Below are 140,105 nucleotides of genomic sequence, written 5' to 3' on the forward strand. Positions count from 1 at the left end.
GCAAGATAAAGATCGTGAATTCTTATATATTTTATGCGCATGAATCATCATAATTTGATTTTCAAGGATCGTAGAAGCTTTTTTTTCGCAATTTTTTATCAAAAGGAAACTTTTTTTATTTTGAGTAACATAAGAAGATATTTAAGTGTTTTTTTTTAATTCAGCCAAATGATGGTAATTTTTTAAGTTTTGTGAGTTTATTATAAACGTGATTATCGTTATCGGTATTGCATCTAAACAACACAACGTTAAGGCTACAGTGGACTCCCGAAATCGTGAAAATCACTCGAAAAATCGAATTTCTAATTTTGACCATTTTATATTAATTAAATGATATTAAAAAGCATATTAATTATTAAAATCAAAAGAATTGGTAAAACATTTGATAATATTAGTGTTAATTTGCTTTTTTATTAATAAAACGTGTTTTTGTGAGTGTTTTGAGTAGTGATTCTCAAAACAAATATTTTGCATCGAACTGGAAATTGAAATCGAATGAATGAAATGAATGCGCTGTAATTTTGATGACTATTCCAAGAAACTCTTTTGACACACTCTCTAGAATAGATCAATAAAAAAACTTGTAGAGAAAAAATTTCTAAATATAAGTTGCCACAACACATTTCATAGGCATTTCAATATTCCAAAACGTTCATAGAGGAACGATTTTCATGTCTTCTTTACCGAAATTTGCTTTTTCTACTCTGTATGGAAATTAGTAGAAAAATGCGTAAATTTTTTTCCTACAATTTGAAAAGAAATGTGAATAGATTTGAAATTAACAAATAATCTTTAAATTTAAGGAAAAATTTAGCGCAAGGAGCTTATTCAAACTTCAAAATAAATCGACAATTTTTTTGAAAAAATTTCATGTCATAGCATGAATTATGTTTCAAATTAGTTTTTTTCAATGTTTTCTCTCTAAATATAAACAACCCCTGCAAGTTAAAGCAATGCAACATTATTTAGGAAAAAACTTATCAAGGGTCTATTGTAGCCTTAAGCTCCTTTCTTATTTAAAGAAAAAGCATTTATTTTAAGTTTAACTGGCATTGAAATTCTAATTTTCTGCTATTAATATTATCTATCATTGTTGTTTTTTAGTTTGTTTTTCATGCATCCTGGATTTTTCTAGAGAGATTGTCCTTCTGATGACATAAAAAATATATTAGTTTTCTTTAAAAAAATATAGTAAATTAAGCGAAATGAATTATTGCTCAATAATACATTGCTCTAATTAGATATTAGTTTAATTATAAAAAAGATATAACAAAATGAGAATAAAAATTAAATATAAATTCAAATTTTAAAAGCTAGAATTTCTGGTAAGCCGTTTCGGCATGAATGGAAAAAATATCAAATAAATTATTTGATCCGTATATTTAGATTTTATTAACCGGAATTATGTTGCTTTTTTATCATCGAAATATCTATGCTATACATTGAGATAGTTTTACCAGAATTTACTTATCTCTGTATAACTCTACAGATTTTAAATATCTAATTATAAGTAACATATAAAATATTCTGAAATGGTTTAATGTTTGATATAATAATATACCGTGTTAATATTAAATTTTTTTTTCCTTTCTCAAATGTGTAGAGTTTAGCTTTTTGATAATTAAATTAAATGTAAATATTATAACTAAGATTTTGTCACATTGTTTACATTTGTTAAATCCTGTGTTCAGTTTCGTTTGAATGAATAAACAGTGTTTGTTTGAGAAAACTCAAATATTAAGTGTACATTACAATTTATTATCAAAATTAAAAGTTTGTACTATTTCTATAATTTTATATGTGATGATTTTGAAATTCAATTGTAAGTAATCGTTTTAATATGAATTCTTTTTTGAGTTATTAATGATAAATCTACAATTTATACGTAAGCAAAATAGAATTAAAAAAGGACAAGATATCGTATTTTCTTAATAAGGTTTCAAGTAATAGCATCTTTTAAAAGGTTTCAAAAAATGGTATTTTTTATAAGGTTTCAAGTAATAGTATTTTTTGTAAGGTTTCAAGAAATAGTATTATTTTTTTAATAATGTTTCAAGTTACAGCATTTTTTTATTAAGTTGCAAGAAAGAGTATTTTTTTTTTAATAAGGTTTCGAATAATAGTATTTTTTATAAGACTTCAAGTAATAGTATTTTTAATAAGGTTTCAAGAAATAGTATTTTTTTCATAGGGTTATCAAGAGACAGTATTTTTTATAAGGTTTCAAGGAATAGTACTTTTTTAATAACGGGGAGGCTTCGCTCCCTGCTCGCTGGCGCTCACCAACCCCCGGAACAGCTTTCGCAGTTCATTTCTGATTGCTTCGCAATCCAATGCTCGCTTTGCTCGCTCATTGGATACGTTCTTAACGTCTAGTTTTTGTATACTTTTTTGAATGCTGAAGTTCCAAAAACTTTTCACTGTAGAAAATTCTAAACCTGTACATTTCAATATTAATTTGAAATTGCAAACAGTTCACATATTTTTCTTAATCACACTATTCTAAATTTCAGTTGTTGAGAAAAGTAACTGTTGCAAGTTTTGTTTTAAAGTCTTTCCCACCAGAGGGCTAAAGCCATGTGTTGTAAAACAATATGAAATAGTAGTCTGCCGCTGAACGCCGGTTGTAAAGCATCGGCTTTGATGAAGATAATTTTGTATTTTTAATTCTCTGATGGGAGCCACCTTAATAATATGGAATTTGTAAAATAAATGTATATATTTTTGATTGTTGATGAAGCCCATCATTTTGTGTTTTCATCAGTGTTCAGAAGCAGAACAACTATAAGTTTTTTATTTTATCACAAAAATATAAAATGTATAAGAAACAAAGAAAAGAGTAAGTAAATGAGTATAGTCATAGAAAAAGTTAAAATTATAATATAGCATTTGACAGTTAAAATAGAACTACTTGTTTAAGTCATTGCTAACAATTTAAATTTCTCCGATGCAATTCTAAAGTATAAATTAAGGTAGTATTGTTAAGTTGAAACACAATATTTTTAGTTTTGATGTCAACAATGCAATTCAATTTTTCACAAAACGATTGTTTCCATTGTTAAGTTCAATGTCAACAATTCAAATTTTTCTTAGGCAACTCTTAACCTCTAAATATTAATTTTTTAATGTACATATTTCTAAATGTCAGTATTCAACCACAAAACAACTTAAAGCCCTCAAATTTAGCATGAAGTTGTAAAATGTAATGAAAGAGGTTCATAGCAATAGAGAAAGTAGAAGTAAAGTTAGCACTGTAAAATTAAAACAATATTTTTAATCAATGAGTCAGGTTCTTCAAGAAGCAGTTGTAGAAGTAGGTTGTTTATTTAAAACTTTTTATAGAATTTCTTTAAGAACACAATTGTTAATTTCGGCATTTGGCGATACAACACTTTTAGAATTGAAGGATTTGTTACGTCAAACGCTCAGGTATCATAATTTTGATGTAGTTGCGCTTCTATGTCATTTTGATTTATGTTGCTAAGTTAACTTTCAAAAAATTCTATGGCTGACAACAGCATTTTTATTTTTTAAATTGTTTATTTTTATTTCTTTTAGAATTCCTTATTTTTTTAGCGAAATGTTTTCTAACCTAACAGAATTCTTAGCCGACTGTTTTCTCTATGAATGAAGAAAATAAAGTAAATATTTAACTGTTGTGAAAAGAATCTTATTTAGTTGTACAAAGTACTTCAGCCAAAATTTGGGAGCCACGTAAGAGAATTATATATCTTAGATCAGAAACACATCATTAAAAGGCAGAATGCTTTGGTGTTCTCAAAAAAAAGCAAACGTTGCCACCGGCGGAAAAGAAATACAGCCAAAATTTGGGAGCCACGTAAGAGAATTATATATAATAGATTTATATCCCCCTAAAACGAAAGAAATTAGCATTCTTTTTAAATGCATATTATCCGTAATATATTCGTTTTGTCCTTAATTGAAATACGATTTTCATGTTTAGTTGCTACTTATAATGTCAAGTACTGATTGAAAGCCATTAACGGAACGATGGAGAAGTTATTGAACTCGATTATGATTTGGTAAACATAGTTTTACTGAACAATCATTAAGAAAACTAAAAAAAAGCTATGATAGAAGTAAATGAATGCAACTTATAATAAGGAGCCATTCTTAGTTTTAAAAATTTTGCAAAAAGATAAATAATTAAATAAAAACATTTATGTTTGCCTTACAAAATTATTGTATTATTGTTTTGTAATAACCCTTACTGATGCTGATGCAATAGCCAGACATAAACTTCCCTCCTAATCACCTACGAAGAGTTCTATTCCTGAATTTAATTGCAATCGTGTAATTTCAGCTATCATAGCCAGTGTCAGATTACGCACACGAGACTTCAAAGGAATCAAAATACTTGTTCTCACTGTCCTGAAATCCAGCTGTCTCTAGGTGACATTTTTAATTGTCCTTCTACACTGGCACTTTACAACATAGACCCAAACCTCATAGACTATCAACTGCACTATTCGCCAAGGATATTTGACATTGCCAGATTTATTTGGAACGCCTTCTGTGGTATGTGATTCCTCTGTACTACTTGGACACAACAAAAACAACATTGCTTGGTAAAGTAAACGGAGAAAAAACTCCGGTGAAATTACCAAATTGTTTGGTGATGTCATTTTTGGTAAAAAAAAAAAAACAAAGAAAAAATCCAGCATAATTCTGGTAAATTAACCCAAAATATAGGGTAGTTAAACCATTTATTTGGTAATTTTTCTATTCATATGGTAACGGCTTACTGAAAAATCTAGTTATCAAAATTATAGTTCTTATTACCACACTTTTAGTAAAAATTACGAAACTGAAAAATAAATTTAAACGAATTGTGGTTCTAAAGTATCATAATAAAATTATGAAATTTTATCGCATAGTATAAACCATATTTTATGGTTAATTTTACCAAAATCCTTACCAAAGTGTTTTGGTAAACATTACCGAACTTTGTGGTGCACCCATAGTATTTTACCATATTCTTTTAGTTTGACCACACTTTCTTACACAGTGGTGTATAAATACAATTAAAAATGAAAAATGTGCATTACTTCTTTAAAATAATTTTTCTTCGGATACATTTTTTATTGCAGTTTTTATAATTGGAATAATTCATTTCAAGAATATGAGCTTGACTAAATTTGTCATCAGGAAGCAACAAGGCATAAACATGTTTTGCTTATTTCGAAATGGAAACATTTTGATGTATTTTCAATGAGATGTTTTGTAAGCTTTTCGGTAGTGCAGTCGATTAAGCTAGGGGTCTTGAGTTCGATTCAACAGCCAACTAAATAACAGGCTCGCATACAAAGTAAGGTGCTCATTAAATCTGTCATATTTGTCAGAATTACATGCATTACTACCTTGGCTGTTAGAAGATAAAAAGGTGCTTACTTATGGTTGGGTGATAAGTGAAGCCATTTCAATACATTTTAAATATGCTTAAGTTGTCCGATTAGTTTCTACAAGTTTTTTAGTTTTATTTTAACATTAATATAAAATTTTAAAAAACTAGTTTATTTGCTTTTTTATGAGTAAAAACTTATAAAACTGGGAAAATAATATTATTTTATTATTGTCAATTTTTTAAATAGTCATTTGTAGGTAAAAATAATGCTTTTTTTTGCTATCGCAAAATGTCTATCGCTGTATATAAAATTTCTATCGCCTAAAACAAAAATTCATTGAGGATTGTATTTAGAAGGCTAGAAAGTCATTTTCCATTTTTTCTCATAGTCTTTAGTTCAAAACATGCGTGCTATAATCAGAAGTACTTATGAAAAATTGTAGACAGTTATTTTAAAAACAACATGAGATATCGTGTTTAAGGTAGTATAAATTATAAAAAAAATCTAATTTTGAGATAAACGCATTTAATAACTTACAATCATTAGACTGTTATCACTTTGCACAAAAACTGCTATAACCTTGGTAATAATTGGAGTACAAACAAAAGTGAAATATTATTAAAACACTAAGAGTACATGGATTCTAAATTTACAATGAACTTAATTTTAAAATTTTGTCCAAAACGCTAATCTGATTCCTTTAAGGTACAGGCAATTTCAATTCTAATTCTTATGCTTCGAATTTGAGAAGAATTTTGCAGCCAAAAACAATATTTCGTTTCATACGAATTCAAAATTAATTATTAAATATACTTAACATACAAACATACTTAACCTACTTAATAATACATCATAATATACCATGTGCCAAAAAAAAAGGACCAACCTGAATAACTTTTGATCTAATGATTGGATCTTCACGTTCTGGGACTCATTATTAATGGTCCGAGAGGATGACTTCAAATATGCTAATTATACATGCAGACGATATTTTAGGCTACGAAATCAGACATAAAAACGTACTTTCTCTGAACAAACATACCTTTTTCTCGAAAGATTCAGATTTCTGACCCTCAAAATTTAGGAGGTAGCTACAATCCGGGAAATATGATCCCCATAGTTTGGTCAGGAGAGCGATTTAAAGTTTGGTCCCCCTAAGAAATCCGAATCCGTTGAAAAAAGCATATTGATAAAGAGAGAGTACGTTTTTTCAGAGAAAGTATGCATCTGATTTCGTTACTTAAAATGCAGTTTGTACTAATTAGCATATTTGAGAGCACCCCCTTGAGCCATTAAGACTGAGTCCTAGAGCGTGAAAATCTCATCATTAGATGAAAAGCTATTCAGGGTGTTCCGTTTCTTTTGCGCACTGTGCATTCCAGAATTAGTATAAAAATTTATGGAATCGCTCTTAGTCAAATAAAAATATTTCTGAATGTAATATTAAAAACTAAACATAATTATAGTTTGTAATAGTTTTGGAACAATATTAAAGTTTAATTATATTGAATAATATTAATAGATTTGTAGTGTCTTAGGTCTTGCTGGGAACTATATAATCTTAAATGTATACCTAATGATACAAAACTACAGTGTGACAATATTAAAGAGGGTTTTAGAACTACTCAGATCTTGATAACGATAATGGAAATGGTGAGGTGATTACATGAGTATTTAGAGATGATCACAATACTAGAACGGCGCTGCTACTTATCCGGAAAGAAAACAATACTGGTACATTTCTCTTCTTCCTTTTTCAGAATGAGGTGACTACCTCTATTTATTAACTCTATTAATAAATAAATTGTATGCATATATGACACATATAATATTCTATTTTATTATATGTTCTTATTACCAGATCCTTCCTTTTTTGGTTAAGTAGCATTTTTGATAGAATATGGAGAGATAACTTCCTGTTCACCTATGCTAATATTAGAAGATCATAATTTAAATAAGTTTACTTGCAGGGAGCTACAGTTAAAAAATATGTATTGCATATGCATTTTATTTCTTCTATATCTTAAACCTTAATTTACTAAAACACCATCGAGTTAAAAATATGTTCCTAAACTTAATTTTCTGAAGAAATTATTTAAAACTAAAATGTGTAATGTTTTTTTTAAAATTCATATAGGCAAAAATCACTTTGTAAAATTATAAACTTTACATATAAGTGAAGAAAATAAGTGGTGATGAAGGAAGCTGTATAATGTAATATCATTATGAACTTAGGTACAATTTGCATTTTTCTTAAAATATTAATTATGATAAAAGATAGGACTTCCATTATTTTACATGTGTGTCATTTATAACTCTAGATCCCTTTGTTATGTTTTTGAATTGAAGTTGTAAGGACTAATTTTAATTCTCGAAACTTTAAATAGTTAAAAAAAATCATTTAGCATGCTCTAGAGAGAGAAAGAGAGAGAGAGAGGATTTTTCTCGTAGGTAAACGACTAAATATTGCTTTTAATTAAATTGCAGACGTTTCTGTTTTTTAACCCCATTAATTTAGGATATAACAACAATGATGTTTGTTAGCTTAAATTTTTATTTGATCAAAAATGAATTATACTGAGAATATATTTCATGTTTTTAAATAATTAAAACTATATTATTCTCTATCTAAGGTATGTTCATTTAAAAAAAAACTTGAATGGCATATGAAAGATACATCACTGCATTACCCTGTTTATTTTATTTACCGGTACGCTTTTGAAATGTGAAAACAAAATAATAGAAAATCAGCTTTAATTAAATAATATTAAATTACATAGTAAAGTGCCTCTTCCTTAGAAAAATGATTGAGTGTGAGAAGTTTTGACTATTATGAGTTTGTAGCTATCATTAGCATCATTTTCAGTGCCGAATAACAACCACTTACTGGGTATAGTTAAACTTTAATTTAATTTTGTTGAATTTATTAACTGGATATAGATTTCATTATTATTTGAACTTTTAAAAGCATGTATCTCTTAGTGAAGTGTCCGGACAGGGCAACAAACTATAATAAGGTATGTTATACTGTGTAGGTGTATTCAGTTCAAATTTAAAATCGCTGATAGTGCACTAAAAAAATCATATTTCATTGTTAACTTTACGAAAGTCATTATGAAAGCACTTTTTTGGTGCTTTTTTGGTGCTCCCATAGAGTCATGAAAAGGATACTGTCACGAAGCCTATATGAGTAAAGGTTTCAAGCGTTGAAAATTAGCCGAATTGTTTGTGTTAAAATCATCAGAAAAACAAAACAAATGAAATGAAAGCGAGCGATTTAATACTTATCAATTTTATTTAAAAGTATGCCGTTAAAAAAATTACCGCATATTAAAAATTCATGCATTCTTTTAACAGAAAAGGAATAGTTGTTGAAAATGTTAATAACTTTCATTTTTATTTCATAATATTTTTTTGTTCAATAAAATTTTTTTATTCCATTTTTTCATTCAATGAAAAATATTATATAAAAAAATTATATTTATGCAGTTATGAGCAATTGTGCAATTATGATTCAAAGAAAGTAATATATACATTCACTAACTTAATTTTCTTCTTATTTAAAGTATATTTTATACTCAACGGTAAAATATTTTTGAAGTTATAAAAACTTGCTTAATTCATAAGTTTTTATTCTACACCAGACGAAAGAAATCAATGAAAAATAGATGCTTTCAAAAAACTCTCTGTTCCTTGAAATGTTATCAAATAAGTGTATTTGTGTCTCTTTTTGTTTCACTTTGTTTTTTTTAGGCTTAGAACAGCATCTTTAAGCCTTTATGGGTTTTTATTTCAAGTTTTACAATCTTTGATGTCGAAAATGTCTAAGGCTTATCTAATTTTTTTTTAACTTTGCTATTACAGCTTGCGGCTATGTATTTTAAATTAATAAACTAATATCAATTAAAGTTAATAAAATTATTCTTAAGTGATTCATCAAATTTATTTTTAATTTTTAAAGCTTATAAAAAGTATCTTGAAGATTAAAATTTTATTGAATTTTTTCCTATTAATTCACGAATAAAAGTAAATATTTTTTAAGAGTTAAAATATTAGTCTTAAATATTTTTTCAAGATTTCGGAATTTTCTAAAAGAAAATCTTTGTAGAATATAAAGAAATAAATAAAACTTATTTATCAAAGATCTGTTTTTAATTAGTTCTTAGGTACATATTTTCATTTATCTCTACGTTTTTATTTAAAAATCTAATTTACTTGAAGAAAATATTTCTTTTTATAAAAACACGCAATAATTAATATTTAAAACAGTTTTTAAAATAAATTGCTTTTTTTGTACCATATATTTTTTACACTTTATTTTTAAGGCTTTACTTTAAGTAAATTTTGCTTATTTAAAATGAATTTAAGTGGTGCATGTGCTATTTCTATATATTTGTTTTTTTTTTCAGTAATATGGGAAACTATCACCATTTGCTGCGACTGCCTGTTTCATGGAACGTTAATGGTGTTTATTTATTTTTACTATTTACATTTGGGTTTTATTCGTATAATTTACGTTACTTAAATGGTTACATTGCTTCTCGTTCCTTTTTTTTTCATTTTGAATTATGCTAGACATTAAGAAAAATGTCAAATAGTAGTTTAAACACTTTATTAATTTTTATCAACATCCAGTCTTATAAAACCATAACTTAAAAATCTCAAAATTTTTTCACCCCCTGTCAGGCATTATAGCTAACGAAATAGATGCCAAAATAAAACTTTTGATCGATCAAATATTTTTTCAAATTTATGTTAATGAAAACATGGAAATGTGCAGAATATTAATCTATCAAAAAATGACATTGATAACATTATATATACATCAAAATTTTTTTTAACTATAAGTAAATCAGAAAATATAAGTTTCATTAACAAATTATTAACTATTATTATTATAAAAGTATTAAAGGCGGATACATTGATGGAGTGAATGCCAACCAATATTATTTGCTAAGTTTCATTATTATCAAAACTATCAAGAATTATTATCGGTGAGTGCATGCTCTGCATATTGCTACTTTAAGACAATGTTATGAAAATGATGCGATCTCGCAATTACTTTCACATTACAACCGAAAATTCAACTTTCGTTTTAATTATAGATTAATTAATATTATTATATATAATATTAATTATTATAACTAATCAATATACGATAATTAATAATTAATAAATTTAAAAATATTAATGATTAAATATCGTGCTTATTTAGAAAATATTAATTATTTTCTAAATAATCTTTTTGACGAATCCTTTTTGAGGGGTGCTTATGATTAAGCAGTAATTAATTTACATATATTTATATATATATATATATATATATATATATATATATATATATATATATATATATATATATATATATATATATATATATATATATATATATATATATATATATATATATATATATATATATATATATATATATATATATATATATATATATATATATATATATATATATATATATATATACATATATATATATATATAATATATATATATATATATATATGATATATATTATTTTTTTATTTTTTTTTAAATATTTAATTGCATTGTATTCTTTTCAAACCCTGCTAAACATGCTGATTCTTTAACCACATTAAAATGGTCTTATAGTTAATTTAATAACTGTTAATACTCACTAACAATGAGATAATTTATTGATAAATTGCTGCATCTTTGTTTGATAATTTCAAAAAAAAATTCCGCATAATTTATAGAATCCTACATAAAAATGAAAGAAGATGATCTTAAAAATTTCCGATTTTGTTTCCATGTACATATAGGTGTCGAATATAATCCACATGTCAAAAAAGGGGAATTTTACACACGAAGTGCCCTGGTTCAGGATTTCTAAACAATATTGAAATATATTTATAAATTATTAAACCAAATTTTATTTAATTCTTTGAAAGCAAAGTTATATTTATTAATAATTTTAGAATTTTTTAGTCTTTGATTAATGTAATCAATGATCAGTTGAGCATTTCTTATTGTTGTACTATTTCGACAGAACTCAAATTTTTAAAATTTAGAGATATTTAATTTTAGATAATTATGATAATTTATTGATAATTGCGATAATTTATTAATAAATTGTCTCATTGTTAGTGAGAAAATATTGCGGAAATATAGTTTTATAAACAGTTTTTTTTTTTTTAACTTATCCTTAGAGCTTAGAATTCAAGGTTAGATGAAAACAACTTATTTTTTTAAATCGGCAAATTTATTTTTCTAATATTACATGATAATTGTTTATCTAACTGTTTATTACATGCTAACTGCTAACTGTTTTTAACTAACATGCTAACTTTTCATCTTCCCAAAACCATATATATTTTTTAAATATTAGAAAAATAACACTGTGAAACCACCATATGAAACCCTATTTCAGGTAGTTAAAAACATGTTATCAGTTCTTCAAGTATTCGCAATCAAAGATCTATCTAAGCATATGGGACCGTCCGTGTTCTGTTATCGACAGTAAAAATAGTAATTTGCTAAGTAGAGAGACATGCAATACTCAACATTTGAAACACCAAGTTTAGTCTCATATTTATTAAAATACTAAAAGTCTATTTTAATTGAGAATAAGAAAACGATTGCGAAAATTAATCTAAAATTATTTGCTAAAATTTTTTTACTTTTTTAGGTATTTCAAATTCTTTAAGCAAAGTATATAAAGGTTATAAAGTTCCTTTTAAAAATAGCTTATATCTAGTACAAATCTAAAAATTTTTGTATGAAGTGCTCTGTAAAAAATTACCACTGGCCTTCAGGGTGCCAGTATTTTTTACTGTAAAGTCCAATACTTTTACCGGAACATGTTACGAAACAAAACAAATCTGATATACGGTAAATTTTATAGTAATAATTATCGCAAAATCACTGAATTCCTCAAATTAAATAAATATTACTGTAAACATTACGGTATGATATTTTACGGAAAAAGTGAGTTTGACGGTAAAATTGAATTTTAGGTATAATGAATTCAAAGTACCGGTATTTTATACCCTAATTTAATTCGGAATTTTTTACTGTGTGGAATGGAAATTATACTCACGATAGATAAACTATTTACGTTCTTCCTTAGTAAGTATGTAGAAATTTGTTAATATGTAATGTCTCAATCGAAATTTTTAACAACAATTAACTTTATGACTACATCCAAACTAAAATATTGAACCAATTTATTATCAACGCATCGCAGATTTTTATTAAATCCAGACAAAGTTTTCAAGAAGTATATTTATTGCATTTTTAAATAATGTCTTCAAAGCACTATACTAAAAGAAGTTATTCTGGCAGTTTAAAAAATCATTCAATACATACGAAAAAAAGAAAGAAATTGAAGTGCTGAGATGTCCGGTTTTAAAGATCTTTATTGAGAAATTAACTAGCTTTCAGCTCATAGTTTTAGCTCCTGGAATACTAAAGTAATCTGCAAAGTGGGGTTCAAGTGGTCCCGTTAGACTTGTACAGAAAACTTCGTTTCACAAATGGTGTTAAAAGAATAGTTCGCTTTTGCAGAAAAGCAGTACAAGATGGATTTTAACAGTTTCAGGTCGCAATTCCGAGTGCTGATTCGCTATTAGTCTCAGCAAATTACGTATGTTGTAATAATTGCTTCGCTTTTGGAGTTAATTGCGGTTTTTATTGATAATGTTATTTGGAATAAATAAATTTGCATCAAAAAGTGGCCATATTTGCTTCTTGTTTATAAATATCTCTCTGAAATTTTGATTCCAATATTTAAATTGTGAAAAAAAGTTTCTTAAAGAAATGATTATTCTACTGTTAATGTAATGCCAAAGTTAAATAGCATTATGTTCTGTTTTTGTTTCTGTAAATGGTGTAAGATGACACCCGGTGGCTGAGTAGTAGCGCTTCGCGCTCCCATGCCACTGGTCCTGGGTTCGGTCCTCGGGCCGGGAAAGGTTGACTCAGCCTTTCATCCGTTCAGTGGGGCGATAAATGAGTACCAAATACGCTTGGGAACTAAACACTGGGGGTTCCGTGTATGGCTGACCACCTAATTGGATCGTCTGCTCCTGCACACCAGAGCCCAAGGTCAGGAAAACTGAGATGGGCACAGTAGGCCTTGGCCCTGTATGGGCTGTCGCGCCACTGAGTTTAGCTTAAATGGTGTAAGAGAATAGTTTGCTTTTGCAGAAAACTAGTACTAGATGAATTATAATAACTGTAGGACTCAGTTTTCAGATTTATTTTAAAAATTATGGTACTCATATTATTTATTTTATTTTTATATAATTTTATATATTATTTTATAATTTTTTTATACTATTTTATAATTTTATTTTTATATATTTTAAAGTGTTTTGTTTTACTCTCAAAATTATAAAGAAAAGGATTTATTAGCAAAAATATTGCAAATGAAATCTACAATTAGTTAATTATTTACTCAAAATAAATTTTTTGTATTAAGATATACTGTTACTTTATTAAAATTGTCAACGAAAGAGAGATTTATCCTAAAGTAAATATGGTTTTTCTGAGAAAATAGCAACAACAGCAGCAAAAAAACTTTCAACGAAAAACTTTCAAAACTATTATGAATTTCCTGAATGAGTTCTTTCGTTGAAATCTCTTTCAGAGAAAAAAGAAGAGACTTCTGTTAATTTAGGAATTTCAAAAGTAAAATTTTCCAGGAATGAAAGCATGCAATTTCACCCTGAGATATTTTTCAATTTAAATTACACAGAACGTAACGATAAAAATAAGTAAAGAACTGTTATTAATGTAAAAAATTGTTATTCCTAAATTCGGAAATACGATGCAGTATAATGAATACAATAAGTAGATGTTTGGCGATGTTTAAAAAAGAAGGAGGGAAAAGAACGTATATAAAATTGTATGAACATTTCAATAATTTAGGCAGTTCTAAATTTAATAATACGAGAAACAATTTTCACTAATTATCACACGTAATGGTTTAAAAACAAAATACTGACAATAGCTTAAAATGGAATGTTTACTCAACTCAAGCGCTTATCTTATCAAGATACATAATAATTAAAAATTTACTTGTAAAATTAGATTCACAAATTTGAGAGTTTTTGTTATGAAGAAGAACTAGAAGATAAAGATTGTGATAGCATGTTTTATGAATTAAATTGTTTGATTGCTGGAAAGCAATTAGTTTTTAATGGAATTTGACTATTTTATTTTTTTGAATAAAAGCTTTAAGCATTACGTTTGCAAGAACAATAAATAAAAATAATTAAGGAACATACATAATTGCTAGTTGGAGATATTAGCCACGTTTTTAATCATTTGTTAAATTACATAAAAAATACACTAATATTTAAAATGAAATCTTATCAGATTCCTAAAACAGCTTTATAGCTTCCATTTTATAAACATATTTTTCATTCTAATCGATATTGCAAGTAATGTGTCGAACTTTAAAGCTAATGATCGTTTGATTTTATTTTCCATAAATAAATAAATTTAAAGTAGCAAACGATACTGTGAGTTTATTATAAAATTAAAATAAGAACCACTATCACAAAACAATAACAAGCTATATGAATGTTAATAAATTTAAGCAATTTATTTATTAAATGATTTATTTATAAGGTTTTAGATAAAAAAAGATACAATAACTGAAAAAAAATTATTTTTTTTTTAATCAAAAATTCTTTTTTAAAATGGATATTTCTTAATGAAATTTAGGAAATATAGCCGTGAACTAATTATCCGTATTTTTCCCCATAACCAAATCAAAACGACCCGTGTTTGAGTACATAGGAAGAAAAATATAGGGAATTATACGTTTATCGTTTGCGTTAAAAATACTTAAAAACATCTTTTGTGGCATTAAATATCTTTATATGGAATATAAATCAAACGATTAATTCATTTTAAAATTTGCTTGAGTTAATAAGTTTCAGTTCTTATTGGTTTGAGTGAAAAAAATTTATATAAATTTGAGAATCAATGTTCAGTTACATGAATCTGAGTATGTTATTTTTTTCATAAATTACAAATTAAAAATTTCGACAATTGGGTATACTATAGCCTACGTCACAGATCGTGTTATTCCTACTAAGTTTAACTAGTAAACAGCATTTTCTGCGAACCTGATTTCTAGCAACAAGTAAAAGCATCAAATGAAGTGTCTTGTTATAAGTCGCTACTCGCCAGGTTGGAATTGTATTAGTCTAGTTCCTTTGGAAATAATTTATATTGTTGTTTTACCGAAGTTTATGAATTTAGTAAGCATATTTAAAACTCAGTTTATTAATTAAACTAAAAGGTAAATGCTATTCCTAGTAAGTGGAAGTAGTTGCGCTTTTTTCATATTATACCTAATTGCTCAAAAATACACTGATATCCTATCTGGTAAATATTCATGCTTTCAGTAATAGGAATGGATGATAAAAATAATAATAACAAATGCTATGCTTGAACATGTGACTGTATCAGTAATTTGAGTAAGTTAATTTTGGATACAAATACCTTTTAATGCACATATTTCATAAAACAAAAATTTCTAAGAAATATTGGAAATACAATATATATCATGCATCTTTTACTACATATAAAGAATAAGCATTAATTACACTTAATTTTCAATATTAAATCAGATAAATAAGTAATAAAATAATTATAATTCTCTTCTCGCATCGCTTTCATCTTGATCATAAGGTTAAAGATGGCAGAAAATATAAGAAGGAGGGTTATACCAGTGACTCACCAGAGGGAGTTGTAGGTGCCAACCGGATTAAAATTGTACCGGACCGGTTCCTTTGATCTCGACCGCTTTTCAATATTATTATCTCACTTTTTTTGATTTTCATTTCTCAGTATGAGTTCTTTTCAGGAGATTTATTTAAATCATGCAGCTTCCTTAGTTGTCGTTGACTCATCGCTTTGAAAGGGTATAGAATAATCACGTTTAGAATTTTGATATGCAACTGCACCGGTTTTCTATAAATCATTTTAATGTTCGATTTTGAAATATATTTGCATTTCGCTGAATTTCAAGTTATTTTTCCTTTCTTTTTTGATCAAATGAACGAGTGTTAAGATGAGTTAAACGTATAATTTTTTTAAAGGATTTTATTGCGTTTTCTATGCGTTATTTCGATGAAAATGGAATATGCTTCATTTTTTTTTTCAATTTTAACTTGGATTATAGATTAAAAAATTCTCTACCACACATATAATATAGAATCATTATCAAATTATTTTTAGTAAAAGGAAAGTTCAGAAATTTTTTAGGATTAAATAGTTATTCAGGAGTAAAATTTTTTTTAGCTGGATAAACATTACATTTTTTTTCCTTTTTGCTATACCCTGTTGATTGTGAGATGCATTTTCAGCAAACTGCATTAACTTTTGTATGGCTGTTTGTGCAAAACCATTTCCTAGAATGAATTTAAAATATATTTAAAAGTAGTTTTTTGAAAATATGTTAGACACAAATTTATTTATTTTTTTTTTGGGGGGGGGGGGGGTGAATACTAATTTCTTTCGTTGAAAAAAAAACAGCTTTTTTTTAAAAAAAATATAACAGTTTTTTTCAAAAAAAAGTATCATCATTTTTTGAAGTATATTAATTTCTGATTTTGGAAAATAGTAACTCCATTTTGAAAAAAGATATAAATTTCTTTGTTTTTGAGAATACATATATACATATTTCTCTTACATAGGGACAAAGAAAGTCCTCATTTCTTTTTCGTGTTGACAATAAAGAATTGAAATATCAAACGTGTGAACTGTCATAAGCATAAAAAAATAAACGCACATACTTACAAATTTCTGAAAGAATTCTTTTTTTCGCTTGGACAACCAAAAGCTGAAACAAACAGAGCTATAAGATGGGAAGAATCAAAAGGTTAAAAGCGAATAATTTATATCAACAAAGAACTCGATATTATTTTTTAAATTATACTTATAATAATTTTGTTTATTGTTATTGAAAGAAAATTGGGTATTAATCATGCTCTTAATCGCTTCTTAAGTATAACTAAAAATATGAATGCGTGAAGAGCAGTAGAAAGCATTGATGACAGTTTTGAAAACGTAACATTGTAAAGATGCGTAAGAACCATGCCATCATACATGTCGTTTTTTAAAAGCATAATTATTGTTTTCTTGCATGTTTTTTCTGTTACATATTATTTATTTCCATTCAAATTTTTGTACTTCAATATTTTATTATTGACTAGAAATGTAAATTTTTCTCATGGATTTTAATAATTGATTTAAAGTAATATTTAACGATGGAACACATTTCAAATGGGTTTAACTTAGTAGTGATCAAAGAGACCATTGTTTGCAATGAAAACCATATAAGATAGCATAGCACTTTTCAAGGGGTTGAGCCCACGGGTTATATTTACTTCTTATAAAAAATTGATTGAATAGTTAGTTTCACTAAGTATATACTCATTCTGTTATATCATTGATATAAATATTTCTGATAAACATAAAGCAATGCCTGAATTTATGGAGATTTCAAGTAATACTTCGAGTAAAAATATTTTAAAACACATTTCATGAAAGTTAACAGCCAAATTAAATAAGATTCTCTTTAAATTCAAGATTACATTTAAATTGTGTGTAATCTTGCCATTTTTCATTGCTTTATTTTCAATAGCAGTATTCTTTAAATGTGCATGTTTTTCTTCATCAGAAGTCCTTATATCTTGCATTGTTTTGGAAGCACTTAGCTCTGAATAACAAGTCTCCGAAGTATCTCATTTTTAGAAAAAAGAAAGTTTGTTGAAGAATTCGAATGGATTTACTATGATAATTATTTCCCCATAGAGTCGGTGAGTTAGCAAACAAATAATTTATTCTCGGAAGAAAGATAATGTTAGACACATGAAATTTAGCTGCATAAATAAATTTTCCAAAAAATAAAGTAAAGCATGATGCGATTAGGGCAAAACAAAACCTAAGAAATACTTTATTGGTATGTTTAAATGAACTTTTGTTAAGTTACTTACATTTTTAAAGGAATTTCGGCTATTGTCTTTGAAATAAAGTTTTTTTCGGTTATTATTAATAATATTGATCATAATGTAAACAAATCTAAAGCATTAGCTCATTATTTATACTACATTTTTTTATTAAATAAAAACATTAATAATTAGCTTTTATTACATTTCTTAAAATTGCGACAGTTATGAATTCCAATTCACACTTAGACCTTAGCTTTTAGCTCAAAACAACGCAGACATTAAACAAAATCTACATTTAAAACTTCAAAGAATTCTATTACAAGCTTGTTTTTTCTTGTAATGTGTGTTAGTGTAAAGAAATTTTTTCAAAATCAGCGTTCATCGAAATATGCATTACAGATGCAAAATAATTCTGAAATGTAAGAAAATTCTGACACTCAAAAATTATTAATTCGAAAATCAATTTCTAAAAGGAAATGTTATTTGTCTTTAAAATTTAATTCATTCAAATAAATAAGCTTTCATTACTCGAAGCAAAGAAAAAAAACCTTTTGTTTCGTTTCTGTGAATTTACTAACAGTTCCTGTTTCGTCTATCGGCGTCCAAAAACAAACTGCAACTCCTTTTCTAAAAATTAAATCTAACATTTTAAAAGGTTTTGGAAAGCTAATGAACTGAAATTTAAATATAGATAGGAAAAGAAAAATTCGAAATTTGAATCGAAATAGCCTATTTTTACCCCTTTTAACCTTAAGTAACCGTAACCTGAAGAAAAAAGTTTTCAAAGCGTTTTATAATTCAAATTTGAGAAAACAAATCTTTAATTATTGTGTGTTTGTGATACTCTATTTTTAATAACTATTAGAATTGTGTAATTTAAAAAAAAATTTCATGAAAAATGTTTTTAATAAATAAGGATCAATTTTAGTAATGCAACAATATCTTTAATAGTAACAGTATACTCTTAATAATGCAACAATGCATTCAAAAATAAAATAATATTTTCAATTTGTTTCAGCCTAAGAATATTTTATGATGTTAGATTCAATAAGAATTTTTGTCGTTTATAAAATTTAAAGATTTAGCTCTGAGTGATTAATTTCCTACAAAAAATTTTAATAATGATTTATTTTAAAGTAGAATAATTTTTCTCATATTTTGGGTTTCAAAAAGAATTTTTCGTTGCGTAATCGAAATTAATTAGGAGTTTCCTTATTAATTTCATTTATTCCTTCAATTAATTCCTTCCTAATTAATTAGGAGTCCTTTTGAGTTTCTAGAGGCAGACAAACATTCCCGTAAATGATATTTACAAACTTTAAGTTAATAAAAAAATTTTATAATAGAATTATAACTAATGAAACTATAACTATGAATATTAATCAACATAAAGTTTAAGTAAATATGCGTACTAGCAAGCTCAAAGAATCCAGTTATGTGTTATTTCTACTCTAAATGCTAAGATATTTGCATTTTATTTGAAACTGGAAAACTTAAATAATATGCAAAAAAAAATTTTTATAATGTGCTGCATTTATAGTAAATAGACGATTATGATTGAATGCAATGAAACAAATTATTGGATGTAGCTTAAAAAATACAAAAAAGAAACGTTTAGTTCCCCTTACTTAGCTTAAAAAAGTTTTATTCCCCCAACTTAGTTTTGTTTCATCCTTACGTTGTTTATGCGAGAGACGATTTTCATTCAGAAATTTATAAGCATATACGTTTACGCTTTCATGTTTATAACAGCTTACACGCTTGATATTTCAGTTTTTTTTTTATCGCTAACGCGAAAAAGAACTGGCCATTTTTGCCTAAATCAGCTTCAGATATGTTAGTATGCATGATTAGCTCAATTTTCAATGAAATGAAAAAATATAATATTTATCTATATATATTGGAAAGTTTAACATGTAATAACTTTCGTTAAAATAGTAAAAACCTACGTTGTTGAAATAGTAAATTGAAAACTAAATGATATTCTTACATATCATTGATGCTTAATGAAAATGGTATTTTTATGCTTAATTTTTTGTTTAGTTTCTCTTCATTATTAAATTGTATGAAAATAAGTATTGAACACCATATTAGTTTCTCGAAGTATGTAAATTTTCTTTCTGATTTTTGTATTTCATAAGATGCGCTGCCAAAAAGTTATTCCTGTCAAGACAAACTATACACATTATCAAAATTGTTTGAAACAACTTGAGAAAAACAAAATATGTAATTTAGAAAAATAAAATATTTTCTGTCCAAAAGTATTGAATAACTAATATTATTTTTCGAAGTAATTACTAAAAATCTGTAAGCAGACTGAGAGTTTTTAAAACGTCAAAAATGGCTTTTTTAAATTCCTGTCATGAATTAGGCTAAAATATTGATATTGAGAAAGCAAGTTATTTCTAACTCCTAAGTCATTATTTTTATATCTTCAAAGATTTATGTTTCAACGTAGTATTTATTTTCAAAGATAAAAAAGAAGAAATATTAATTTTCTACATAAAATTAAAGCTTCTTAATCCTTTAATAATTTAAGAGCTTCCTGCGTATTACGAAATTTTAAATAATTTGAAAACAATTTGAATATAATATTCGTAAAATATTGTTAATAAGATAAACATGCCCCAAAATCAATTTTTATTATTATCATAGAATTTATTTTGCCCTAAACGTTATGTTGTAGGGGAGAGTGCGGTCAATTGTAACAGGGTCCGATTGTAACAGAGCAAAAATTTCGAGTGTCGGGTTCTAGATTTGGTTCCTAGGTGGCGCACAAGGTGTATTTAATAAATCTACATGTGTACCCTTGCTGGCAACCATTTTTATGTAATTTTGAAAGAGTTACATCACAAAAGATATTTTCACGCTACGTAAGTACTTTCTTTGGTATTATAATATATTGTTACAAAGTAATTTTGTTTAAACAAATAAAAATTATTAACCGAATATGTAAGTGGACACCTTAATTAACATTTAAAAAAAATGAGATTAGATTTGTTAATTAACTATCATAGTTTTTAACAAATGAAGCTGAAATGGCGTCTTGGGGACGATTGTAACAATAAGTAAAGGGATGATTGTAACAGCTGAAAATAAATAATCTTATGTTTACAAACCATTACTTAGCTGTTTAAGAACCACCAATAGTTTCCTATATCATTTATATTATGTTGCATGTGCATTATTTTATTTGTCACCTTTCACAGCATAAATTAAAATTTTTTACCCCTCAAAGTTAAAAGTTTAACCCTTTAGGTCTCTGCTCATTATTATTTTTATTCCTAAAATATCATTACTATTTTGATCAATAAAAAAATATATCACAACTATGATAATGTGTATATTTAACTATGTTTTAGTTGAATTTATGAACTGTTACAATTGACCCAGTAAGTGGGGACAATTGTAACAAGTGCACGACTGTCAAAAATTGTTAATATTTAATATGATAACATTTAAAATAAGGTATTTATATTTTTTCTAGTAGTCTACTTTACTCGTCTGTCAATTACTACTAATAATATACCGGATTTTTTGTTAGTTAAAAATAGTTAAGTAAAAAATGTTACAATTGACCCCACTCTCCCCTACCTATATAGCTTTTCTGCCTAAAAACGAAATTTAAATGATTAATAAGTAGTTTCTTGCTTAGTTTACATTGAGAAACATTGTGTATTCAAAACCACCAGAATATGGTAAAATTTACAGCATTTTTGGCTCTATGAGAACTCGGTTGTTTTTGCCCGATCGCTTTGGTAATGATTTCAGTAAACGTAGCAATAAAATATTTATTATGTATATTTCTTTTTTTTTTTTTTTTTTTTTTTTTAGTTTTTAAATTTATGTTGAAGTGCATCGCAAAAATAAAAGCTTTAAAAATTAGTTTCAATGTAGCATAGATCAAAAACTATTATTTTAAGCAGTTTTTACCACACGAAAAATTGATAGGCTATTTTATTTTTAAAAGAAAATGTTTCTATTTGATTAAATTTTAGTAGCATGAATATCAATAGTGCAATTTCCATTGTGGATTTATAAGATATGATAAAATTTGAAAAATGAGTAAAATTTGGTAATTTTATCATGATATCTTAGAGCAAATTCATACCTTAAAGTTACTTTGAAGTTTTGTATTTTTTTATTTAAAATGTGGAGTAATGAGACCTGTTATTTGAAAAATCAGAATTGACGCTAAACTGTTACCATATGAACGAAAACATTACCACATGAATGGTTTAAATACCGTATATATTTTCCAATATTATTTTTATTTTATTTATTTTTACCAAATCTGTCATTACCTAACACTCCGATGATTTTACTAGAATTTTTTTCTCCCTCTGAACAATTCACATGTAAATTCAATGTAAATAACTCAGTTAAAAAATTTATTGCTTTTAAAAATCAGCATATTAAAAACAATAAAAAATTTTTTACAAATGAAAAAAAAACATATTTTAATTTTATTATTATTTTATTATTATTTTTTAATTATTTTATTTATTTATTTTAAGCCATTTTCGATGCACCTTTTTCGCGCATCATTTACGATAATAGAACTTTGGTTCCTCATATAGTTATGTTAATTTTCTACATAAAATTAAAACATCTTATTTCCTTAAAAATTTAAAAGATTTTTTAGTATGACGAAATTCAAAATAATTTGAAAATTATTTATATACAGCGATTTAAAATTATTTCATAGATCATGAGATAAGCTTGTTCAAAAATCATTTCCTATTATTTTAATCGAAACTGAGTGGATTTACTTTTTTCTAAACGTTACATACCTAAATAGCTTTTCTGCTTAAAAACAGAACTTAAATGCTTTGTAGATGGGGTTTTTTTTGTTGCTTTATACACACTGGAGTAAAAAAGTATGTTTAAAACTAACAGAATATGGTAAAATTAACCGTGTTTCCGGCTATACAAAAGCACCATAAAGTTCAGTAATTTTTACCGAAGCGCATTTTTAATAAATTTGGTAAAATTATCAAAATATAATTTTTTAATTTTTGATAAAACTAGGTAAATGTTGAAAAATGTGGTAATTCAACATGAACCTTGAAACAGGACATAAAACTATTTATTCGATTAAATTTATTTTTCAGTTTTGCAATTTTTATTAATAATTTTATAATTTTAAAAATCAGAATTGCCTGTTAGCTATTACCATATGACAGCGAAAATAACCAAATGCATGGAAAGCAAGCCATTTATGATAATAAAAAATTTTGTTCTTCATATAGTTATAATTTTCAAAACTGAAATGATTTATATATATATATACTGTCAAAAAGAATAGAGCAAAAAAAAATCTATACATTCAAATTTAAGCTTTAGTTCTTTGTTAAAGTTTTGCACAACTTATAACCCTCCTTTTTAAAGGGATTTAACTCCGCCACTTTGTTGTTACCGTTTACACTCTTCTCCCCCCCTTTCGACATGCCTTCCAGCCACTTAGCTGAGCTTCTAGCTTGGACCATCTCTATATTACGCTTTATGCCATTCTTTTTTACGTCCTGGTGAGACAGTTTTCTCCATCAAAACTTCGTAAATATTCTTACGTGAGCAAATTTTGTGACAATTTTGAACTTATGATCTAGTAAAAGCAAAGAGGTGCTGTAAAAAGTTTCGAAGTTATTCAGAGTAAATTGTTGTTTAGTGGCTACCACTTATAGAAGATGAAAACGTGACTTTTTTATAGTTTTGGTTTCTTTTAACAGAATCATTAGAATCTTTTGAATTATAAAATAAAAACAAATTAGGTAACTTATTTTACTTTATTTAACTATCTACCGAATAAGTTTTTCGATTATTTTTCTAATTTACATAAAATAAAATTAAGGCTTATACGGTCTTGTATAATCAGCATATAATATTCATTGCAACTATCTTAATTTGGAATAAAACTAAATTGTGAAATAAAATTTGAATAAAAAAATTATTTAAACGTTTTTGTGAATAACCTGTTGATTTAAAGTCGATAATATTGATAAAGTCGATTGTTATGAGTAAAACTTGTTAAAATTTTAGTACATTTTAAAAATTTGCAAGAGTTAATTTACTTCAATAAAGGAATTTTCATAAAAAGGATCTTATTTTTTTCAAAAAGAAGTCATGCTACATAGTTTTGTTTTTCGTTTTCTTTTGTGAATACACGAGAAAATATTTCACAATTTAAAAGAATTTTAAAATTTTCTAAAATTTTTAAAATGTATTTACTCAAATCATGTGTTCAAATATTGTAAGCATGAAATGAGAAATATAAACGTATTATTTAATTACATATGCACTACATATCTATAATCAAATTGAATATTATTTTTAATTTGGCGCTTTCAAGTGCCAATTTGATCGGGCCAATTAGCCATTCTAAGATTTAAATAATTTTTATGGTAATATTTTTGTGTTACAGTATAATCTCTGAAATTACAAAAGAAGTGGAACTGAATAATAATAACTTTAGTTTCTTAATTGTATGAAAATTCAATCTGATATAATAATTATTCTCAGCTATAAAAATAGAAAAAAATACTTGCCTAATTAATGGAAATTCAAATTTCTGCAATATTTTTGAATGGGTTGTATACAACAGAATATTACAAGGATAAACTTTAGTTTCACATTTTTTTTCCTTATTCATTAATTATTATGAGTACACAGAAACTTAAACAAAAACAAAATTCAAAAAATTGAATGAAAATTTTGAATTTCATGGTTTTTACTTCATTACTTTATGAAATAAGTCTTCGTGAAATAGTGTATAAATTATTGTGGAATATATGTAAAAAGTAACAACATTTCTGTGTGTAAAATATGCCTAATGCTCTTTAAATATTGCACTTGTTAGGTATAACAAAATTTATGGGAATTTTACTATATTGTTTTTTCAGTTAGCATGAAGGAAGTAATTCTTGAAAAAATTTAATATTAAAATATGCCTAGTCTTTAAATATTGCACTCGTTAGGTATAACAAAATTTATGGGAATTTTACTATATTGTTTTTTCAGTTAGCATGAAGGAAGTAATTCTTGAAAAAATTTAATATTAAAATATGCCTAATGTTCTTTAAATATTGCACTCGTTAGGCATAACAAAATTTATGGGAATTTTACTATATTGTTTTTTCAGTTAACATGAAGGAAGTAATTCTTGAAAAAATTTAATATTATGTTCCATAATGAGAATAAATTTTATGATTGAATTAGTATTATTTAAAAATTGAAGAACATGTAAAATCAACTCTGGAAATGTAAATTAAAGCTTGAAGAAATTTAGTAAGGATGAGACTTGCTAAATTGGTTTACTTTTTTGAAACTACCTAATATTAAATTTATAATGAAACATACATTAATTTATTCATTTTAATGAGAAATTTAAATTTAATTATTATATTTAATATTGCAATAATTTTAATGACATATTTTATTATTTTAAATTAATTATTTAAAAAGAATTTAAATAGTGTAAAGTCCCTTATGTTCAAATGGTTCTGATTTTTTTTCGTTGGGTGACATAATATTTGGGATATACGTCCCCCAACTTTGGTAAAATAGAATTAAATGAAGAGCTTAAATCTACTCCCCTTTATTCCATTTCTATCAGAAGGAATGGGGGGACTAATCGCATACACCTGAATTGAGCTTGATAAGCTGAGCAGACGAAATTAGATGGATAAACAGGAACATATGGGGATGAACATTTGATTTAAATTTTGCATACGTACCATGTAGCTACAATTTTAGATAATTTAGATGCATTTCATAACTATTAAATATGTAATTAAGTTTTACCTTCATAATAAGTAAATGAAACAGTCAAAATATAACTTTATTTTGATAATTCTACATTTTTTTCCGTTGAAATTATAATAATGTTTATTTAGTTTTAGTAACTGGCTAAACTGAAATCATGAGAAAAGGTTTTACAAAAAAAACTTGCTCTGAATCCATGACTCGACAAAAAGATTAAGTTTATTAATAACTAGATGTAAAATTACTCTTGAAACTGATTCCAATTGCGAAAGTAATAAAAGTAGTCAAAAATTTCATTTTGATACGTAACTAAACAATTTGTTAAAAAAATAGCGCAAAAAGGCCAGTATCAGTTCTGGAAATGCTTGCACGGTATAATCTCTAAATACAAGTAGTAATACTGTTACATTGAATTATACTAAACTGAATATACTCTTATAATACTGAATATACTCTTACATTGAATGTGTTTAGTATTTTAAACTTATCATATATTTTTAATTAATTATTAAATTTATTTATATTAACATATTTTTAGCATACGTTTCTGAATAATTACGCAGATATGTAAAACATTAAATATTGAGCATTGAATATCTTATAAAATAAAAAATAAATACGGAAAATTTAAAAAATTTTATCTTTCTAAGTAATTAAATTTCTTCCTTCACTATTTATAAATATTAAGTATAAAATATTATAATATGTTAAAATAATTATGTTGCTTGCGTAATACAAATAAATTTATACTAATGTTAATAATTTCTTCAAAAAAATGTGGGAACTAAAAAGTAATTATTTTTATCATTTTTGTTCAAAAGTTTAAAGGAAACTTATGTAAGTTATTGCTCGCATTAAATTTAGAGTAACAATAATTTAATATTTTAAAATTCATTCTATTGTGGTTTGAACAAAATAATATTAAGCTAGATATTTATAGAATATAAGATAAATACAGAAAATTAAAAAAAAATTAATTATTTAAATAATTAAAATTCATTTTTTACTGTCTATAAATACTAAGTATAAATTTTTTAAACCTTGAAAATAATTATGTTGTAAACGTATGAAATACTTATAATTTTATAACAATTTCTTACATAATATTGATAGTTTTCTCAAAAACAAACATAGCGGAAATTTAAAATCAATTATTTTACATTATTAAAAAATTTCGAATGTTGTTAAATCATTTAAATAAACTTCTATAAATTATTACTTGCAGTAAACTCGTGCAGTTACTATAATTTAATTTTTAATTTTTTTTAATTTTAGTTTAGACTGGATATTAGGTAACTGGATACTTTCTTGTTATAAAACAAATAACCTACCAGCTTGGATTTATATATAAACATATTTATATGGTTTTAAAATAAACGGCAAAAAACTCTATTATTCACATGCTTACAAACAGTAAAAGTGTGCAGATTAAAGGTTTCTCGTTCTGTGAAAGTTTGAATAACTTTTTCTACCCTATGCATAAGACTTTGCAAAAATGCATTCATAACTAAAACAGAAAACAAAAGCTCCGGTTTTCGAGTAAATCTCCTAGGGATTACAGCCAATTAAAAGGAATTAGCAACCCAAAAAGCGAACAAAGTCTCTCTATGACAGAACTTATTATGCTAATCAAAAGAAAAATTCCCAGAACACATTTTCCGAAAAATATTTCGGCTCTATGCACTAATGATATATTTGTAGCTTAAAAACAGAAAAAAAGTCATTTTCAGACATTATTTTTTTAGTAGAAATATTGCATTAAATCATTTCGTTTTAGTACATTTGCAATTAAGGTCTTTAAATTTCTGATGTTATTTGAGCGTTTCGGCGTAGAATGATCAATATAATTGTTTTTTAAACTTCTTTACTTTTATTAAACTTGGGAATTAGAATAAAGTAGTGTGGCTTTTAAGGTATTAAATACTCACAAAAAGTTTTTAAAAATTGTCAGCTAAGAATGTAAAATTTTCCTGTAGAATTAACCATTTTCATGCAAAAAGTGATTTTTAACAACTGGATTTAAACAATAAATAAAAGCATTCTTTCAAAGATTTGAATATTTTAGTTTTTTCATACGTTAGTCATTCTCTTAAATATAACTTTAAATGAAAGTAGAAAAGAGAAATTTCTCTGAGTAAAAATTTCAATTTAAACTGCAATGTTTAGAAAAAACAACATTATTCTGGTAATAAATGTACTTTTTTTTATAAGCCATTTATTTGGTAATTTTTCCATTCATATGGCAGTGGTTAACTGATAATTTTGGTATTCGAAATTGTACTCTTTATTACCAAACATTTAATAAGAAATTCAAAATTGAAGAAGCACATGTAACCCAATAAATGGTTTTTATGCCATGTTCTTAAAAATCATGATATAATCAAAAACTTTCACCACATTTACTGGTTTATCACATATTACAGCATTATGTTTTATGGTTAATTGAATTTAAATCCTTATCAAAGTGTTTCGGTGAAAATTGCTGTGTCTTTTGGTTTATACATGGAGCCAGAAACACGGTAAATTTAACCATATTCTCGTACATTTGACCATACTTTTAATCTCAGTATATGTAAAGCAATTGGTTATTTCATTTAGGTTACAAAATTATAAATTTCAATATAAATTTTAGTTTTACCTATACACTTTAGCAAAATTGATTTTAGAAAAATTACAAGATTTTATCAAGTGTACGACCAAAATTGCATTGACTATTGCCATTTTTAAGTTGGTTAAAGTTCTGAGATAATAAAACGAAAGTCCATTATGCATTGAATATTATTTGTAATACATGATACAGTTTTAGCTTTCAATCGTAAATTTTATATTTAAAGTAGATTTCAATGTCAGTAAATATCAGCCAATTTTTCCTTATTTATTTCAAAATAATTGTTAATTTTAAAGTTGTCAGTTGTCTTAAACTGCTATTTTAACGCAAAATTTTGCGCCAAATCCCGCTGATCTGTAAACGATGGGGACTTTTGGTTATAAAAAAATTATATAATTAAATTACATTGCAAAAAAAGCGTTTTAAAAATTAGTTTAAGTTTAGCATAGATCAAAAAATATTATTTTAAGTAGTTTTTACAACAAAAAAGGATTTATAGGCTTTTTCTTTCAAAAAAGAAAATTTTCTATTTAATTAAATTTTAGTAGCATGAATATCAATAGTGCAATTTCCATTATATTTAGATTTTTTCTTCAAAAATTATACTTTACTTAAACAACTAGAACAGCCAATAAATAATGCTTCACGAAATCAGGGTTATGATTTAGTTAATAAAGAAAATCCAAAGTTATAAAAAATAAATTTTTCAAAAATTTCTTTCCAAGTTTTGCTTGAAGTATATTCTATAGTGGCAAACATTTTTGAATTACCAAAAAATTAATGTATGAGTCATATTATTCCATTTATTTAAATTTTTAATTGCACATATATTAATAATAAAATTTTATTTCAAGTAAATTTTTGTAGCAAAAATTAATATTAATACTTAATAAGATGACATCCTAAAATTCAGGGCTTATTAATTAATTAATAAAATTTAAATTTTCTATGCAGCAAGACCAAATTAAAGATATGCATCATTTCAATACGGAAATTAATCTAAAGGAAAATTGAAATTTATGAACACTTATTTTATTTTGAGAGATGCGGTTCAAAAAATTGCAAAGATTCGTGCACATTGCAGGTATTCATGTAAAATACAATAATGATCCAATTTTAAAATACAAAGTTATAGTAATTCACTCAAATTAACTCACAAAAAAAATCTAAACAATTTCCTTCCATCTTCTAAATGTCTGTAAGAGATTAGTAACTATTTTTTATTTAAAGATTCGGAATGTAATGTTTTTTTAAAAAAATTATTTGCCTGAAATGATAAAATGTGGGGAGGGGGGGTAGTTTTAGAGACTATGCCCTTCAAGAGACATCTGTCAGTTTGTTGATCATAGCTGTGAATTTCAGCTATTACTACGAAAATATGTTTCAGAATGTGCATGCTTTTTAATTATGCAAAAATAAATATAAAAATTTAAATAAAATGAAATATATTCTTTTTCTGAAATTAAAACTTTAAATTAACTATTAACATAACTTTTCGCTGTCCAACAACTAAATATTTTAAATAAAAGCAGCATGACTTTATGACAACCTCGAAAGAACCTTTTAAAAAGTCCACCTAATATTTTTAAATTTTAAAATGCTTTAAAATACCGTATCAGCAAATATAACTTGGGCTCTCATTGGACCAATATTCAGTAATCTTGGTTCAATAAGGGTAAGATTTAGGCCATCCTAGGGCCAAGATTAAAAAATAAAAAAGCTCCAATATTGATCCCTTGGTGCAGGTTCTTACAGGACCTATATTGAGCCCAACAGGGGCCAAGGTAAAATTGTTACTAGGGTTATGTTCCGGTTCATAAAATAATCATATTAATGCAGGTTGTGCAACTGCATAACCGACATTAATATGATTATTTTACTTAAATTATTTTTTTTTTATCTTTCTTGTTTTGGCAATGCCATTAGATATTGTTTTGTATTTGTTGACAGTTGGTTTGATTAAAGTTTTGTTCTATGTTAGGCTTAAAGAGAGTTGTATATATAATTAAGAAGACATACGCTTATGTAGTATACAGGTATGTAAAATAGTAAAATGAATATTCTTGGATAAAATGAATATTTAAGAACAGCCCTAGTTAAAAAGTTTATTTACAGTTAATACGTTTTAGGCTTGTATGGAGAAAAAAACAGGACTTGTTTTTATTGCCTTTATGCGTAAATTATTAAAGAAGAATAATTTAAAAAATTGCTAATTAAAAAAAATATGTCAAACCATTGAAGCAAATAGCATGAAGAAAAAAAATATTATTTATAGCAACATAAAGGAAATTGTAAAATTACTTACTTTTAGTTAAGTTAAATGTATACGACTTTAAGATAAGTTTTTACAACGAAAGATGTTCATTTATTCGATGGGCGAGCTTAAAAAGTAATAAATTTTACTTCAACATCGAATTTTTGTTCAAAAATAAACAAGCAGAAGCTGGTTTGACATTAAAACGAAAACAAATTTCTTTTTGAATGACACAACATTGGTTAAGGACTTATGTATGCTTTAAATACTATTTTCTGATTTGGATTTAATTTATTCTCCCCAAAACCATAAACTGATTGAAATAGCAACTTTTTGAAATTAGGAAAACGTATGAACCTGTAGGTTTGATTATTTTAAATTTAAATTTCAAGCTAAATCAAAATAAATTAAAGTTATTTTATTCATTTCAAGAGCATTAGAGCGCCTTAACATTAAGTTTTCTACATGTCGTTTATAGTATAAAAATCATTCAAATCTAAGTAAATTTCATTTCAGTTTTGTTTTTTAGAATATTTTATTACTTTTAAAAAAGGTAACCAAAAATTCTTGTCCTAATTTTGCGAATGTCTTAATTTTGACGTGGTTCAATAAAAACAGTAAACAATTTAGGTTTGTTAAAAATGGAGTGATATATGAAAGAACAACGCGTTTACATTGTTCAGCATTATTTAAAATATTGTTGAGTTATTTTCTGGTGATGCAATTTTCCGTTTTTAAGATCACTATTTGGTGACTAGATCATGCGTTTTAACACTGTAGAATCTTTTTTTCCTATTAAGGTTAATGCCAGGTTTAATGCTTATTCCAGCCAAATTGAAAGCACTATTTAAACAAAATTAGGACTATTTGAGCAAAATTATTAATATTGAAAATTTAGTAAAAAGTGTTCAAGACAACCAGCTAAACAGCGGAGGCCATTAACTTTATATGCTATTCCTTGTATAATTCGATACTATTTACGTTTTGCATAAGTAAACAATTCAGACTTTTTAGTTGAAAACCCTCGGCTTTCTTAAAAAAAGTATTTCTGTAGGACTTTTGGGCATCCCTGTTGAATAATTTTTGCACTCTAAAAAAAATTCAAGTCACACTGTAAAAAATTAGAATCAAATTACAGTATAAAATACCGGTACTCGGAGAGTGCAGGTATTTTAACAGTAGAATCCATTTTTTACAGTAATAATTACCGTAAAATCACTGAATCACTGTAATTAAATAAGTATTACTGTAAAAATTATGGTATAATATTTTACGGTGAAAGGAATTTTACAGATGATGCAATGGTGCTCCCAAAGTACTTTGTACCATAGTTTGATCAAGAATTTTATAGTGCATTTTTCATTCGATGCACTTTTTAAGAAAAAATAAACTTATGTTTTTAGTATCATTTTTTAAAATTTCTAAACTTCCAAAGTTCCAATTCATATTTTTGAGATAATATTAAATTTATAAATTAAATATTTAAAACTTATTGTTTTGGGACACCTTGTAGTATAAATAATACACTATAAATAGTGGACGTATTGTTTAAGAAGAAAATTATACATTATTCTTAATATTTTTTGGAATTTCTAAATTTTTATGAAATTTTTGGTGAATAAAGATAATATTTATTATTTTCAATGAATTAAGAAAATATTTAATTTATTAATATTTACTTTTTTAAAAAACTAATTTGTTTGGACTCACTGTAGTATTTGCTTGGATGCACAGTACCATTGAAATGCGAAAACTTTCTGTTCCTTTTTAATTGGATGTACTTTTTAAGAAGAACGAAATTATTTATTATTTTTAATATTTTATAGAATGTCTAAATTTCCAAAATAGGTTTTCAGTGAATGTAGATTTAAATTTATTATTAGCTTTAAAAGTCTTATTATTTCAGTATATACTTTTTAATATATTAAGAAATTAAAAAAAAACGAAGAGTGAGTATTTAACGAATTTACCCTCTATTAAAAGCAAAATTCATTTCAAACTCTTTTTTAGATTTGTTCCCGAATAAATTAAAGTTTCTTCGTGACGTGATGGTTTTTTTAAAAGCAATTAAAACTACACGAACAATTCTGATGGAAAAAAAGGAAGATAACGTGATGAGCTTCATTGTCTTAAAGTTCAACGTCTTAGAGTTGCAAAAAAGGAGATATTAAGAAAAGAAAAAAAATATATTCTATGTAGTGTAATTACTTTTTGTCGAACAAGTGCGAAGAGCTTAATGGAAATTAAAGTTGGTCTTGAGGTAAACTTTTTGGTAAAAAATGTCGCTTTCTATTTGGAGTAAGTTATTCATTCTGATAAGTAAGGTTTGAAAAGTTTTCGCGTTATTTTTAAGAAAAAAGTAATTTTTGAAACTCTTACTTGAGGGTTTTAATTCAAACTGACTTTAATGTAACTAACACAGTAAACTAACAAACAGAGTAACATTACTAGCATTTTAACATGTTATTTAGTACATGGATATAAGAAAGAGTTTTAATTATATAATGACGTTCAGGGCTTATTTTTGCGAAGATATGGAGATTTCATTTCTTTATGAAGTGTGGTTTTATGTTTTCTTAATTACATTTTTATGCTTAATTACATTTTTCAGAAATGTCACTGTTGCAAAAACAAAAATTTTAACTATATTTTGATGAAATTTTGTAGTTTACAAACTATGATCCATGTGAAGTAGACTATACAAAGTTAGATATTAACTATGTAAAAACAACTGTTTCAAAGACATTGCAGTCGATTAGAATTGTATTTTTAACAGAAAAATATTTCATGGATGAAGTCGAATTTAATTTAATAAAATAGTTTGTTGGATCAATATTTGAGAGAGGTATATAAGAATGAGAGACGTATATAAAAATTATTACTGTTTTAAAAATAATAAAGCTATGTAATAAACATATTTAATAAAAAAATAAGTGCTAAAGACTAAAAATGAAAGTTTAAAAAATGAAAAAACTTTCGAATGAATTAGATTTTAAAAAGAAAACGTCCGGTTAAGTTCCCGAACAAAAATGGTACTTACAAACTTTTTACAGTTGCATTGGCCAAAGTGGTAATTTTGTTCTAAAAATTTATTAATTTCTAATAATTCTTAAACTAATTATCTATTTATAGTTTTTTATTCCCTTGTACTTCCATTAAATTTTTCTATAGACCTTAGTGAATGTAATTTTTTAAGTGTCATAGTTTATGAGTTTAAGAAATATAATTTATGCACATTAATTATTCCATTTGCTCTCGAAGGAATGCATAGCTTAGGAAAAAGTTTGAAATTTAAATTTTTTAATTAAATGAAACGATAAAAAACCTAAAATGCTGATTGTAAATAAATAAAGAAAGGAGTGCTTTTGTATTTTATATATGCCATCGTAAGATCTAGAAGCGTTTTTTTGATGTTCTATGCACCCACATTTACCTTATGCATATTTTTCATCTACGTAACTCATAATTAATTCAGCAAAAAAGGTAAACGTAATGTTTTACAATTTAATGAACTATTAAATCAAGAAAACATAATTTATAGATATAAAAACAAAAATAGAATAACGTAAAATACATTTCAGTGGATCTCAGAAAGTAAAAATTTTTTGGATACCGAAAATTGTGACAATTACTTTAATCCAAAAAGGTATTTTACTAAGTGTTTTACTACACCAAAACCAAAGGTAGTTCTTGGCGTACTGAAACACCTAGAATGGAGGCTACTACACCGGAGTGGAGGCTACTTTACACCATTTGGTGTGAAGTAGCCTCCACTCCGTTCCTTATTCAGTAACACTGAAATTTATAAATACAGTAACATATGATACACCTAGGAATCAGCAAAGTTACTTTTACGATTCAATATAAGGAATGAATCATACATTTAGGATGCATTATGCAATATTTCCTAAAATAAAATTTGTTTGTTAATCAAACATACAGTGCAGACGAAATATTATGAATTTGAACAGAATCAAAGGGAATGGAAATTGAATGTTATAAAATTATTTTAAATTATTTTGTAAATCTTATAAGAACATTAATGTCTTTATAATACAACTGAAAGCATACATTCACTTTATGACAATTTATTTGAGTTTTTTGTCAAATAAATTCGACAAGATTGAAATTACCCGGCAAAAAGCGAACACATTTAATATTCTTAATCGATTAGAAAAGTGAATTGAAACTTACTTGGTATGACCAGTTTGTCAATTCAATCCTCCAAGAAAACATTCACCATTACACTTCATGTATACAAACCGCCATCTTGTCCTCCCTATCGTCAATGTCTTGAAATTGCACAATTATACACCTTTAAATTTATAATAATGGTCCGTAAGCATCTTTTTAAGTTTAAAACAAACCCCACCATCATTTCATAGAAGAATTTAATTAAATAGTTTCAGTATACAATAATTATTCTCCAAATTTACGGAGATTCGAATTACGCAACTTTTTTTCTCCAACGAGCTGCAGTTTGTTGTAAGCTTCATTGGTGTTAAGATTTAATTACACCTTTAGAAGTGAGTAGAAGCATTCGATTCAATATTGACTTGCAATAAAGTAATCATTCACATAGTTTTTAGAGTTCTTCAAACACCGAATTTGAAGAGGTATTACACCACAAGTATTACTGAACAGAAAGAAAATTATAAAACAAATGAGCTTTCTTATAAAAAATGTGGGTGTGGAAATAGTTTTAATATTATAGGTTCATGTTAATAAATGAGATATCAATTTGTTATTATAAGTATAAATCACTGCAAAAAATATTTTCGAATAATATAATCACAGTATGAAATCTGGAAAGTACTTCTTCACTAGTATTGATTTAATAATTGATTAACACGGTAGTATTGATTTACACATTGCAAACACTTAATAACGAAGTGATATAGAGATAATGACAGATTTCTGTTTCTTTCAACTTGCTATCAGCTTTCTGTTTAACAAATTAAATCCTTCAACGTGGCACAATAATCTAATTTTTTTTACTAAATTATTTACAAAATGTTAACTTATTTTAATTTTGAATATCACCAATTCATCGAATAATCAACTATGTAATCAATCATGGCCAAGCACTTTATACCGTTTTTAATGGTTTTATCTTTTCAATGGTTATGCCAAGAATGCTATACAATCTTGATACACGTCACGCGGCGAGGACAGCACCTGAGATGTTACCCCTCTCTCAAAGTTTCCTTGCTGCATACTTACACCAATTGTTTAATAGGCTGCCAGGATTGACTTCACAACCTCGCAAATTCTTTGGAAAAATTTTTTTGCCCGCTGCGCAATTGCTGCAAGATGTGAAACCTTCCACAAGTAACCCATCTGATGATCTCAAAAAAAAAAAAACTGCTTACTTTTAACATCTTCTTGAATCCATTTTAGAAGAGGCATAAGGTAGAAGTAGACATTGTGGTGAAGATTTAAAATGGGATGGGACCATCCTTCCACTTACAAAACAAAATGACCCAAGAAATTTGAAATCAGAAAATGATATAAAAGTACTTAAAAGTGGACAGGGAACAGAAAACAATTAATTCATGTCTAATTTTCCAAATGCAATTTGTTACACTTAGAAGTAACAAGATTTTTATCTAATTGGGATTCTTTATTGGTAGTATTCTAAGGCTCTTCTGCTCTGTTCGTTCAGCTGATAACAAAAAATAGCTCTCTCCCCTATGATTTTGAGTCACACCTTCCTTCTCTCGCCATTATTTACAGTGCAAAATATCTTACTTCATGTTCATTGGGAACTAAACGGAAACGACGAATGAAAAATGCTCAAATCTTTAAGAGATGAGACATTATCACATTAATGCTCTGCTATAATAGGAAACTAATGAAGCACACCTAAACGGAAAAAGTGATAGCACGTAATTGTTTATTCTAAGTGGATATTTCTTGCTCTCAACTACTATTTTCAATTTAAAAAAAGCATTGTTCTTTATCTTTATATCATAATATAAACATTTATTACGGCAAACAGAACTATCGTATTTTCTAATAATAGGTTTAAGAATTAAAAAATCCTAATAATGGAACTCCTGTACTACCACTTTTCTCTTTTCAGAAAGAAAAAAACCGTCATTTTAAAAGGACTCTAATTGCAAATTCATTAAAAAAATTAAAAGGAATTTTAAAAAATTAACTAAGTTAACAATAATTTGTGTCCAGCACATATTTACTTATGACTGATCTGATCCTCAGACTGTTTGTTATTAAAGGGATTAAAAGGTGTCCGACGCCCTATAACCAGAGATTAAATCTCTTTATTTATTTGGTAAAAGAAATTTATTAAATGCTCATATTGCATCTTAATACAGATTTTATATTGCATCTTAATACAGCTCATATTGCATCTTAATACAGATTAACAGATTTTTTGTGAGTATCAGTAAAGTATATAAAAATACTTAATTTTCACATTTCATAAATAAAAATAAATTAAAAAACGTTGCTAGCTATAATTGGAAGATTTCCATTATTCCATAAATTATTTTTCAAAATTTTACATTGAAATCATATTCATCATGGCGCCATCTCTTAGGAATATCCTGGAATATGTTTTCAAAATATCTTGAAGCTTACCCTGAGAATGAGAATAAACAAAATTCTTAAACCCATTTTTCAATTCTAATTTTAGTTATATTGAAACAAATATTTAAATTATATTCTTTTTGAAATTAATTTAAAAAGGAAAAAAAAACTACTCAGATATTAAATATTTCCTGAATAACTTCATTGAAGGAGAAATAATACAAGTCATTTTAAGCCAGTAATTTAGGTTAAAAAAAAGAATTCCTATAAACTACTAATTTCTGTTTGCTACGAAGCCATAATTGTATTAATCATATCAAATCAAAAATAAATAAATAAATAACTAAATAAAAATAATAATGAAAAATTTAAAGACATTTTCTTACTGAAATGACTAAAATTTTTCTTATTTGTCTTTCCAACTATTCCTAAAAATTATTCCTAATGTAAAACACTTGCTTAAAGAAAATGGCTATTGACAATTAAAGAGAGAAACTAGCTGAAAAGTCTTGCTGCGTAACTTTTCATGGGTAAAAAATTTAAAAAAACGGTCACACTAGGTTGTAACGTATCAAGCTATATAAATAACAGTTCTGTTTCTTATAAAAAACTTTTGTTCACAAACAGTAACAAATATGAAGTACCCGTAACGGGATAGTTAAAATATTATTAAAAAAACTAGAAAAACACGTAACGGGTTATATGAAAACTCAAATTCCAAAACAAACCCAATCTCTAAAAAAACCAACAACTTTCTGTTGTTCTACAAAAAGTCTTCTAATTTTTATCGCCTGCTTTAATTTTTCTTGCTTATCTCTTCATGTATTTATTTTATTTTATTCATGCTTTTGCTAGCTCGTTATTTTTTATTATTTTTTATTTTATTCATGCTTTTGATAGCCAATTATTTTTTTAATATTTTTAGACTTTATAAGGTGAAACAAAAGTTATTGACGTTATAATATGAAATTATTAGATTCAATATAAAACAATAAGAGATAAATTTTTTTGACATCCAATGATTGTTGTAAAATTGTTGTTTTGTTAACAATCTGCGATTTTTATTACTCTGCATTTCAAGTTTTTCAAAATTAAAATCATTTCACTGTTCATTCATTGTTTTCCGTTGTTTATTCACTGACTACTTTATTCATTGTGTTCTACTTAATTAAATTAATTGTTACAAAATTTATTAAATTAGCACAGTTAATAGTTATTAAAAAAATAAATTCTATAGTAAAATAAATCCTGTCGTCATCCTGTCTCATTTAGCTTTTGTTTTATTATTATCATTTTTCTTACTTTTATTATTATATTTTTTATATTTATAATTTCTATATTTATTATTATAGCTTAAGAGCTCAAAAATGCTTGCATACGGTACAAATTATTAAAAATAAAGGTTCATAATTATTGTAACTTTTTAAAGAATCAATGAGTTAACATAGGTCTCTCTATAAAATCAATACATTTTTCCTTAAATATAAATACGTTTCTGAAGAAAATATTGTCTTGCGAAGTCGGAAAAAGGTAAGTAAAAAGAGGGCTGATAAAAAAAAGGAAAATATGAGAGCGAACCTCATAAATTAAAAGAAAATTTTATTAATTTAGGAAACATAAGTTTTTGTCCAGCTTTGCCATAGATGGCAGCACGACAAACATTTATTATTTTCAAAGCAGCAGAACGCACACCAAACTATTTTTTATTTTATGAAGAAAGTTATATCCAGTAATGTTGCTGTAAAGTTTTGATTTATTGCTTTTTTAATATCATAACTGTAATGAAAACTGTTAGAATATGTCCAATATGTTAAATGTCCAGTTGAAATTTATGAATTGTAAATTATTATTTAACTGAAAGCTTTTTAAATGTAAGTTTGAAAATGTGGGAAATTTTTAGACTCTATGACGAAATAAATAAATAAATAATTAATAAAAGTCTATGGTTGTGTTAGAGTAAGATTCTAATGAAAGCATCCTAATAATTTCAAACTCTAATATTTATTGTTGTATACAAGTTATATTATTAAATTAATTTTGTAGCGCTCGATACAAATTAGATAATTTAATAATTTTTGTACTGTTGTTTAAAAATTAAGTAAAACAACATATTTACAGAAATTACTCTATTTAAATAAAAATGAAATTATTTATTTTTGTATTTAAATTACGTAATTGAGAACACATAATTATAAAAATTACTCTGTTTATTACAATAAAAAAATTACGAGTTTATAAAATTATTACATCATTAACATACTTGATTTGTTGTTGCTAAACTCCATGTATATAGCCAACATAGGCTAGATCCATGATGTCATACACTCTCAATAAGTCAATGACCGTCATTGGATACTCATAAAGATTGCGTTCTGTGAGGCCCAAACAATCAAGAATATAAACATGATTTATGACAATAATTATTGAAAGAATTTAAAAGAAAACGAAATAGTTATGACAAATTTATATAACAAGTAATAATAATTATTTCTGTGAGTTCAAATGTATTCCTTAAAACATTTATCTTTGGTTTTACCTAAAACGGGATTGTGGGTAATAATGTGTTAAGATAATGCCCCAAATCCCTGTCATATTGTTTTCTTACATGGCTTAGTATTTCTTAATCTTTTTACAACTGTAAATGCGCTTCATAATGTGAAGAAAGTCTTAAAGTACCGGCCCTGTAGAATTTTGTTTTTCTTAGCAGCAGAAGAATTCCTACATTCATATAGATCATTAGATAAAAGTAAACAAATATGTGGCCTGCTGCAATTTTTTTAATTTTCAAAAGGAATACAAATTATAATAAGTTACGTATTAAATTTAGAAAAACGAATTAAACGTAATACACTGAGAAAAAAATATGGTCAAAACTACCAAATTATAGTAAAATTTGCCGTGTTTCTGATTCTATTAGGATACCGAAATCTAGGGATTTTGTGGAATTGCTTTGGAAAATTTAACATTAAAATATGGTTTCTTTGCCATACAAATCGCTTTTAACCATATGATTAGCAGTAAATAAGGTGAAAGATTGTAATACTTAGTAATTTTATCATGATACCTTCGAGCATTGCATGAGAACCATTTAAATGGTTAAATTTACTTTTTAAGTGTTGTAATTATTTTTTTAATTTGAGGTAATCCAAATGATGTAATCCTTATGAGGAAAATACTTTTTACTTTCTTGTCCTGTTCCTGTGTTTTTACCTTTTAACATGTCAATTCACCTCTGCCATTTGAAATAAATAAATTTGTGGTAATCTGTACCAATGGGGAAACCAGTTGGAAGAGTAACTAAAGTCACTAAGTTCAAATTAAAGTGAAAAAGCAGTTTTATTTTTCTATATCTTTCAATAAATGAAACGAAAGCACAAGACCGAAAATAAATAAATTGAAGTATGCGCGGTATTATTTTCCCGTTTTAATGCATTTTTATTGGGGTTAGCCCTGAGAAAGATCTAGAACTATAATTTTGAAAACCAGAATTTTTATTAAACTGTTGCGAACGGAAAAATTTTCGAAATGAATAGTTTAAATACCATACATTTTAGTTTTATTAATCAGAATTATGTTTTTTTTTTATTTAAACTAGAAATATTATTACTAATTGCGTCTAGTGAGTTTAATTACGTTTTGAAAACTAGATGCATTTTATACTTGATTTTGTTAATTTGATTTTGTTGTATTTTTTTCTTTTTTGTTTTAACTTTTATTGCAAATGTTATAACAAATACGATTTGATGTATAATGTGTCTGAATCAGTGTAGAATGAGCATGAAAATGAGCTTTAATTTTAAATGTTCTATTAAAGCAGGGTCGTTGTTTTTTATTTTACATTTGAGAGTAGTGCGCAAAAAAACTTATTCACTCTGAATAAAAATATAAAAAAATTAATTGAAATTGTAAAGCAATTCTGACAGTCATTTCCCAGACTGATGGCAACCGTGTAAAATAATTATGCTTAAATTTCATCGCAAAATCAGTAGTTTTATTTATAAAACCAAATACATTAAACTCAAATTTTTAAATTAAAAAATTTTTAATTTTGATGCAAGAAATTTTTTTTGAGAAACAAGTATTTCGAATAACGAATAAATCATGGCAGTTGATGAAAGAAGCGATCAGAGTGAAGATTTCCTTAAATATTAATTAAAACCTGTTTGTAATTTTAGTGCAAAGTTTTAAACTTTACGACATAAGTAAATAAAAAATTGAACATTATTCATAGTTAAATAATTTGCAATATTCATATAAGTCAGTGATGTGATATCGATAACAAAAAATTATTGCCCGAGTGATCGGTAAGGTTAATGAGCAAGCAAGAAAGGTGCTGAGACTTCTAAGTGTAAAATTAATTTTTAAGCAGTCCTTTGAAAAGACAAAATTAATTCACATTTTTATTTAAGGCTTGGCATTTCATACGTCACTTTCTGGCAAAAATACATCTTAGCTTCTAAGTAAAGGGTATCCTTTTAATATGACTTGTATAGGAAATATTGATCTTCAAATGCTAGTACTTAATTACAAATTTGTACAAGAAAGTTCAAATTTGTTAAATTAATTTCTAAAATATTCTTAACAACGTTAAAAGAGAAAAAATATTTTCTCTTATAGTACTTTTACTGTGGTTTTCTGTAAAAGTTACAGCTCAATTCTAAAGGGAATGACTCCTTTCTAAATTACATTACCTGACAAAAATATTCATGTCTAATGCATGGAAATTAGAGAAATTATTTTTGCCTGTATAGTCCAGACTGGTTTATATTTATTTTCACATAAATTAAGTCACATTTTCACAGCTATATCTTAACTCCAAAGCTTTGAAATAATGACTCGGGTTAAAAAAGATTTTGTTTTTACTAAATGTAGGGTTTGTTATGATTTTAAAAACTAATTTTTAAATGGTCTCTAATAATTAAGTCACATTTTTAGACTAATATAAACTCAATTCCAAAGTAAGTGGTACTCTTTTAAAATGTGATTCTTATAAACAATAATTATGTCAAAAATGGCAGCCTTTGATTTAAAGACTTATGAAACCATTTTTTATCTCTCTCAATCAATTTTAATATAAATCTCCTTTTCATTTAAAAATTCTCCTTCTCATCAAAATTAAATCTCATTTTCATTTAAAAATTCTCCTTCTCATCAAAATTAAATCTCATTTTCATTTAAAAATTCTCATTTGCATCAAAATTAAATCTCAGTTTCATCAGTTTTCCAATGCTAATTTCAAATATTCCAGCCATTTATTCAAGCTATTAATTTAGGCCATTTATAAGCCAACTATGCTAACTATCAGTAATTTTATTTTTTTGCGTCTTTATTTTTGTTCAAATACACATAATGGTGAAAGGAAAAAACAATTTTAGTATTTCTAGAATATTACTTTTTTGAACTTCAAACACTGAACAAATTTATAAATAAAAAATGGTTAACCTATTCATCAAATTCATAATAGTATATTATTCAATTTTTAAAGCAAAATTTAAACCATGCAAAATTACACTGTATAGCCAAAAGTTAAGAGATAGCAGTACACGAAACTGCAAGTTTTTCTAGTGTAACAAATGCAAAGTAATACAATATACAAAAAATAAATTAATTAATTAATTAAATTTTAAGAGCTGCAGTTGTTTTAGGAGTTCAATCTTACGTTACATTTTGTTTTGGCGTGCAAAGACTACTAGCATTCGAAACTTGAAATTAACCTACAGAAGTACGATAGAATTAAAAAAATTAACATTCGATTAATTGTTCGAAAATTATTAACTGAGAAATAATGAAATTATCTAAATATTACTAACTGCTTTCTTATTTGTTTAATAGTTATTGCATTTTGAGTGCTTTTTTCTCAAAACTTCTCCCACCTCCCTCTCTTTTAGAAAAAAAATGTTTATCCATTGTTCCATAGTGTTAAAAAAAATTACTGTAAGATCTCCATTTTATAAATTCGAGCTTGACTTGTTATCAGAAGTAATAAAAAAATGAATGCAATTAGAAAAAATAATAAAAGAGAGATTAGATGTCGTCAGAAACAAATTTTATCGTTTATACCAAAATTTGTAAAAATGTAAAAGACTCAAAAATAAAAAACTGTTTCCAATTTGTACGATTTTATCGTTGTTATCTATCAGCCTATGTTATCGTTGCATAATTTTAGCAAATAAATCTAATTCTTATTATTTTCTTCTTATTGTGTAATACATTCCATATTCCTAAGTTAAAATACTTTTTTTTCAAATACAATTTATTATTTTTTAAATCTAGGTAATTTTTTATTTCGTTAAAATTAACGTATTAACAAAATGCTCTTACATAAATTTATAAAAATTACAAATTTTCTAAAGGAAATAAACTTTATTCACTTATTTGGAAAAAGATAGATTTTTAGGAGAAAAACAAAATGAATGATGATGAAAGAGAAGTAACCATAGGATTTGGGTGAGATATGACTCTTCAAAAAAAAAGTTTTTAAAAAGGGAGGGAAATAGAAAATACAGTACGCAGTGTTCTGCTTAAGAAACTAGATCTTCTCACCAAATTTCAATTTCATAGCCACGATGGCTATGGGGATAGAACGTTCGCCTCCCAGTGAGATTACCTGAGTTCGATTCCCAGCTGTACCTATCGTTGGTACGAATTCTGTATCCACCGACCAGCATACTGACGCAAAATATCCTCAGCGGTAGACACATGAAAGGTTAGAATCTTCAAGCCATCGCGCTTTTGTGGGAGGTTTTCAAGATTTTTCTTCCCATGTAACGCAAATGTTGGTTAGTTCCATCAAAATGTCCTCCACAATGGCTAGTTAATCCCAATGGGGGCTATGGGGATAGAACGTTCGCCTCCCAGTGAGATTACCTGAGTTTGATTCCCAGCTGTACCTATCGTTGGTACGAATTCTGTATCCACCGATCACCATACTGACGCAAAATATCCTCAGCGGTAGACACATGAAAGGTTAGAATCTTCAAGCCATCGCGCTTTTGTGGGAGGTTTTCAAGATTTTTCTTCCCATGTAACGCAAATGTTGGTTAGTTCCATCAAAATGTCCTCCACAATGGCTAGTTAATCCCAATGGGGGCTATGGGGATAGAACGTTCGCCTCCCAGTGAGATTACCTGAGTTCGATTCCCAGCTGTACCTATCGTTGGTACGAATTCTGTATCCACCGACCAGCATACTGACGCAAAATATCCTCAGCGGTAGACACATGAAAGGTTAGAATCTTCAAGCCATCGCGCTTTTGTGGGAGGTTTTCAAGATTTTTCTTCCCATGTAACGCAAATGTTGGTTAGTTCCTTTAAAATGTCCTCCACAATGGCTAGTTAATCCCAATGGGGGCTATGGGGATAGAACGTTCGCCTCCCAGTGAGATTACCTGAGTTCGATTCCCAGCTGTACCTATCGTTGGTACGAATTCTGTATCCACCGACCAGCGTACTGACGCAAAATATCCTCAGCGGTAGACACATGAAAGGTTAGAATCTTCAAGCCATCGCGCTTTTGTGGGAGGTTTTCAAGATTTTTCTTCCCATGTAACGCAAATGTTGGTTAGTTCCATCAAAATGTCCTCCACAATGGCTAGTTAATCCCAATGGGGGCTATGGGGATAGAACGTTCGCCTCCCAGTGAGATTACCTGAGTTTGATTCCCAGCTGTACCTATAGTTGGTACGAATTCTGTATTCACCGATCACCATACTGAAGCAAAATATCCTCAGCGGTAGACACATGAAAGGTTAGAATCTTCAAGCCATCGTGCTTTTGTGGGAGGTTTTCAAAATTTTTCTTCCCATGCAACGCAAATGTTGGTTAGTTCCATCAAAATGTCCTCCACAATGGCTAGTTAATCCCAATGGGGGCTATGGGGATAGAACGTTCGCCTCCCAGTGAGATTACCTGAGTTTGATTCCCAGCTGTACCTATCGTTGGTACGAATTCTGTATCCACCGATCACCATACTGACGCAAAATATCCTCAGCGGTAGACACATGAAAGGTTAGAATCTTCAAGCCATCGCGTTTTTGTGGGAGGTTTTCAAGATTTTTCTTCCCATGTAACGCAAATGTTGGTTAGTTCCATCAAAATGTCCTCCACAATGGCTAGTTAATCCCAATGGGGGCTATGGGGATAGAACGTTCGCCTCCCAGTGAGATTACCTGAGTTCGATTCCCAGCTGTACCTATCGTTGGTACGAATTCTGTATCCACCGACCAGCATACTGACGCAAAATATCCTCAGCGGTAGACACATGAAAGGTTAGAATCTTCAAGCCATCGCGCTTTTGTGGGAGGTTTTCAAGATTTTTCTTCCCATGTAACGCAAATGTTGGTTAGTTCCTTTAAAATGTCCTCCACAATGGCTAGTTAATCCCAATGGGGGCTATAGGGATAGAACGTTCGCCTCCCAGTGAGATTACCTGAGTTCGATTCCCAGCTGTACCTATCGTTGGTACGAATTCTGTATCCACCGACCAGCATACTGACGCAAAATATCCTCAGCGGTAGACACATGAAAGGTTAGAATCTTCAAGCCATCGCGCTTTTGTGGGAGGTTTTCAAGATTTTTCTTCCCATGTAACGCAAATGTTGGTTAGTTCCATCAAAATGTCCTCCACAATGGCTAGTTAATCCCAATGGGGGCTATGGGGATAGAACGTTCGCCTCCCAGTGAGATTACCTGAGTTTGATTCCCAGCTGTACCTATAGTTGGCAAGAATTCTGTATCCACCGATCACCATACTGAAGCAAAATATCCTCAGCGGTAGACACATGAAAGGTTAGAATCTTCAAGCCATCGTGCTTTTGTGGGAGGTTTTCAAAATTTTTCTTCCCATGCAACGCAAATGTTGGTTAGTTCCATCAAAATGTCCTCCACAATGGCTAGTTAATCCCAATGGGGGCTATGGGGATAGAACGTTCGCCTCCCAGTGAGATTACCTGAGTTTGATTCCCAGCTGTACCTATCGTTGGTACGAATTCTGTATCCACCGATCACCATACTGACGCAAAATATCCTCAGCGGTAGACACATGAAAGGTTAGAATCTTCAAGCCATCGTGCTTTTGTGGGAGGTTTTCAAAATTTTTCTTCCCATGCAACGCAAATGTTGGTTAGTTCCATCAAAATGTCCTCCACAATGGCTAGTTAATCCCAATGGGGGCTATGGGGATAGAACGTTCGCCTCCCAGTGAGATTACCTGAGTTTGATTCCCAGCTGTACCTATCGTTGGTACGAATTCTGTATCCACCGATCACCATACTGACGCAAAATATCCTCAGCGGTAGACACATGAAAGGTTAGAATCTTCAAGCCATCGTGCTTTTGTGGGAGGTTTTCAAAATTTTTCTTCCCATTTAACGCAAATGTTGGTTAGTTCCATCAAAATGTCCTCCACAATGGCTAGTTCATCCCAATGCTTGATCAAGGAGTTACATTGTCTTCTAGGTTGAGCTCAAAATTACAAGGCTACGGAGTTAAACATTGAGAGTCGTAAACACAGAATTGAACCGGCTGTTCAACACCGAATTTAAAATAAAATATGAAATTTGAAAGTTGAATTTTAATATCGTCCCCAGATTGTGCTACTAATATTCTATTTGTCTGTTGCATATCAGGTCCTTCTTACAGAAACATATGCGGGGTATCTATTATTTTTTTCCACCGATTGAAACACATTGTTGTTAAAAGTAGTAGTTAGCTTGAAAACTTTAATCTGATAGGTTTTTGTTTCGTTTACTTTTCAGAGACATATGTTGACGAATGTTTTTACTGTATAGAAACTTTAGTTCTCTAGTTTTCAACTGAACGCATCAAATCGTAAATTTTTAAATCTTTCTATTTTCTTTAGCTTAAAATTTTCGAATCGTCGTCCAATTTCAGTACTTCGAAAACGGTGTATAAGCAGCACGTTTTCGGGGATTCTTTTTTTAATCTTGAAATTTATGTGAACTTGAAAAGGAAATCGAATGCGCTTTAGGTCACCAAGTTTAATAGCGTGAATTTTTTTTTTTTTTTTTAAATTTTCTTTAGGGTTGCCTTAGTAAAACGAATCGAAAAAACTTATACGACATAAAAAATGCGATGGTTGGCGAACTAATATTAAAACTTATGGCAGAAACTTATTAAGTTTAAGTTTTTTCTAAATTTTAATTTCGACATAACAATTTATATTTAATTTTTCAATCAGAATTAATAAAAAAAAATCATATTGTTAGCGATTCTGCCAATTACTCTGGCAAGAAACAAATTTTGCTAAAAAGCGTAAATTGCCAATTTAAACTGCTTTCCGCATCAAGTTACAGTAAATAATACCAGTATTTTTTTGTGCCGGTGCTTTTTATCATGAAATCCATTTTTGCCGTAAGCTTTTACAGAACAAAAAATCTGATATACCGTAATTTTAACACCAATATTCACCATAAAATCAGAATCATTGTAATTACATACACTGTAAAAATTGCGGTTTAACATTTTGTTATAAAAATGGATCTTACGGTAAAATGAATTTTACTGATATGGTACCAGAGTTGCCAATATTTTTTACGGTAATAAATTAATCAAGATTTTTTTTTACAATGTATAATAACTTCGGTTTTATAAAATGAAAACAGCTACAAATACTTCTATGTTTTTGTAAAAAGTATTAAGCGACATAGCATAATACTTTTTAAACTACAAATAAGAAAAGTCGCAGAGCTAATGTAAACGTTTCTTAGCTGATGGTTTAGCTAAGTATTTACCAAAATTTGATTTAAAATAAACAGCTCCAGAGTTGCTCTAAAGGAATAATAATTTCACGTATTAATTCCTCTACGATCAAATTACATAAAGCTTTCGAAATATTTAATTTTATGAAAGCAACAAGGTCTTCTCTTTCCTTTTAATAAAACTAGAATGCTCGTGGGGAAACACACAATGCTCGAATTTGCATTTACTGTGTACCAAAACCAGCTTAAGTGTCAAATACAACTATGGTTCTTCGATAAAGCAGAAAAGTTTCGACGATGTTCTGAGCTAAATAACACTTTTGTATAAACTGTAATCTAAATATTGAGGACAAAAGATATTATTGTGTGGAATTTTGTAGAATAATTTATTTGAGGATTATGAATTTATTTCCGAATGAACTTGTGACATGTGACTTAAACAATTGTGATGAATTTTGAAAGAAAATGTTATATAGTGCTTATAATTATTATTTTCTTCCCGTTTTTTTAACAATTTAAAATTGAATCTAAAATATAATTTAACTGTTACTGTGCAATTTAAATACTTCATTGTATTTTTGCATTTTTATTGTGTATAGAAATGCTATTTCAATTCTCATCGAGCCTCTTTGTCTCTTGTAACTTAAAAATAATTTAATGTTATTAATTTTTTAATACTGATAAAAATTGATAAAATATTTATAACCGTACATAAAATACTACATATTTTTGATTTTGACACAAAAAAAACTATTCTTAAGACAAAATTTGAAAGAAACGTGTACTATAATAGTTTACTACGGAAAATACTGAAATTTTAACCAATTACGGAAAATGTATTATAAAACTCTTAAACTAGTTATAAGAAATTTAAAATTAAATAAATTTTAGAAATTTTCCATTTGTGTACATATTACTCTGAGAAAAAATATGGTCGAAGCTTGCAGAATATGGTAAAATTTACCGTGCTTCTAGCTATATGGAAACACCAATAAGTTCGGTAATTCTTACTGAAGGGCTCTAGTAATAATTTTGATTAAATTTTCCATGAAATATGGTATAACAAAATTTAGTGTCATTATGTGTTATAAAATTTAATAAATGCGGTAAAATTTGGTAATTCTATCATGATAGCTTAGAGAATCTTAGAAAATCCTTTATTTCCTTTATTTATTTAATCCTTTATTTGTTTAAATATAATTTTGGTTAAATATAACACTTTTTTATTTCTTACTAAATGTGTGGTAATAAGAACTATAATTTCGAATATCAGAATTTTTGGTAAACGTTATCATATAAACGGAAAAATTACCGTATCTTTTGGTTTTTATTAACAAAATTATATTTTTTAATCAGAAATGTCATTACTATACAGTACGGTAATTTTGGCAGAAGGTTTTCCCCGTGTACCATTACTAAGATTTTTCAGTAAGCATTTTGTAATTATTTTTGCTTTATTTCAAAATTTTTGCGATTTAGTAATACTTTACCAATTGTAATATTTTTTAATCACTACAATTCAATTTTAAGCATAACAATTCAATCAAAATTCTTAATTTTACTTTACACACAAATTATCTTTTAATAATTTAATATTTTTTACTTGAAAAATTTGAGCAAGCAAAGAAACGAGGAGATGGAGCTTCCCAGTATAGTAATTTAAAAAAAAGCCGTAGTCATAAGGAAAAAAAATTAAATCCAGAAATCTAATCTCACTTACAAATAATATCACGCTTGCTACTTATTTTACTCATTAGCACTTACTACTTCATTGATCAAACTCATTTATATAATTTCTTCTCGTTGATTTTGAAGTTTCACATTCTAAAATGGAAAGGACAATATTTTGTATTGATTTTTTTTTTTTTTTTTTAACTCAAATGTCGAATAGATAGATTTTGAAATAAATATTGCATGCAATAAGAGCATATTTTAATCGTCTACATTTTAATTGATTGTTATTCGAATGAAAGAAAATGATAAAATTTTGGTACTTACAACTCAATAAGAAGTGAAGCGATAGTGATTAACCATGTGACTTAAATCAGACTTAATTAGATACCTGTAAGCGACGTCAAGCCATGTGTGTCGAACCTTAGTGGGAAATGCCACTATTTAACCAGGATGACGTCACTTGCAGGTATCCAGTTTTATACCCATTTAAGTATCAAAAACTTATCCAATTATTTTGTCATTTATATCCAACCGGTAGAATAAGTGATTAAAATTGAACTAGATGATCACTTTGTAACTCGATCTTCAACAGTTACGGAGCAACATACTACTTTCATTTCACGAGTTACTTGAATTTTCGTTTCTAAATGATATTTTTTCTCTCTCGTTGTCACCGGGTAAAACCATTTTTACTAAATAATATTCAATGCGAATCCATAGTTCCCACCCATATTTATTCTGATAGACTAAAAATTTCACATTTTGAGGTTTTTCAGATAAATGGGGAGTAAATGTGTAACCTATTGAATACCTATGCGTCTGTCACAATCTATAGCATTACCATTCATCATAAAAGTGTAAAATGTGACAATACACGGTGTTTTGAACGCGCAAACATGTTAGATTCCAGCCATCCAAAAGGCCTAAGCACAACACATGACTTAACACATGCACAATTGCAGATTGTTTCGCTTCCATCCAAGTAAATGATTATTTTATCAGATGCCTCCACCATAGAATATCATGTGGTGATATCTGGCGACAACCACATAAACATCTCGATTTCGAGTTCGTATACTAAAGAACTCATTAATTTATATGAAAAAAAATTCTTATTAACAAAATCAAAAAGTTATTTTTTATGTATTAGCATTTTCTTTAATATTTTCCGAATCGTTTATTATTAGCTGTTGTTGCACTTAATTTTTTTCTTTTTGGCTTTTCTTTTTTCGCATCAGATTTTACTTAGAACACCATTTATTCAAAGTGAATAGAAAATTATTTTTATCTTTTAGGCAGAAAATGTGTTTTAGAGAGTCTCATGGAATACGTATCATTATACATGTACCCACTGATAATCGTGGCAAAGGCAAATATAAATGCTTACGAAAGTAAAATTTAACGAAAACATGTGAAAAAACAATGGTTTATTTGGATGTATTATTGTTATTTGAAAACCACCTACTTTTCACCTGCTTTCTTAAGAAAAATTAAAACAAATTTTTGCAACATATTTTAAGATAAACTTTATATAAAATGAAATTAATACCAGGAAAACTAGCTTACTAGCAAGATTATATAAACTCAATTTTCATATGTTACATGCTGCCTTTTACTTCTTATTTTTTCATGCAAACCCATAGAAGAATTGTTGTTTTTCAATTGCTGTTATTTATTTTTAGGATTCATTTGATCTTTGAAAAAACTGCCCCTTACTTTTTTCCCTCAAGGACACGTTTTAAAAACATAACTATAAACAAAATGAACACTGGTTTCAGATAACTAAAGAAATTCTAAATTGGTGACGAAGCATAGATCCACACATTCACATTAATAACTGAGCTTGTAAAAACATAGAAGAACGTGTGATAAAATCTTAAACAGATTTATTAACAATTCTATTTGTAACAATGGCAGATGTTTAACTCATGCAGAAAAATCATTTTTCAAACATTTCCAAGAGGTATGATTAAGATTTTTCAACGGTTTTTCAGGTGGAGAGCAAAAATTACTCTTCGTAGTCGATATTTAAATTTCAGAACCTTAAAGCCAACAGTTCTGGAGTTATAAGAGAATTAAAGTAACGATATTGAGTGAACACGAAAGAAAAGTTAAAAAATATCAAACTTAAAACACCCATATTTGTACTTATCTAATACAAATACAAAATAAAATACTAAAATGTAAAAAAATACGCAATATTTTTTAAATTAATATTTATTAACCATAAGAACTACATAACATCTATAATATATAAGTTACATGCTAAACTTTCAAAATACATATTCCATTGTTATTAATAATTGAAAATGATGGTGTGCCATAACCAGCATTTATAATTTAAAAGAATGCACTTGGAAAAAACAAAATGATCGCTGTCTGACGATGACTAGGAATATTCCCTTTCATCTTTTATTTTTCAGTTCTTTTTCAATGATGATGAAGAGCTCACAAACACAAAGTGCAAATAAAAATATCTCTGATTATAATTCATTTTTTTAATGTTCTTCTCTTATTTACCTGGAAAAAAAATTTTATTCATTAGTAAAGGCACTTTATAAAACATCTAAAAGCATGACTTACATATTAGAATGCCTAACAGAGACACATACACGGAGAAACTCTGGTAAAATTACCGTACTGTAAAGGCATTTCTGGTATATATGTCAAAGCGAAAGACCGAAATCGGTGGTTGTTGACTTTCACCGGTGAATGTCGACAAACACCAAATACGTCGGTGAAAGATCGAATATTTCATTACATTCTCTTACATTCGGACCCTCACCGGTGCATGTCGACAATCACAGATATGCTTTGGTGAATGTCCGAAATATTTATTACATTCGATTTGATATGAATTTATTCGTGGATATAATTACATTTATTCTATATTTTAGCCGTACACTGATGTTTTTTTAAGGTTAAGTGCCACAGCCCGGTATACCATACACTGATGTTTTTTTAAGGTTAAGTGCCACTGCCCGGTATACCCCACACTGATGTTTTTTTAAGATTAAGTGCCACTGCCCGGTATACATTTGCCTGATACTCCAAACACTGATGTTTCTTCTAATATATCGTCAGTAAGTATTAAAATATAGAATAAATATAAATATGTCAAATAAATATAATAATATTAATATAAAATTGGATATAGCAAATATTTCGGACATTCACCAAAGCGACTATGTGATTGTTTACATTCACCGGTGAGAGTCAGAAATAAGGGTATTTAGCAAATATTTCGGACATACACCAAGCGACTACGTGAATGTTGACATTCACCGGTGAATGTCGACATTCTTTATATTTTGGTGTTTCACCGTAACATATATATATGAAACCAAAGTGTACAGTATTTGAACACTTCGTTTGGTAATTTTTTCGTTCATATGGTAACGGTTTATTGGATACTCTGGCTTTAATTATACTTTTTATTACCACACATTTAGCTAAAAATACAAAAATTGAAAAGTGTGTAAAAGGATGTATGAAATTGCTTGCTGAGTCACTTGTAATGAAAGAGTAAGTTCGTTTTGCGCTTGGGATGAATTTTCTTCCAATAATTCTGCTAATTCCTTGTCTTCGTACAATTTTGGCCTTCCACTGCGTTCCTTGCTCACCGCTTTTAAACTTCTGAAACCATACACGCCAACTTCTCTCACTTAAAGCAACCTCACCATAGACTTCTCCTAACAATCGTTGTGCCTCAGCTGCAGATTTCTTCAAATTTAGGAAGTAAATCTAAAGTTCCAGCAAATTATGCTTATTTGGCACAAAACTTGACATTTTTGCACGAAAACAATTATGTGATGCTAATACGAAATCACTGATATTTTAAATTTATGATGTTGTTACTAGATAAACAAACTTACAATAACACGTTAAACATCAGTCAATTTCTACATAACCTTCTTGTATTGCCATCTCGTGATGAACGGCTGGAATTTATTTGTACACCCAATATTTTAAAGCAATGCTCTAAGATATTATGATAAAATTACTACATTTTACCATATTAATTAAAATTATCACTTATTTTAAAACTATATTTTATTGTTAATTTTACGAAAATCATTAAAGAAGTGCTTCTTTAAAAATTACCGAGCGTTTTGGTATTCCTATTGAGCCAGAAACGCAATAAATTTCGCCATATTTTGAGAGTTTTGGCAATGCTTTCTTTCTCGGTGCATGTATTGGAGAAAATTACTTGATTGTTGAAAAATTTTGACTTGATCTCGAGCAACATCATTATGCCAAATGGATGCAGTTAATCTTTATCTTGATGGGATGAGCTACTAAAAACGTGTTTTGCTTAATTTATTACGTAAAGCAAATCAGAAGGACAAATTTATAAAAAAATATGTTATTAATATAATATATAATATTATAAAAAAATTTATAATAAATAAGTAAAATATAAACAAATTATAATTCTTTTCTTTACTTTTTTCATAAATTTTTCCATATATTTTTTTTAGCATTTCAAATAAACAACTGTAACATTTTTACAGAAATAAATGCTGAAGGAGGAATATTTTCTGCCTAAAAATTAGTGAATGAAATTAAAGCAAAAAGGGCCATTTGTTCTTAAAAATATGCTAAATAAAATGATAAAAATTGAACGAATTTCAAAAAATTTATGTGTTTTTAGAGATGTCTAATACAGAATGAATTATTTTTGTAAACATGCTCTTAACAAGTGCTAGTTTATTGTGCTTCAAAGACTCGGATATTTTTATTATTTGTATGCCTTAATTTCCGGTACTTTTGCAGCAAATAATATGTTCAATAATATTATTCTATGGTATTATTTGTATTTTTATAACTAGTCAGGATTCTCGCATTGAATTCATTCCCTCATTCTGTATACTGAGAATTCATTTCTGACCTATTCAATATTGTTATGCCGCCATACACAAGCAAAAATTTGAGAAGCGAATCCAAACAAATGCAGATTCCGTGAGGTTCTATAGTTTCTCTTGCATTTAATGGTATATCTCATTCTAAAAATGCTATTTTCAGATAGTTCTAAAAAGGGAATAAGACTACTTAAAAACATCTGCCTTTATATATTCATTTACTCAATAAAATGATATTTATTTGTTTTTAATTCATTTTTTGAATTCGTTTTTTTTATATTCATAAACTAAGAAACTTTTATAAAAATTATGCTAAAATGTTTTTAAAAATTAGATTATCCTTGATGATATTTACATGTAAGTATGTTAATGCGTCTTAAATGAATCAACCTGCACAATGATTCATCGCAGTGTGAATTGTATACAGTGCTAAAAATAAAATAAAGATTTAAAAAAAACTGAATATCTGAAAACTTTTGTCCTAATGGCAAGATACAATTAAAAAAAATTAATCGGGATGGTTTGGGGGTGGCTTTTAAATTAATGAATTAATTTCTAAACAAATTATAACAGATTTTCTGATTATAAGCCGCGAAATCAGACGCTTTCTGCTTCACATATTTTTTCATCAATATTGTTAAACTTTGTTAAACTAAATCAAATTAGTCAAACTCACATTGAAAAACGATGTTCCAACCAAAAGTTGTAAACTTAGTTAAAATATGCTTAACTATATTTACATTAACTTAAACCAATAGACTAAAGGTTCATTACTGAGTTATTAACAAAATAATTTGGCAAAGTAGAGAAATAAGGAATGAAAAATATTTTCTTTAATCTATGGTTTTCGGGAATTTACTTGAGTTTTACAACAAATAAATGTCTCAGTAATTTTAAAATGACCTCGGAGAAATATCGAATTTCTCGTATTTAACAAAAAAAATCTATTTAAATTCAGTTATGCCTCTTCATTTTATAACTACTGTACGGATTTTATTTAATAATAAAAGATTTTCAGGAATGGGAACAGATAATTTTCAGGAAAAGTATTGAGAATTTTATGTTTGAGTTGCAGTTTTTATTTTGAGTAGGTCTTTTCATTTTTTAGAATTTCAACCCAACATAAACCCTAAAGCATCTTAGTATCCTTTTGATTGACAAAAGATAACAGTTTTAAAACTAGAAACAATGCGAAATTCGAAAATATTTCTAACAGAAAAAATAATGTTACTTCAGTGCTGTCGGCTTTACTTGACATTTCGATTTATCCTTAAACACAGTTACAATTGAGTTTTTCTAGAAATGTTTCAAGTATCAAGCTATTAGGTAATTGTTTGAAAACCACAGAAAAATAACTGTTAAAAGTGTATGCAGAGAAAAAAATCTGGTTGAATAAACTTACTGTATGGTAAGGACATTTCTGGTAAAAAGAAACAATAATTTTGGTAATAAAAATCAGAATATACGGTATTTAAACCTTCCATTTGATAATGTTTCCGTTTATATGGTAGAAAAATTAGTTTAAGCGAATAAATGGTTATAACCTTCTTTAAGGTAGCAAGACAAAATTATCAAATTTTAACATATTTACCAAATTTTATCACTATTTATGAAACTTAATTTTGCTGTTAATTTGTTAATTTCCCCAAAATCATTACCACAGCGCTTAGGTATAAGTTATTATTTTTTTTGGTATTCTCATAGAGGCTAGAAATTTCGATAATCTTTACAATATTCTGGTAGTTTTGATCATACCTTTTTTCAGCGTGCATGCTACGTGAAAGTTATGAAATAAGAGATAATTTTTTATATGTTTATTTATTCATTTGTATCAAATTAATTATCTTAAGTTTAAAAAATAAAACGATCCAGGAAAAGTACAGTGTTATATTAGAATTCATAGTAATATTATTTGAGAATGTTTGAAATATATTTTTCACTCTTTAAGGTTTTTTATGTATTAAAGTATAAAAACTGCTGCGTATATTTTTGTAAATTACACTGTTTGAAATTTCTCAGAAAAATTGGCTAAATAGAAATTTATTTCATTGTCATTTTACCATATTCAAACAAAACAGTCAAATAACCGTAACTAATATGGTATTCAAACTGTTAACTGTGAAGAAAACCGTTTATTAACAGCTTTCCCATAATATGGGCAAGCAACCAGAATTTCATCACACCAACTAGGACCACCAAATAAAGTCACTAAGTTTCTCTCAAATGGGTACTTATAATAGCCGTGAGGGCTAATCCGTCTAACTCAGTGGTTTCCAACAGGAGGCCCGGGGCCGCAACCAGTCCGCGAAGCCTTCTTTGTGGCCCGCGAACTAAAATATATTAGTTGTCAATTCTCTTGTGGACAATTTTCGTAAAAAATCTATGTGGGTTTAAAATACTTTTCTCGTTAATAAAATCCTAATTTCTTCGTTTCTGTGGATGTATCGTACCAACGGTGCAAAAAAATTATTTCCCAGGTTTTGCATCCAAGAAAATATTTATTCAAATACGAAAATAATCGTGTATGTTGCTCTTTTGTATTTTGTGAATATTTAGCATGTGTGTATCAGAAATTTTCTCGAAGAAATTCTCCGATTTAACTTTTTGAAACCACTCATTTTGGACGAAAATATTTACACACACATTTGTAAATTTTAAATTTAAAATGCAAATATCTATTATCTGGTGGTAGCAGCAGACAAACCTCAATTTTGCCACTGAACATTTTGTGTGCTACTATGCAAGTTTTAATACCAACCTTTTTAAAGTTGGTATTAAGACTTGCATAGATATCTTTACAATTAGATATCCGTTGCACATTAATTGCTTAATACATGGGTGCACATCAAAGTTATTGTAGCCCGAATTTTTTAATATGCAATTAAATATTTTTTAAAAATCTACTTCTTATTTTGATTTGTAATTCAATACTTTTGTTTTGTACAACTTGTTAAAAATCGGACAGTAATATTTAATGCTCCTTCAAACATAAAGTCCTACATAAAATTTTGATGAAGTTGCTGCTCGCCATTTTCTTTATGTTTTTAATTGTGGCCCCTGGCCTCATGTAAGTTGGAAACCCCTGTCTAACTCATGGACGACATAATGGGGGTTCAAATCCCACTCTCACTACAATATAACCCCTACCCTGTGGTTACTCTTGACTATTAGAATACCATTCTCTCATTCACACATAGATGGCAAAACCATAAAGCTGCTAAACTATGTCCAATAAAATTTCTTTTTAATGGTTTTGAAACAATGCTAATGGTAAGTGGTTAAAAAACGTGTAGTTTTGTATTCATGGTTTTTTGACCATACTAGTTGTAAACGGATTTAAAACCGTAAAGGTAAAATATGTTCTTTACCGTACAGGTTCTTTGGATGGGCAGACTGCTGCCTATTATTTAACTATAATTTTAGAATGAAAAAATCTATCCATGTATTTCATTGGCAGACTTCATGCATACTTTTACAAAACAATTTGAAATAAACAACCAGTCATCCACACAACACAAGCAATTCTGAAATTGCAACTGGAATGTCACATTTGCGCATTTCTAGAAAAAAAATAAAAGTACGAAAGCATTTCTATTTAATTCTACTTCTCTGGATTGTAGAAATGTCCACTAGCATCAAATAAATTTTCCCGAAACCACAAAAATTTCACTAAATTACAATAGATACTTTTTATTAATTACCAAAATTTTGTATTTTTAAAAGCCCAACTCAGAATTATTTTTAAAGCTTTGTTGTTCAGTTTGGGGTAATTGTACAGCTTATGAGAAGCGTTTATGGGTGATTCTTTTTAAACATGACAATTCGGACCAAAAAATTTCATCAAATTTAAAGTCTTCAAAATAATCTAAAATTTTTTTTGTCTGCTTCTTTAGTTACATTTATTAATATCTAACAGACAGCAGTGTAGTTTATTGACATTTACTCCAGAAAAAAAATAATAAAATAGAAATTCACCAAATCTTGAATGCCAGAAAAATGACATATTAGCTTAGAAGTTTGAAAAACAATAATTTTAGGTTAATAGTAAGTAACTCAACTTAAGCCTCTATGTTAGATGGACCATCAATTGCTTACATTAATTCTTAGTATCCATTGTAGAAAGAATCAAATTTTTTTTGTTGCTGATATGTACAGAATAAAATTGTGTATAATAATCAATCATTAAATAAATAAATAACTTTGATTACATCCAACCATATTACAATCATACATAAACTTATTATTAGGTTAATATTTGCTTTTCCTCCTTACAGTATTAGCAGTTAAAAAAAATTTTGGTAACAATTCAATGTCCTGGAATTCATAAGCCAGGAAAATGACAACCAGGATAATGACAAATTCGTCATTTTATAGCATATAACTTTACTTTAATTTAATATTTTGTCCTAAGACGTTTACATTCCGCAGAAAACATCAGGATTTCTTAAAATAACTCAGATAAATCTATGTAGTTTATGTTATTAATAATTTCAAGAAGCCAGGAAAATAACAACACAAAAACCTACTAATCTTGAAAAATTTTTTGAAATAGATTTTGAACCAGAAAATTGGTTCTTTATTCATGCAACAAGACATGTTCATATAGGAGGGTATCTAATCAATCTATTAACATAAGATATTGATTGCTTGCTCTATCTATTTTGGCTATAGACCACTAAATAAAAGTAGCCAGGAAAATGACAGATTTTCTTGGGACAAAGAAATTATTGACAGAAAAAATTATTTTAAGTGAAGTTTTTGTATATAATACCCTCTGCGTATATTCTAGAAATGCTTACACCGGTTGAGATAAAAAAAAATTAGATATTGAAAAATTTATGGGAAGTTTTGAAGCTTGTTATTAATGGAAACATTGTTTGGGACATGCCAGGAAAATGACATTTTGAGATTCCATTAAATTTTTTAACTATACAAAACAGTCAATGATAGTGCAAAGTCATTTTAAAATGCTAACAGCAATGCAATTTAGCAATTTTTTTTAATAAGTTCTTTTGGAATTATAGTATTAGATCTTGGAGCAAGGAACAGTGAATTGTCATATTTCGTGAGAATCACCCTTATATGATTTTTTATCATAAGAATTTTTTTATATTAAAATTTAAATAAAAAATTTTAAATTAAGCTTACTTTGTTAGTCAATATTTTGTGGAATAATCTTAATTGCCTTGCATTGACTGGTGAAATAAATTATCATTGGTTATTTTTTAATAAAATCCATTGTTCACTCTTATGAAAATGGATTCAACAACATACTTTAATTTTGTTACATTGGACCATAATATAGTTCAAATTTAGCACAACCTTAATAAGGTGTTAAATTGAACAAGAGATTATCGTCCTTATTGAACTACAGCATCGTACAATAAGTTTTAAGAACTAGAGCTACATTAATATGAACCGCTTTGGTACTATATTAAGTTTGCAGCAAAAATGAAGATTATTTCACTAAGAAAAAGTAAGATTATGATACGGTTACTTTTTTAATTTGTATTTTTTACTAAATGTGTGCCAATAAGAGCTATGATTTTGAAAACCATAATATCTGCAAGCCGTTACCATATGAACGGAAAAATTACCAAATGAATTGTTTAAATACCATATATTTTAGTTTTTATTACCAAAGTTTTGGCTTTTTCTTAAACCAGAAATAATGTCATTAATGTCACCAGTACGGTAATTTTAAAAGTTTTTTTTCTCCGTGTATGTCTCTACAATTTCCAAAAAATTCAAATTAAGTAGAAATGTTTTTAAAATTATTTTTAAATTAGTATTATTTTTAAATAATAGGTGAATTGTAACGATGCAATCTGGTTCAATATTTTTGTGCCGCTAGTTCAATCTTTTTATGCCGTTGGTTTAATCTTTTTTAGCCGCTCGTTTAACCTTTTTATGCTATTGGTTCAATTTTTATAAACCGCTATTTTATTTTTCAGTTTCACTAATTTTAAATTCACGTTAAGCCAGAAACTCACATCTATGCATAATCTAACAACTTAAATAAAAGTTCATAACTTGGGAATTAATACCATTCTTTGAAATAATTGACACGATTTAAGTATGTTTAGGAGAATAATTTCGCTTATTTTTGTTGGCAATTTAATTATTAAATAAACTAATAAAATTAACTCGCTCGTGATAATTAGTTTTAATAATGTTCTCTTTACTTAAGGAGGGCGTTAAATTAGAAAGACAAACAATCTATTATTCTTGGTTTTTACAAACTTAAGTGCCATGGGACAAGATTTATTTCATCCTGCACGCTCATGTAAAATTATGAATTGGATTATACATTAGATACTATTCTGTGGATTTTAATTATACCTTAAAATAGTACCTTTTTAGCTAAGGCGACTCTCTATTAATTATGCTCTTCCTTTAATAAAAACATTTGAAGACTATAATTATTTTTCTCTTTTGATAAAATTTTGAAAAATTACTTAAGTGGTTAATTACTCAATCTAGATTTATCTTAATATTATTTCGATCCTAAACATTCAAGTTAATAAGCTAATATTCTTCAAAAAATTAACTGTGATTGAATTTCTAGAAACTTAATTAACCAATGCAACTAATTAGAAGCTTTTCTCGAGGAAATATCTTTATAAAATTGATTATGAATATTTATTATTTTATTTTACTAGTGCAGTGTATGAAAATTTTAATTCCCTTGTAATTTGCGCGAAAATAATTTATTCATAAATACAATCTTCTCACATTAACGTGGAGATTAAACTTAAATATTTAAAAGATTATTATTCACTAATTAATAAATTAAAGTTTTATTTATAGAATATAAGAAAAGAGGATAAAAACTAAAATATCAAAGTATATATAAGAGCTTATAAATTATCATGCAATTAATATATTATCAGAGCAATAAAATATTAACGAATGATGATAAAATTATGGACAGCATAAAGTTCTTTAAGATAAAGTTAAACATCATCTCACAATACTTCCCTGAGATGCACATTTGTAGACATAAGAACCACTATTACACACTAATTTACACCCACGCACACTGTTAGAAATTTCTCACAAAAAAAGGTTAAATAACAATTTATTTATTTTTAATTCTTCCACATTCAAACAAAATAGTCAAATAACCATAGACCCACCTAATGAAGTCATTTAGCTCCTTGAAGCTGGCTAAATATTATAGCCAAGAGGGGTAATCTATTAATCACGTGACCTACAGAACTGGGGTTGCAGCCTCTTTGTTTGACACCACAATATTTCTACACCATAAAGCAGCTTAATAAAACAAGTTTAGTATTTCTCATATTTTGTGATAGATGAAACGAACAGAAATACAAATTAAACCCATTCCACGGTTCATTTGATAGAACACAACTCAACCCCGACCTAACTCCAATGCCCATTATCCAACGAAATACCAAGCTCCAATGCATTGTATAATTTCTTTTTTACTGTTTTGAAACCATGCTGGTTGTAAATAGTTTACAAACACGAATTTTTTTTATTCTTGGTTTTTTTAACCATACGAGTTCTAGGGTAAAAAATGTTCGTAAAGGTAAAAAAATTTCTTTAACTTAAATTTTAAGATAATATTTAAACTAGTAGGTATTAGTGGTAGAAAAATATGTGAAAATATGTGAAAATCTGATTATTAGATCAAAAGTTAATAAAAAGTTTCATCTTTAATTTGCCCAATAAATTTCTTAGCAGCTTATGTTTTTTTTGCTTTATTTTTTTGAATTATTATTGTGCAAATATCGAAGAGCTTCTACACTATTGCGTTTCTACTCTTTTTGACCGTTCTACTGTGATTTTCGTTTTTAGCATACTGTGACAGAAAAAAAATACAAGTTTAAGGCTCGAAATCATTGAAGAACCTCTATGCTTTAGCATTAGATACCTCACACAAACTATGCCTTGCAAGATATCTGTAAGCAACAGTTTTTTTTATTTGTCACAAGTGAAGTTTGGTGTTACGCTGATAGAAATTTCTCTTTAAAAAATGATATTCAAACTACTAAGTGTGATAAAAACATTTGTGGATTAGTTTTACCTAATACTGCTTAACAACTAGAATTCTAACCTGATGAAGCCAGTTTTTTCATGCAGCTGGATACATACTGTAGCTAAGAAGCCTAATCAGAGAGTCAAATGACCGGCTCAACAGGGGCTCCAATCCCAGCGTTGGTACCACAATATTTCTTCCATTCCTGCAATGCCCTTTTCCTGCGTTTTTCAAATGGTGACCTTAGACAATTTGAATATGAAACTATCAGTCGCCGATTAATGACGCAACACAACTCCAATATCCACTTAAAATTTATTTTTATGGTACGGAAACTATGCTAGTTCTAAATAGCTACAAAATCGTACAGTTTTATATTCGCGGTTTCTTAACCGTAATAGTTGCAAACGGTTTCAAAACCGCTGAAGTAAAAAAAAAATGTTTCTGCTCATAAACTTCATGATTAATCGGATGGACAGAAGGAAAAACAATTATTACGAAACCTTGCAATTTTGTATTCACGGTTTTTTAACCGTAACACTTGCAAGCGGTTTCAAAACCGTTAAAGTCAAAAAAAAGTTTCCTAACGTAAACTTTATAGTTAATCAGATCAACAGACTGCTGTCGGTAATTTTACCGTAATTTTAGAGTGAAAATTCTAAGAGTGTATTGCACGTTGGAATTGCAAAGATAATTTATTTGAGACACCCACCGCAACGAAATATAAAAATAACAAGTACAAATATTACCTCCTTCCACTGATCTGCATTCGTTCCCGAAATGATCCAAGATCTGGTGATTTTCCTCTGTAGTGTAAAATATAATCAGGTAAATCTACTCCCATTGCTGAAAAAGAAAAAAAAACAAGTTGTTTTCAAAAATGTTCTGATAAGTGACCCATACAGAAAAATGAGATACTTTTGTGATTAATTTGAGGTTGATAGGTCTAAAAAATATACCTATGGTAAGAAATGAGGTTATATTTTGTTCTAAAAATAACCTTATTCATAAACCTCAAATTCAACCTCATTTACACCTTATAAAATCAGTCTAATTTACTGTTTAGCAATACTTTTAGTTGAAATTGGGAGACATTATTTACACTAGAAATATATTTATTTTCTTGTTGTGCAGAAAAAATAACCTGTGCACCTCAAAAACATTTTCCATTAGCTGGTTGCTCTAAGGTAGATTTCTATCGACCTCAAAACAACCTCAAGTGAGAATAAAACAATTTCATACATCTTGATTATAATCCTTGGAAGGTTGGTTTTTAAAGATTGTTATTGCAGTCAACTTCAAATCAACTTTAACACTTCAAAACAACCTCAAAAACACCTTAAAATTTTCTAAGGGAAATTCAATATTTGATCTTAATTAAATTCTTTATTCATCCCTATATACATTTACATTTTACATTACATCATTTTCATCCATTACATTACATTATTTTCAATGATGTTTTCTTTATTTTCATAAATATTATAAAATATGAAATGTTTTCATAGTGTATTTTTTGAGAGAAATTATGGCAACATCTATAAAACATTTATTTCTCAAATGTTTAATACTAAGTATAAGATATTAAATTTATCTAGGACAAAAAATCCTAAAAGTTTTTTTTTAAAAAAAAGAAATGTTATTAATACAATTTTCTAATTGCCCAAATTTTTTTTTTATTTAAGTTAAAATGTGATACAGATTTGGTTTCATTTATTTCCCGTATTGGACTTTAAGTGTTTATTCATGTCAACTTCGAATGCATTTTCCTTAATTAATATTTTTTTATATTTTTTTTTCAAATTTAAAGACGTATTTTTCACAAATTGTTAACATCTGTATGAAATTTAAAATAAATTTTTTCAAATATTTTATGCTTTATTCAAAAGTTCATTGAGATTTTGGTAAGTATTACAATTTTATTTTAAGTAATTAAGAAAAAAATATATAAGGAAATGCAAATAGCAAACTATGCTAAAAACTTATTAAACTATAGATATTTTTACTTAACAGTTATAAATATTTAAGTTTAATGTGTTTAGCTCAATTAGTTATTATAAATAAATATTTTTAAGATTTAAAATGTTAAAGATTTATAAAAAAAATCGTGCACAATTTTGTATACTAAATAAGTACTACCGTCTAGTAGTACAGTAAGACAAAAAAATTAAAAACAATTTTAAAAACGCTTATAAAATACGCCCGAATCCCCATAAAATTATAAAATAAGAATAATTTTATTTTTAATATTGTTCTCCATAACTAATGCACAGTAATCTACTTTTATTATGTCCAAAATAGAATTTTTTACTGAAAACTATCAGGAATAATCGAATAAATAATCCCAAGAAACTAAAATGGTAAGATAGTAATTGATACAAAACATCATTCAATTCAAAAATATATGAATAAGAAATAACAGTCGAGACTAGCCAAATGGGAATGAAGCAAAAGTAAATATCCAAATCTCTTTTATTTCCTCTTATTCACGTCTGGCAAGTCTTTAAAATGGGCACCTGTTTTTGAGCACTTAAAATATTCGACTGCTATTTCCCTTTTATAAATTTTTGAAACGAATAAAGCTTTTAATCCAGTAATAACAGGAATATTGTTATAAAAACTCAAAATTAAATGCTTGAAGTGTATGGAATTTTTTACCAACAGAGTTATTTCTTTAAAATTTTAAAAAAAAATGAGAGAAAGGAAGTTTAAAACTAGACTCATGTGTTACCTTTTTTTAATCATATTTTAAGTGAGTCTAAATCATATTATAACTCTATTTTGTGTAATAAAACAAAGCTATTGGTGCTTTTTGGCACTTTATAAAGCATAAATGAATTTTCAATTCAATTTTGATGAATTTGAAACTTTCTTAAAAGTAACTAGAACAGAGTTTTTTGAATCAACCTACACTTAACTTACTCTCTGTTTAAACCAAAAATAGTAACATATATCCTTATGCCGAAGTAATCTCATCAGCATTAAGGGATCTCAGCTGTTAAAATGAAACATGATTTAAGCTAAATGAAATTCTCCAAGTGTACATTTAATATCAGCCAAATAAGAAGATTATGCAAAAATCATTTTTCTATAAAAATTCAGATCAAATTTATTTTTTGAGAGCCGCAATTGACTTCTCACTATGAGTACGTTATCTTGTCATTATTATTCTAGAGAAGTTATTAAGTTTTCCAAGAAATATAAGCTTCAATTTCATCAAATAACTCTTTAGCATTTTTCGTACTTGAAATGTTTTTTTTTTCTTCATAAGAATTATTTAAGCTCCCGTCTTCTCTTTTAAATTGTAACGAACACTTAATGTGAGTAACAACCCAATCCATCTTGAAAATTTTTTCTTTTTAGAAATTTCCTTAATTAACCCCTTTGTTTCATTAGCATATGTAAATCTTTAATCATGCTTTCGAATAAATCTTCGCATTTCGATTTTATGCGAAGAGTGAAAGTTTTTAGTATTTGCGATAGTACATAGTTTTAATAAACCTTTTGAAACGTTTGAGTGAAATTAATATAATTTTAGTTTAAATTTGTTAATCCTTCTGAATATAATAATCTTTTGTTGTTAATCAATTCAAATACCATAATCTGAATTTTCTAATTTTTTCCTAAAGCTATTTTTCACACATCACAATATATTTTATAACTTCTACATTATTTAAAAACGATCCTAGAAAGTAATTTAGAGAAATGAAATTTTGATAAAATATAAAACATTTTTGAGAGGTTTTAAATGAGATATTTACTAAACCTGAAAAAAATCATATTTCATTGTCGTTTACCATTTTGAGTGAAAAACAAATAAAATAATCCATAAATCAGTACTGAAGCAATGAGACACAAACTGACAGACAACACAATTAATAAAGCTAAAATAATTCTGACTTTTATTTTCACTTAACATTATATTTTGCTCATCTTTTTGTCAATCATCACTGATGTTATCATTAAAATATATTAAAAATTCAAAATCATCTGCAATTTAATTTATATTAATCGCAAGATATAAGCTAGTGAGAAAATTCCATTTTTCGAGCGTCTCTTACGAACAATCTAACTGAAATTTTTGAAAGAGTTTTATCCGGAGCTCCGGAGCAAAATTTGTTCCTTTCTTCCCCTGTTCAAATTTCAGAATGTTCCGGTTTTATAAGAGAAACACACAGAGACGAACTATTCATCTTATGATTTGATAGCTTTTTATAATTAATAAGTACGAGAGATTTTAGAATAATTAATAAGTACGAGAGATTTAGAGAGATTTTAGTACTTCGGAACACTTTCGTCACCTCAATTTCAATCAAACTTCGGCGCTTATAGTCAGATATACAATCTACTATTTCATCCTTTAAATTTACAAATGTTATTCTCTGTAATGTGTTTTGTCAACAACTAAGAAACTTTAAAATAAAAAGTTGAACGCAACTTGAAGTTGAAATTGCAATTGGTGCAATTTGTTTTACCTTGGGACAACAAATAAATGGTAATTTGATCACAGATTTGGTACAATTTTATTTGAACTGATTTTATGTTTAAAAAAACATTTTATTAATTTCAGGATTTAAATTATATGAAAAAAATTATATTGCGAAAATATAATACAAAGAATAGAAGTTCCCAGTTTTAACTTAATATATGAAAATAGTCAATCTAGAATCTCGATGAATGAAGCAAAGGTTGATCCATGGGTATGGATGCATAATTCCATATTTCAAGAAAATGGTAGATAATGATATCACATTCTCTAATAGCCAATTCGGTATTATTGTTTTTTAGAGATTGAGAAAGAATAACAAAAATTTAACTTCTTCATAAATGTGAATGAATTTCGTTTGGTTACGAAACAAAGAAGCTGATTGGTTAGAATAAAGAAAGAAAATTACTTTTTTGTACCAAATATATTTTTTCTTTATAGTGAGCTATAGAAAAATTATTATTTTTTTTAAAAAGTTTTGTACCTAGGAAGATGTTCTAAAGTAAAACATGCTTTACTGCACTAAGATATAAATCATTGCATGGTATTAAAAAAATCAGAATCATGATGATTCTAAATAAATTATCATTATTTTCTCCTAAACCACACTGAGAAAAAAGCATGGTCAAACTACCAGAGTATGGTAAAATTTGCCATATTTCTGGCTCTATGGGAAAAACAAAAAGCCAGTTAATTTTTACTGAAGAGCTTTGATAAGAATTTTGGTAAAGTATTAATAAAATTAGGTTTTATAATATGTAATAAAATTTGGTAGATGAGGTAAAACTTAATGATTTTATTACGAAACCTTAGAGCAAGACTATTTGTTTGGTTAAATTTACTTTTCAGTTTTATATTTGTTTTAAATGTGTGGTAATTATTTTGAAAATCAAAATTTCGGGTAAAGTGCTACCATATCAATGGAAAAATTTCCAAATGAAATATTTATATAGTGTATATTTTGGTTTTTAGTACCAGAATTATTTTTTTCTATACCAGAGATGTCATTACCATAGAGTACTGTAATTTTATCAGAATTTTTTCCGTGGTTTTTAAAACTATTCGATTTTGCAATAAATTTAAATTCAGTTGAATAATTTTATAAACTCATGTTCTAAATACGTTGATAAAATGTTTAAAAAAATGTTTTCAACTAAGTAAATTTTCTTTCTCTCGCCAAAACATTAATCAGTTTTTTTTTTAGTTTTCCAAAACTTTTGCTGTGATATCATCGATTAATTTACGTCATAATTAAAAATAACAGTAATTTAATGTTGTCACTAAGTTTCTATGAATTTTCAATGCTCCTAAGTATTATACTCTCACATATCTAGTTTAAAAAATAATTTAATTCAATATGTATATAATTATCATGTATTTCCATTGCACACATACTATTTAGTAAAATATTAATTTAAAATCTCTTTCTTTATAGAATTAAAATCGCTATTGAATAAAATTCAAGCTTTAAAAGTTTCACAACTTTAACAATTTAGTTAAGACTTAAGTAGTAGAAACTGATGAAAAAAATACTCTTAAATTAGTAACAGATATCTAATTATCGCTCTTTTCTTTGAAAGTATCTTATGGCTACAGAGATAACAAATTAAGTTCCCTAGAAAGCTTTCTTATTTCTCTCCACCTTGAAGAATAACCCCCACACTAAGCCAAGACAACCATATCATGCCAATATTATTAGCGACCTTTTCTAAAAGCATTAAGCCCAGGCCCATTGTTCCATTTTAGTTTTCATAATGCAATGAATGAAAAGAACTTTTTTGTTGTTATTTTATCGATTAGTTTATTTTAAAACTGGTAAGTATATGCTCTTTAAAAGTTAAAAGTAAGCTCTTAGGGATGTTTATTAGCTAATACTCTTTTAAATACTCCTATTCATTTAAGCAAATACCTTTTCTCAGAATGCAGTTTTATACCGTAATATTTGAATATCTTAATCCCTTAAATTAAATGGTTAGAGAACACTTATTTTTATAGTTCATGACATTACTTGTTAAGCAGTAATTCCACGATAGTCATATAGATATTGGTTTTCAATGTAATGATGTAATGTAAATGAGCATTTTAAAGATTCATAGGAGCTCTATTAAAAAGTAAAATTATAAGTTTTAAGTTACAAATTTTCTATTCATTATATTATGTTTATGCTTTTTTTATCAGTTAATTTTATTCGATAAGTTCAGAATCGTAAACATGATGAGTTTAGTTTTGTTTTTTGCCTGATGAAACGTATATCATTTCATGCTTTTTTTTTAAAATATTTCCTTTTGTTGTTAACATGCTTCACTTTTTATTATTTTATAAATTTAGATCTTATAATCTGTTTTATAACAGTTTTGAAGTTTTATGGAAGTTTATCTTTTCAAATTGCTTTAATAAGCCTCGAAAAGCTAAAAAGCATCAAAGCTTCTTTTACACTTTTTTTTTGTATTTGGCTTCGCATAGTCTATAGTCCTTAATTTATATTTTAATACATCCATGTAATAAAATTTAATGCTTATCAAGTTTTGAAACGTAATTAACAAATAAAACAAGTTTTTACTTCAAATATTGTATACAGGATTAAGATGTTTAAACAAAATAATTAAAATTAAGAAAAGTAAGTTAAAGTAAAATATAATTAATATCGGAAGTATTCAATATAGCTGATGATAGATGAATAAAAAATATTGAGAGGAAAGGAAAATTAAAAAGATGGTGTTTGCCAATTCGAATTGCTCAAATTAATTTTTAAAAATGTTTTACGTGATAGAAGCTCTCCATAATTTGTTTTGAAATCATGTTGTTATATTATCTTTGGTCTTATAGTAATAGTTTTGAGTATTCTCTCAGCAAATTTATAGTTTATTAAACAACTGTTCAAATGAAGCAAGTGTTCACTTTTAATCACTGTTGCAAGTATTCGCATGTTGTACGTAATACAGATATTCAAACATTACGCAAAATTAATGAAGCATTATTGCAAATGAATAATTTATAGCAGCTAAAGCATTTAAATATAAATTATGACTATAATGTGATTTGTAAAAAGTAAACAATTCTATTATTTGTTTTGGTGTTCGATTAATTAATTATTAGTTATTAATAATATGTAATCTCAATTAATTTCTTTTAAAGGTTTTGCAAGCAACGTTTTCACGGATATAAAGATACAAACTGAGAAAAAAATATGGTCAAAACTATCAGAATACGATAGAATTAACTATATTCGTATTTCGGCTCTATGAAAACATCGAAAAGCTCGGTAATTTTACTGAACTTTTCTAGTCATGACTTGGTAAAATTTATAATAATATATATATATTTTTTAATTAAATACAATTTGATAAAATTTGGTGTTTTCATCATGTTATAACAAGCGTGGCATAAAAACTATTTATTTTGCTAAATTTACTTGTTAGTTTTATATTTTTTACTAAATATATGATAATGAAAACTATAAATTTGAAAACCAGAATTTCCAGTAAACTATAACTATATGAGCAGAAGAACTTCCAAAGGAATGATTTAATTACATGATATTTTGGTTTTATTAACCAGAGTTACGTTGTTATTTTTTTTACCAGAAATGTCATTACCGTACAGTACGGTAAATTTACCATAATATTTTTTTTCTCCGTGCACTAAATCTTTTATTTTTTAATACATTTTATTTATCTTGTTTAAAATATTTATTTCATTTAAATTCTTACCTTTTTTTTAGTTTGCAAGAAATATAATATTATCGTGTCTAGCCAAATTGAAATATGAATTCTTGAAGTAAGATGTGACTTTCTTCCTCTCTTCGCTTAAAATAAAATTGTAGTAACTAACCTCCAAAATCTCCATCCCTATCCTCAATTCCGCATCAATTTCACACCGAACAGGTGTAGAATGACATTTTTATTATGATTTTCAGTTTAACTCTTATACTCTTCGCATATTTCGCCCCGAACTTTGAGCTTTAACTGACAAATCTTATTTTTGTTATATTTCAATCGAATAAAAATTCCTTATTTCAAAAGGGGACGCGCAACAATGAAATTTGAATAGTATCTTTAATTAATTTTTAAAGCAGAATTTATATAATTTGACTTTTTCTTATAAAACAAGCGGGTGTTCTTTTAAGATCATAGTTTAAGAATTTTTTTAAGATTATAGTTACGGAATACAAACAAAATCGTAATTTAGTGCAGAATGAAAGTGAATTTTCAATATCTATGAATAAGTGCTATATTTCATTGACATTCCCAACATACTTATTTTCATTTCTTTTAATATTTAGGCGAGAAAAAAATAAAATAATTTACGAAACCGTACTAATAAGTATTGAAAAAGTTGGTATTAAAAACATCACCTGGAATTTATAAGGCTTGAATTTAAATTTATAAGTTGCGTGACATATATATTTAAGCCAGTGGTCCAAAGAAACTACATTGAGGAATCTATTGGCTTAAAACTTAAATCCAAGGTTAGCATTCTTCGATATCATTGTTTTTTTTTATTCTGTTATCTTAACTTTCGTTTATTATAATAGAAATTAGCTATAATCCTTTCATTACAAAAAAAAGAAACTGTATGATTTTAATTTTTGCAAAATAGTTTTTGTGTTTTTAGGGTGGCGGTTTTTTCTACTTTTTAAAAGTTTTTGGGATGATATAATTATACAAAACTACTGTGAACGGAATGTTTCGTATTTATACGTAAAAGTAAGATAACAAAATAATATTTTTTTCAATTTTTGTACTAATAAAATTTTTATTTCGTCAGTCTTCTAATTACAGAGCGTCACAAATTTGAGAGTGAAGAATGAAAGTGACACTGAAACCGTCAAGTTTGAAGGTAATGGAGGAAATATTATGCTGCCAGTTCTGGGACTCTAGCCGCAGTTCTGTCGGACATGAAATTGACAAATTAGCTCTCTTGGCTACAATATATACCCATCTGCAAGGAACAAAGTGGCTTCAATAGGTGAGTCTACTTGTTGCAAAAAAATTCTGGCTGTTTAGCCGTATTATATGAAAGCAGCTAATAAGCGGTTTTTCTCACAGTTAATAGCTGTAATACCATTTGATTTATGATTATTTAACTGCTTCGTTTAAAAACCAATTGAATAAATTGTTATTTAACCATTTTTTCCGAGAAATTTTAATAGTGTACAACATGGAGTACGTCTAATCTACATCATCTTTTGAAAGTTTTTGCAATTGAATGAGAGATTTGCTGCAAGACAGAAACTTCACATTGTTTCTTTTTAATGTTTACCTACATAAATTTTTTAACCAAATGGAATTAAAAGGAGTATTTAAAGTCCTTCCAGAAGGAAGTAGACTGTCCAACAATCGAGAAATATTTTATTCTGGCAGCTTCAATAAATAATGTTTTAAAAGTTTAAGGAAAGTTCTCGTTAAATCAAAATTATATTCTTAATAACAAATTTTTATATGTATTTTTTACATTAAGTGTGAAATTGCATTAAATCAAGGCTTATGAAAAATTAATTCAATTGTATTTAAATAATTGTAGATAAATATTACGACTAATGGGAAAAAAGAAAACCTAGCAACCGGCATACAAATATCATGATGTGCATTATTTTTTAAAACTAAAATCGGAACAACTTTTCCAGAATTCTTTAAAGTTTTTTTTTTGTAACATAATTGCGTCTTAACAGATCGTAGTACATCGTAGAATCATTTTGAAGTTTAAAAAAAAACATTGTTGTGCTACTACGTTTTGCAGATTGCCGTACTAGTACGTTTGTCAGGGTATTTTAAAATTCTTGACGAAATAGAATAGTTTTTGGGACTTATCACAGTTTCGAAAAGTTATTTCGATTGCACTTTTGAAATCATTTATATCATATAGTAATACTCAAAAAAATTATGAACATGTTAGTTTTCCTTCAAGGAAACTAAAGTGAAATTGCTAGTACGTTACTATTCAATTCGTTATCCAATAAATCGAATAGTAACTCCTTTGATTAAAAAAAAAAATTCAGTCAAACCTAAAATGCGTTAAGAAGAACAAGAACTTTCATGATGATGGTAATAAAAAGTAAAAGCTGAAAGAAAAATAGCAGACATTGAGCTTAGTTAAAAATAGCAAATAAGTTTCAATCGACTTTGGAGTTTTATTTTCAGAGCATAGTAAAATGACGAAGATATCACAAATGATCGGTAGGAAAAATAATGAGCAGGAGTTTTATTTCCTTCCCTTTCTTATTGGTTATTTTTTTATTCAGTTTTATGTCTTACTTATTTCATACCACTTATACATAATTTTTTTTCATTCCTTTATTTCTGTATGTAACTGTTGTACAGAAAATAAAGAAACAGTATGCTATTTTTAACTATAGCTATATAGTATTGTTTGCTTTTTGTCAAAATACATTCTAGTCCTTCTAAAATATTATTAGATACCTGGAACTCCCCATAACACCAATGAAAGTAGTTTGTTAAAAATTACATTTAAGGTTATTGTCGACCACAATGATGAATTCATCTCCAACAAAAAACAGCCTAAAAAGTTTTAGATGAACTCATTTTTTCGAAAACCCTTTCCATAACATCGATAAGGCTTTTGATCCCTTTTCAAATAGGTATCTTTTTTTCTATAAAGCGATTCAACAACCATAGTCATTGTAAAGTTGCGATTATAGTTCAGTTTAGGTTGTTGGTTACTATCCGAGTAAATGCCACAAAATATATTTTACAGCTATTTGGCGTTATGGTTGAGATCAAAAATGGATTTTCCCTCTCTTATTTCAACGCATAGGCGAAGTACTTTGTCTTATATTGTGAAAGGATTTACATTGCTATAAAGACTTATTATTTATTTAGTTTTCGTTGCTTTTTTATTTATTTATTTACAGAATAATATTAAGCATTTTTGATAAAAACATCTGCAAACGAAAATTTTAAATGTACACTTTATATCCCTTTTAAAAAATTTTAATAAATATTTGAATTTTTTCATATAATTTTTAAAACAATTTTGAGAAAAAGTTTGTACACGAGTGTTATATATAATTTTCATCAATTTTCAAAATTTGAATAAGATTTTTAAAAGTTAATAACAATTAAATAAATTTTATCCACTTTCAAAATTTAAATAGCACATTTTAAACTGACTTAATACTTTAAATTATTTTTAGTTCAAATATGTATTCGTGATTTCGAAACTTTTAATTTTCATGTTTCGTTTTTGTTACAAAAAATTTCTCCATATTTTATTAAGTTTTTCTTAAATAAGTTATTTTTTTAAAAAAATAAAGGATACGAAACATCGAAAAATTAAAAACTAATTACCAAACTCAATGAGGTAAATTTTAGCAACAGTTGATGATTACAAACCAAATTTTCCCCACACAATTTGCAATGTTTCTAAAAAGTATTTTTAAATACCATGGTGCTTTCTACGTCTTTTTGGTCTTCAATTTTTTTTAATACTAAAAAAAAATTTTTTTCATCTTAATGAAATATCTAACTCAAACTCATTCTCTATAAATAACTTTTTATAATTTCCTTTTAATTTCTGATAATTATTCAATGAATCAAAAACACCCGTACTGATATTCATACCTATTTTGCACGACAAGGTCTTAATTTTCTAATTCTTCCATTTATTTTCCCAGTAAACATTCATATGTAAAAATATTTACATAAATGTTATAATTTTATGACTCGGATAAATGCAATAGGACGTATCAAACGCATAACAAATACATTAGAATTTATGAGTATTCATAAATCTATTCTCATGTTTCTCCAGTCAAGTGCAAAACCATCAAATTGCGGGGATGTGCATTTTGACTTTTTACCTGCTGTTTCAACGTGTCTTGCTGATTTACTACGACGTTGAAATCAGCTGATTTTACAGGCCAATCGAGATAGTTTTCATAAGGTAAGATACATATTCTAACTTTGTGAACTTAGTTGTTATCATCTTGAAGAACATCAATAACATCAGGTTTATGTTTACTGAGAAACAAAACCTGATCATCCAGAAAATTAAAATTAACTTGTTGGTTCATGTAAGTGATCATCTCTAAAAGAAGAAAAGCATCCCTAACTCTGGATGATTTTATAATTTTTCCACTGGTCAATAATTTTTTGTCCAGTGATTTTATTCTGCAAATAGCATAACTATCTTTTTAGCTTTTTTGAAATATAAAAAAAATTCTCTGTCTGATTAATCTGAGATTATTGAAACACAAGCAGAAAAAATAATTTTGGTAAAATTTTCATCCTGTATGGTATTGATATTTATGGTAAAAAAAAGATATATCGCTGCCTTAAAAAAACAACCTAAATATTCAATATTTTAACTATTAATATCGTTCCGTCCATATAGTTTACTTGAAATTCTGGTTTTCAAAATTTATTTCTTATTACCACATATTTAGTAAAAAATACAATATTGAAAAGTAAATTTTACTGAATGAATGGTTATTATGCCATGCTCTAAGACTCTAAGGTATCATAATAAAATTACAAAACTTTACCACAATTCCAAAATTACATCACAATATTATAAAACCATATTTTACTTTTTATTTTACCACAATCATTACCAAAGAGCTTCGGTAAAAATTCCCTTCTTTTTGGGGCTCTCACAGGGCCATAGACAGAAGCCATAGAAATAGCCCATACAGCCAGAAACACGGTAAATTTTTCCATATTCAGGTATTTTTGACTATTTTTCAGTGGAAAGGTAGTGTTTACTTAAACTTTTAACACTAGATGATAATAACCTTAAATTTAAGCTTCTCATTAAGTTTAATAATTGAAACATTAAATTTTTTATATTTAAAAATATCTGTCTTTATGTCAGGAAAATATCATAACTTTCTCCAATTAAGCTCAGATGCTTAAGCTCTAGGCTGAACAAAGTCTTAAATATAATATTCTAAAGTAACAAAAAAAAAGTACAGTCACTGCCGTTTATGGCTTCTGGCAGTATTGACATAATGACCAATACTCTTCACCAGGTAAATTACCACTCACTTCATATTTATATGAAATTATGGCTTTGATGTCAACCTTACGAAAAGGTGAATGAAAGCAAAAATCAATTAAGCTTCAAATGTTGTTGTGGCAGTAACTTTGATTACGATATCATGTCAGCTTTCATAGTTGACTTACAGTATCGTTATCGGAAAACGAATTCCGAAAATATTTAATAAAGAGGCGTTCGTGTCGTTTTCTTTATTCTCAAATATTATCAGGTCATCAAAGAGCATTTAGGTTGTTTTCTTTTAATTTAGTTTGTTGACATAAAATTTTCTAATTTTGTTCTTTTATTGGAAATCCTATGCATTTTTGAGTGAAACATTTCTTTGAATTTATTTATGACGTTTTATTTACTTATGAATCGAGGTTTCTTTTAAATCTGTTACTGACCAACAATTTATGTGGGTCACAATCTTAAAACTGTATTTCGATCAGACCAAACGTTGTTTTACTTGTTTTAACTAAGGTATGAACTCCGTGTCATTTAGAATTGTGTTTTTAAATTTTGTTTTTCCTTCGAAATTTCTTCTTTTTTTTATTATTTCTTTACTTTCTTACAAAATCTTCAACTTCATTCCAAATTTTAAATAAAACGTAATTTTTTCAATATTTTTTGCTGTCAAAACTTTCTTAACATGCCTGAAGTTATGTAATATATTTCATTAAAACGCTGACTTTAATGTTTAATAGTATTAGAAAATTCATATTCATAGAAATGTATCCGATAATTCATATTCGAAACCATTAGTTAACGAGAAAAAAAACATTCTGTTTTTGCTTAAATATGAACAGATATTTAACGCATCGTGGTAGACCAGTGGTTGAAGAATCGGACTTCGGAGATCTTGACTCCGTTAAGACTCGACTATTTATTAGATGTTTATAGACTATTTAGTAGAGTACATTTGATATACGTGCTCTTAAGATATACGAAATCGAAAGTTCTATACTCAGTCGTTGAGTATTGCCAGGGATACAGGGATCTGACGAAACCTTCTTTCCTGTTCAGATCTTCGTCTAAATTGAGAAAGTGGCTTCATGAATGAATGGTGCTGGGGTTCTAAGCTAATATGTGGGGTTCTGAGCCAAGACGTACATTCCCCTTTGCGGTGCTCTCCTGTTAAATGAAAGAGGCACCTTCCTTACCTAATTCGCAAACGGCCAATGGTTATCGAACTTGACTTGCCCAAGTTTGTTTCATTAAAAAAAAATTATTTTAAGACACATATTTTCCAAATATAATCGTGTGTGAATTAGGTTAAAAAATGATTTAGCAACAAGTTCAGAAATGAAAGTATAATTATTTTCTTATGTGATCTAGTTTTGCCTAAATTTAAAAGAAAATATAAATCAACGAAACATTATTTTTCAAGAATAACCAAGTAAATCTCATAGTTGCATTTGTAAATTATATTTAGTGTGCTTTGTTTTATTAACTTTGTATCCATTGTAAGTTAATTTGAGAAAAATAAAAACAGTGATTCGAAAAGAAAATTTAAAGAAAACAGCAGCACTTACCAACTCGTTTTTTAATACTTCCAGCATTTTGTCTCGTTGAGTACGATGAAAGAGCCTGTGTTTTCTGATTTTCATAATCAGGTGATTCTTCTGATGATGAATCTAAGAAAAAGGGCCTTAAAATCTCTTTAGATATAGCTTGACCACTCCAGAGTGGGATGTCTTGTTGGCAAGTTACCAGTACGCACTCGAATCCGATCACCATTAACCAGGATATCAGAATGAATTTCATCTGAAAAGATGAATCATAAAATCATGAACTTAAAATAAAACTAACTTGGTTTTTCTGGAATATGACATTTATATTGTTGATATTTGAAACTTTTATATTACACTGGAAGTTAAATGATTTAATGAATGCAATGTAATTGCTTATTTTTAAATTAATAAAATATACTTTAAATAAAAACTCTATAGTACATTGTTTTGAACATTTTTATGTTAATGAAGAAAATTGTATATCTGAACTAAAATCATCCTATTTTTTTATATCTATTTTTTATCTATAATTTTTATATCTGATTTCTTTATAGTTGTAAGGAAAGCTATTACTACTTTTTCTCATCCCAGCAACACCTTCGATTCATGTAGTTATTTCATAAAATAAGAAAAAAAAATTAAAAATTGATTTCAAATAATTTATCGTTTACTTTAAAAATTTTGACTTTTTTTTCTTTCTCAAAGTTTGTTTTCACTGTTAAGACATGTTGAACCAAAATGCTCCATATTACAAATTTTTGAATTTTTGTTCTATATTACAAGATATGGTTTGTAATATTTGCTTATAAATTGAGTATCCATTTAAAAAAGTTTTTTGAATGAATTATAAATAAATTGCAACTTTACATAAATCCGAAAATCGATTTTTTTTTAATAGCATTCGTCTATGTTTTCCTTCCGTTTGCTTAATTATCTGAAAATTAGTCAATTTTTGAGCTATTACTATGATAACATTTTGCATTTCAATAAATTTTGAATTTTTAATTTGTATATAATTGAGATAAATTGAAATTAATTTGCAATTAATTGAGGTAAACTGAAATTTTTTACAATGCATGTAGAGTTACATTAATCATTTAATTTTCCATATTATATTTTTATTTATTTTAATAATTAATTTTTTGTTAGCTTGTTCGTCAATGTTTTCAACAAATGTATTACAACAAATATTTTCATGCACATTAGAATCAATTTAGGGCTTTTTTGTGAAAAAATTTCGTTTAAAAAAACAAACGCATTTTCAATAATATATTTGCGCTAATGCATTCAAAAAACTGTTATTTCATCAATTCCATATGTTTTTTTGCATGATAAATGCAATTCTATACGTAAAAATGTATTCAAGAACACAAAAAAATGGTAGCAACTGTACACCAAGCCTTTTACAGTACTCAATCTTGATTTGTTAGTTTTATTAAAAATAAATTTGAAGAAGGTAGTATTTTTGTGATACAGTGAATTATATTTTATGTATTTTATTTTTTTATTTTATTTTATAACCGTCGTTGAACAGCCGACCCAATTTCATGGGTTTACGACTACTTACGTTCAACTCCGTAGCCTTGTAATTTTGAACCAATCCAGAAGACAAGGAAACTCCTGGATCAGTACCCCCAGAGGTATTGATTTGTTGAACATGGAGGACTTTGAGACTCGACAGAATTAACGTGCATCAGTCACCATTTACTACACGGGGAGTCTTCGGCCGGCGAGGATCGAACCCACGACCTTTTGGATATGGGCCCAGCGCCCTACCGACCAGGCTATCCCAGCCCTATATTTTATGTATTGTAAAAAAGAAAAGAAAGAAAGTTCTAGTACAATGTTATAAACAACCTCTCTTTATACGCATTTATGTATAAAAAACTGTACTTTGGCCGTGTTTTGTACATAGTCCCTCAGATTAATAAAAACACGTGAAGCACGGTTTATGAGCAAAGTAAATAAAGGCGAAACATGTAAGAAAATATTTTTAAAAAAGATTATGCTTGAGTTCTAAAATCTTTATTAAACATCTTTCTGCTCTTTTTTAAATAAAATAGCCTATCTTAATAATAAAATAGCTTAAGATTAAACTATTTATCAATGTAAATAAGCGTTTAATAAAAACTGCGATTTCAATCAGCATCTATAATAATTAATTAAAAGTATACAAATCAGTTTTGATTTCAAAAATTATTCGACAACCATTTAATTAATGCCCCGCATTATACTTGAAATTGTCGTTCGAACGACAGAATATGGATAACAATATGCAATGCAAATTTTAATTTATCAAACAACAATGCAAACAATGCAAATTTTAATTTGTCAAAACTCGTTACATCTGAAAAAAAATGCATTGACAAATTTGTTCCACTTAATGTTAGAAATATTGGTAACTAGAGAATTTTCAAACTGTATTTCAACTTGAAGTTTTTAGTTCCAACTATGAAAGGGATCTAGTTTTCTGGATTCATAAAACAGTTTAATATAATTTATTCTTTGAAATTATTACATGGCAAAATTATCGATATTGAAAACTTCACATTGAAAACTACTGATATTCCTATTGCAATTATTACATGACATTCAATTTGCAGTCGTTCATTTTTTACATTTTAAATTAAGAATTTTTGGGAGAATTTTAATTATTTTTCTTTAGTTATGCGCAACGATAATTACATTTTCAATTCTGTATTCTGTTGGTCAATGAAAAATATAAAAAAGTCAGTATTTTGTAAAGATTTCAGGTAAGCATGATCTTCAGTGGTAGGAGAGCAGATTTTATGACCCAGTTTCATTGAAGCTTCTTGATCAAGTTTTTGTTAATAGTATGGCTTAAACATTTACAAAGCTGAGTAAAATTTGTATTGCGTTTGGCATTGCAATCTCAAATTTAGTTAAGAGCATTTTTGTTTCATCAATAGGAATATTTTCCCAAAATGCAACTTCAAAAAAATTTTAAACCTCAAAATAGACAGATTAATAAAATCTGAAACACTCTGAAAAGTGGGTGATCAAAAATATTGAAATTTCCCTTGTTTTTTATGACGTAGTCGCTTCTTGGGAAAAGATTCGTATGAATATTATGTTAGACAAAAAATTGATATGCGGATTTCGTCGAAAAATGTAGTAACTTCTCAATTGCATTATTTGTTATTGCTACTTCATTGTTATAGAAAGAGAGTAAAGGCCGGGTAGCAGAAACCCTCCGGTGGGAAAGCAAAAGCGGCAGATTATTTTCATTCTCAAAATTTTTCGAATTAAATAGCAAATTGAGAAGAGGTTTCTGGTAGAAAAAAAAAATGAGAACAAGTAAAAAGTAAAGATAAAATGAAAAATAAAATATATTTTAAATCTTCAGTTATAATAAAATATTGAATAGTTTTTTTTAAGAAAAACTCACACGGAGAAAATCTTCACTGGATACGGTTTTATATTTCTGTAAAATACCTGTGATGGTATGGTAATGAACTTAATTTAAATAATTTAAAGAAACTTTAAACAGGCACAAATGAGAACCCCATAAATTGCAATTCTTTCATTTTCTTAAAATCAAAAGATTTTATTTTATTCGCATCATCTGCGTATTCCTTTTTTTTTATTTATTTATCACGCTAAGGATGCGTTTTTTATTCTTCTTTTAGGTAAAACTAATGCAGCATGATAGTATGAAATTCAAATTAAATGTAAGCAACATAATTTTTTGGGAATACGTTTACTTAATATTTTCAAATTGCGCTAAATATATGTAAGGCTAAGTTTAAGCTTTACAATTATAATAACTGCCCGACTGCGTTGAAGTCACAGACAAATTTCATTGAAGATACAGATAGACTCTGAAAAATTCTGCCGTCAGAAGAATAAGTACTTAGAAATCACGAGCTACCAAACCTTGGAAAACAAGAGCACTTCCGCCTATACCATCCCGCAATAAAATTCCAACAGCCTTAAAATTAGATGTATAAGAAAGTTGGCTATTCACATCAGCATTTCCAGCAAAATTTAGTGTAGAGTTAGTAACTAAAATAGACACTACATTTTACAATAACATTTAGCAAAGATACTAACAAAATAAACTTTCAGAATGTACTAACAAATATATTCCACTGAATAAGAAATTTTGTTAAATATTTGAAACCTCGTATATAATCAGAAATCAACTGCTTTAGTGACAAAATGGTTGTGAAAATAAATTTGAATGGTTTTGTAATCTTCAAGAAAATTCTTATTTATTTTCTATTTTATTTAAATTCTATTTTATTTATTAGATTTGCGTTATGGAAAGATATTTATTATCGAAATAATCAAAAAACATATTATTAAATTTTCTTGTGCTGAAACAAATATAAAAATTAATATTACATTTTTATACTAATTAGTAAAAACGCTCAATAAGTTAGTTTGTTTCTCTGTTAAGATATGTACATTCGTCCCAAAATGTGCTTCGAAAAATTCTTCGTAGTTCTTTAAGAAATGCAACTCATTCACGAAATAAAGCAGGCATCGTTATTTTTTTTCCTTTCGATATCAGCGAATGAAAAGGAAGATAATCAGTTTGCCTTTCAAACTCAGCTGAATTTGAAAGATTTTTCTGATAAAGGATAATTAAAAAAATATTTTATAATAGAAACTGCCTTAAAACATGCATGCATTTTAATTCTTAAAAAAATTTTAATTAATAAATGATAAATAATTTTACTTGTAAAATTTTTGAAATTGATAGTTTAAGTTGGATTTAAAATGGAAGGCTGCAATTTAGAATACAAGATAATACACCCATCTAATGTTAGTGCGAGTTGTAAAGCATTATTTAAGCTAAAATACTCCCAATTAGAATAACTTTCTAACAAACAACGGTGAAAAAATACATGCCTTTCTTAAATGTTACAATAGATCCAATTATATAAATTTTATGCATTTGATTATTAATCTAATATGTATTTTAAAGTAGAAAAGATTATAATACTATAGGTTAAAAAATTGAATGTTTTATGAGAGAAACTACCTTAAAAAAGCACGGAATTTTAATTGTTTTCAAAAATATCAAAACAATCAAATTTAAATAAATAAGTGTGAGACATTTTTTTAAATTTTCTAGTAAAAGTTTTGAAAAACTAGAAGCTGGCTTTAATATCGAAGACAGCAATTCAGCGTGTAAGGTAAGGTAATAAATTTGTCTAATGTTAGTACCGTGTTGAGCAATATTTAAGATAAAACTCTCCCAAATCGAATGTATTATTATGGAAAAATAAATAACTTTCTTAAATGTTACAACTCATCCAATAATACATATTTGATGTATTTGATTATAACATGCATTTTATAGTAAAAAATCCGATATGAGAGACAGCTGCATTTTTACTGCGATATGGATTTCATAGAAGTATTTCATAAACTCTAAAAATTGCTATTATTGTAACCCATATATTCATTTAATAATAGTATAGACAAAATTCATTTTCTTACTAATAATACATGAGACCAGCATCTTCTCAATATTGAGAAACAGTCGAAAGATCCTAACTTGATACGACAGTAATGTACTTAAAATACAGAAATATATTTGATGGTTTATTATAGAAAGATTTGGTTATATTAGATACATATTATAAATTAGAAATATTACTATATTGCTGTTTTAGTATGAATTTTATAGTAGCATATACTAAATGCGCAAAATTTCAACTAATACATAAAGGAACATATTTTCGAATTTGAGCAACAGGCTACAGTTAAGTCCAAATTTACCCAACTAATTCGTTTAAAACACAAAAAAAGTTTTGATAGATTATTTCAGAAATGCTATTTTACCTGCTTTAATTTTTAAATAACAATCAACGAAATAAATAGCGTTAATCCTATTACAATAAATTAAAAATATCTCTTGTCCAATAAGATATTCTCGTGTCCAAAAAGATATTATATGTATATTTTTTCTTTAATTAAAAAAATAAAACATTTGTATTTTAAAACTATTTTTATTTGCTGTTAAGATAATCATTTTGTAGTAAAGGGAAATATTCAGAAGATCACTAATTTTATTTGAAAGTTTATTTATTTTATTATTGTCATTCATTGCAGTAAGTTTTGTTTTATGCTCTTATATTAGCAAACAAACGCTAATATATATAACTTTTAATAATTCATAAATTCAATTTTTTCTCTAATTAAAATAATTATTGGAATTAAGTAAGAAACAGAAGCAAAAACAATAACTACATGAACAGTAAATATATCATTAGTTATCGGTCGCTTATTGAGATTTACAAATAACTTTGGGTTTTAAAATAATTTCTATTTTTTTTCCATTTTGAAGTTTAAGAAGTTGATGGAAAGTTGTTAAATGAATGAGGATTTTATATTACTTTAATTAATACTTTAAAGATTCAGCCTTGTTCAACCTCTTTGCTGTAAAGGTTTTAAATACACGCTAAAAGCTTTATTGATAATTTGCTTAAAATATTTTGAAACTGTGGAACTAATTTATAATTATGTTCCTACGTATGCCTTATAACTCTCAACTCTGCTTTGTTTATGGGATTTAAAATAAATCGCCAAAAGCTCCCCCATTTTTCGCTATCTCTAAGACTCATAAAGCTAAACATACTCAACTTTAATCATCTCTCATAATGCGTATTTTAGATTAGCAAATTAATTTACTTTCAAGCTTTGTTTACTTTCAAGCTTTATTCACTTCATTCAAGCTTTGTTCACTTTTTCACTAATAGTTTTCTTTTAATGAAAATTATTCTCTTAAAGTGAAATTATTTCCCAATTTATGCTAAAAATTATAAATTAGGGTTGTAAAAGTGTAACTGAAAAAATTTTCTCAGTGGGTTTCCTGCAAAAGAAAAACCTAAATATAAGCTTAAATAATATTCAGAGAAAAAATTCATTTTAAATTAGATGCCCTTATACAATTGATATAAAAGACTAAAATTTGAGCTAATTTTCTTGAAAAACCGCATGATTTTTTCGAACATTTTCTCTGCGTTTGTGTATAGTTTATGCATAGTGCTTTAAGGTCGTTTACGTAATGGTTTTTTAAATTCCTATATCTTTAATACGATGTTATTACGATACGCGAATTTCAAATTGGAATTATTCCTTTTTGACACAATTGATTTGCGGCTACTTTTACGGCTAAAATTACTTGTTATTTTGGAGAAATAAAGCTTATTTTTGCGACAACTTTTTGCTCAATGAATTTTATTAGAGTTTTGGAGCAGCCTGGAGCAATTTTGAGAAAAAGTGATTCTTTTATCTTAGTTTCTCTTATTTGATTCACAAATTTAAAAAAAAATGTAAAAAGATTTTAAAAAAAGCTTTCAATTTAGTAAATTATTATAAAGAATTAATAAGATCCTAAAATTAAGAAAAAAACATTTTTATTTAATAAGGCAGCAAAAAAATATTTATTTTTACCTTTTAATTATCATTGAACAACTTTAGTTACATATACCAAAAAATTTACCCGAATAATATATTCAGTTTAGCCTATTTCATTAGCAAATAATACCAAAAAAAAGAGAAGTAGAATAAAAATTAACTTCAATTTGGTAAATTATTGTAAGAAAACAAAATATGCACTTTCCATAAAGTTAAAAAATATCATTATTACATAAAACAACAGATGGTTGTTTGTTTGTATCTTCTTATCTTATTTCAACCATTTTATACTTCGAAAATCATATTATACATTTTTACCTCACTTTACGTAATTTATTTGCATAGTAAATTATAATAAGAAAACAAGAATAGCATATCTTGATCATTAAAAATATTATTATTATCTAAAGTAACAAAAAGTTGTTTCATATTTTCTCTTTACCATCTTTGATTCAATTTTATATTTTCAATTTCATATTATATATAATTTCCTCCACACACATTACGTAACTTATCTATACGAAGTTTATCTTATGTGATTCGCGAAAAAATTGTTACATCAGCAGATGTAGTGATTCTCATCCAGCGTCAAATCATTACAGACAAGTTTTTCTCAATAAGTGACCATTGGGCATTAGAAAGAATAGAAATCCCTAATGGCAATAGCCATTTGGGAATTCGACTTTTTCCTCCAAGTTTCTAGATTTAGACACACATTACCAGTGATGCAACATGGAAAGTATACCGACATTTATCAGTGTTTTTGGCTGTATTTCTAATCAAAAACCTGAAGAGTTGACAAAAATTGTTGTTATTGCCCTTTCAAATATCAAAACTGTTTTTTTTAATATTATTCTGTATTAAATAAATAAACATTGATTAGACCTTTTGTCCAAAACTATTTTTTGTTTGATATTTCCGATTGAAATCTCTATATGTAAAAATCAGATGTACATAATAAGCCGCCAGTGTATTTTTATCGAGAAGATAAACCACATCGCAATGATTAATTTTTTCTACCCAGTAATCAATACACATATGATTATCATCAGTATTAAATAATAGTTAAAGGTATTGTATACTTGCAATATTTTTTAATCCGTAGGCCAAAAATATTTAACTGAAATACTTGCTTTGCATAATTTCTTACAACATTTTTTTTTTTAATATTGATGAATGTTGCAAATTAAAGGTTTCAAACTGGAACATTGCTTCTTATTATAAAAGAATCCTCTTATATTAACTTAAAACTTAGTATTTTAGTATAATATATTTAAAACGATTCTTCTGCTTGCAGTTTTGCAATTATTAAACAAAGTATTTTTAAGTTACATTTAATTTTACTGCTGTTTTTGTATAAAACTTAGCTATTCAAATAATGAATCGAAAATTTTAAGACTAGTTAAGAGTTAACTTTTTTCCTTATAATTAAAAATTCTCCTTTTTCTCGAAATTTGAAAGTAATCAAAAATTAAAAAATAAATTTAAAAAAAATAATAAAATTCCAAAGGAAGTTTCAATAGTAATGGAGGAAAATGATTACGTTTGGAAATGTTTACGATAGAATCAGAAATCTAACATGTGTTAGAGAGCAAAGCAAGTTGGCAGCAGAAGCCCTTGGAGCAGGGATGGGCAAACTACGGCCCGCGGGCCAACTGTGGCCCACCGGAAGGTTTTATCCGACCCGCGGACAGAATTTTAACATGTCTATCCGTGGTGAATATAAACAATATACATTATACATCCATTTTCTTGTCTACTTTGTTTAAGGCTATTTCTGTTCTTTCTTTTTTTAACAAAGTACTGATGACCTTTTCACTTTCTCTATCTTTGTTCTACCAAACATAAATTGATGGAAATAGTTAGCATAGACAGCTTCAATTGGTAAAATGTTGAAAGCAGAAGTTCTTTATAGAATAGCCGTAGATTAGCTCCAACTAGTGTTTGTCTTTCCCGAGGAGCAGACATATGGAATCTAACATAGGTGAAATGTACTTCACAAGAGGCAGACTGCGCATTTTTAAGTTCCAACGAGCTGATTTTTCTGGCGGCGTGAGTTCTAACATTATTTACTGCGTATGGAAAGATTGCACACATACAACGTCATTGTAAATAATTTTAACCCCAAAATGGCAACTAAAAAACGCAAAGTTTATGTAGAGTGCCATGCGTTCAATGATGAAATGACTTTATTTTATTTCAGAAGTTAGAATTTTTATTTTAGAATTCTTTACTAGGTCCACCAAACTTAGATTTTTGGTCCACAACCGAAAAAGTTTGCCCATCCCTGCTTTAGAGCAATATAAATTAATTTAATTTTTTTAGTTCCCATCGAGTTTTGTAAGAAAACATTCAAGTAAATGTTTGTGGGGGATGATTTTTTTCCAATGAAACTTAATTTAGCTCTGATGAAAGTGTAAAAATATAATATTAAAATAATAGAGCAACAAACTGTAACTTCAACAGCGCTCTCACGTGATATAATGGAAAAAACCTGCAGTTGAATACGAACTTCTAACCTTATCGATGGCTATAATAATCATTTCCTCCATTTCCACCCTTTTGTTTGTTAATTCTCTTTTTATTAAACATATTTTCCTTTATTGTTAAACTTTATTGTCGTAAAGATTTCAGTAAATGGCATCAAGCCTTTGAAATACTTATTTTATGTCCTCACATAATCAATTTCAATAATATTCTATAATAGTAATAAGCTATTAAACTGATAATCATAAATAAAATTTTAACATTCTGAAAATGTAAAATTTTTATTTACATAAAACTATTTTCATTTGTTTTGTTTTTCTTAAAAAAGAAATAAAGCGACATCACTCCAACGAAATGTTACTAATCGTATTTCTTTATATATATAATTTTAGCATGAGAATATATACTATAGCCAACCTTTATTTATTAAACATTATGAATTATTAAATTATGCATTTCAAGACTATTATTAAAAGGCTATTTGAGACTAATAAAATAGTTTTAAAAATGAATAGTTGTAATGCGTCGGAAAAAAAATTTCTTTTCTTAACTTCATTTAAATTATAAAAATGTTTATGACAACATATTCCAAATTATTATATTAAATTTTTATTCAAATAAATTAATTACTAACAAATTATTCAGAAATTATGATTCAAATTTAAAATCTTTTTTCATTTCTCTGAACATTTTGAGTAAAAATTAAAACACAACTAGGTTTTTAAGAAATTGTTGCAGCAAATTAATAATTGAACTAAATTATTATAAAATACTTCAGTTTCACAAGAACTGTAAGGTTTCTCCTGAGCTTTGATAGCTCAATAACAGTTAGTTAAGCTCATAAAAAATATTAATATTTAGTAAGTTGCATATAAATCATTAATACTCATTTTAGAGTTAATTATAGTAAATGATATTCAACAAAATGGTAGTTTGGTATAGCTTAGTTATTTAATTAAAGAAGGCTCTTATTTCAATTACTTTTCAGCAAACACGTAAACTTATACAAATAAATAAATTAAAAATAAATTTGGGTTTAAACTTTGAATTAAAACAGAAGTAAAAACTTATTCTCCATAAACTAATTAGTTACCATTCAAAATAAGATAAAATTGTAACCTGAAAATATAGAGGACAAAATTAATTATTGAGTTGTCAAGAGGCAAATATGCAGACCCTCATATAAAACTAGAATAAATTAGATTATTGTAAAGCAGTGAGCTTTAACCCACGCGGATGTAAATGTTTCATTTATATATCGAATAAAATTTTTTAATATTTTTAAAATTTAATATAATTTTATATTACTCCTTGATTTCAATATTATATATAGAAAGCACTCCCTTTTGCGGATATAATTGTGTGAACTGATGAAAAGATTAAATATTTTATTTTCCGGATTTCTATTATCCCCCCCCCCTTTTTTTTCCTTCTTTTTTTTTAAATATTTTTTTTTTCTTTTTCCCTCGTTACATTGTTCCTTCATACACTTATTTAATAAACAAACGCATGAAAATTATCTTTTATTCAAGAAGAAACTCATTTTATTACATAGATTAGTATGTATACAGTAAGATTTTGTTTGCTATAACCTTTCTGATTTTTTTGAGAACGCACTTTATTGATTAGTTAATCAAAAATTTTGAATACAATGCTATTCAAAAAATAGTCTAACTCAGACACCGTTAGAATTTTTATTCTAAAATTATGGTAAAATCACTGGTAGCAGTCTGTCTATCTAATTAACTGTGAAGTTTACGGCAAAGAACATTATTACCTTCCTAATTTTGAAACCGTTTACAACTAGTATGGTTATAAAACCATGAATACAAAACTTTTCAGTTTTTAACCATTTACAGCTAGCATGGTTTTAAAACAGTGAAAAAGAAATTTAACTGGACATTGGAGCTATGCTTTTCTTTAGGTAATGGGCAATGGAGAATGCTTTATTCTGGAAACTCTTCATGTGTAGGAGGGAACGGAGGAAATATTGGAGTGTCAACGATGGGACTCGAACTCACGGCTATAGGGCTCCGATTAGCCCTCCCGACTCCGATAAGCCCTCTCGGTCATAATACGTTCCCAGATACCAGGATATAAGGGACATCAATAGGTGGGCTTTGTTGGTGTGATAAAATTCTGGTTGTTTAACCATATTAGGGGAAAGCAGTTTATGAAAGGTTTTTCGCAGTGAACAGTTTAAATACAATCATACTTATGGTTCTCCAATATACTAATGGTGTGAGCTGATGAAATATAACTGTTTTGTTTGAATATAGTAAAATAACAATTACATAAACTGTTATTTAACCATTTTTTGAGAAGAAGTTTTAACAGTTCAGAAAACTATTTAACATATTCTAATTCAGCATATTCTTTCAATTTATTGGGAATTACATCATACCCAAGACAAAAGGATAATTTTTCAAGAGTTAATCAGAGGAAACAGCATGGTTAACGTAAAATTCGTGAAACATGGTTATCACATTATATTTAATAATTTAACTTTAAAGTTTTCGATTTATATTTAATTATTATGTTTTACTAAGCAAAGTTAAATGTAGATCTGAAAGTATACACTCGATTTCACAAACAATTTCACTCGATTTCGATGGCGATTCAACAAAAAAAAAGTGGCTACCTGAAATAAACAGCCGGTCACATATTCTCACAGTCATTTTTTTAAGAAACGTTTAAAGATAAAGTACTTCAATGCCCCCATTTAAAATTTTAATCTTTCAGAATCTAGCAATTGTGATGGAAAGATTTGAGATTTATTTGGAAGAAGAGTTCTTTAACAATTCCTATATTTCAAAGTTGCATATCCCTATATTCTTAAATCTCAATACTGCATACATTAAATGTACTTTGCCCCCACCAAATATTTTTTAATAAAGTTCATTAAAGTTAGTATAATTAAATTTTGCCACATATTTCTACTATTTTCTTCATTGAATTAATTTTTTATAGCCGTAGATTATTTTATAATATGAATTATTTCTAAAAAAAAATATAATTTAATCCAAGTAAAAAAAAATTGCATAAAGTGGCTATTAAATAAGAAGGACCTAGGTAATTGGTCCCCGACTCATCAGGTTTGAGAAAAAAGTGGATATTTAGTTTTTGAGAACTTACCGACCACTGGCTACTAACTGAAAATTTACATTTTCAGAACTAGTTAAATGTGTTAAAAATAAATCTTGTATTGGAGTGCTTAAATGTGTTAAAAATAAATCTTGTATTGGAGTGCTTAAATGTGTTAAAAATCAATCTTGTATTGGAGATCACGGACAGCTTAAATTCAAGTACATAAATACTAAAGTTAAAAGCAAGCTTTATTTTTTCCTTTAAGTATTACTATTAAGAAAATAATTTAAGAAATAGATCATTTAATAAACTTAGAAAAAGGCTTCAATTCTGAAAATGTGAAGAAAAAAACTTTTTATGCTATAATAATTTATAACAACAATATAAAAGTTTAAAAACTAAGTAGTTTTTATTTTATTTTTATTTTTTCATTTTATTTTTAAGCAATATTTTAGAAATATATCTATTTAAATACTCATTTGATCATTTATGTTTCGATTCATAATTATGACGAAAGAAAGATATTTCGGTCAATTTTCATATAGACTATAAAAATAATTTGCACATATACTATTAAATGATAAAAATAAATATTAATTTGTCTCAATTCCTTTTAACTGAAATCAAAATCTTAAATTAGGTTTTAAAAGAAAATCTTTGATATTCCTAACGTAAGTTCATAATCTAGTTTATATGAATCAGGTTTATAATTAAATCTTCAGTGATGTTGAAATTTTAAGACACAACTAATTCTCAACTGACTTTATATTTCCTTTTTTATTTATCTCTAATTTAAATTTTCAAACACTTGTGTGCAGTACTATCATTATAATTGATAAGTAAAAGCTACAGACAGTTCGCATCATATTTTTTTTAAAATTTGTTTTACCATTAACTTACATGTTTGCTCAATTAAAAAAAAGTTATATTAAAAAGTTGGTGAAATTTAAAACCAAAGTACATTTAGAAATTAGTGTGTGAATTGCAATATAAATTTTTTTAAATCCATTTGAGAATTTAGGACGATGATATTGCACTCATAATTATTAGTGGCATCAGAGACTCGATGGATTTTTCTCTAATTAGAAAATACAAAATAATCGTTTTTATTCTTTTAAATTAGATAACACATAGAAATGCATTTGAATCAAGGACAGATTTTTGAATTTGAGCTTTTCTTCATTATATTCTGCTATTATAATTTGTTTGGTAAAAAAATGAGTTATCAAGGGATTTTCACATAAAAATATTTATATCACCTTCTTGATTAAAAGCTGAATGCTTATCTCTTTTATAAACCTGCATTCGTTGAGAAAACATTAAATAATTGCATGAACGTTAACCAACTAAATTTAATTAAGAATTTTCTAAAACAAAACTTAAATGGAATTAAACAAGAGCAAAACAAAGTCAATCTAGTCGTAATTAAATCATTACTTATTTGATATCATTACAGTAGGGAAATTTTACAAATTAGCAACACAAACGTAAGCAAATTTAATAAGTAATTCATTTGGAATAGAATAAATTTAATTCATATTAGTCTTGATAACTAAAAATGGTTTACCAAAATAATTATTCTTATTCTGAAAACAGCATTTTTAAAAGATTTTCTGAAATCTAAACTAGTTAGATATTTGAATCTAGAGTAAAATATCTCCTTTTTCTTCTTTTTTTTGTCAATATGTCAGTACAATTGATCGCGTTGAAAGTTTTTAAATTTAAAAAAAAATTCGAATCATTTCTCTTGTAACTTTGAAAGTAAATTTAGATCTGTTTTTTTTAAAATTTTATTAAAGAAGATTATTTTAGTTTACTAGATCAATGCAGTGAGTTAAACGATCAATATAATTCGATGAATTTGATTTACCAAAATTTTCTTACTGATTAAAACACCGAGATAAATCATGTCTCCCAGATTTTCGATTTTCCTAAACCTCCTCATTTTCGGTTTTTAAGGCATTATTTCATTAAAAAAAACTTAATGTATTTAATATACTCGAATATTTTAAAGGAAAAATAACACTACATTACATTACTCGACCTTTCCAAGGAAATATTTCAAATTGGTCATGTATATGTTTGCTTTTTCTTATGCTGAGAATATAAATATTTAAACGGCTATACTGATTACGTTGGCTTTTTTCTTGTCTTTCTGTAAAGTAAGAAGGATTATTCAGTAATAAATTTGCTATTAATAGTTTATTGTTTTTATTAAATTTATATGGAAACTTGGTTATTTTCTGCATTTCTTTTCCGTTGTAAGCACAATTTATAAAGATGTTTGCGCAAATAAAAGTTTATCCCAAGCAGGCATTTTCCGAACTCATTTGCCAATCAGGGTAAGCAACGATTTTGAGATTTTTCAACTCTTCTACCACTACATTTACAAAACATTATTCTAAATTTATGAACATAATCCTAGAGTGATATTAAATTTCTTAAAATACTTAAATATCAAAATTACCTTTTAAATATCCTCAACTTTTTAGTATCAAAATTGCCGAATTCTAAACATCTAGATACAGTGAACTTATTAGCAATATTCTTGTCTTAAACTTAGCACATTATGTGTGGTATTCTACAACCACTTGTTAAAATAGAAATGCCATATATTTAATAAATCTCATTTACAAAAGGTAAACTGGGAAATAAAGTATGGTCAAAAGCTCTAGAATGTGGCAAAGTTTGCCGTATTTCTGGCTCTATGGGAATACCAAAAAATGTGGTAATATTTTCTGAAGCACTTTGATAATGACTTTGGTAAAATTAATAATAAAATATGGTTTTATTATTATTCTGTGTGGTAGTAAATGTGGTAAAATTTTTTAGTTTTACTATACCTCAAATCATGGCATAAAAACCGTATATTCAGTTAATTTTACTTTTCATTCTTGTATTTTTATTAAATATGGGGAAATAAGAACTATATTTTTAAAAACCAAAATCTCTCGCAAACCGTTTCCATATGAACGGAAAAAATACCAAATGAATAATTTTAGTGCTACATATTTTAATTTTATTACCATGATTGCGTTGTTTTTTTACCAGAATCGTCATAATCATACAAACACGGTAGTTTTAACATATTTATGAACTTTTGTGCGAAAAAATTCAATAACAAAAACCTGGAGAACTAAAGTTTTGCAAAATATCATGCGCTTCATATTTAGTCACATAGACAAAATATGAAGCTTTAAAAGATCTTTAAATAATGTTATTAAATTTTATAACAAAAGAGTCCAATTAATTTTCGTAAATTTAAATTTTATAAATTAAATTAGTAAATTTAATTTAGTAATCTTTTAGTAAAATATAAAAGAAGCTTTGATTAGGTAATGTAAAAATTGTGTACCTTGTAGAAATTGTGTATTTGTTTTAAAACCTTACTAATCTTGTTTATACAAAACTACTGATTTTAATTAAAATAAGTAGGTTCATATATTGAATAATTATTCTATATGTAATAAGTGAATAAAATGAATTGTGTTTTCCTAGATCTCTGATATTTTCACTCCATAAAATGAAAATTTTAATTAATGTATTCACAAAGGCTCACAATTTTTATTTTACTATAATTTCTAGAGAAAGAGATTCATGAAATTTTGCAATGAAGTATAGAAATCATTTTTTTACATCATTCCTAACTCATTTCAGGAATCTACTTCCCATCATCTTATATCCAGATTTTGGCTGATAATAATTTAAATTCCGAATTAATTAAATAATCCAAAAATTAATCAAGAATATTTATGCTTTCAATTTACTCAGTTCATTAAATATTCATAACTTAAATATAAAATTCTGATCCATTCTATGTAAATTGTTTTGAACAATTTTGATATGAATGATGAGCTCACGTCGAATATTAGATATTATATTGTAAGATACGGTAATTAAAACTACTTTTTGTTAGCAACATACAACATGCATTACAATTTTTTATCATTTCTTTCACAGTTGTAAAAATGGATCATGTTACAAGTATAGCGTTCAAATGAATGCAATATGTGTATATATATATATATATATATATATATATATATATATATATATATATATATATATATATATATATATATATATATATATATATATATATATATATATATATATATATATATATATATATATATATATATATATATATATATATATATATATATATATATATATATATATATATATATATAAATTTTTGGAGAAAAATGAATGAAGATAAAACCTAATAAAATGTTACTTTGTTACATTTTAGAACAATTACAAAGTTTCATAAAAATCAGGAACATTATTTTTTATATGTATTTTACTTGGTTGAGTTGTTGCTCTTAATTTACACTGCAGGATAAATTTTAAACTGCTATGATTACAGCACTTTCCTGGAATGTTTATAGTATAATCACTTAATAATATGACAGTTTTTTGACCAAAAATGCCTTTTAAACGAAATCTATGAGCAATTTTTACGCCCCTGCATGCATATATATAGGGAAATATCTAGGGAATTTAGGATGTTAAAAAAATGAAAAGCAAAGCTTTAAAACATAACAAGGAGGGGTTTTCAATATATTTTCATGACTGCATGCGTTAAATTTATATTTTCTCTAATTGTTTCTAACAGTTTTAAGGGCGTATTTTTGTGATCGTTTTCTTAGTTACCATTTAAAAATACATTTCATCTCAATTGAATATTGAAGATTGAATTCCATCTCAATTGAATATACATTGTGTTTCAAATATTATCCAGATTACTTTAATGTAACAAATTTTAATTTTAATTCACGTAAAACTATGAAAACGCTGACAACTGTTTTGAACTAGATAATTCTTTTTATCAATCAACATCAAAAACTGCTCCTTTGAAACTGAAAATAATGTTTTTAAAGTCAATAAATTCTTGCAAAATAATCTACTCGAATCAGTTTTAAGATCTACTCGTAATCATATGGCAATGCTTGATTGTGTAAAAAGTTGCAACTAAAATATTCACTATAAAATAGCAAACATCTCTTATGACAGATATTAATGTTTCTGTTATTTTGTAAAGACTGAAGCTTTATCTTTTCAATAATTATTTTTAAGTCTAGCTTGAGATTTAAGCTTGAAAATCTACCTTGAAATTGGAGAACTATGGTAAGTATTATTTACTTATTATTGTCTTATCTTTCTTTTAATATTTTTTTACACTAAAACAAAAAATAGCAGAAAAATATAAAGTGTGGAAGACATAAATAGTTCTTTAATACCTACACTGTAAAAAAATCCGGATCAAATACGGTATAAAGTACCGTCATATTGTGTGCATCATCAGTAAAATCCATTTTTACCGTAAAATGTAATACCATATATTTTACAGCAATATATATTTAATTAGAATGATTTTGCCGTCAATATTACATTAAAACTTACTGTATACCAGATTTTCCGCTGCGTAACACGTTCCAGTAGAAATGGATTTTACGATAAAAAATACCGGCACTCTGATTGCCAGTATTTTTTACCGTAATTTGATCCGAAATTTTTTACAGTGTAGTAAGTTTCTTTTACATAATACTAACAAAATACAATGCAAATAAAGTCAATGAAATTTCCTACATATAAAGCGTAGAACTTTATTTGCCACAATCTGTGGATCAAATCTAGTACATTTTTAGATATTATTAGTTTTTGAAGTGTCTAGGGAAAATTATTTTAAGGCTAAATTATTATATTTTTAAGAACACCATTCGATAAGGCATATTTATTTTATGTAGCCAGTAATGAGTATTGGATGAGTGAGAAAGTGAACAAAAGAATAGTAAACTACTTAAAATAAATTAAAATTATTCATATCATAAGACAGGAAGAAAATAGAACTTATATTAACTTAAGCGTAATCTATGATTTTCACACTTATAATTTAAATCTATTTAAGTTAGAAAAGTTTTCCATTGTTTATGTAACTATGAATGAAGGAAAGAATCGATGATATCACAAAATATTCAATATTCAAATACTAGCAACAGTAAATTTTTATTTTTTACACAGCAACCGACATATATTGTTGAAAAAAACTGTGTTTAAGCTTCAAGAAGAGTGAAAATAAACAAAACTTCACACAAAAAAAGAAATTTTTGATAGCAAATGAAAACTAAAACCGCAACACATGTTTCGTCGCAACATATCAATTTTTTCGTCCTTTGAGAGATATTATTTTTAAACTTTTTTCGTTCTTTTTCTGAAAATAAACAAGTTTTAAAACTTTTCAAATGGAAAATACTTGAAATTTTAATGAGACAAGTTTTATTAGGAATATTTTTGAATGTAAATACTATCATTTACTAATGCTAAGTTAATGAGACATTTCTGTGCTCTTTTAAAAATTTAAAATAAGACAATAGATGCTTAAGACTGTTCCTCAAAGGCTCTTCAATCATAAGAAATGCCTATTTTTTTAGAAAATCTTATGTTCTTTTTAAACCCGCTTTCATTAAAAGTTATACATAACTATGAGGTTTAAAATATAGAAACATTAATATAAAATTGAATCTCATTCTTGGATATAATTCTTTTACGTTCAAAAAGTTGCTTTACTGCAACGTTTGTTTCAGATAAATTTAAAAAGTTTAAATATTTTAGAAGTTTCATATAAATATATAAATTTTAAAAGAAATTTTCATTCAACTTTTTTCTGTTTTTAAATTCGAATTATTCTGTATTTTCTGATGGTATTAAAACCGGCATTTTGAGTGATGGTTCTTTATACAATAAAGTCCATTTTGCCCGGAATCCATTTTTTTTTTTAAAATTTCCTTTCACTTGTTACCGAACAAAAAATCTGATATACCATAATTTTTAGTCCATCCATCAGTAATAATTACCGTAAAACCTCCAAATCACTCTAATTAAATAAATATTACAATAAAAATTGCGGATAATATTTTTCAGTAAAAATGGATTTTATGGATGATGCACTCAAATTGCCAGCATTTCATACAATAATTTGATCCGGAAATTTTTACAGTGTTAGACGTGCGTATACAACAGAGTTTATTGCACTTATAATGCATCTTTTTGTCTGATTCATAATTAAGCATTAATTAAGTATGCATGATTAAGTATATGCATGATTCAAGTTATTCATTTTAATTTTTTACGAAGCTCATTAACTGAGCTTTTAAAAATATTTGCTAAATAAAAATTCATATTTATACTTTAGTGTTATTTATTATATTAATTTTTTAAATCTTCACAACTCAGACTTATTTAAAACAATGTGCTACTTTAATACAACTTTTATAGTCAACTTATTAACAATATTCTTTTCTCTTTTTCATATTTTTAATATGTTGGGAAGATTAGAAATCGGACACTAAGAAAAAATTCCATTACAATTGCAGCACTATATGTTAACAACATTTCTGATTAAAAAAAACATAATTCTAGTTATAAAAACCAATATATATAGTATTTAAACAATTCATTTGGTAATCTTTCCATTCATATAGTATTACACTGGTGTGCAAAACTTAAGCAACAAGTGGTTTTTCGGCCACAGCTCCCCAGCAAAGTATAAGATAGCCATGAAATTGCAGTATAATATGCACGTAATTCAGTAGAAGATTATTTATATGCAAATTTTAGAAATAAAACGTCGTAGGTGATGTAAGTCCTTGTGGGTCGGCGCGCAGGTCAAAGCTGTGATAAAAGGATGAAGAGCACCGTAGTTAAAGACATTCGCTGCAAGTGCAAGTGATTTGTTTTGTGAAACATGTCTTCAATAAATCATTTAGACGACTTTACTCGAGGAAGAATGATTGAGAAGCTTGAGGAGGGGCGTAGAGTGAACAGTGTCTCCGAGGAGTTCGGGATCAACAAAAGTGTTGTTTCTCGAGCTTGGAATACCTTTAAAACAACTGGTACAGCTGTTCGGAAGGTTGGTGGTGGCCGTCCTAGGAAAACAACACCAAGAGATGACCGTTACATTGTCCTCCAGGCGGAAAGAAACCGTTTTCAGTCAGCGAGCGCCATATCTCAGCAACTGTGCACAGTCACAGGACGACAAGTATCAAGATTTACAGTGGCCAGACGCCTCCACAAAGGTGACTTATTTGCTAGACGTCCTGAACGCTGCATACCTTTAAAAGTTAGCCATCGGTGGCACCGTTTAGAGTGGTGCAGAGAACACGAAACCTGGACACCTCATCAATGGAGTCGCGTCCTCTTCACAGATGAGAGTCGTTTTAGTGCTACAAGTGATTCTCAACGTCAGTTGATCTGGAGAGAGGTTGGAGCTCGATTTCATCCCAATAACATCGAGGAAAGAGATCGTTACGGTGGCCCTGGAGTTGCCGTCTGGGGTGGCATTACGTTGAACGGGTGGAATGAGCTTCAGATCTTCGACCGAGGTTCTTTAACTGGAGACCGTTACTGCAATGAGGTAATCCTACCCCATGATCTCCAGATCTAAATCCCATAGAGCATGTGTCGGATGCATTAGGGAGACGTCTTGCGACACGACAGTATCCTCCTGGTAACACCCATCAGCTGAAAGATGCGTTAAAGGAGGAATGGAGATGTTTACCCCAAGAACTCCTGGATTATCTGGAGAGACGACGCATGGAGAGACGATGTCAAGCAACAATTACAGTAAGGGGATGGCATATCCCATACTAGGGAACATCTGCCAGTTGTACTTACGCTTCTTCAGGCACTCATGTGTAACGTCACTATATATCAAATAAAGCCTTTTTTTGTTCCATACCCTACTTTAAGCCTTATATTCATTTCTGCGCCACTATTCTTTTACCATCGTTTAAGTACAAAATAATGTACATCATATTCAAACTTCATGTCAATCGGATGATTTCTTGTAGAGTTATGACAAAAAATGCACTTGTTGCTTAAGTTTTGGACACCAGTGTAGTTCACCAGAAATTCTGATTTTCAAAATTATAGTTTATCACGCATTTAGAAAAAAATAGGAAACTGAAAAGTAAATTTAACCGAATAAATGGTTTTTATATCTTTCCTTAAGGTATCAAGATAAAGTTCCCAAATTTTACCATTACGAAACTCTATTTTATTCTTAATTTTACCATAATCATTGCCAAAGCTTTTTGGTGTTCCCATTGAGACAGAAGCACTATAAATTTTACCATATTCTGGTAGTTTTGAGCATATTTTTTCCTCTGTTCAAGCACATTTTTCTAAATAATTGCACTTTTTCCCAATTAAATTGTCCACCCTTGATTTATACCTTAACAAAAGTCATCTATATATGAATTTCAGGTTTTAATTTCTTGAATAAAAATTTAAAAGGCAAAGGTACACACTTTTTAAAATTGGCCATTGAATCCACTCGAACCCAAAGCTGTGTGACAATTTTGCAGATTAGAAAAAGCTAATAAAAATGATATAGGGTAAACTAACCAGTTATGGAACACTTAAGATTCATTTTCCTTTTAAAAAAATCATATTAATTTCAAAATTCGTAATTTTAGTTAAATGACAGAGTCAACATATCTGTTACTAATTGCAAATTATGTAAAAAAATTGCAAAGAACTTACATAATATTGGTTTAAAGTTTTGGAGGTTCAAATAACAAATATTAAGAAGACCAAGTGAAGGAACAGCTCTTACCAGTGAATGAACACCCAGTAAAGGAGCACTTAATTTTAGTTATTTTTTAATGCTCTAGTTATTTTTTAATGCTATTTTTTAATGAATTTAAAAGTCATACAAATATTTAAAAACAAGCCTATTCTTGAAATTATAACATATAAATACTTGGAAAATATTAACTTTCTTTTGTAATCAGGAATTGAAAATTAAGTGTCAACATATTTACACATACTGCTCATTCACTGGAAAATCTATGCCCAGTAAAGGAACATTTCCCTCACTGGTTAGAAGTTGTTTTTCATATTTTTAACATACTTTTGATGCGGAACATCACTAAAGGTACAAGAAAATTAAAGTTTATCTTTTATTTTCATTAACTTAGAAAAAAACCAGTAAAGGAACACTTGTCCCTTCACTGGGTTTTCAGCGTTTTGGTGACCCAGTGAATAAACACCCCCTTATCTCAGTACTTTATTATGCTATGATGCTTAAAAAAAACGTAACTTCAATAACTATATTTTGAATTCTCTTTTTCACAGTGAGAAAAATTAAACTATTACATTTAATTAATTCCACTTCAAACATATAAATACAAACACTCACCTTATAATTATTTCAAAGAAACAATGTGTTACAGAGATAATAACAAATTCAAAAAATTTTCTAGAGAAGTTTGTTTGACCAGGTAATTCAAAACATTGCTAGATGACTTTCTATTGTTTGGCAGTAAGCTATCGTTACCAATCAATCTAAGGAAAAACTTTCAAACTCTTATTTTTAATCAATATATAAGAAATGTTCCTTCACTGGTTGGTTTACCCTATCCCCTTTTTCTAAAATAATTAGAATTTGAAATCGCCAATTGACAAGAACGGAGCAGTAAAGGCTCAGAGGATAGAGTGTTCCCTTCCAATGAGGTGAACCGGGTTCGAATCACAGCGATAGCTGATGGATGCAAATTCCGCACCCAGCTCACACTAACCACAGTGCTGACGTAAAATATCCTCAGTGGTTCATGGGTTAGAGTCTCATTGCCGTCAGGCTAACCGTGGGAGGTTTTCGTGGTTTTCCTCTCCATGAAAAGGCAGGTTAGTTTCATCAAAAATTCCTCCACGAACGAAAATTTCTCGCTATACTTGATCCAGGAGTTCTCTTTTCTTCTGGATTGGGTTCAAAATTACAATGCTACGGAGTTGAACATTAGTAGTCGTAAATCCGAAATTGGGTCTACTCTTCAACGACGGTTATAAAATAAGTAAAATTGACATGGACAGTATTTCTGGGTATCAAATAATAACTTGTGACTGTAAAATAATTCAATTGAAATTAGTTTCAAATCATCCGAAATATACTTTGTAATTTACTGAACTAAAAATGCTTTTTAGAAATAAAATCTCTTATTTAAATATAAATATTTTTTAAATAAATTCATAGAAAGGTCATCCATTCAAAAATATTAAAAAAGCACCAACTTCATAATCCTTTCTAAAGAAATGCCAGAAATTAAGCTAGTTAAAATAACAAATATACTCAATAAATTAATTTGCCTTTGTGTTTGCAAATTTAATTCGAAATTTAAATCAAAAGCTTAAAGTTATTTTTAACTAAATCCTTCTTAAAAAAGTTATCATTTGAAACAACAATTTCTAGCTAAAGAATTCCTCCATTTTCATAGTAATTTGATTTGGTCTTTTTTACTTCATCATTTAGCTCTTTTCTTTTCATTTTTCTTTGAACTAAAGCTTTAAATCTAAATTACTTGTTTTTCATTCCATTGCACATCCAATCCGTTTTTAACGTTAAAAAGTAGGACTTAAAAAACAACCTATGTAAACAAAAAGCATGAATTCTAACAATAGAGTTCATTTATCTCTAAAGAGAAGCCTAATTATTCATTTCTCCATTAATTTTCGTACCATAGATTGTTTATGTTGCACATTCGCTACCAAAAACACTTGAATAGGTAACAGTAATTAAATAAGACCGTTGATTAATTGACTTAGACAGAATTCCTTTAAGAACGATGTCAACATTTGAGACAAAGAATCTTATCAGTTTGTTTGTCTACCATTTTTTATTCACTAATATGCTAGAATAATGTATCATTTCAAGTAACACTTTTTGTAATCAATTTCATATTATGCTGCTGTTTTTTCCTCCTTAAAAAATTAAAGAAATCAATTCCTTTGTGCAATAAACTATTTTTTATAAAACGATCTATACATAAAAGAAAATAATTAATGGTTTAGCTCTGAAAAAAAATTATTTGAGTCACCTTTTTGAAAATATACATCTCAATGAAGCTGATTTTTTCCTCTTTTACAAAACCTCAAATATAATATAATAAGAATTACACATTTCCAATAAACTTAGAATCATATTTATTTTAGCAATGTTTTATCATCATTTAGAAGTTTTCTAAGGTAAGTTATCTCAGGTAACAAATGAATTATCTCAGGAATAAATTACTCATTATTATACAACGTAAATACATTCATATACAATGTATTATACACTCATTTTAGCAGATGTTGGTGATACCTGGACCATATCTTGTACCTTTGAGAAAAAGGTCTTCCAAAAAAAAAATTGTGTGTGGCTTAGAAGAACAAATTTAGAGTTTCATCACTCATATAATGAAGCTGACATTATTAACTTCATTAAACAACAAAGAATAAAATGGGCAGGCCACGTTATTCGAATGGATGAAGATCATACCACAAAAGGAATTTTCAATGGCAGACCAGTTAGCACACGAAAAAGAGGGAGGCCGAACTTGAGATGGATAGATGGCCTAGAAAAAGACCTTTTGATATCAAAAACAAAAAATTTAAAAACGCTAGCAGGAAAAAAATTAGCCTGGAGAAAACTTCTTGAAAAGGTCAAGGCCCACCCTGGGATGTCGAGCCATTGATGGTGATGATGATGATTGTATCAGATGTTGAGAGCAGCCATATTTCGCGCGGCAGTTAAACTCTTTCAGAAAAGGGCAGAATGAGAAAGAAGCTTTCTTCTAGGCCCGCGTACTTCAGGAGTAAACGTACTAAGTGTACGTACACGTACTAATACGAGATGTAATACGAGAGTACCGTATTAGATCACAACCGTGTAGTTTTGGGCTGCAAGAGTCAGAAAGGTTTGTTGAATATATGATACCGTGAGTCATGAAGAGAAAATCACGAGATCACATACATGTGATCAGAATCATAAAGAGGTTAATAACTAAAGAGCAAATGGCGACTTCAATTTGTGTGCCAAACACTACGCTACGAAATATTACGAATCAAAATACCATATAAAATACCGGGACTTGTAAAATTCATTTTTATCGTGAAATATTATACCGTAATTCTAATAATAACTAGGAGGCTCCACCCCTGCTCACTAACGCTCGCCAACCCCCGAGAATTGCTGCGCAATCCTACGTGGTTCACGCCGTGAACCGTGGCTCGCTGCGCTCGCTCGCCAATGAACACAATGTTCTAGCACAACGACATAATATATTATCATCAAAGACATAGTATTTTATCATCAAAGACATAGTATTGTACTTATGTAGAAGAATTCTACCAATGTTCTTATTGGCTTTTAAAAAAGTATATTAGCTATTTAGATTGTACATGGTGAAAAAATCAAAACATTAGCTAAATAAGAAACATATTAGCAAAATAAATTATCAAATATTGCTTCACTAATATTCTGCATTTTAAAGCGTGAAAATTCAATGCATAAATAAATGCGAAATATAAAAAAATTCAATGCAATCAATACAAACACTTAAACGTTTTTTAGACGTTTAGGTAGCTCCCAGTAGAAAAATATCAATTCAACAGCGGCCTTTTAAAGCATTCTCACTTCAATTAATTAATTAATTCCTAATTGAGTTTAAATTAAATATTGTCATGTTTTTAGTGCATGAATCTGAATTGAACAACCTGATAATGCTCAGTCTGGTTATTGTTATCTGGTTGCTCACTACGTGCTCTTGCGCGCCGAATCCAATCAATTAAAAATGAAAACTGTTGCCAGCGCTAGAAAGGAAATATCATCGGTTTTATTGATACATACATACATACGTACGTATTAGCGTTTTATATAATAAGATATTTACTTAATTAGAGTGATTCAGTAGCTATACTGAAATTATTACTGTAAAAATTACGGTATATAATTTTTTTTATTCCGTAACCTGCTTCAAAAAAGGAATTTTAATGTAAAAATTTTTACTGAAATATTACCGTAATTTTTACTGAAATATTTATAAAGTTATTCCAGTAAAAATGGATTTTACTGTTAAAGTTACCGGCACCCTGAGTGCCGGTACCTTTTACATTAATTTGATAAGAATATTTTACGATGTATATACTTAGGGTTTTATGCATTGAATGTTTCAAATTATACACATATTTGATGAAAAATGAATCTAAGTTTTAGATTTAGAACACATTAGCTTGAGTATAGTAAAAGATTTGGAAACAACAGATTTGGAGACTGAATAACCTAATAATATATTACAATTTCGAAGAATGTAAATAACCCAATGTAAAAACATTAAAATTAATAAAAGAGTTAAAACGGAAATAATCAAGTTCAAAATTAAAAAATTGGAAATCGCTTGCTTGTAGATGTAATCAAAATGTATGTAAATAAAAATTTAATAAATGTTTTAAACTATTCAGTTTAACTATACAGTTAATTTTTTAAAATGTTCACGGAAAGTTTTTTCATTTGGGCTTTCTTGATTAGATCAAGTTAAGTTTAAAACATTAAATCCACTACGCCCTAACTTAACTCCCATGTTCCTTTTTTTCAAAGTAATGCAGCCTCTGAAAATTTATTTGGAAATGAGGTTTTGAACTAAACATATTTTATCCATTATAATTACATTTTTAAGTATGTAAGGAACAATAATTACTTTCACTGAAACCATAACAAAATTTTCTAAAAGAAACATTTCACTATTTCGATTACAAATTGTCTATTTTCTTTTTAAATTAAGCTTCCATATTTCTTTTTCGTCAAAATACGTGAAAAATTATTTTATAAACTATTATATTTGGTAATGAAGAAACGGTAAGTGAATGATTAAAAATGAAATATAACTTTTAGCAGAATGATTGCATGCCATTCAGATAAAAAATTTCCATTCTTTAAATCAAGTTTCTTTAGCTCCACAAAGCAACCAAAACAACTTGTGGGGAAAGTCATATCAACTATGTTAACATTCATCTATAAAAAGGGACCCCAAACGTAGAATCGAGTTAACATGTTTTATATACTAGTGAATTGGAATTATTTATAGTGTTATTATTTGTAGTGTTAGACACACTGCAATACTCTCCCAGCAGAATTTTATCTGTGATAGAATTCGATGCAAGGATGCCACTAGTTGATTCCTTGCTGTTTTATGAGAAGCCGGGAGAGCTGTGTTAAGTTCTCCGGTTTCTGAGAGCTTGTGGTGAGAGCCGTATTATGTTCATAGCTGTGTGTATGATCTATCCTGTGTTGCTATTAGCAATCGAGTGTGTGGAGGTCCCCGTTGTGTGCAAATGAGACGGAGAAGCTACAGCGCGAAGAGGACAATCAAGCAAACACTAATAGCAAGTCACCTGTTTAATGTGCTCCATACATTGAGCTGGATGTTATTTTTGTTGTAGGCGAGTTCATATCACTTTTGAGAGTCACCAATATGGAAAAAGTCATATAGACAATGCCAACATTCATCAATGAAAAGGTACCCCAGCATATAATAGAGTTAACATGTCTTATATGCTAGTGAATTGGAATTGTATTTTTGTAGTGGTAGATACACTACCAACTTTTAACTCGCTTTCTTATTTTATTAAGCTTTTATATTGACTAGCATTGAAATTTATAGAATAATAATTTAAAAAAATTTATAAATTTAATTTTTTTTTTACAAGAAATGCGTAATAAAAATTTATTAAATTTATTTTGATGTAAATTAATCGATTGAGGAAATAAAGAAAAGTATACATTTATGGCCAAATGCATTATTTTATGCGTTTATTTTTTTTTTTCCTGACAACTACGAAAAAAAATTTCTGCGAAGCCTAAAAATGTTTTTTTTTTATAGGAAATATGAAATTATTGATATTTTTTTTTATTTGATGTTATTGATTTGATATTATTTTTTATAATATTCCATTAATATCATATTAAACTTTATATTTAATTTACATTCATGGTTTAAAATTGCATTTTCATCTACATTATTATAATATTCAATGTCATGCAATATGCTTTTGTCCTATATATTTAGACAATGCTACGATACAAGTTTAATTAAATCAAAAATTTAAGTTTTAATAATAAAAGTAATAAAAGAAATTAAGTTTTCTTCATATATTCATTTCAATTAACCTATTGGGGGTAAATTCAAAACTTGCCTTGTTCAAAAGATACAATTTTAAAAGAAAATTTAATTAGACTCCATCATATTTTACTATCTAAAAGCATCTTATTATATGACAATAAATTATTATACTCGAAAAGACTCAACATATTTTAGCTAAAACTACTCGAAAACGGAAAATATTGTTACTATTTCACATTTTGTTTACATTTTTGAATTTTGAGGAAATGTATAAACAATGCAACAATTACAAATAATTTGAAATTGAGATGAATCCATTGTGTCTTTCCATACATTTAAGAACATTTATTTATCGTGTCACACTGGAATTGTACTTAAATGCATATTTATGATCTATTCATGAGGCTGTGTCAATTTAAGCACCTTGTGTTTCTTACATTTATATATATGTATATCTTTATTTTGAATTCTACAGAGTACAACACTTTTCATTTAACTAAGGGAAACATGTTTCGAAAAAATATTTTTTTTGTTTCTTTTACCAAACAAAGAATGCAACTCAGCTCCTTTTAAAAAACTTGTGAATTATTTATGAATATTTATGAATAATTTATGAATTATTATGAATTATTTATGAATCATAATTTATGAAATATTATAATTTATTGTTATAAAATGGTACATTTTATGTAATTTTTAATGTAAAATAAATAAATAAGATTTTCTAATCGGATAAATGAATAACTTTTTATGAGTATAAATTCTAATTATTGAATGCTGCTTTATTTACTGTTGTACTTAAACTGGATTAAATATTTCTTTCTAATTTACTGCAGTTTAACGAATGTAGTTATTCAAGCTCAACGCATATATTAATAACACAATTACTAAAGATCAAATATCTGAGAATTATAATAAAGTATTGTTTTGCATAATTAAAAAACGTGAAGAAAAAAATCCATTTCCAACTATTTTTAGTTTACTCAGAGTGTAGGAAACAGAAAATTTTGTTTTACTTTGCAACCTCAGTATCTTCGAAAGAAATCAAACTATATAATATATAAACGTCGAATTTTATTACCTTTAACTTTTCTTAAGTCAGCTTATTATTTTTATTCCAGAATTTAAGTTCAAATATTTTTGATAAGTATACAGCGTATATCAAACACTTCATCAAACTTGTTGTTGAAATTTTTCATGCTAACTGTTTTTTAGTGAACTTTAGAGTTTCATATGTAATATGATTTAGAACTCTCCTTTTAAAACCAAATAATGTGGCGTAACTACCACTATAAATATTAAATACCGAATCACTAGTATACAAGACTTGTTAACTTGATTCTCTCTAGAGGTACCTTTTGATAGTTGAAGGTTGACATGGTCTATAATTAAATCCCCACAATAATACATCGTAAAATAATTCCTGAAAAATTACGGTATTACAGTTTTTTTACTGTTTCAGTTTTTAGAGAATTTTAATTTCTGGCGAATGTTTGGTTGTTTATTTATTCGTCGCCATTATTGTTCGCCATTCTCACCAATCTTACAGCCAACTTAAATGAATGATATGAATTCTTAAACTTTGAATGAAAATCAAGGACAGTTTAATATTTTTTTTTAAATGTGTTTCAGTGGGACTATTTTTATAAAACACTCTAAGCATTTAACAGAAAACGAGAAACAGTAAACGAGGAAACGAAGAAAGGGGAAGACCACCAATAAGGTGGCTTTACTCGGTAGAAAAGGACTTTCATACAGTAAATAAGGGAAACTGGAAGAGCCTTGCTACGGATAAGATCAGATGACTATGACTACTTGGAACTACCTTGGCCTGTAGCAGGCTGTAGTGCCTTAGAAGATATTGGTTTACAATAATTGCTTATAACTTTTTAATTATTTCTGATTTCAGTTGCTGCGCAAAATGTGTAAATATAAATGAGCATGAATTTGGGTCAAGAACAGCACCATGAAATGTAACCACTATTCATCAAGGTTTTCAAAGTTAAATTTTGAAAACAAGGATAACACTCGCTTCATGTCAAAATAATTTTGATGCAAAGTGTTAAATGTTATTATGTTTCTATTCACTGAAAATCACGTTATGTGGCATAATTTCAAGTATATATACAAATTTCAAGGAAATTAATTAAGAACTGATGCTTTATTTGAAATATTTTGCTATATTTTTTTCTGTGTTTCAGCATTACGCATCCCGTATATTGTTTATAAGTAAGCCTATGGCATTAAAAGTGCAATATGCTATATAATAATTGCAATATAATAATTCTGCATTAAAAATGCTTTTATAAAACCACAATACTTGAGTCCAAAAGTCATCACTTTTACAAAATATTTAAAAAAAAATCCGAAATTAATTTTCTTTTAAAAACTAAAAATTTATAATTTATATTTTAAAATGAAAATAAATAAAAACTGTACAAAATAATGCTTTTTATGGTTTGGTGGGTTTTTTTTCCTCCAAATGAAAAAAAATACAGAAAAAAAAAATATTTCAGTTAAATTAGGCTAACCGCAAGAAGAATACAAAAAAATATTCCAAAAGATGCGAAAAATAATTATTCAAAATTCTTTCTAGAAGCGAAATTTCAGGTAACACTTATCCCTTTACCTAGTAATCTAAGGAAACGCCTTATCTTAAAATCCATTAATATATAAATTAGTTTTTTCATTAATCCAACGATACATTCTTTAAATAATGCATTGCATATATTTCATATGCACTTGTAAAGGATAATAAAATATATGTATCTAATAATAAAAATAAAGTTATTAACATAACAAAAATATTGTAGTCGTAATAAAAAATAAAACCAAGGCACTGAAAAAAGTAGAAAAAGTCATACAGCTGTTCTAATACTAATAATAAGCATCATCACCAAATCGGAAAACTCGGAATAAATTAAAATTTCATAGAAACTAAGAAAATTACAATAAAAGCTTAAAAATTTTAATTTCTCGTAAATTAAATATAACCATGGCATTTTCTCAAATTTTCATAGCAAATAAGCATATAAGTAAAAATATAACTTACTTTATGTTTATCTATAATTTCTTGTCTAAATCTTTGTTTCGAAATTAATAATAAAACGGTAATTTAACAAAATTATTTTAAAATAAGATTTTGGAATTCGAGATAGGGCTCTTTTTCACAAATTTTCGAAGAATGAATGATTTCTGTATCAACAGCTATCGAATATATAGCTAGGTTCGCCGCATGAGATTTTTACGCGCATGGAAGCGGTTGGCTCTTTTTGTTAGTTTCGGCGCCAAGACACTTTGCCACGACGTAATAGCCCCCGCTCTGCCAATCAGAAAGAAGATGTTTCCGGTGGCCAATAACATTCACTTCGTCACAAAATTTGATCGTTTGGTAAAAATCGACTTCTTATGTTATTTTTTTTCCTCCAACAAGTATGCCCCCGCTTTACCAACTTTTCTGGTGACAAAAGAAATTTACAGTTACATTTACAGGTTATTATTGGCATTATTGTTTTTTGAAGTTCACTTTAGAAGGCGGCTGTTTCTGAAAATATTGAATTCACTTGGTTCATGGCATTTTACCCTTTGAACAAATAAACAATGCCGTAGTTGGATTTTATAAAACGTTATTTGTGTTTGAATGAAAAAGAATATAAATTGTTTGTTTTGATTCGAAGTTTGATTTCGCTAAATAAGTTTTCTCAATCTGAAATGGAAAGTAAAACCAGAAAAAATTATTCACTTGATATAATTTAATTCTTAAGTGATAAATATTTTTCAAAGTACTCTTAATGTTTCATTATACCCATTAAACTGCACACCGAGAAAAAATTATGGTCAGAAAATTCAAACTTGAAATTTGTGATGATTTCTGCAAATGTATAGATTGGGGGGGGGGGATAATTTTTTTTTCTTTTGGAAAAATACCGTTATTTTGAAGGGGAAAAAACTTATGCATGCACGGAGAAAAAAAGTATGGTCAAAACTACCAGAATATGATAAAATTTACCGTGTTTCTGGCTCTATGGGGGCGCAAAAAAACCTCAGTAGTTTTTACCGAAGAACTTTCATAGTGATTTTTATAGTGCACAAACATCCTATAAAAGTCTTTTTTTTTCTTAGCAAATTTAACGAATCCTTAAAATAGAACCAATTAGTTTATTGAATTAAATTAATATTTATTTTTCTTTTATTTTTACAAATAATAGTACTGAAATTATTTTGTGATTAGATTTACTTTTCTTCCAACAAAATTTTGTGTAGCCTAAGCAACAAGTGTTCTACCTAATTTTATTGTTTCTTTGTCTGTTACTACCGGTTGTACAATGGATTAATTCGGTTTTAAAAATCCACTAAATTCGGTTTTTAAAAAATAGAAATTCGGTTTTCAAAAAACGTCGGCAACCACTCTACTATTAAATTAATCTAGTTTTTTTTTTCACTTTCTCTTACAGCTCAGCTTGATCAAAGATTTTCTATTTTTTTTTCACTAAATACTTAAATTATACTTTAAAATGTAAATAAATTTTATTTTTAAATTTCAAATGCATTTTTTATTTCTTGATTGCCTATTTATTTATTATTCCACTCATTTTTTAAATTTATTTTTACTTCACACTGCTTTATCATCGTTTGACATTTTGAGGTAATTTTGAGGTAACTGTAATTTGTTACATTAAATCTGTTAATTTGCTGCTTTTTTAACAGTCGTCCGCATCACCATGTATTCCCCAAGACTCAATTATTCCATAATTAATATCTATTAATTATTTAGCATAAAAATTGTTAAATTAGCAGCTTAAAAGCCTATGAATTTCACAAATGATAGCTTTAATACAGGCTGTCATATTTTCAATTAAATAATATTATAAATAGTTTAAGCAAATGCTAGTTAATATTATTTTTTATAATTTTGTAACACTAAGGCTCTGATTTTAATGGCTTATAGTTTCAATACACTGTTTGAACTCATATATTATTATCATTACTGTTTTATTTTATACCCGGTGTTAAGCAGCTGACCCAATTCTGACTATACCACAATTAATATTCAACTCCGTAGCCTTGCAACTATGAACTCAACCCAGAAAACAAGGGAGCTTTTGGATCAAACTATATTTCATGGAGGACTTTTTTAAGGAACTAAACCATATCTGCGTTATTTGGAGAGGAAAACAGCAAAAACTTCCCTACGGTTTGGCTTAAAGGGGATTCTAACCCATATCCCATCTACCAATAAGAGTATTTTACGTCAGCATCTTGATCGATGCTAGACGGAAGCAGAATTCGTAATCACCATCCGCCGCTAGGATTCAATCCTGGTCATCTCATTAGAAGGTAAACTCTTTATCCCCTTAGCCCCTACTGTTCTTATTATTATTATTGTCATTATGATTAACGAATTTCTGAGCCAATGTGGCTTGGATATTGTTGCTTGTCGTCGTACTTGGATTCACAGATGCCCACCAGGTAGCATGTAAACTCTCTTTACGCACATAGTATCCTTAAGAGATTTTGAGACCGTTGATTGGCTCTCTCGGCAACGCCATCTGTGACGTACTTCTATTTCATTCTGCCGTGCTTGTTATTTTCAGCACCAGGTAACGTTAAATGAATGAAACTTCCGGCATCTTCCGAGACAAAGAACGAGCGAGAGTTCAGTGCCTGCCATTAGGGAAAAAAATTTATTATAATTTAAGTATTTTTAAAAAATTTTGCACAATGCATTTTATGCATACTGTGCTACTTCAGAGAATAATAATAGAACATCAAAATGTTTTTAAAATAAACACCTTTTATTCAAATTTCTTTAGTTAGTCATGACGGGTTTAACTAATGAATCAAAATGTTTAATTTGTTTGATTTATAAATTATAATGCTTTGTATACTTTGCCTTAAAGTGCGAAGAATGAGATTGTGGTCCCATAAAACTATGCAAATTAGAATACAGAATTTTAGTTGATTTCAGAAACTGGAAAGAATCATTCTGAGAAAAATAAATACTTTCTTTGCTATTATTTTTATTTTTCATCGCTTTACAGCAAAGTAGAGCACATGTCTCTGAGTTTTCAACAAATATAATCCTTGGTAGATGAGTGTATGATGAGTTTCAAGTACAAAGTAAGGCAAATACTTAAAGGAATATTAATCACCCTTATTCAAACATTATAGAGGATGAAGCGTATATATGGCTTCAAGAAATTGTGAGACAACGATAAATCAAAAGAGGTTTCAGTTTAAAATTAGAAGTGCGCTATTGCTTGCTAAGTAGTACGAAGTCAATTTATTCACTTATAGAAAAACTTAAAGATCTCTATTTTATATCAATGAAAAGTATTTTCTAAAAGTTATTTTTTTTTTTTTAAAAAAAGGATCAAATGATGTATCTGATAATAATTTACAGGAAAGACAAAGTTAAAATGAATTAAAAACAAACAATTAAGAAAACTGAAATTATTCTTATTAATTTGCTCCTTAATAATATTTTGTTCAAAATATATTCAAATTTAAAAAGTAATAAATTTAATAAGGGAAATATCTTTTCTCAAACTATTATACTATATTAAGTAAATAATCTCAAGAAACTGAATCGATAAGATATTATCCGATTGAAAGCTTCAAACTCTTCAGAAATATACAAAAATAAAATGACAGTGGACATGTTTCAAGCGAATCAAAATAGGCGTCCATAGGTCTGTCAAAACAAGAAAATGGGTGCCTATTTTCGATGCGCTTGAAACATGTCGACGGTCATTCCATTTTTGTATATTTTAAACCGTATACTTTATATGTAGTTTTTAATCAGGTGATATTACTCTATATATTTATTAAAAAAAAGCTGTATAATATGTTTGTCTTCTCTTCTTTTTTCACTTCAATGATCTATCTTTAGAATGAAGACATAATAATAAAAATAACAAATCATAATAATAATTGTAAGCATTTCTATTTTAAGTAGCAAAATTTGATAATGCATTATTATGAAAAATAGACACCGTATAAAATAACAGCAGATTTTGCATGATAATAATAATAAACATATTTTTCGCAGGAAAATACTGTTTTTTTTCTGTTTTTAAACATATATCTTGGTTCATTACCGTACTGTACGGTAATTTAACCAGAATTGTTTTCCCTATGCATAAATAATAATAATAAACATTATTTTTTTCCCAAATAAAATACGGATGATATTTGAAGTTTTTTTTTTTTTTTCAAATTTTTATAGAAAGTGGAAATTTGAATTATCGGAATATAACCTTCGAATAACAAATCCCACAACATAAGAAATACCTGTTTTTTTACTGACTTTCCCTGTATATTTGACGGTTTAAAACTGTTTTGTTTGCAAAACGGTTTTTCTCTCTTTCTCACTCTAATCATAAACGGTTTAAAGCCATTAGTTCAAATTCTAATTGTTACGATTCAGTTTTACTTACCCTACGATAAGTTTACATTTTTTAAATCATTTTGCGATTTTTTTTCTATAGTTGCACTTAGTTTTCAGCAAAATTTTATGGTTTTTAACATAGTATAAATAGAACTGCGTTTTACATGTTTTTACACTTAAATAAACAATTGATGAAATTATTTCAGTATGGCTTTCTAAAATAAAGATAGTTCAATATTTTTATTTCTAATGAAATCTTCGGTACTCAAGAGACACAGCATTTACCTCCTCGTGAGGTGCCCCTGGTTCGAATTCAAGCATTGATTGGTACAAATTCTACTCGCTGCTCTCACAGACCAGAATGCTGTAGTCGTTAATTGCATTTTTTTTTGTTAAAATAATGAAGTTTTTCATTGAAATAGCAGAAATTTTGTTAAAATAATGGTACTTATATGGGAGGGACACTCCGGGGCACATTAGAACAGTCGGATTTTCGACTTAAGCTCCATTTGTAGTAGTTTTGACCTTTATAAGAAATTAATGTTATTTCAAAGTAACTGGTTTTTAAATTGATGAATATTAGATAAAATATGATATGTTAGAACTTATAGAGATTTTTAAAAAAAATCGTTTTTTATTTTTAATTAATGCAATAACAATACCGCAATGTAATGTAATATTGTGCTATAGATTAGTGTAGGCGTATACAGTAAGTATGTCTGAGAGACGTGAAAGAGACAGCAAAGCATTCGACAATTTTTTTTAGCATTTGTCATGGCTAGCATTCGTTTTATTCCGTGCCTTGCGATGCTAAAAGGCATGTTTTTATATTTTAGAGACAACATTATCCGCTGTTAAGAAATAGTATTTTTCTGTGAAATAAGCATTTTTATGCTGAGACACAGACAGGCAGATTTTTTCCCGAAATTTTAATAGCTTTTTTACAAAATACAATTATTATACCTACAATCAATTTCAAAAGAGTTAGAATTTAAGATGAAATAATGTTTAGATTAGGGAATATTATTCAAAGTTTTTTAAAAAAGAAAACTTTTTTAAAATAATTATCAATGTGTAAATTATTTGTAGCTCGAAACATTATAAGATGTTATTTGAACAGCCCAACACTTTTACAAAATCGCTTAATCAAAGCTCTTACAATATTCTTCTCTTGGGACGTAATCATTACTCAACACCACCTGTATGTTTCTAGATACATGTCACTATCATTTTTTACCTATAATAAATAAAATATTTAAAAAAGAAAGTAGAATGCAAACCCTTATTCTCTATTCAAAAACAACATCCTTGGAAGAAGTTTTTAAAAAAATTTTAATGTATATATATATATATATATATATATATATATATATATATATATATATATATATATATATATATATATATATATATATATATATATATATATATATATATATATATATATATATATATATATATATATATATATATATATATATATATATATATATATATATATATATATATATATATATATATATATATATATATATATATATATATTCCATAAACAATGCATTATTTGAATGTATAGGAAATTGTTTATTAATATTTTTTAAGAAAATGTTCTTAACTGAAATATACCATTCAAGGTTGAAGTTTTTAAAAATTGAAATATACCTCACAGATACTTATATATTCTGTATTATTTTAAGATGTAATGAATTAATTATTATCATTTAGAAAAAAACATTCTCTGCTCAAAAATACCATTCAAGGAAGAAAATAGTGAATTATTTGCCAATATAATAAATTGTTTGTTAATATTTTATTCAAAAAATATTATCTTTTCAAAATTGCAATTCATAGTTTTGAATAATGACTTTTTAAATCATTTTTTTTATTTAAATATATATTACTTTATATTACACATAGTTAGATATTGAATTGCTATTATCAGTAAATTAGGTCAAATTAGGTAAATTAGGCATCAAATAATTAAAATTATGTTTTATTTTTTTAAGCAATTTTTATCAGAAACTAATTATATTTTTGGGGAAATAATATATGTAATTCCATTGAGATATTTAAAATAAGTAATGCAACATTTAAATCTATAAAAAAACATAGAATTTAAAACACTAAAATATTTGCTTGTAACCAATTTTTGTTTTCACTTAATGATTGCTGTTATATATTTTTCTTTCTGTATAACGTAAATGTATGTCAGTTATATTGTAAATGTATATCAGTTATAACGTAAATGTATGTCAGTTATATTGCAAATGTATATCAGTTATAACGTAAATGTATATCAGTTATATTGCAAATGTATATCAGTTATAACGTAAATGTATATCAGTTATATTGCAAATGTATATCAGTTATAACGTAAATGTATGTCAGTTATATTGCAAATGTATATCAGTTATAACGTAAATGTATATCAGTTATATTGCAAATGTATATCAGTTATAACGTAAATGTATATCAGTTATATTGCAAATGTATATCAGTTATAACGTAAATGTATGTCAGTTATATTGCAAATGTATATCAGTTATAACGTAAATGTATGTCAGTTATATTGCAAATGTATATCAGTTATAACGTAAATGTATGCCAGGCATTAATTTCTGTGAGTTAATAGTACCAGATATAGTTTACTATATGCAATCAAAACAATTTCATACCTATTAACCTGATATCCTACACAAGGATAAATATCTGTCTCCGTTATTGATTCAGAAATATTTCATTACTCCTATAACACACATCATTCATATGTTTTTAAAATGTCTGTGTGCTATATTATAAAAAATATATAACACTTTGAAGGTAATGTAGATACGTTTTAAATATTTCATTTAGAATTTATTATTTCATCGGTAAATGTAATATTCTAAAAATTTATTGAATCATTTTTCTTTTGGAAAATAATTAACTTTAAAATTATCATAATTTAAAGTGATAATTAAAGTGATAATTTAAAGTGTAAAATTATCATAATTTTTAGTGAGCAATTTAAATTTTCCTGCCAAAATAACAAATTCCGAATAGTATAGAACGTCAAAATACGAACGGCAAAATAAGAAATGATTAAATATTTCTACCTAAAAATTGCATACAGTGCCGGTAAACTGACAAGGAAGAAATATGGTTATTTCACCCCCATCACTGGTATGATCATGTCTTATTTATTAATTTAATCTTGTTCTGTTTTCTTCAGTAAGATAGGAATAAATTTTTTACTATTACCACGTATTATTAATAACTAGTGGGCTGCGCCCCCTGCTCGCTGATGCTCGCCATCCCCCGAAAATTGCTACGAAATCTTATATGGTTTGTTTCGCAAACAAAGCTCGCTTCGCTCACTACTAACTTAGGTACATTGCAAATACACAAAATTCTAAGCATTCAAAACAATCATTCAATCCATATAACAACTTTAAAAAAAAAACATCTTTTTAGTAAATACTAAGTCATTAAAATAAATTTTAATTCAAATAAATGACATGTAATTCGTTAAACCTATTAGAAATGTGCTATAGTATAAAATCTTAAAGCGTAACAGCACGACTGAGACTCATTTTTCAATGAATAACTAATAACAACAATAAAACAAATAAATTCGTGATATAAATCAAAATTCGTCTAATAAATTCGCAATATATAAATTTGTGAAAAAAAGCGCTTTCGACAAAATACTAAAATAGAGATCCATCGACAAAGACTACTCACTTCCGCCTAGCTTAAGGTTATTTCAGTTTCCGTTTTTAAAAGCGCTATACGTTGAGCCATCTCCGCTAGATTTGGCATGTGACATTTTTAGCGGCAATCACTGGTCGATTTTCTAGCGTTGCCATTCGGGGAGTTGTAAGGAGGCTTTTTTTGTCGCCGTGTAGGGGAAATATATATATACATAACCAGATTCAGTGGGATAAAATCGTAGCAAAGATGTGTGGGCCATTATCCGGTATTCCCTACTTTAATGTTTTTTAAGGTAAAGAGCCATTACCTGGTATTAACTACACCGTTTTTTTTTTTTAAATTTAGGAGCCTTACCCGTTTTTTTTATACTGATCATTTTTCCAATCGAGTATTATTCATAGCAACTAAATAAGCCTTGTAGTAGTAATTTCTACGATTTATTATGATACAGCATGACACATGATGCTGAGTAACCTAAAAAATGTAACTGTTAATCCTATAAAAGCACATCATTAATAAAGTATTATATTGTTGTTAGTTAAAAAAAACTATGGCTTGCATCTCGTTCATCTTTTAATTAATGCATAAATATTTTAATAAAAAATTTCATTTATTAAATAAATAAGGGTATCAACTCAATAACATTTTGAAAAGAAAGCGAAAAAAAAATAATGCTCGGTGCCATTCTTCTCGATTAATGTATATTCGCCATATCAAACTATCATACGCAAGCATTTGTCATTGTATACGAAACTGTAAAAATAAAGTTTTATCTGAACAAAAAATATGATGTACCGCAATTTTAACAATAATAATTACCGTAAAATTACTAAATCACATTAATTAAATTATTACTGTAAAAATTACGATACATTGGGTAATATGGATGATGTTGGTACTTTATATGGTGATTTAATCCGGAATTTCAATTTTAATCTGGAAATCAGAGTTATACATGGTTAAAATATATAATAAATCTCATACTTTATACTTTGTCTAAAGCCCTTTTCCACTGTACTCATAGCCAATAACATAAAAATTATGTTTACAGTTAATCACCATATGAAAATGGAAAACAAATAATTAAAAAAACAATCTGCAGTGTTCACAATTTAAATAGCTTTTTAATTAATTTAAATGCTAAAATTACAATAAAAATACAATATTTTTATTGTAGCATAATTTTAGCATGGTTTAAATTTTAACTAGAGAACATAACCTTTTCAATATCTCAAAGTACATATACTTTATTATAATTGAAACTAGAAACCTGAAAGTAAAATTAACCTTTCCATTCTTTTATCAGATACTTTTTACTCTTTTATCACTTGTGTCAGATCATATTTAAACAAATTTAATAAATTTGCATATCTGCGCCCAATTTCACGAGTACTTTTCGCGACTAAGAATAGAGTCCTTCTATTGAATCGATAGTACGTGTTTTTTCTTTTTCCTTTTTGAAAAAAGAATAAAATAAAAATGATATTTTCTGATCTTAATATGTGGAATAAAAAGAATTAAATAATAAAATCTTGAAAAATTCAAGCTTTTTGAGTGTAATGAATCTGAAAAAACATTATCGTAGATTTGTCATCAACTGCATTACGTCAATTAAAAATAATTAAGATTTAAATAATTTCGGAAAATGACATTTCATTTGAATTTTATTTAATGAAAGCATAGATTTTTCTTAATGAAAGTATTAAGAAATGTTTTTATACGTTTACAAATTATATTGATCAAATCACTGTACCACATTGTTTTTTTCTGTTTATTTATCCAACCTTGCTTTTAATTAAAATAATTAATTATTATAAAATTGAATATTATAATGCTTCGTTAAACTTGCACTATTTGTACACGGAGAAAAAAATTATCGAAAAAGTACCATTTAGTATGGTCATGGCATTTCTGGTAATTATAGTTAATAAAACTTAACTATACGGTATTTAAAACATTCGTTTCGTAATTTTTTCGTTTATATGGCAACAGTTAACCAGCTATTCTGGTTTTCCAAGTAATAATTCTAATAATCAAATATTTAGTAAAAAATACAAAACTGAAAAGTAAATTTAACCGAATAAATAGTTTTCACAGCATGTTCTAAGGTGTCTTGATGAAATTACCAAGCTTTATCTCATTGACCAAATTTAATTACTTATTTTAAAACCACATTTTATCATTGCTAATTTTTCAAAAATCTTTACAAAAGAACTTCGATAAAAATTACCGAGCTTTTTGGTGTTCCAATAGAAGCAGAAATACAGTAAATTTTACCATAGTTCAGTTGCTTTGACCATACTTTTTCTCTGTATATGATTAATAATAGTATATTAAAATAAAATTTAGTCTAAGACGCCAATAAAATCATTTTTAAATGTTATATTTCCCTTCTTTGTTCAGATAGATACACATGAATATACACCGAAGAGCCATTACATTATGACCACCCTGCTAATAACATGTAGGACCACCTTCAGACCTCAAAACTGCTAGCACCCGCCGTGGCATTGATTCCACAAGGTGCTGATAGGTAGTCTGAGGTATCTGGTACCAAGAGCTCACCGACTGGTCCTACGATTCCCTCACATTGCAAGGGGGTAGCGTGGCAGCACGAATTTGGCTTTCCAAGTAGGACAACAAATGCTCTATTGGATTAAGGTCAGTTGAATTTGGGGGCTAAAAAATGACTTGTAAAGTCACTGGAATGTTCCTCGACAATTCGACCCTTATGACATGGTGCATTATCCTGTTGGTAAACACCATCCCCCGCAGGAAAAACTGCTGCCATGAATGGGTGAACCTGGTCTGCAACTATGTTCAAGTAGCTTACAGACGTCAGGGATTGTGCCATGAGGATTATTGGTCCTAATGTGTCCCCTGAAAACACTGCTCCTGGGCAAGAAACCATGAAAACCTGGGCGAGCCCATTGTTATAGATGGAGGGTGGTCATAATGTAATGGCTCTTTGGTGTATGTCTTCTTTAATAAATAAGTGGAAATGATTTTAATTTCAGAATTTTTTTTCTTACAACTCCGCAAAATAAATGTTTGAAGGAATTTGCGTATAAAAATTTTATTTAAATTTCAGAAAAAAAAATATTACAATTTTTAATTATCAAATGAGTTTATTTACAAGTTCTATTTTTATAGAGTGTTTTAAATGTAGTAAAATTGTGGGTTTTTTCTTCGTTCCGAAATAAATTTTAAGCTCAAATATCTAGAACCATTTTTAACATTTTCATTTCTTTCATAAGATTAGTAACGAGTAAGCTAAACTAAAAATGGAATTATTCATGTACAGTGCGCAAAGAAATAAACAGACCACCCTGAATAATTTTGAATACAATAATTGGATCTTCATGATATAAGATTCAATCTTAATGATTTGAGGATGAGATTTCAAATACGCTAATTAATTAGTACAATTTTAAATATAAGACTTTTTTAAAATGTGATTTCCCACGAATTATTTGACAGATTTCGCTCAAACTTTGTGTTTTAATATGAAAAATTATAGTTTTAAAATGGTGTAAAAAATTTATACCTCATTATTTAAACTTTGTTTTAGTATTATTAAATAAAATAATAAATGTTTGCATGAAGTTATTTTTTGCTTGTAATTATCTTTGGATAAATAAATTTTATAATTGTGTGCCAAATTTTTTTAATGCACTTAGAGAGTTCTCGAGATATGACGAAATACGCAAAAAGTGAAATTATCATTAAGGAATCCAAACTTTGGATCGTTCTCCAGAACAAACTATTCGGACTACATTTTTAGGATTGTTGCTACCCCCTATATTTTAGGGTCCGAAATCTAAATCTATCAAAAGAAGGGAATATTTATTCAGAGGAAGTGCGTTTCTGTGTCTTATTTCGCGACTCAAAATATCGTCTGCTCTAATTAATTAGCATATTTGTCTATAGCACTACTTAATCAGTTATCTTCTAAAAACATTGAGTCCTAGAACATAAAGATCCAAACATTAGTTCAAAAGTTATTCAGGGTGGTCCTTTCATTTTTTTTCTCACACTGTACGTAATATTATTAACAGTATTGATACATCAACATCATTATGCATTTATACGTATACAATATACAAATATGGGTGTACAATGTACAAATCCTTTAAGTATTGAAAACAAGTATTATACTAAGATCGAAAATACTTTTAGAGATCTTCGTTGAATCCTGCTCAACCTTTAAAATAATCAATTTAGGTTGGTATTTACCAGAGAATTATTGAATTAACTGTTTATAAACTTGTTTATGAGTTAGAGAGGTTTGTTACGTTATAACTAGATATCTTGAAATTCGTTATTGTCTGGATCTGGTAAGTTTTAATTAGATTGTCCGCCTTTGAGATGAAGAACTTAATAATTGTTTTTGCTTTTTTTAAAAGAAAAGGGCTGCGAAAAGCACTTCAGATGTTCGATAATTTCATTTGCTCTCCAAGATGATGGTATGGTACAATCCGTTAAGCACAATGATTTCGACTGCTTAGTTAGTTCCACGCAAGCACAGTTTATCTCTTTAACTAAATCTGTAAGGAAGAAAAGAGAAAGCAACTAGTGCTACACCACTCTGTTCTTTTAAAAAATATGGTAATTTTTTTAGACGTTTTGCGGAACTTTTCATTTATTTGAATTAAAGTTACCTATCTATTTTTTTTATTCTATTATATGGCCTTTTTGCAACAAAAAAAAAAAGAATTTTAAAACTCGTGTTAGTATAAAATTAGTAGGTAGGAGAAAATGTTTTCACCCCCTCCTGGTCACTTGCAACTTTAAACCCCTTCTTTATATAATGACCACCGCAATAATACACCATGACATACTGATTTCTAATTAAAATGGTACAATAGGTTGAAATTTGGAAAATATGGTCCCAATAGCTTAGGCAGGAGCTAGTTAATTTTTATTTCCTTTTTTGCTTATTTCTCTAGTTCTTAATAACTTTTAAGATAATCGAATGTATGTCGTTATGGGTCATTGTGGCGGCCACTATAAAAGGCTTCCTGACTCTCCCTGGACCAGAGCATACAACTAGGGTGGTTAGAGCTTCGTACTAAGAAACCGGAGGTTCTTAATTTAAGCCACCAAACGTCTATCTCCCACATTTCTCCCTTCTCTTTTGAAATTATAAATTTCGCTGAAAAATAATTATATTCTATGCTATTTCAATTTTGAATACACGGGGTTTTCAAATTCGATTATTGTCCGTTGTGGAGCTATTTTTTTAAATGTTGCTCCATTTGGAGGATTAATTTATTACGGTGTATTATTTATTATTATTTATACTCCGTCAATTAAAAACTTGCGGTCAAATACCTGCTCTCAACGCATGTTACTTCATTTTTATAAGCCAATAATTACTTCATTACCTCAAATTCTCTAAAACTTTCATTTACTCAACTTTTCGAATCCATTATTATTTAAACGTTTCAAATTAAAATCCTGTGGACCAAAGATGATGATCTTTAAACCTTGTTTCATTTCCAATGCACAATACCTAATTTTCATAAAGCTACTTTACTCAAGCTTACTAATATGTCACGTCACTTTTATTCATTCAGCTTTTCAAATGCATCTTTGAATCATTTTGCTTGTATTGCAGTTTGTTTTTTTAAAAGGCGATACAACTATACAAGCTCTTTGCGTTCTTACACCCCGAGAAATAAAACTTGCGTCGGTACGTTTGACCTCTGAATTAAAAGAAATTTGAATGCCCGATTGGGAGGCATTCACCTAATATAGAAAATAGATGTTTCAGTAAATTGAATCTAAATATTCTGAGGTATTTATTTCAGCATATTAACAGTCCTTAAGGAATTTTTAATCAATCTAATATTAATGCGCATTTTTGGCAAAAATAAACAAAAAGTAAGTTTTAAAAAATGTCATTTGTAAAATATAAACAATGGCTTTATGAACATGAATTAAGAACATGCCATAAGAACATGAATTAAAAAGATTCACATTAATATGACATTAAAAAAATACAAATATAAAAAATACATCGAGAAATAAATAATTTTATATTTGATTCATTTCCAATAAAGAACTTTTTTCACATGGGTAAAAACATGTTTTTATTTTCAAATTTTTTTTAATTTAGTTTATGTATTTTAATACAAGACTTAATTTCTTAATTTTTAAAAATATTGATTTATGCATAAATTTTAAATAAAGCTTTATTTATCTATTTTAAATACTTTTATAATTATATCTTTAACCAGCGTATCAGTACTACTATTCAAGTATTTTCCTCGATTAATTACCGAGAGCATGCTTTGTTAAAACTGATAAATGATTAAAAAATCCATGCCTTTGTTTACCTAGATTAAACTGTCTCCTCATAGCTCTACGGTTTTTAAATGACAAATTATGTTTTTTACATTTATTAAGGAAAAAACTGTGTATGCCCAATAGGATTCTATTTTAGGGATGTTTTGTAACCACATTCTGAAAAAGATCTTGCAAGATTGATGACTGCTCGCATGTCCCTAACGTAGCTATTTCATATAGTAAAAAAAAAAGAAACAAAGACAAACCATCAAGTTTTTTTTCCATCTATCCAGAAAAGCATCTATAAAGACAATTTGTACTTCGATTCGATGAGCTGAATAAAATAAACAAGTTACTTTCGTCCTTTTGAGAGTTTTCTCTGGGAGATATAAGAATATCCTTTCGAGTGATGTGGGGAGTATAGTTTGGAGAACTTGTATTTTAAATAGATTGAGGGGAATTTGCAAAAGGAAAGATCATGTTTTTTTGAATTAAATGTAAATTTCTTCTCTTGAAAAACTACTTTCAGTGCCCAAATATGTTTCTTTTCTTAAACAGGTATCATTGCGCCCACAGTTTAAGTTATGACATTTAAAGATAAATTTATTCGGTATTTTATATTAAGAAAAAGTTAAGTTTGATAGATAAAGGTAACTATGTTCTATAAACTTTGTTTATTTCTGGATTTGCACTAAGGCCTTGTAGATAATAGTACAGTGGTTAAGACACTGAAAGGTTTTTATGTAACACCGGTTTTAAGGTTTAAGGTAAGGTTTTTACGTAACAAAGGTTTTTATGTAACAATTCTAACCTCAGTGTCAGATTGAAACATATTTTGTTTCATATCGATATATATATATATATATATATATATATATATATATATATATATACATAAATATTTTTCATCTCCTGGAAACTCTTTATTTCCTTGGAATCTACGACGGAAAATCACAAATATAAAGTTAATTAATAAGCGTAAAAAAAGTCTGACTTAATTTACCTAATTAATTCAAATTAAAGAAATATTCCTCACTAATACGAGTATATAAAAACTATTTTTGAGTACTCTTCAAGGAACCTTTAATGAAGGAAGCGACAAATTTTAAAATGTCATTCAGACGATAACTAAAGCACTGTATGACGTCTTTTAAATATTCTCAAGTCCTTTCACTTACGATATTTTTAAACTTTGTTTTGATATTTTTTACCCCCTAAAGGCTCTTGGTATGAATTTTTTTTCTTTTTTTGAAAAAAATTTTAGATTTGCATCCATAGAACTATGAAGCTTATTTCAATTCATCCCTATTATTTTTTAATTTAAGAAAGCATTCTTTTTTTCTTCTTTTTTTTGATTTTAGATCTATTTAGGCATTAAAAAGTATTAATCGATTGAATTGTATCATTGTCAAGCTTTATATGTTTCAATTCAATCTATAGAAACTATTAAACAATTAATAGTCAAGACCGAATGTGATATATTCGAAAAGAATATTGTATATATATATATATATATATATACATGAATTTCAATTTCTCTAATACATAATCTATTATGTATGCATCTATTATGTATCTTTATTATGGATGCATTATTCACTATAAAAGCACTATCTATTATAAAAGCACTAACCATTATGTTTGCATTATGTTTGCATATGTACATTATTTATTATATATGCATTATCTATTATGTGTGCATTATCTATTATATATGCATCATAGATTATGTGTTACGAGTGTTTCTTAATTATGAATCACATATGCATTTTCTATTATGTCTAATATGTAATTTTAAAACTAAGAACAAAAACATTCAAAGAATTAAAACATTCGTAGAAGCCGTGGGCATTGTTGCCGGGGAGACGGGAGGTATATGCCTCTCTATGATAAAAAAATCTCTAAAAGTTCTCCTCAATATCTCAGGCAAATAACAAAACTTTTCATGAATCATTATCAATTTAAATTTGCATAAGTTAAAAACATGACAGCGATAAAAAAAACTAATATTTTTAGAGATATTTTGCATATATAAGAATTTTTTTCCTATGTGTGAAATTTACAGATATATTGTGACTGCATATTTTAATTTCGTCCCCCTCAAAAATTGAAATCCAACGTAGCCCATGATACAAATTTTACAAAATCGGAAATAGACAAAAAAGGAAATAGATAAATATTCACCAAAAAAGTTTATAAAATAATAGTATCTCTCGGATTATTAGCCTACCTTCACATTATTAAAATTTCTGAAATTTAATTTTTAATAACGAAAGTTCAGTTTTTAATTACAAACTTTTGAGTGTAATCTACTGCATTCATTTTATATTTTCAAAATTCATGCTGAATATATCTATTATTTCTAAACTTACAATTTTTAAAAAAAAACTTATCACATTTTTAAAAGATAAATTTAGAGTTCCTGTGTCATTCCGTTATCCTAGAAGAACAATACATGCATAATTATATTTTAATTTTATTCCAATAAATTTAAATGTAGGTATTTTAGGACAGTTTTAAACGAAAACAATGCAGAAAATTTTCTTTTAACAAATTTCCATAAGATTATCAGTACTCAAATGTTGAAAGCTACCAATAAACGTTATCCAAGATATTCAACTGTATTCTGCTATCGCAAGATTTGGTCCCGTGCGGTTTCATCTTCACAAAGCATATTTTGATAAGCGTTTGTCTAGAAAAAAATTCCTTGTATGTGATATTTTAGGAGTCTAGAAGATAAGATTCCTACGCATCTTGTTAAATAGGCACGTTAGCAAATTTTGCTTGGAGGTTATTTTATAAAACCATATATTTTTTGAGTTATTGTATTTTGATTAACTTATTCTTAATTATCATTTAAAATCAATAATTCCTTTACTTAAACCATTCAATTTTGGTAGATAAATAGATAGGTACGTTATTTACGTCACACTAGAGCTGTACAATAGGCTATTTTGTAATCGTCGTTGAACAGCCGAAACAATTTTGAGTTTACGTCTACCAATGTTCAACACAGTAGCCTCGTAACTTCGAAATCATTCCAGAAGACAAAGGAACTCCTGGATTAAGTATTGGCTGAATAATGCTTAAGTGGATGACTTTTTGATGGAACCTCATTTGCGTTACATAGAGAGAGAAAAAACATGAAAACCTTCCACATTTAGCCTGACGGAAAGGGAACTCTAACCCGTGATCCTGAGAATATTTTGCGTCAGATTTGTGGTCGATGCGAGCCGGATACAGAATTCATAACACGACCAGCCATTGCTGGGATTCGCACACGGGTTACCTCATTAAAAGGCTCTATCCTCTTGCGACTGTCTAAAAAAAACATCTCTGATGAGGATGATCCGAAGTCACATTTTTGATCTTCTGCAGAGGGGATCACTCCCCCGCTTTGGTAGCCTGACGACCTACGCACTCATGAAATCGAGCACTTTATGGTAGAACATTTTAAGAAGAACAAATGCTGCACATCCTCTGTCCTTACGTAGACTGATTAAAGAGGTCATTAATTTTTGGAGTATAACAAATATCGTAGTAGTGTTGCTGAGCATTGATTTGCTTTGATTTTGAAAGAAAAAATAACTACGAAATAAATACTCAATTCAACTGGAGGAACAAATAATTGAAAGTTTCCCAGAACGTAATGATGTAAGCGAATTTCAGCTTTGGGATTTTCTGAATCTTTTAATAAAATAAGGCATAAAAATAAAGGCTATTTATAATATAATAAGGCTTAATATAATAAGGCTTTTAATATAATAAGGCATAAAATAATAAGGCATAAAAATAAAATAATAATTTTCACATCATCTCTATTCAAGCGAGAAGGAAAAGAAAGTCATTTTATTAAATCATTAGACAAGGAAGTGTATACATGTACGATAAATTAAGGTCAGGGATCTTTATCCCTTAAAAAGTTTAATTATGCTTGAAATATACTTGAAAGTATAGTTCAAAGATAACCCATTGTGCCCCTTTAAAAATAGTACTCTATATTTAATGACAAAGATATTAAGAAATTATTTTTTAATATTTAATTCAATTTTACTGGTTATTAAAAAATGGATTTTGCGTCTATTTCTTTTTCAAAATCCTTTTCTCGTATTGCATTTTTTTCAACATAAGTACCAAAACAATGTTTTTACAGACAGCTGAAAATGGCAAATATCATGAGAATGACTCTATTCTTCAAATACATGCAACTTTTAAACATAACCTATATATTACAGAGCGAAATTTTCTATAAATGCAATCCACTGCTTTCTGTTACATATTAAGATCTTTCAAAAGATTTCATTTTTCAATAATTTTAATAAAATTACGAAGCATAAAATGCCTTAGTGTTTCAATATTTACACTCATGTGACCACCTTCATAATGAACATTTTTAAAAAATCTTTTAATAATCCTTTTTAATAAAGTTATTTTTTAGGAAACAGATTCAATAAATAATCACCACTATTGTCTTTCATTTCTAGTAAAATAACAGTAAAAATTTTAATCATATCTATACAATTAAACATACTTCTGCTTAAGTATAAGCAGAAATTTGAATTAAAAATAAGTCGATATGTTTATGAGCAACTTACTATTAAGGTTAACAATAAAACATAGCTATACGTAAAAAAATAAATAAAATTCAGAACACTTTTAAAATAGATCTACCTTCTACGTTGTTAACATACACAATAACCTTCTAATTAAGAAACAAAGAATTGATAAGAATTTTTCAACAAAAATAATGATTCGCAAGAAAACAAAGCAGTTGTAAACCAAACATAAGTCTGTTTTTGAAAAGGATTACGAATTTTGACAAAGTAAAATGTTATCAGCAATTACACCCGTCTTTTGAGAAAACCAATATACATTAAAAAAACTGATTATAACTTTTTTCCCCTAAATCTTCAGATTTAATTTAAATTTCCAAGAAAAATATACTAAAAATGCATTAAAGGGACCACTATAAAATAATGCATTATCAATATAATAACAAACTCACATTTTATACATATTTAACGGCAGATTATTTTTTTACGCTGCTTGTGTTAAAAATAAATTTGAAAAGAAGTTTTAGTTCTCAAATAAAAATTTTCATTAAAATTATACTTAAATACAGGAAGTTTTAAACAATCAGTAAGTAATATTAAGAAAGAATTTAATGTGTAGAAATGTAATAAAGAATACGTATTTCAAAAAATGAATTAATTTTGATAATCGTTAATTTCTAATAATAATTTTATTTTTAAAGAATCCGTGATGTATTCAAAGATGTAAGATACATCGAGCGGTTTTCTTAGCGCCGAAATTAAAAATGGACTAAGCATTCAGAAATATTACTATTTCGAAATAGTTATTTAATTTACGATAAATCGAACCATCTTTTATGTATCTTCTTGTTTTAACGGTCTGGTCACAAATGCTAGTGTTGTAATGTTAATAATACCTGTTTAGATCGTTTTTGAAACTGCAAGATTCCCTCGTCTATCCTACAGTTTTTTACTGACTATTTCCGTTAATTTAACGGCTTGAAACTTTTTTTTCTTTTTAACAGCTTTTCTCTGTTTTTCATCCTAATCATAAGCAGATTAAAACTGTCAATTCAAATTCTAGGTTTTGTTATGCAAATTTGCCTACAGTAAGTAAACTTTATATCTTTTTTCAAATAATTTTACGATTTTCTTTCTATTCTTGCTCTTACTTTGCAGACATTATTTTGTGATTTTGAACATCGTATAACTAAATTGAATTGTAATTCGACTTCATTGTCAAATCGATTTTCTACTAATTGTTATAGGTCTTTAGATATTATATTTCAGTAATTTAACAACCAGACATTTTTACAAGAGTGAGCAATTATAGTTTTAACGGCTTTCACAATTATACATGATATCAGTAAGACTTTTAAGATAAAGACAGTTCAAGATTTTTCTTCAAACACTAGAGTTGCCATGGCCTAGGGGACAGAGCGCTCACCTCCAATGAGGTGAAGCAGGCACGAATACTGGTCATGCGAATTCTGCTCTCGGCTCGGCTTTTTTCTTTAAAATAAGAGAGGTTTTTTTTTCAAATAACAGATTTTGTTTATTAAAATAACAGTACTTATCTACTTTAAGAAAAACAGGCGTCCGTTTTAAAATAATAGCATTTTTCTGCGAAATAAATGGCTTTATGCAGCAACACCATTTAACAGTTTTTTTTCCTGTAAATTTAACATTTTTTTAAAGGGTATTACTGATTTAAGAATTTGAAGATATACAATGTGACTCTTATTGAAACGCCGAGAAAAAACCACAGTTAGTTGTAACATTTGAGGAAACACTGAAAGCCTTTGAAACAACAAGGAACTTCTTCAATCACCCGAACTTACAAAAAATAAACAGCAATCTGTTGCAAATATCGAAAATTTATTGTTTACACACTTAGAATAAAAAATCGTGCACAAACTAAAATTTCAAAATATTTTAACAAAATGTGTTTATTCATCTTCCTTTTTAATAGTTAATATTTTTGCATTACGTAGATAATTATTTTAATTAAAATTATTTTTTTAATTATTAATTTGCAAGCCCATTGCATCTTTATATACCTTTTCAAGGCATCATGTGACAGTTTGTTTATTCGTCCTTTTCCCCTATTTATCGCTTGCAATGAATAATTTCATGAGAAACGATCGATCAAGGTTCTACTAATATAATTTCCTTTCTAACAACTTTTAAAAAAATCACATATTATTCATTTAAATAATTAGTTTTCAACCTAAACTTTTTTATCAATTTTTAAATTCTTATACGTATTATTCATACTTATTATGACTTTTTAAAATATATTCGAAATTTTAGATCTGTTGTTTTGGTTTTCATATTAAAAGTATATTCGTGATTTGAACCTTATACTGGGGGAAAATAAAGCATTAAATGCATAGAAAAGCAAATCTATATCGTCACGCAGATGAAGACTTTGATGTTGCTGTTTCTCAAAAATAAAAATATTTCATGTAATATAACCTTCCAATAGTCAAAATCATCATTTATAGTTAGTTTTGAAAACAAAGCTAGCTATAAAAGATGTCATTTCTGCCAAAGTCATTTCCTCAAACTATTTATATAATAGTCATACTAAAACTTTATTCTTTAATAAAATTTACTTACTTTAATATAGAAACGAGTAGTGCTTGAAGTACTTAAATATGGTAATTTCTTATACCATTTTACTTGATGGTTTAGATTCGTTAAATAAAATAAATAAATGTAAAAATGTTTATAATAGAATTATGCATACACAACTGATATTTTTAAAACTTTTGCACAAGCAAATATCGCTCTACACTGGACAAAAACCGAAGCGGGGGTGCCATCCTCTCCGCAGAGGATCAAAATTGTGATGGCATGTCTTCGGATCATCCTCCGGGATGTTTCCCAGACCGTCGCCAATAGCCCATTGTGCAGCTCTAGTGCGACGTAAATTAACAACAAGAACAACAACTGAATAAAAAGTATGGTCAAAATTACCAGAATAGTAAAATTTAACGTACTTTTGGTTTCATCAGAACATCAAAATGCTCGGTAATTTTTATAAAAGCACTTTGGTATTAACTTTGATAAACCTAATCTAAACCATAAGAGATAGTCTTACAATAAGTGAAAAAACTTGATGAATGTGGCAAAATTTAGTAATTTTATAATGATTCCTTAAAGCATGGCATAAAAGCCTTTTTCTTTTTTACTAAATTTACTTTTCAGTTTTGTACTTTTTAGTATTTTTTTATTGTGGTGATAAGAACTATAACCATTACTATATAAACTGAACTGTTACCATATTAACATGAAAAATTACCAAATGAATAGCTTAAATACAGTATATTATGGTTTTATTAACTAGAAATATGTTTTTTTTTTACCAGAAATAACATTACTTTACAATTCGATAATTTTACCAGAATTTTTTTCTTACTATTTCCTTTAAATTTCATGTGAAAGCTCTATTAAGTGCATTTTTTAAATTAAGCTTCCCTTTTATTCCACTTTTTGGATTGTTCAGCATCAAATTAAAGACATATTGCAACATAATGTTTACAGTGTAGAAGCTGTGGTTAGTTCCTTGTTTTTATCTTACACGTTGAAAGTTACTGATAGGATAAAATCCTAAAAAGCATATTGAACATGAATTGCTTTCTTAAATTTATTTCCCTCCATGCATTAATAAAATAGTCAGTAAATAGAATTGTTATTATAAGCTTTAATCCATTAAATACATGCTTCCATCCATGAGGATTAAAAAATCTATGACATTCTAGTAAAAGGTACGGATACAGACATCTTTAAATAGTTGGACTTTAAATATGTCAAAATTTTCCTTGGGAATCGTGACAATATATAAGGCTTTTAGGACATTAAAAAAATAAAACGTTGTCTTCGATTTCAAATAACGAAAAATTATTCAAATCATAATAGTTAATTAAGTAAGGATGACAAATTGCGTAAATAAAATATCGAAGTAAAGTGTATTTATAAAATTTTGCAAAGACGAGTCAATTCAAAATTACTGTTTTGTGAATAAAATAAAATATATTTACATATTGGAATAGTTGAGTGTAACAAAATTATTTTAATAAATTATCATGAAATCTCTATACATTGTTTTAAATATTAAACTAGATTATATAGTCATTCTTTGTAAGTCACAAATAAATAAATTTTTCCTTTAAAGCTAACTTATTAGAGCATTTTCTGTAAGCAAATGGATAACCCTAATTTGAATTAATCAGCTTATTTCAATATTCTTTTATCTCTTTCCTAAAATTACCAAAGTAAATATCTGAACCAAAATTAATTTTTAATCAAATTCCGCTACCAACTTTATGTGTACTTAGATCGATAGTAATTGCATTTACTCTAATTTTGTATAATGCTATTTTTCCGCATATTTTTACAGAAAGAAAGTGGATTGACATAAAACTATGTAAAATGTAAAACGAAGAATTTAAATTTTTAAAAAGAAACGAAGTTAGTGTATCTTTATACAATATATATTGAAAGTATATATTGTATTTCTTTCATAGTTATCATAAACTTTGAATACCTATATGAGTATTTTTGTATTCAGTGTCAGTTTTTGAGGACGATTAGTTGTAATATTTGGGCTCTTAACGTTTTACAAAGCAAATACTCTATGAAATTAATTTTTTTTTGTTCAGCAAATTAACAAAAAAACAAAATAAAATAGAAAATTCAAAAACTACCTTTCTCTAGTGGAGTAAAAATAAGAAAATTATTACACGAAAATAACCTTTGGTAAATTTATAATACTGCATCGTAAAATTTCCAGTTTTAAAAAAAAAACTACTAAAATTACAATGCTGTAAAGTAATAATATTTCAGGCATATATATATATATGTAAAAAAACATAATTCTGGTAGTTCACCTAAAACATATGATATTTAAATTATTCACTTGGTAATTTGTCTATTACTACTATAATGGTTCACCGAAAATTCTGGTTTTCAACTTATAGTTCTTATTAACAGACATTTAGTAAAAAATACAAAACTGAAAAGTAAATGTTACCAAATATCTAATAACCAAATTACTAGTAACCAAAACAATTATTACATATTATATAACCTTATTTTATTATTACTTTTCCAAAACTGTTACAAAAGCTCTCCAGTAAACATTAACTAGCTATTTGTTATTACCATAAAGCCAGAAACACGGCAAATTTTACCATATTCTAGTAATTTTGACCATGCTTTTTCCTCAGTGTAGCTATGAGAAAGTGATGTAGAATTATCATGATTTCGAATTTTTTTTAAAACCATGCGGTGATTATACAGTAAATGTGAAGTGTAGTAGTACAAGTGTAGTACAGTAGAGTACAATAGAACATGTTGCGCCTTAGAATATGCTCCAAGGTCAATAAATGGTTTTTATGCCATGCTTAAAATCATCACGATAAAATTACCAAAATGAACTTCCGAACTATCAGTCATTTTACAAATGTTTTTTTTTTCTTCTTTTTTTTCTTTCTTTTTTTTTCCTCGTAATTTTATTTTTTGATGTCTACACCTTTTAGCAAATAAAGTCGTAATAGACTGTTTACACTTTTAAGGCTAGTTAAAAATGGCCGTTTATTTAAATGGCTGATATAGTTAGGTTACGGTTAATCATTTATTTTTCTTATATATTTCTCGAGGTGATGATTAATTACTTATTTTCCTAATGTATTTCTCGATCAGAAGAAAAATTGTCCTAAATAATGCTTTCAAGTGTTTTAGAAATACTATACTCAGATATATCAAACTATGGTGACCGTTACATGCATCTCTTATAGTGGTAGAGAGATTTATTTATTTATTCACTTATATATGCGAGTTTCTTTGTAGATACAACGAATAGCTTAAAAACTCTTTTTAGAAAACGGAAAGCTCAAGTTTGTGTAAGATAGCAGGAATATGCATCCAGTGTTATAGCGGGCTTCGATGCCACTGCATCAACGCTTCAGAACGGTTAGCAGAACAGCAATACCACACGATATTCTGATAAATTTGATCCTTTTTTTTCTTCTCAGTGAAATATTAAAAAAAATGAAAAAAGAGTGAGCAGAAAACATTTAGTTAAAAAAAATCCCATAGTAAAAATAAAATTATGTAATCTATTGTCAATTAAATAATTTTTATTTAAAAAAAATTAAAACTCCAAATTGCCAAAAATTAAAAATGCATATCTCGAATGTAGTACATTAAAATATAATATTTTCTTCGTAATGATGTAATTTTTTTAAGCAAATCTTTTTAAATCACACCTTGCCGTTAATTAAAATATTGAAAATTAAATATTTCTTGAATAATTACTTATTTTTACACTATGAATAATTAATTGATAAACGGAAACTTAGTTTTTAAATCTAGAAGGCATAAAAATTGATAAACGGAATCTGGATTAAGTTAAGTATGTGTCTTAGTTTTATTACAAATCCAATTTGAAGAAAAGAACAAGGTTTTTTAAAATAATCATGATAATAATTCAGTTAATAATAGAGTTTTTAAGTTTTTGTAACTTTCAGTTCACTGGTTAAGATAGCTATTTAATCCTAAATATTCATTATTGAAAATTAATTTTTATTTTTAAACTGCTTTTGTTTTAATATATTTTTGAAGTGTAAATTGAAAAGAAACTTTTACAACACACCAGACATTTTTGATATGAAATGCATTATTAATTAATTAAGCTTTAATTTGGAAAAAATATGCTTCTTCTAATTAAATAATTTTTTAAGTGTAATGCTTTTAAATAAGTTAATGATTATTCATGAAATTAAGTTTATTAAGCAAAATATGAAATAAGAAAGCTTGATTTACTTTAATATCTGAGGACGTATATTAATTGGTTTGAACAAATCTCGAGTTGCCAATCTCAAAAATATTGCTGAGTGACTTTCCCTTCCTACTGTATTATTTCAAATTTTGTTCATGGATGTGCTTTTTTTTGTTCACTACATGAGTAGCCGTAAAACTACTAGAATTAGTTATTATTTATTTTTGTTTGTATTAGAGCTAAACTTTAATTTTCAAAGACAAAAAAATACCATAACTTTAACTAGACTAAATTAAATAAAAAATAAAGCTAACTCTCAATTTGTGTTTATTAAAAATGATATGTTAAAATTTAAATTTAAAAAAATGTAAACTTTTCTGTATTCGAAATTACAATAAATTTATCTGTAATAATAACTGATAACTAAAAGATTATAACTTTTGAAAATTGAAATGATTTCTCGAAACAATCAAAACTAAGCCTGCAAACCAATAAGAATTATTTTTGAAATAAAGTAATAAGTCTGTGACATAAAATTATTTCTGATAAAATCATATGCAGAAACGGAAATTCTGGTAATAATGTAATAAAATAATCTGGTAATCAAATTTGTTGCATTTAAATTATTCATTTGATAATTCTTCTTTTCACTGCTATTCTAATTTTATCGGAATTTCTGGTTTTAAAAATCTATAAACATTAAAGTTTACACTATCACCGAAACGCTTAATACCTGCTACCTTTGTAAAAATTTTCAATAAATAAGTTTTTGTTTATGATAATGACTTTCCTTTAATTTAAGATTACAACATCAGTTATTTTAACAAAAAACGTTTTGGTTCATTTGAGAAACTTTAATTATCAATAAAACTTATTAATGCAATAAAAGAAGAAAAATCATTCAAATATATCGCGTTGTGAAATTAAAAAAAGTATTTTAAATATTGTATTTAAATAATTTATTTGTTGAAAAATATTTATCAATTATTAATTTAAAAAGACTAATAACTATCTTCTTGACGTTGTAAAAACCTTTTTTGAGTTAAATTTGTAATAGTAAAATGTAATAAAAATATACATTATCTCAAACATGCTTAATAAGTGATACCATTGAAGGAATGTTAGAAAAGAAGTTTCTGTTTATAGTTAATGTCTAACTTTTGTTGGAAAAACTTCTGCGAGTTCTTTATTTCAGGAACCAACTCTAACAATGAAAGTTTGACATTAATTTTCTAAGTTACTTGAAATTTATGATTAGAGAATACTAAAAATTTAGTTTTCTTTAAGCTGTTTTTAAATAGCTTTTTTTTAGTTTTAGTTTTAGTGCTTTTAATAAAAGTATCTCCTTCCTATGCACTTAAAAACTTTACAAACTCGTAAAAAGCTTTGCATATTAAAAAAATGCATTTTTCAAAATTTTAAAAGTGTTAAAAAATCTAACGCCTACATAAAAAAAAACTCTATTTTCAGATGACCATCGCAAACATATCAGAACATCAAACTTGAAATAACTGTGGCAACTTCCTAGGCGACATCAGCCCAAACAGTGTCTAGTCCTTTTATTTTCCTATAAAAATTGGAACAGGATGTTAGTAGAGTAAGATCATATAGCTTCAACCTACATAAAGCAGCAGCATTTTTTTTTACTTAATATTTGAATGACGTCAGATTATGTATGTAGTGATCTTTTTTTATTTATTCATGGTTTCGATTTTCTCTAGCTATTAATTGGTCAAACATATAAGTATTGACGATATATTCTTCAATTAATGTGTTTGAAATGGAAGTAGTAAATGTACAACTTTTGTTTCTTATTTAAACACGACAAACAAAAAAGCACCAAAAAAAAAGATGTCAGTAAAAAATTTCATTGTCTTTCGATAACTTCAGCATGTAATTTTTTTTTAATTATTAACAGACTACTTTTTAAGTTCTTTTTGCGCTTCTAACTTTCTTATAACTTTATAAAAGGATGTTTCCATAACGTGATCTATCACCAAACAGATTTTAAACCTGAAGGTTTTTTCTCTTTTAAGGAAAAAAACATATAGAGGGGATTACCAGGGGTGACTATATTTTTTAAACTGGTCCCCTTAGCTGATTTTTTTTTAAAATTTTTGAATGGCCACTGGCCGGAAATTGCGAAGATTTGGTGATGTTTCTGTCCCAGATTACGTTACGGACATGTTACCTTTTATTAAGTGTTAATTTTTATTCAGAATGCTTAATAACGTAATTTATAATTAGCAATAATAATTTTCAATTTTTTTCCTGAATAATGATTTTAAGACGCTTTATAATGCTTCTTTTTTCTCTAACGGCAGGCACTTGAACTTTCGTTCTTCACCTTGGAAGATGCCGGAAGTGTTGCTCATTTAACGTTACCTAGTTGGCACCTGTGAACCTAATTCTCGGAGGCGAGCAACATTACCCACGCCACACTGCCCAAATATCCGTTAATAGGATGGGCCACACATCACACACAACAGAGGACAACACATAGAGAGAAACATCCATGCCCAGAGTGGGACTCGAACCAGTAGCCATTGTCTTCGCAGTCTGGCACGCTAGCCACCTGGCTTGGCCTTGTAATGTGAAAGATAAATAAATTATTATTCAAAATTGATTCAATTTAAGAAAGAAATTACATTTTTTGTATTTTTTAATTAATTGTTATTAACACAACAAACAAATGTATAGTGTATTTAGAACAAAATAAAAATTTAACTATCACAACTTATGAAGAAAAAGTTAAAACATTTTATGAACTCAAACCAATATGATATTTAAAACTATTCTTAAAAATGGATTTGTGGTTGTATAATTTTAAAAGTTTAAAGTCAAGGAGTAGAGTTATTGATTTCAATCAACGAATACTTTTTTAAATTTAATGTCCGTTGACTGGACCATTGAAAAATATGGTCAGCTAAGGAAGCATTGATATAATAAGGAAACAACTAGTTGATATTTACGAGTTTAAATCAGCCTATTTTGTTCAAAAATAAATTTAAAAACTCCTAAAATACTAAATTTTTTAATGCAAGTATACAAGTATTAAGAAACAATAAGAAATTTTAAAACTGTGTTTAAAATAGTAAATTACCTAAAAATAAGGCGAGAACAGCTCTGCCTTGCAATAAAGAAATCAACTTTAGTGACAAAAACTTTTTAAATTGATATTTTTGCATATTTGGCAATTTTGTATCATAAGCTATAAATGGCAATTACAAGTTTCTTCAAAAATAAATTTTTTTTTTTTTTTTAGTTTTTTGAAATTCTGTTTCTACGTTGATAGTATTAGTAAGGGAAAGAAAATAGTTATCAGTCCACTTTTCTCAAAATTTACAGTAAAACTCGTTTTTTTTTTCATTGGCAGTGCTTTTCTAATTTAAAATATTGTTTCAATGATCACTGTTTAAAAATATTTGCTTAACGTAATGATTTAAATTATAATGTAAAAATTGCTTTAATCTATTCTAAACGCTAATGTCCATAAAATAATGATTTAATCTGTTCTAGAAGTGCATATCCATAAAACAATAATGCTTCAGTCTATTCGACAAGTGCATATCCATAAAATAATATTGCTTTAACCTAATCTAAAAATGACTGTTTATAAAATAATAATGCTTTAACCTATTCTGAAAGTGCATATCCATAAAATAAAAACGCTTTAGTCTATTCTAAAAGAGTGCATATTCATAAAATAATAATACTTTAATATATTCTGAAAGTGCATATTCATAAAATAATGCTTTAATTTATTCTAAAAGTACCCTTCTTTCCATAAAATAAGCACCTTTTGCTAATAAATATCTCTAAAAATGCTATTTTCACTTCAATTTATGTAAAATAGAAAAAATTTCACATAATCATTTTTTATTTAAAAAAATAAATAAATCATTCTAAGTCTAAATGAATGGTTTAATTTCTGATTATTTATTAATTGCGTTATGATTAATTACGAATATTTCCTTAACCTTTCTTATAGATCAACAAACTATGTTATTGAAAGATTTTTATCGTGAGCCACCATTCAAGCACAACAGAACCAAACATATCTTTAAGTACGTAAGAGTGAATTGCGTTCAACCATTGACATCATGGCACAAAAAACGAAACACAAAGAATATCAGCTAAAGCATATTATCTGCAGTTGTCAGAGGCTCTTTTCATGAGGTAAAGACATTGAATGAGAGTTTTCCAGAAAAAATGAAAGAAAGATAAACAGATATACAGAACCCTGTGACTTCAATTTGTCATAAATATAAATCAAACTGCGAGGAAGCACGACTGGAATTGTACACATAATTTTGCCTGGATATAGTTGGAAAAGAAAGTCATAAGTGCATGAAATTTGCTCACAAACAACGCATAAATGAATAAAATAACTCAAAAGGAAATGGTTCGTTAAATTAATATTCCGTTTTATTTAATTCGCTTTCACTTAAAGGTATTCTATTTTTAATAGGGTTAGTAACGCGCTTCTACATTTGAATAAAACCTCACCTGTTTCTACTTGTTCCTTTTTAATTCATTCTATGGAAAACTTCTAACGAACATTTCTCACCCATTATAATTTAGAGTTCCTCTTTTTGGCTTATTGTGTTTTAAACTCAAAATTTATCTACCAATCTGCACCAAAGATAAAAATTATATTACCATCTGGTATTACAGCAACATGCTAATTTTCAAGTTTGATGGTAATCTACAAAAATTCAGTGTGTAAAAAGAAATTTTCACATTTAATACACTGTTAGAA

The 140,105-nt window shown here is 27.4% G+C and overlaps 1 protein-coding gene across 1 annotated transcript; it reads right to left on the reverse strand.

The window, feature by feature from the left end:
• Positions 1-52,080: 52,080 nt before the first annotated feature.
• Positions 52,081-109,843, reverse strand: LOC107440498 (uncharacterized). Its single transcript, XM_016053441.4, has 4 exons — positions 109,703-109,843; positions 77,762-77,993; positions 63,496-63,592; positions 52,081-52,399 (listed from the first exon to the last, which is right to left on the reverse strand). The coding sequence occupies exons 2-4, from the start codon at positions 77,991-77,993 to the stop codon at positions 52,396-52,398; spliced, it is 333 nt and encodes a 110-aa protein (XP_015908927.1). The 5' UTR covers positions 109,703-109,843; the 3' UTR covers positions 52,081-52,395.
• Positions 109,844-140,105: the final 30,262 nt, after the last annotated feature.

Source organism: Parasteatoda tepidariorum, chromosome 2 (genome assembly GCF_982258835.1).
Source record: "Parasteatoda tepidariorum strain Cologne lab strain chromosome 2, Ptep-v5.0, whole genome shotgun sequence".
Taxonomy (NCBI): Eukaryota; Metazoa; Arthropoda; class Arachnida; order Araneae; family Theridiidae; genus Parasteatoda; species Parasteatoda tepidariorum.

Excerpts from the sequence above, each read along its gene's own strand:
- LOC107440498 (XM_016053441.4), bottom strand. The coding sequence starts at position 77,993 with ATGAAATTCATTCTGATATCCTGGTTAATGGTGATCGGATTCGAGTGC. Across the intron at positions 63,593-77,761 it reads AAGTATTAAAAAACGAGTTG|CAATGGGAGTAGATTTACCT; the intron begins GTAAGTGCTGCT and ends TTTCTTTTTCAG.